At 41.3% G+C, this 129,921-nt stretch overlaps 1 protein-coding gene and 1 pseudogene across 2 annotated transcripts; one reads left to right on the top strand and one right to left on the bottom strand.

Moving 5' to 3' along the window:
• Window positions 1-15,062: 15,062 nt before the first annotated feature.
• MFSD6 (major facilitator superfamily domain containing 6) lies at window positions 15,063-110,334 on the bottom strand. 2 transcript variants are annotated; one of them, XM_063430161.1, is made up of 8 exons: window positions 110,095-110,334; window positions 65,462-67,055; window positions 54,979-55,076; window positions 27,502-27,663; window positions 23,792-23,890; window positions 20,484-20,761; window positions 15,915-15,934; window positions 15,222-15,303 (listed from the first exon to the last, which is right to left on the bottom strand). In XM_063430161.1, exons 2-7 carry the CDS (start codon window positions 67,000-67,002, stop codon window positions 15,917-15,919), a joined length of 2,196 nt encoding a protein of 731 aa, XP_063286231.1. In that variant the 5' UTR covers window positions 67,003-67,055; window positions 110,095-110,334; the 3' UTR covers window positions 15,222-15,303; window positions 15,915-15,916. The 2 variants fall into 2 exon arrangements, with proteins under 2 accessions (XP_063286230.1, XP_063286231.1); XM_063430160.1 differs by lacking the exon at window positions 15,915-15,934 and having other exon boundaries at window positions 15,063-15,303.
• On the top strand, window positions 67,962-75,511 carry LOC134570664 (uncharacterized; annotated as a pseudogene).
• Window positions 110,335-129,921: the final 19,587 nt, after the last annotated feature.

Below are 129,921 nucleotides of genomic sequence, written 5' to 3'. Positions count from 1 at the left end.
AATTGATTTTATGAGACACTACATCAGACTCAGAAAATATCCTTGCATGAAGTCATGGTTTCACTGATTGAATAAATCCATTTTATCTTATGGCATATGTAGAGATTTCATATGTCATAGTCAATTTATTAAAAGGGACAATATAGGCCCCAAAACAATTTTAGTTTAATGAAGCAGTTTTGGTGCATAGATGATGGCCTGCCTCACTGCTCGATTCTCTGCCATTTATGAGTTAAATCACTTTGTTTATACAGCTCTAGTCACACCTTCATACATGTGACTTGCAAAGCCCTTCCTAAAAAATAACCTAGATATTCTAGGTTCCTGTAGTGCTCAGTCTGTTTTATCCAGAATTTATTATATCCTGCTCTGTTAATAGCCTTCTAGAGCCTACATGGGCCTATTGCGCTCATTTTACAGAGCAGGAGATAAGCTCTGTTAATAGCCTTCTAGAGCCTACATGGGCCTATTGCGCTCATTTTACAGAGCAGGAGATAAGCTCTGTTAATAGCCTTCTAGAGCCTACATGGGCCTATTGTGCTCATTTTACAGAGCAGGAGATAAAAACTTCTAAATCAATTTAGAGTCACAGCCAGGGGAGGTAGGGCTAGGGCTGCATAACTGAAACAAATTGACTGAGCAGTGAGACTGCAGGGTCATGATGTATACACAAAACTGCTTCATTAAGCAGTATCCATTTATGGGGGGGGGAGGGGGTCTGTCATTTCTATCTAATGACAGACCTTTGGGTACCATACTTTCCTATTCCCTCCACTATAAACATCACATATAGCCTACTCCAAGAATTTCAAACAGTCTTTTGCGCATGCTCAATAGCTTCGCATGATCATACTTGTATATTTTTTTTTTTTTTTTTTTTTTTTTTTTGTCAATCTTTCTTTTATTAGAGGCAAATGAGATAGGGTACAGAAGAGAAATTGGGGGAAACGTTCAAATGAATTACAGTATAGAGTCAGTACAGCAAGATTAAATTACATTTCCTGAATTGCGTTGCCTCAATTTTTAAATTTTTGTCGTTAAAACTTTAGTTAGAAAATACAGGCTATGGATCATAAGATCCGGTTGGTAACATGCTAAAATATTAGAAGTCATACAGTTGGTTACACGTGTGTAGACAAGAAGCTCACAGTTTAGAGAGACAGTGGTTAGACATTAGGTTAAATGTTATGGGTGCCGATCAGTGAATTAAAACATAAACAACGTGTAGTTATATTGCATGCAGGGTCCTATTCAGTGTAGAGTCCTGCTAAGTTACAAGTTGGTGCACGAAAAGAAGCGGCTTTAGGCCATGTAAGGTCCTGGAAACTCCTATATGCGCCATAGGAAAGACAGTGTTAGATATCTTATTGAGTCGAGCATAGGGAGTCCAAGAAGGTCTAATTAGCAGGTAAAACAATATGTGCTATGCTTATGGACTACATTGCCATATGTGGCTTTAATGACCTAAGATGCAGGTGAGTTAAGCTAAGAGGTACCTGCCACACTCTGCTGAGGCAAGACAAGGAATACGTTTTAAAGAAGTCACTTTGGCCTATAATAACAGTTCCTGTTGATTCTAGACAGTAGAAAAAGCAAACTTAATACACTAATAACAGGTTGAACATATACGCATATGGAATTTGTGATATTCTCATTACATCTAGCTGCTTGCTGGTTTTTCAGGTTATGTGAAGCCCGGTGAAGGCCCTGCATAACTCACTAAATTCAATGCTTATGTTTTGTACAGCTCTAATAAAAAGTAGGATGTAACCGGCTAGGTAACTTGTAAACTTACAGAGTATAAGATGATAAGCTAGGTAGCTCGCATGTTTTGTCATGTTTATGTGTCGAAAGTATGCAGTCATCTCCACTTGAAGTACATGTAAAATTGTGTGTGGCACTACGCATTTGGAAACCGTTAGTTGTAAAATGATAAGCAAGAAAATACGTATTTAGCTCTGCTGACCGGAGTGGTGGCAGGGAGAGAGGCTACTGCAAACCTTCACCCTACGCCACTGGTGTGCTGGAGCAGGTAGTCCATGCAGTGACTTGTCATATTGCCTTGAATCCGGTCATCCGTGTTGGGGACCCGAGGTGAGGCAGTATGTTGTGGGCTTTTGGACCTTGGTACTGCCAAATGGTGGTGATGGGAGTAGCTGTCCCGGGAGTCCGTGAGTCTAGTCATGTGCCTTCTTTCAGCCCCTGACTGCCGTGATGATCGGGTCTGCTGCTTACTTGGCGGAGAACACGGGAGTGGTGACCGGTAGACGGTCCGGGGTGTGCCGGTCTGCTGGTTCGGAGACTTGGCCGGCAACAGTCTGCTTGGGTGCTGGAGCTGGCGCCTTGATTGGGCTTTTTCCCGCTTGTGTTTTCGTGGAGGGGGATTCCCGCCTAATTGGCGTCGTGTTGCCGGGCGGATCCATGCTGTCACCTCCTTTATCGCCCTCGTGTAGGCCGGTCTCTGGGTGCGTAGCTTGGTCCACAGGTTGGTACACATCTTGTCATAGAACACCCCTATGTGCTGGGGTGGCATGTGGAGTATGCGGATCGTGTTAGACTGTGCCTGTGCCGCCATCTTCATCGGGGCCTGGCTGCTTCTCCTCGTTTTATTCGTTGTCTCTCGGGCTGGTCGTAGTGTGGGGGTAATCGTCCCCAGCGAGGACCGGGATGACCCCCGCCGGTCCAGAGGGGGGGGGGTTGGAGGTGAGCACTGTGTGGGTATCACCTGCGAGGTTACCATCCAGGAGAGCGGCCGCCTCTCCCTGGCTCGATCGCGGGTAGGCCTCAGGCCGGGATTGTGGGGACCTGATGGGTTGCGGGTGTGTGTTTAACACCAAAACGATTCCCTGGGTCTCCCCCACTCAGTAGGCACCTTCCCAGCGGTGAGTGAGCGATGGATCGGGGTATATCCCCGGTTTTAGTCGTCGGTGTGCAGGAGCACTCGTGGAGCACGTCCACCCTGCTAGGAAGCCAAGCTCCGCCCCCATACTCGTATATTTAAACCTATACAAAAATTATTTAAGAAAAAGGGAAAAGTTATTAAAGCAGGTATATTGAAAGCGAGAACCCAAGTACCAACTCTCAAAAACCTGCTGAAGATTTACCCATACAGGAGTTAAAACAACTCAATCGAAAGGGTAAAAGAAATTACAATTATTAAGAATCTTTTTTCAGTATTGTACGTAAGACACATAATTATACACTTAAACGTGAAACCAAAGAAAATAGTGATGCAAAAAGTGTGCAAGTGATTTAAAAAGGGTAGTCTATCAAGCCTGCCTGATATGTCCTATGTATAGCTGCTGTAAAAGTATCCGGGTATAAAGCAGCTGCTCCTGTAGCTATTCAGGTTCACAAAGTTAAATATCTTTGGAGTTTTAAATACAATTGTAGCTGTTAGTGCAATTTTGTAACGACATCAATCAGGTCAATATATACACGATCTTGGAGTATCTCTGATAGAAATACAGCTGAAGTAGGTATAGAAACGGGAGTAGAAGGCTACGAAAAGGCACAGTGTTGGGGTGATGGAGATAAATTGCTACCTAGTATAGTAGCCGAAAGGAGGAATTAAAGAATAAATGAGCAAAAATTAATAAATTGCCCCTCCCTACCTAATCAGCCATAAAGCTAAAAAAAACAGGGTATGGGAGATGAGGGTTAGCAAATCCCCCCCCCCCCCCCGCCCTCTTTTTTTGGGATTATTTTTTTCAGATATAGATCAGGTGTACAGCAAAGTATGGGATTGGCAAGAAAGCTGAGTGGGTATAAAAGAAGACTACTCTCCCCACCAGGACCGAAAAAATGCAGTTTCCCTAGTAAGATACTCGAACACTGTGCTAAAATATTTCACCCCACACTACCTGATCGATAAATTGCCAAAATACCCCAATTAGTATAGAGCATTCCAAAGAAAGCCCTGGTTTCCTAAGCTTGTCCTACGGTAAAATAGCTGTTGTAAAGCAGATCTAAAGTGTTATTAACCAGGCTCCATAGATACCCCTATAACAGTTAAAATAAATATCTTTGCTCAACGCGTGTTTTGGCGCTATGTTGCGCCTTTGTCAAGAGCTCTATGGAAACCGCATAGTTTGGTGCTGGTGGGGAGAGTAGCCTTCTTTTATACCCACTCTGGTTTCTTGCCGTTTCCAGATACTTTGCTGTACACCTGAGCTATATCTGAGAAATAATCCAAAAAAAGGATGGGGGGTTTGCTAACCCTTTCTCCCATACCCTGTTTTTTGTATTCTTTGAGCTTTATGCCAGCACAGTGTTTGAGTATGTTACTTGGGAAACCACATTTTTTGGTCCTGGTGGGTAGAATATTCTTTAATACCCACTCAGGCTTTTTGCCGTTCCCAAATACTTTCATAGGCATGCGCAGCCTGTTGCATTAGGGTGTGCACCCTAAAGCACAAACACACGCCGCGTGTATATGTATTTTTATATACACATACACACACATACATATATATATATATATATATATATATATATATGCATACACACAAGTACAAATATACATAGGTGCAGTGTGTGTGATTGTGAGCAGTGCAGCGTGTAAGGGGTGCAGTGTGTGTGATTGCGAGGGGTACAGTGTGTGTGTAATTGTGAAAGGTACAGTGTGCTGTAATTGTGAAGGGTGCAGTGTGTATGAATGTGAAGGGTACAGTGTGTGTAATTGTAAGGGGTACAGTGTGTGTAGTTGTGAGGGGTACAGTGTGTATGATTGTGAGGGGTGCACTGTGTGGGCGACGGGTTAGGTGGTTGGAGGGGCAGTGACACGGGGTTAGGGGGTGGAGAGGCAGTGACAGGGGGTCGGGGGGTGGAGGGGCAGTGACACGGGGTTAGGGGGTGGAGAGGCAGTGACAGGGGGTCGGGGGGTGGAGGGGCAGCGACAGGGGATAAGGGGGGTAGAGGGACAGGGGGTAGGGGGGTGGAGGGGCAGCGACAGGGGATAAGGGGGGTAGAGGGACAGGTGGTAGGGGGGGGTCGAGGGGCAGTGACAGGAGGTAGCAGGGGTAGATTGTTAGTGACAGGGGTTGGGGTAGAGGGGCAGTAACAGGGGGTGTGGGTGAGTGGAGGGGCAGTGACAGGGGGTAAGGGGGTAGTAACAGGGGTTGGGGGTTGAGTAGCAGTGACATGGGCAGTACTGACAGGGGTAAGGGGGGTAGAGGGGCAGTAACAGGGGGTGTGGGGGATGGAAGGGCAGTGGCAGGGGGTAGTGACAGGGGTTAAAGGGGTAGAGGGGCAGTGACAGGGGTTAGGGACAGGGGTTAGGGGGGTAGAGGGGCAGTAACAGGGGGTGTGAGGGAGTGGAGGGGCAGTGACAGGGGGTAGTGACATGGGTTAGGGGGGTAGAGGGGCAGTGACAGGGGTTAGGGGGGTAGAAGGGCAGTGACAGGGGTTAGGGGGGTAGAGGGGCAGTAACAGGGGGTGTGGGGGAGTGGAGGGGTAGTGACAGGGGTTGGGGTAGAGGGGCAGTGGCAGGGGGTAGGGGAAGGGGGTAGGGGCAGTGACAGGGGGTTGGATGGGGGGCAGTGAGTGACAGGGGGTAGAAGGGGGTGGGGTGGGGGGCAGTGGGTAGAAGGGGGTGAGTGAATGGGGTGGGGGCAGTGGGTAGAAGGGGGTGAGTGGGGTGGGGGGCAGTGGGTAAAAGGGGGTGAGTGAATGGGGTGGGGGGCAGTGGGTAGAAGGGGGTGAGTGAATGGGGTGGGGGGCAGTGGGTAGAAGGGGGTGAGTGAATGGGGTGGGGGAGCAGTGAGTGACAGGAGGTAGAAGGGGGGTTTATAAATACCTGCCCTGGTGGTCCAGTGGGCGCCCTCTCTCTTCAGTCTGCAGCTCCGCCGGGAGTGAGCTGCAGACCACATGGTGAGTCTCGCGATCTCCAGTCAGAGCGCTTACAGGCTGGAGATCGCGAGACACCTCAGTCTGCAGCTCACTCCCGGCGGAGCTGCAGACTGAGGCTGGATCTCTGTCAGGGAAGACTGACAGGAGGGGCCTCGCACCCGGCGGCATTGTGGGCATGCCGCCGGGCCCCCTCCTGTGTCGGTTCGAGGACCCGACATGTCAGTCTGCCCAGAGGCAGTGCAGCACGGAGGTGTGATTAGGGTGTGCCCAGGCACACCCCGTGCGCACGCCTATGAATACTTTGCTGTACATTTGAACAATAAATAAGAGACAATTGATTTTAAAAAGGGGGAGATTGTTAACCCTCATCTCCCACACCCTGTTTTTTAGCTTTATGGCTGATTAGGTAGGGGCAATTTTTTATAAATTTTTGCTCCTTATTTATTCTTTAATTCCTCCTTTCAGCTACTATACTAGATAGGAATTTATCTACATCACCCCAACACTGTGCCTTTTCGTAGCCTTCTACTCCCGTTTCTATACCTTGCACACTTTTTGCATCACTATTTTCTTTGGTTTCATGTTTGAGTGTATAATTATGTGTCTAACGTACAATACTGAATAAAGATTCTTAATAATTGCTATTTTATTTTCTCTTTCGATTGAGTTGTTTACCTCCTGTATGGGTAAATCTTTGGCAGGTTTTTGAGAGTTGGTATCTGAGTGAGACTTGGGTTCTTGCTTTCAATATACCTGCTTTAAGAACTTTTCCTTTTTTCTTAAATTACTTATCTGGGTTATGCCCAATTTTTACCCATCTAGTCCTCCTCTTGACTTAAAGGTCAGTTTATCCTGACCTTCTAGTCCCTTCCTTTTTGACTTTTGTCTATACAAAAATTAAGCTCCAAGTGACCTCTTCAACTCCACTTCAAATATGGGAGGTGGTCATAGTATTTAGAGAAATTATTTAAGGTTTACTAATTTCAGTCCAAACTTTAGCACTGATGCAAATTTTGAATTAATTTAGTGTTTTGAAATTTTTTGGAAAGCATTTTAGTGTTTCAAAACTGAACCTCATTCATTTTTTCATGCTTCCAATTTTAAAGTTGTGGATATAAAACAGGAACTACTGCTCTTCCTTCTACACCAGCAAAGAACCAATCATAAAGTGACCTCATCCCATTGCTTTCTGTTAATGGCTGTTGGTTGCCCCTCCAGTTTTCCTTGATTGATGACTGAGGACAGACAAGTTGTACACTGATAGAACTAGCAAGAAGTCTAACCCATATGTTTAACCATGTCATGTGTCCTTAAGTCTCATCTTGAAGAAAAAAAATCTGCTGAAAAATCCATTCTGTATAGACAATGACTGAGATTATTGATTCCCTTCTTATTTAGAAGAGCCAGATTGTAACATTGATAGCCAATTCAATTCCCCACTCATAGCCACATACATTTATGGGTGTATGCATTGTGCATGTAGATTGTTTATATAAAAAGAGAATGTATCATTAACTATGGTTAAAAACATTACCTTTATAAAGACACACACCCTGTACACCAATATTGCCATATAACCAAATAGAACTGCTTTATTTGCACATTCAGGAGTTCCATACTGTGAACATTTTTACAGGCACTTACAGAATAAAGCTTTTCTTGTGCTCCCAGTGCAAACATAATAAATATGTACCAAGAACAGAGCTGTGTTCAGGTCCTTGCAATAGCCAATGTAAAACAATGAGCATTTGTTGCTGTCAACTATTAAATCTTCAGCTCACAATGTGAAAATACAGTGCACACATTTTGCATTTAAAAGAGAAACCCCAAAATGGAAAATAGACAATGTACATTATTTTACTTTGCCTCCAGAGCCTTGATATGGACCAATCTTAAATGGAATGCCCACTTATGTATGTTAAGACACCTATGTAATAAGTATAGAACCTGCACATTCTGCCTTTTATCCCTCTTACAGGGTTATTCACTAAAGTGAGAATTCAAATCGAATTTAAAGTAAATTTCAAATTCAAGGTAAAAAAAATAGCTGGAAACAGTCTGTGTGCCAGGTATGCTTCTATTTTGCTATGCGAATAAATGAGGGAATATCAAGGCAGGCATGGTATTCTGCAAACCGCATGCAATTAATTGAAATATTAATCATACTCCAAGTATCCAGGCAAAACGTGGAGTATGATTAATATGTTGAGAAAGCACCAGGGGGTGTGAAACGCATTCAGGGTACTCACCTCATCTCTTTTGTTGGATAGCGGTGTGGGTGGTCTCTCTCATCTGGCGGCAGCAGCAGCTATTGCTATCATTTCGACACTTTTTCATCTTATCCAATATTTCTATTTTTTGCAAATCTGTTTCCTTTTTGCCTGGATACTTGGAGTATGATTAATATTTCAATTAATTGCATGCGGTTTTCAGAATACCATGCCTGCCTTGATATTGGACTGCCATGATACATTTTCTGCCATATTTAGTTTTTTCCACTAATTATCAATAAATATGAATTTTTGCAACATATTCATTCCCTCATTTATTCGCATAGAAATCTATTTTTTTTGTGGATTACAGGGGTTTATCACTGAGTGCGGACAAGTATTGTCTATGTTTGGGAAAGGTCCTGCACCACAATTTAACCTCTTATTATACAGGACTTTAGGAATCTTCCTGTTATTTAATATATCATTTCTTGGAGTGGCTGCATAGTTTGTGGAAGGGTCTCACTGCCCATTTACACTATTTCTGTTCTATTTTTGCTTCCAGTTTGACCTTAAATTTTAAATTCATGTTTTATTCTTACCTTAATGAATAACTTTGTAAGATATCTTCTGTTTCTAAGAAAGCTGGCAAAGAGTTGCAAAGACACGAAGAGGAAATAACTGACATATTAAATCAATGTTTGCTTCAGCTTTGCCAACTTGTCCACAGCTACACAATCAATATATGGCCACTGACAGAAAATGTAACAAATGAATGGCAGCCTCCATACACTATACAAGAGAGAGCAATAACAGAACAAGTACAGAGTCATATGACTTATAAATATAGTAAGTTAGAACTGCAAATCTGTTCTTTTTCTGTAGGTGAAACCAATGTTTAAATAGAACTTTAACGCTAGCATGAGATATCTATTCAAACAAATTCTATTAATTATAATCTTATTACTCCATCTCCGAGGTTTTCATTGTAACCATTTTTACAATGCAAATTGGACATTGTTAAAGGCTCTGTTTGATGCATAATGAAGTAGGTTACATGTCAAGAATTCTATTTTGGGCTAAATTTCCCTGTTCAAGTCATTAGATCATTACATTATGAGATACTGTAAATATCTTACATAAAATAACTTATAACAGAACCATATTTCTTAACAAACAAAAGTGATAGGATTCAACGTGGATAATATTTGTTTAAATTTGCCATTCCACTAAGTTTTATCTTTTAATGTACATTCTGTGACAATCTATAACTCTCAGGTCTCACTACGTGTGAACAGACATTCTAACTAATTGTTCGTATTTTTCCACCCCCCAAAAAAATAAAAATAAAAATGAATGCTTTATGAATAAACATTATCTATTGTTTTATGTTTTTTTTTCAGAATAAGCTGAAAATTAGTTACCTAAATCTTTAAGTATGATCTTAATGACATGACCCAATTTTATTGTCTATTGAAAGCTACGCATATACTTGAGAGCAATGTATTTTGGGGTTTCTGGAAGACCATAAAATGACAACCCAACCATGGCAGACATCACACCTTAGAAACCTATAGTGCCAGGAAAACTGCTTTGAATCCCTTTAAGTGAATCCCAAGGTAAATTTGTTTGGCTTAATACTGCACAGTAGGTAAATCTCCACTGGCAGTCCATTTTGTTAAAGGAAAATTCCTTAAAGAAAATAGAACTGTGAGGTGTTTAACTTATGTTTTGGTTTTTATAGTTGCCAGGCATTTTCTTAGAGGCAAGTTTTTAATATTTCGTAGCATGCTTCTTCCTTTTTCTCAAGTTATAATTCACAATCTGACCACATACAATGCGTTATATATGTTTTCCTTCATAAATCCATTCACCAGCTGTAGTCCAAACCTTTCATTTATTCACTAAACTAAGCATCTAAAACGTTAGTCCCCATATGTTGCTGAACTAAAACTCCCATAATTCTCTTGCCATATAATGCATTAAAAGAATTCTGGTCGTAGGCCATGAACATCTGGTGGGCCAGAGTTTGACATTACTGTCCTAAACTCTAATTGTATCGAAATGAAAATGTAATTGAAAAAGTTTGAGTAAAATCGAGAAGCTTTGAGTAGAGTTGAAGTGGATAATGTTTGCCTAAATATTGCAATTTGTTTGCACTACACTACACAATGTGAATAAGCTCTATACAAAGCACTCCCAGTGTGCAGTAAATGACTTTGGCATATAATTCTACATAAAAATCTTTTAAAACAAATCAAATTATGTCTGCCACGGGTAGAGAGAACAATATAATCGTCACATATTAGCAAATGTCAAAATCAAAGTATATTGCATTTTTATGATTACTAAATGAGCAGGTTTGGCATGTGTATCCCATGATGCATTGCAGGTCAGTACCCCCATCTATTTAAAAGCAATTGGGATTCCAATGGTATAGAAAAGCTTTAGACACATTTAGGACTATACATTTAGTACTATGAAGAAATCAAATCTGCTGACCTTTGACCCACCCCCTTACCGTCTCACATTTTCTCTACGGGCTTCTTAATGATATGGCCTATGTTAAAAGCCACTTTAGGAATCACTGTACGGGCATTCTCTATAGTGAGATCTGTCTGTAAATCACAGTAAATTCAAAGTGAAATAAAGTTAAAATTGTAGGTCGAAATAGGCAAACTGAAAACACAACTTACTTGAAGAATGTTTGTCTAAAGTTGAACTGGAAATTTACTTTAAATTCCCCACAAGTCCAGTGTAGTGAATAACCCTGTGAGCTGTTAAGATTTATATTATTTCATGGCATGTCACAGTGGATGAAATAGCTGTGCAATAGACATCATAAATTAACATTTTAACATCTATGGTTTTAAACATACATTGACTTTTTAAATAACCTATAAAGAGAAGATGCATAGTACTTCATGTTGAAGCCTTTAAATCGAGTGCTTTGTGGTAATGTGTAATAAGCTCTTAGTTACAGCGTGGCTAGGCAGCTTAACATCCAGTAAAACAACAACTCCTAGCTGTATCAGCAATAAATTATTCAGTTCAAAAGCCTATATATTTATATATATGTGTCATTTAATGTATGGCCAATGTGTAATCAGTCAGTCACATAAACACTGAACCAATATCATAAACCGGCCCTTATATTTGGGAAATCTCTTCCAGTGTGGATTATGCATGAATCAGTAGTGAGGAGTTAACTACCGGTCTATTTATGACTTCTTGTGCACAAGTTGGGCACAAGTTCCATACATCTGATTCTGGGCTCTAATTTACTCTTACGGTTTAAGTCAATGGTTTACATTAATATTACTCGCACTGGTCCCAAATCACAGCCAACGTAGGCCAGGGATGGCCATGATGTTCAGCCTACCTAAGGCAGGTGGTTGTGCATAATGGGAAATGTCGTTCACAAACATTGGCATTGCCATTGTGAACCACACATTTAGTATTGCTGTAAATATTTAGGAAATTATTTTCACTGTAAGTTTAAAAACAAAAATGTGTATTAAAAAAAACTTGCGTGAAAAGACTCAACCCTATATTACTATCCCCATCCTCAACCCAATATTACTATATACATCCTCCAAAATATACACCATTACCAAGTATCGAAAACACCATCATTCCCCATATAGAACATGGGGCTATGGTGGTAGAAATCTGCAGCAATATACTTATAAATTAAACTATTATAATCTAATCTTTACAAAACAAAACCTAACTGTAAACAATTACTTGTGGTTTTATTCATAAGCAATGTGTTAGAAAATAAAGCTATCATATTTATTACTCTCTGTGTTATTTACTAAAACGTGAACTGTCTGGGAATTTAAAGTATATTTAACATTTTTAGCCATGCTAGCTAAACTAAAAAAGCAGTTTATTTGGAGAATTTTTTCCCTCTAATCAGCTATTTAGGCTTCGAATATACAATTTACTTTTAATTCCCATAATTCATGTTTTCGTAAATAATCCTATTGGCTTATTTTAAAATTGTATGTGCATTTCCAGTCGACAAAATTCTGCTAATTCCTTTGTGTTCAGAGAGGGATGCACTGTGGGTGCAGGCTATTGTTACCTTCAATTCTGTGCTCCCCAACTTTGTGGCAAGGATTAATATGGTGGGCAAGACATCATTCATTTGAATGATTCAGCTTGAACTCAGATCATGCATTGGTATAAGTGCTTGGTAAATTGTGGATTAGGCAAATGGCTGGAGATGGAAAAGCTTGCACATTCAGGCTAACCCAAGTTGAGCAATGTCTATTGCGCTATCCATTGTGATGAGCACAATTTCAGCTTTGAGCAGCACCTGATCTGAGACTAAAATCACGACCCCAATCCAAAATTAGTATTTCAGAACGATAACATTTTTATGAAATACATTGACTGGGTTGACATTTCACAGAAATTCCAACACAGTCAAAAGATATAAACAAAGCAGGGACTAATTTGCCGTAGTATATTTCCTACACTTGACAAAACTTGATAAAAGGCAGAGCTACCTTTGTCAAGTTTTGTCATTTCCACCAGCCATCGCCAACGACCGCTATAGGGAAAAAGGCTTTGTCTGTGTAGGCTCTTGCGGCATATTGCATAGACCTCAATGTTCTACTCTTGTGGGGTCTATTGTAGGGGTAATTCTCTAAAGTGAGAATTGTCTGGAATTCACTGAAAATTCAAAGTTAAAATTGTAGGTCGAAATAGGTCAACTGAAAACCCGATTGACTTGAAGAATGCTTTACGCAAATATAGCTGAACTAGCAATTCACTTTGAATTCCCAACAAGTCCAGATTAGTGAATTACCCTATGAGTTATTTCCACCAGCCATCACTAATGACAGCTGTAGGAAAAAAGACTTTGTCTGTGCCGGCTTTCGCAGAATCCTTCATAGATCTTAATGTTGAACTTGTGCGCATGCGTTGGCTCTTTGCCACGAGGGACAGGTTCAGGTAAAAATAATCTTCTCCTGCACCAAGCGAAGCAGTCCCCATCATGGGTCTTTGCGAAATATGCAAAAAACGCAGACCGTGACAGAGCTGCTAAAAGGCACATCATGTACAATGAAATAGTGTTTTCTGTTTCAGCAGTGTTGCTCAATGTATAGATTTGTTGGATATCTTTCATTTCATAGCTATAATCCTTTTCCCAAATGGTTCATTTCATATGTTTGCATTTTACAAAAAAAATGCACATTATGGAAATAGGAGTCTATATTGACATATAATTCAGACTGGTTATTCGTCCATGCTGAATAAATGCTACTTGGTGCTTAGCTACCAGTAAATTTGAATACTCCAAATGTCATGTCTATGTTTTAAGGAGGATGCACGCTAAGGCTATCAGAAACATCCTGTGAGATGAAAACTATTCTTTCCATGATACTCAACAAGCAGGTTATAAAGTTAGCCTACACTGCAACATGTGACAAAAAACACTTGTCCACAGTTTTCAAATATCATAGGTACTTAGATACTTACAGCATAACTATATAATGTTCTGTAACGGTTATGATGCATACAGTATCTCTCTAAGTATTAAACAGTATGATCACATTACAGTTTATGTTTGGAAGGGAATGTTGCAATTACAGTAGCGGCTTTAGCATAAATCAGGCCCCGTTCTTATTACAAGGCTTACACCTGTGAGAAGTATGATAAACATTCTTAACTTTCATTTGCCATTTTGCACAATTTACCATTCTGTATTCAATAACATACCATACAGGATACAGTGTTAAGGCTAATAGATTCAAAGACCTAAACTACATTTTAAAGCAGTGAGCATAAAATACAGTGGGATTTGTTTTCCTTGTCACAATCCGTTACTGTGAAGCCAGTCATTTTTAAAATGGCTGTCGCTAACATTATCGAGTCAAGACTTTTTCCTACAAAATTCAATAGTCAGTGACTGGGGATTGGCAACTGCTGTAACCTTTAACTCCTCCTTTAGAGATTATCAGGAGAGAGAGAAAACCATTTTCAATGCTAGGCAGTAAAAATATCAACTAGGATCAAGTCACCTAGCTCACTTTTGCTTGGTATAAATTGGAAAAGACTGCAAACTCCCATCACACCCTAGAGGGAAAGAAAAAACATGCATTTCATATTTAAGTACATTGAATCACCATAGCCTATCTCCAAGCACAGTGTGTGTAGTTTACATAAATTACTGAAATGTTGCTAGTCAGGTGTATGTTAACTCTAAGTGGTTTAATCACTAAACAGCAAATTCAAATGAACTAAAAACAAAATAGCAAAAATTAAGCTAAAATAGCAAATCTGTAAGTCTGCTATTTCCCCCCCCAAATTGCAGTTTAATATTGAAATCACTAGAATTTCCCATCAGAGAATGAATTCTAAAGGGCAGCTTGCTCAAACAGTGAACAGTGAAAAGTGCACACTCTGAGCTAACCAGTATCCTGGAGGAGCTAATATGGCAATTTATTAGAATACATGCTTGTTGTCTAGTTTGCTTAATAGCTAACTGGAGGTCACTGGGAGTGGAGGACATGCAGAGTTTGCAGGCGTAAAGGCAGTGAGGAAAATGGAAATCATGGTATTTTTTAGCTGTAATGGTGTACGGGCTGCTGGTATTAATGATGCTTTACAACAGGTTTTACCAGCTAACATGGAAATGAACCCAGTTTAGCAACAAACGCTGAAACATAATTATATGGAAATAGTACAAAACTGAGCTACATGTAGCGAAGCCAAACGTGTTTCTGATTGAATGATCTTAGCTGGCACCTCTATGGATCGGTAAGAAATGTGTGAGTTCCATAGAACATCAAATAAAGGAAGCCAAGTTGGTAAGGAACATGGCTTATTCTGCTCGCCACTGTATGAAAATACTCCTACTTAATAACACAGAATTTCAGGGCCTCTGCAAGAAGAAAGTACAGAAAATACAAGTGCCTGAAGAGGAAAACATCGACGGATTAAACATTCTACCAGTCCAGCTTTAAATTAGTTGTGGTTCAAATAACTGTGTATTCTCTTCAGGAGGATAACAGATTTCCTAATGCCCTGTATCTTCCGATGGTGCTGACAAATTCATTGTATTATTTTCGGTAACTGGAGTATCAGCTTGATGGGCAGCTTTGGTCGCTTCGTTAGTTTGCCCCTGAATATCAGGGCTCACATTCGCTTCTGCCTGAGCAGCAGGTTCTTCATTCCTGGTCAGTCTTGGAGACCTTGATATTGGCTGAGCATTATTAATCCCATTTCCCTGGGAGGCAGAAAGCAGAGAAACACAGATTAATAAAGGCAATATTTATTGTCAACATAGATCTCAATACAACATAAACATAAGTCAGTGATGAAAGGGAGACAGTCTATGTAAACATGCATATTAGTTCTCCAACACAATTGTAAATGCATGCATGCACATGTGCTTAAAGCACCAAAACCTGCCCCTGTCTGTGCAGTACATGTGTGGCACACATTTAAGAAGCATGATAAATTACATTTAACTGGCATCTTTTGATTATACCAGGTCAATGAGATACAAGAGAAGAATGACAAATATTACAAATTTAAAGGATGATTGAATTACTTTTGTACCTGTATTTGTAAGATACAGATGTGCAAAGATAGCAACCATCATCCTGTGTAATCGTATCCACATATAGTGTGAATAATTGCACATTGCATGTTATATGTGTCTAAAAAAAAGTTGTCATTAAACACCTCTATGTACAGCATTAAAATTGTTCCATGACAAACGTAACCTACAATATATATGTACACATACATTACACTTGTAAAAATTTTTCATGCTTCCAAAAGCATGCAAAACTCCACACACATCACAACAGAGACGCAGTGGAAATAACATACCTTCAGTTTTTGTTTCCTAACTGTGATCCCAAAAAGCGGCACAGGAGAAACAGAACTTAGTAAAACTAACTGTGAGTCAAGTTGAACGTTGACCGGCTTGTTGTAAAAGGTACAGCTTTGTACGTGAGACATTTTATAGGAAAAAAAAATACCATATTCAATTGACAGCTCCTTTTCCAATATCATTTTTGGAATTTCTAATTTTTATATGTGAGATTTTATTACTAAAATAAATAAAATTATTTTTTTAATAACAATTATAATATATAATAGGTGTTCAAATATATATGTATCATTGAGCTTGCTAAATGAAAGGTGTCTGAGAAACATAAACAGCGTAACACTATGAATTATTTTTCTTATTTCCTTTTTATCTTAACCTGCTAATGAGTGAAGCTTACTCGAGATTCCATACCTTTTTCATACTTCCGCTGAATGTTAAACCCCATGCAAAACCCTGATGTAGACCTTTACCAGATTTTTTAGGTCGAATTAAAAACACGCGGAGTTCAATTTTCAAATTTTCACTGACTTACTAGGGCCAATATTCAGCATTACGCACTTTACCCCCTTTGCGACATACCATGTGCAAGAAGACAACTTAGGCTATTTACAGAATTTGCATGTGGCCATTTCAAAAACAATTTCTGTCAAATTCAGCTGTAAAGTTCGCCTGAACAATACTGATAGCATCAAGTATCTGTCAGTGGTAACAGACCTACAGTGTTAGCTGCCTTCCTCAGGACTAATAGTGACACCACATATATGCTACCAGAAACAATACAACTTTCACCATCAGCCCTTTCGTAAATGTGCAGCTCAAAGTGAGTGAAATACCATTCTGATTATATTACTGAAACTGGCCTGATATTGTTAAACATTTGTGGTCATTTTTCTAATGTTGCTATCTAAAGTAACAGAATGACACAAGGTGAGAATATTTTTGTGGAAATGCAAATTACTAGTTTACTCTTCCCCTTATTTTTGTGAAAAAATAATTAAAGCAAAAATCGATTGCGCCTTTTGTACTCTTTGCCTAATTTTTATGATCAGGGTAGAAATATAAATGTCACGGCAAGGGTGCATAATTCATTATTGCACTATTGAATAGTGTCCTTTAATGTCATTTGTGTAGTGCATACATGACCTGCCTGCCTGGTAGAGGTGGTATTGTCAATGTCAAAAGGGGTTAATTTGATTGTATGGGAGGTCAGAAGGTTTATAGCCTTAATTCCTCTTTGAAGCTGGGACCCCACAGAGGTCAAATGACAGAAGGGGTAATGTAAATGGCATAGGAATGTGAAATGGGTCAGATGGCTTACCATATGGATTGATCCTTTGATTACTCAAAGGCTCTGTAAGGTTTGAGAAGTCACACATAAGTGGCCTGGAAGTCTACCTCCAAGATTTCTTTGATATGTTAATGAACATTAGCTTTCAAGAAAAGAGAAAAAACAAGCCTTGTGATCTAGTATCATATCCAAATGAGAGAAACATTAATATTTACGCACAGAATAATAATTAAGTCTCATTTTTGTTATATTTGGAATGTGACAAGCGCCATCTTCTAAACAAACCCAAACATGATTGGCATAACTTAACCCTAGGGGAAGGGATTGTGATGTCTGCTATATATGGTCACAAGTAAGGAGTGTGACATATCTAATGAATAGAAAAATAATAAATTCGTAGATGCAATTATTATTTCTGTGGCAAGTACGTAAGAGGAGATAGAACCAAATGTTTCCATTTGGATTAATGTTGGTCTGGAACACAAAGGGGTGGTCACTTATTGTCTCTATAGATACGCCTTAACTCCATCTCTGGGCGAGGCATGGTAATCCACAGGATATATCTTTGATGATACTGAAGTGTGCATTGTACTTGCTTGAGGGGCCAGAATCTAATTCTAAGTGAGTCACCATCTTTCTTACCAGAGACCCCCTGGAGCAGAAGTTTTACTTTGAGACGCTGAGTGATTAGGACTTCTGTTATTTCATAACTTTTGTTTCTATCCGTTGTTGGGTGTAAATAATTTTGATTTTCATCTATATTTGTGTATGCACTGTGACTATTTTTTGTTCATAATAAATATTCCTTTATTAAGTTCTGCCTTTGTCTGGTAAAGAATCACGTTACCTGAAGAGACTAATTAGTGTTTTGCAATTGCTTAAATATTGTGCTATGTTATATTTGGTGGGTTACCTGAGGGACCAAGGCATTTTATTATGCTTAAGTGTGGGTGGTGTTAAGGGGCATTTTTGTCATTATTTGCGGTCTTGTGCAGACAAATAGTGAACTTTAACCCTTTCACCACCACAACTATGTCACACAAACTACTGAAGTAGGTTGCGTTCGGGACAATAAAACCTGTTGGTCAAGCAAGGAAAGTGACAAATCTGCATTTTCAACCCACATAAATCTCAACATCTGAGCTTGTCTAAAAACCTTCACAGTATTACAGTGAGTTGGTTAAAGGGTCACTCCAAACCCCTAAACAACTTTAACTTGCTGAAAAGCTTTATGTGTGAAGAGTGTGTCATCTTTTATTCATGTTGTAAAAAGTGCTGATTTCAGTAAAAATTTTCACTTTTCTAAATTAATCTGGTTACACCCTCCTTGGCTTTCAAGCAGACAGCAGATAATGTTACTTCCTGGTTTCATTAGCTCAATGCAGCTGACCTCAAGAGGCAGCGATTGCCCAAAGCACCTGACTTTCACACTTCTCATTAAGCTGTATTGGGAAGTCTGTGATTGGACAGCCACAGAAAGTCTTAGTGGGGTTAGAAGAGGAAAACTTGCAAAGGCAGCAGACAAGAGAACTGCAAGTTTTGCAAGCTGACTTTAGATATATCCCCAATGATTTTGTTTAATTTAAAAATGCTTGAATATGCTGGTTTGTATTGGCCTTGAATATATTTGTATAATGTTATCATATCCCCTCTCAGGCGACGTTTTTCTAAACTAAATAGGTTTAAATTTGTTAACCTTTCTTCATAGCTGATATGTTCCATTCCTTTTATTAATTTTGTAGCCTTCCTCTGCACTTTTTCTAGTGCCATAATATCCTTCTTTAGAACAGGTTCACAAACTAGAACCTGTTCTAAAGAAGGATATTATGGCACTAGAAAAAGTGCAGAGGAAGGCTACAAAATTAATACAAGTAATGGAACATATCAGCTATGAAGAAAGGTTAACACATTTAAATCTCTTTAGTTTAGAAAACCAGTGCCTCAAAAGGATATGATAGCAGTATACAAATATATTCTGGGCCAATACAAACCATTGTCTGAAAATATACTCAAACAGAAATATACATAGTACATAAGGTCACCCATTTAGACTGGAAAGGAGATTTTGTCTAAGGCAAATGAAAGGGTTTGTTTATTTACAGTTAGAACAATAAGGATGTGTAATTCTATGCCTGAAGAGGTGGTTTCATCATGTACAGACATTTAAACAGCAACTGGATGAATACTTGCAAAAACATAATATTCAAAGATATCATTTTTAATAGTTGGGGTAACAGCTGCTCGATCCAAGGAGATAACTGACTGCCATTCAGGGGTCAAGAAGGAATTTTGTTTCCTAGTTTGTTGCAAAATTGGAACTAGCTTCAAACTGTTTGTTTTTTGTTTGGTTTTTTTTGCCTTCTTTTGGATCAACAGCAAAAAACAATTGTGAGAAAGGCTGAACTTGATGGATGTGTGTCTATTTTTAGCCTATGTAACTACCTAGTGACATAACAGAAGCCTGAGACGGGATGTGGTTTATCTGAGAATACACTTGTTTTGCAGCAGGTAGACTTAAATCTATTAACACTATCTTTAAAATAAGCTGAACATTTAAACAAATGTGAACTTAAAATACAAAATATTATTCATTTAGATTCAAGTTGTCACCTATATATTAAAGACAACTTCGAGCAACATCTCAGAGGTAATTATTACCAGCTGATGTAAATTGGAATGAGTTGTTCTGGGGGTAAATACTAAACTATTACAAAATATAAGACTGATCGCATCATGTATATGAATTTAGTTTTTTGCAATTCAGGCTATATTTTAAACCAAGCTATATGCAACAGAGCCTTGCATTCTAATTCTGACCCAGTTAGAATTAGAATAGAATTACATTTAGTGAGTTGTCAAATTGGAGGTTTTTTTTTTAAAGCTTGTTTGCACACTAACAGCAACTTGAGCTTTAGTGAATAATTGTCACCGACTTCTAAAGGAACACAGGGTAAGTAATCAAACTATCTGTGGTGCAGGGCTTAGCTCACTGGAGCTAGATGAAGCTACTTCCAAGAGGTTCAAGCTCCACTGGAAGAGGTGATCAGGATCCCAGAAACCTCAGGTAATATATCAAACGTTTTACAACTTATCCCAGGAGGCAGCTAGGGCACTATAGGCGCCATAACCAATGCAGTGGGCTGAAATAGTTATGGTGCTTTGCGTATTGCTTTAAATCTTTATTAATCTTTCTAATCTAATTTCCTTGAATGTACTGTATTTATTTTCTGCTCATACTACACAGACACCATTCACCTCAATGTTTATGCAAGATTACCTGCAAAGGCTGATTTTCGGGGGCCTGATTGTTTTTGGAAAGTTTAACCATTTCTTTAATCTGGTAACAGGCGAATGCGAGGGTGACCCATGGTGAAGAGCTTATTCCCCAGGCTGGTCTGTTCACATCTTCCTGTTCCTCTTGGTGCTTTGTTTTTTTTGATGGAAGCTTGCGTTGGATGGGCATGATGTTCTCAGGGTGCTGGGGCACCAGGTCGATAGTTGCTATGGGAACAGGGCTTGAGGGAACAGGAATTCTCTCTGCTAGCATGGTTTCATCTGCAACAAAAGCAAGATATCAGCAGAACACAAATGCCATGGTTAATCAACTCAGAATGTTCATCTAATGATCAGAAAACTTACAGTGCCAGAGAGAAAACGTTTGATTTATTAAGCAAAAGAGTAATGTGGTTGCTGCTAAATCTATTAAAATTAAATATTGCCTAGACACAAACTTTTTCATCATGCCTGCAGTATCATTTACATGTTTTTATAATAGAACCCAGAAGAGGTGGATGGCCAGGTCTGATTCAGGTAATGACTTACTAATGTATAGAAACAATTTTCAATTTTTATTTGATAAAATGTCTTTTTTGTGGGCAGTTGGCCATTCCTGCAACCACAATGAGCTGGATGGCATCCAGAAATATAGTTTTTGGAATGGAACACTGCCAGTATCTTGACAGGCACAGCGCCTTCATGGGAACTTTGTTGTTTAACTACTTTCTTTGTTGTTTGCAGTAAAGTCTATGTAGCAGTGGAAATCAAATCACTTCATAATCTAGCTTTGCACAAGAAATGGTAATAGAGAAGAGACACAAATGTTGGGGAGCTGGTGTATCATAGGAAAGAGGGGATAAGGAGCGTAAACATAAAGGCTTTCTATTGGCCATTTAATGTTAAAGATGGTCCTGACCTTGTGGCTTGCAGAAAACTATGAAGGCCTGCTTAGTTTACGGAGCAGGCGAGTTCTCTAACAAATAAGGTGCCTATGTTTCTATTTGAGAACACTTATGAAAACATGAGTTTGACATGAACTCAGGATTCAGAGTTCTCACCTCTTTTCCTATATTTTAAAGCCCAAGCTATATACTCCATGTTTTTTATCTTCATCTCATAGGCACTCTAGCTGTGTACGAGGATTCACATTACGCTCTAATGTTAGGATTGGCATGACCCTAACACACAAAATTAAGGGACACTATAGTCACCAGAACACCTACAGCTTATTGAATTTGTTCTGGTGAGTAGAATCATTACCTTCAGGCTTTTTGCTGTAAATACTGTCTTTTCAGATAAAATGCATTGTTTACATTACAGCCTAGTGATAACTTCACTGGCCACTCCTCAGATAGCTGTTCGAGATCCTTCCTGGGTCATGGCTGCCTAAAATGCATCCAAACATTCAGTGTCTCCTCCCTCTGCATGCAGACACTGAACTTTCCTCATAGAGATGCATTGATTCAATTCATCTCTATGAGGGGATGCTGATTGGCCAGGGCTGTGTTTGAATTGTGCTGGCTCTGCCCCTGATCTGCCTCTTTGTCAGTCTCAGCCAATCCTATGGGGAAGCACTGTGATTGGATCAGGCTACCACTTCTGCTGATGTCAGCAGGCAGTGGGCAGGTCAAAAGGAAACTGTGACAAAGCATGCAGCTTCAGGCTTGAATACAAGTAAGATTTTACTATTTTTAGGGAGACATGAGGCGGACTGGGGGGCTAGATGGTGGTTTCAACCCTGTAGGGTCAGGAATACATGTTTGTCTTCCTGACCCTATAGTGCTCCTTTAGATATATGCATGGAAGGTATGCATATCGGCCCTTAGAGTGGCCGGGCTAGCACTGAGATTATAGGCAGAAAGGTTGTAAACAGACACAGAATAAATGTTAACAAGTAGAGGTCAGGGATTACAGAGGCATACTGAAATGAGAAACTAGCCAAGTGAGGGTTACAGAGATGAAGAATGGTCAGACAAGCCAGGTTCAGAAAACGGAATAATAAGTAATATATATTGCACTCTCGAGTAAACAGAAACCATGATAGGGCAAGACAACTAGGATAACCAGGAAGTATATTTCCTGTACTGGGTTGTGATTGGTTATACTTCATCACCACAAAGACTGACATTATAAAAGGAGACCGATAGGAGGGTTCCATGTCATATATGATGTCATAATGAGGCACCAGGAAGCTAGGGATGAGTGGGTGTGCATCAGAGCACAGAAAAGACAGTTAATCGCCTAGCTTAGCATCCTGTAAACCACAGTCTACAGCACCACTGTGCCAAAACAAGACTTTGATGTCCCTTAAAATGCTGGTCCTATTTGTATGTTGTTGTATTTTGCTTGTGTTTTGTATCAGTGCTGCAGCAGAGGGGTTGTTTCTTTAAGGGCTGTTTGTATTATTTGTATAAAGGGGATCCTTCATCCGCAGCTGTATCTGTTTGTCTGGCTATTTCGGTCGCTGCCCTGGGGGCAAGTGGGTACCAGACTAGCCAGGTACAAGCCAAGGGCTGAGGTTGCAGTGCACTGAGTAATTTGAGGATTGCTCCACCTGCTGCAATCACCACTAGTTCCAAACGTTTGTTTGGCACTAGCAAATATCTGAAGAAGTCCCACTGGGGGACCTGGTAGGTCAGCTCCAGGGAAGAGCTGAGGATCTCCCCAGCCTGTGTGGGTCTGCCAGCCTTGCGTGCTGTGCAAAGCCACCTTGTGTGCCATAGGTTGTTGACCCTGGGTCTACACGGACCAGCCACAACACCACTGACAGGTGACGGGAATAACACTAACTATATCTTTACAATGTCAAGGGGTGCATATTAGGCAGCAAGTGAACAGTCAGCTCTTGACTTTCATGTTTTCATGATGATGATTTGAGTAGCAATGACAAGGGCCAAATAGTGATAGCAAGATGGCTGGGTCAGAGAATCTCCAAAATAGCAAGTCTTGTGGGGATAGTCCTGGTATACAGTGGTTAATACTTACCAAACATGGCACAAAGAAGGACAACCATGGTCATGTTCCCCCAAGGCTCATTAATGCACGTGGGAAGCCAATCACACAGAAGACCTACTGTAGCTCAAATTGCTGAAACATTTAATGCTGGCCATGATAGAAAGGTGTCAGAACACATGGTGCATTGTAGCTTGCTGCATAGCAGCAGACAGGCAAGACTGACCATGATTACCCCTGTCCACCACGAGGAGACATGAGCGTCAGAACATTAAGATACTTATAACTTTTAAGAACACAGAATCCACACTCAGTTTAACTTCACACATTTTGATAACACTGACATACACACAGTACCTTTATCTTTCTCTGGAACTGCCACCCATTGAATGAGAGCAAAGAGCAGTAGAATGACAAGAGATGCCATTCCGACCCCCCGGAATGTTTCTGCAGCACCTAAAAATGAAACAGAAGTCTAAGTCACTAAGACGTCATTGTAACGGGCCTCCTAGCAACCCAACTGGTTGCCCCTTCTCAGCCATGTGCCTTCCCCAGAAGGGAGTCAGTTAGAATACCCATTTCCCACCCAGTAACCGGACGACACACAGTCCTGGGGGGAAAAACAACAACTTTATTAGCCACATGTGGCTTTATACTTTTCCCCATGCAAGGGGTGGATCACACAGAAAGTCAATGAGCCCTCCCAGGGTCCTCGCATAATGGAACCCCAGTCCCTTTGTCCACTGTTCCCGCCACTCAGTGTCCCCTGATGGAAACGGTACTCTACTCACTTTGTCCCTGCCACCCATCCTCAGGGTTTCCGCCTCCGGGGACTTTATCCTGAGCCTCTGTACCGGGGAGCCCCAGCGCGGGAAAGCTTCCAGCCTCCTGGGCTCCCAGTCACAGAAAGCCTGCCAAACCGCCATTGTCCCTAAAGAGTGTCCCCACCAATCTCATGGATCCCAGAACGGTGACCGCCACGAGCAGCCTCTGTTCGTGGGGTCCCTGGGTGAAACCAGGCAAGGGAAGCATCTCCTTTTGGGACACGAATGCTCCCCCTGGCCACCGCCCACTATACGACTGGCGGCCACCCAGGGGAGCACTCATTTATTACTTCCCTTGCGGTTTCACACTTATGTTGCAAAATTAAATTAAAATTAAAATAAAAATTTCACAGTGACTAGTTTTGCAACCTGCAGCCAGTGCACAAGTAAGGAGAGCTGCAATTCTTGCACAAAACCAAACCAACAGCAATCTAAAATATTGACTTGACAAATAAAGGGCCATTGGTAACCATCAAAACCAAAGAAAATTGTTACTTGCACACTATCCCAAATCACTATGCACATTTAAATAACAGGAGATTTTTCATTTAAGGGTAAGCACACCTGCCACGCCAAGGCAAACCTCTTAGGTGAGTCCTACACTAACAATTCACCTTGCTTCTTTCAGCTTCAGGTAGACAAATATTTAATGAGACAGAGAGGGGTATTTTTCTAAAGCCCTACTTACTTATTAACCCTTAATAGGGAACACATGGGTTGAATGCCATTCATTCACAACCATCACCTCATGCTGCAGCATGATAATGCACAGCCCCATGTTGCAAGGATCTGTACACAATTCCTGAAAAGCTGAAAACATCCCTGTTCTTGCATGGCCAGCATACTCACCGGACATGTCACCCATTGAGCATGTTTGGAATGCTCTGGATCGGTGTACACAACAGCGTGTTCCAGGTCCTGCCAATATCCAGCAACTTCGCACAGCCATTGAAGAGGTGTGGACCAACATTCCACAGGTCACAATCAACAACCTGATCAACTCTATGCGAAGGAGAGGTGTTGCAGTGCGTGAGGCCAATGGTGGTCACACCAGCAAAATACCTATTTCTATCTCATTAGAGATTTGACCTTTTAGCATGGGGAATTGTTAGGGAAGGACTCACCTAGAAGGTTTTGCTTTGATGTGGCAGGCGAGCTTGCACTTGAATGGCCATTGGAGTGGTGCTAGAAAACCTCCAGTAATTTAGGTGTGCATGGGGGATTTGGAATAGTGCACAAGTAACTTTTTTTGCTTTGCTTTTTATAGTTAGAAAGGCTGTCTATGTAAATAGTGTCATGTCTTCCAGTGGTTGGTGACCTCTCCTGTGACATTGGGCTTCAATAAACTGCTGTTTCTGAACCCTGGAGTGCCTAAACCTCGTTGTGCTTTATTCATATTGTATTTGGGACCTGGTGCTGAGTCCTGGTTTGGTTGCACCCTGGCTCAGAGTGATGGGATAGAGTGCAGTTCCTTGTGTATTGGAAACCTCTCCTCTCTTATCCCTTTGTGTATGTGCTAGTCATGCATTAGCACAACGCAGCCTTTTTACGCTCTAACTTTTCAATGCATTCAATGTATTATCACGATAAACTGATTCTTCCTCACTCTTTTGGAAAATAACATGAAAGCCTAGCTAGTAGAAAGAAATGATTAGCTATTTCTTCTATTTATTTTTAATGTCAATAAATAAGACTGTATGCTTTTATGGGCATGAAATCATTACTCTTTAGACACTGTGGAGGTAACTCGTTCTTTGCAAAGCTGATTTAATCTTAATCCAAGAGTAATAATGCAGAGTAATTATCATCTACAAGTATTTTATCAAGCTGTTGTATTCCAAGCTCCAGGTTTTTCTGGTGAATTTTAATATGATTTTTCTTTACCTTGATTGTAATTGCTGGTGGGCTACTTAAAGGGACACTATAATCACCAATACAACTTTAGCTTAATGAAGCAGTTTTGGTGTATAGAACAAACCTCTGCAATTTCACTGCTCATCACTCTGCCATTTAGGAGTTAAATCACGTTTGTTTATGATTATCAAACTTTCTTTGTTTATTATTATCAAACTTACTTTAAACGATTGTATCTCCTGCTTTGTAAATTGAACTTAAATTACAGACAGGAGGCTCATGCTGGGCCTAGCAAGCTATTAATACAGCAGGAGATAAGATATTCTAAATTAAACAGAATAAGCAAAAAAGGAAGTGCAAACATTTGATGACTCTTTAAGTCACATGCAGAGAGGTATGCCTAGGGCTGCAAAAACAAAGTGATTTAACTTCCAAACAAAAGAGAAATGAGATGTGAGACTGCAGGGGCATGATCTATATACCAAAACTGCTTCATTAAGCTAAAGTAACTTTGGTGACTATTGTGTCCCTTTAACATTGTTGCATTTTTTTTGTGTGGATTATATTTGTTTTACTATTGAATAGCTGCCCATTGGATACATCTCTATATTTAAAGAAACAATATAGTGTCATGAATACAAACATGCTTGACAAAGACCTCTTGGCAGGTCGAAATGTTGCTGTTCTTTTTTGGACCATTAAACCTGCCTGCGGCGTGAACACCCTGAGTGCCTGTGAGGACTCCTTTTTTTTGTTGCCTTATCGTTGTGTGATTGCTGGTCCTGGTCCAGTGCACTGACTGCTCGCTGGGATTGAGTGCAGCTCCTATCTACATTTTTGTAACTATAGTTGTAAAAACACATTTAGGTCCCTGGCCACCTACCCTCCTGTTAAATAAGTCATTAACTCTCTCACATGTTGTCTTAAAGGGACACTCCAAACACTTAAAGCATTTGAGCTTGTTAAGGTTCTTTATGTGCGAAGAGTGTGTTTTTTTTTTTTTTTTTTACAAAAAGTGCAGACTTCAATAGAAATTTGCACTTTTATAAATTAACCTGGTTACACCCCCATTCATCAATCAGACAACCGGTCCTGTTACTTCCTGGTTGTTTAACTCAGTGGAGTGAAACTCAAGAGACAGGCAATTGCTCAAAGCAACCTGCCTTGCAATGACTTCTTATTGAGCTGCATTGAAGTCTGTGATTGGACAGCCACAGAAAGTCTGGGCAGGGTTAGAAGGGTGATCTTGGTTAGACAAGAGATCTACAGCTTTTGCAAGTTTTTTTCTTTTCTTCTTCTTTACCCTCAATGAAAAAAAGCATGATTAAATGCATGCATGTTTTCATTGGGGGTATATCTACTAAACACACAAAAATACTAAAGACTTACCAAAATAGCTGACGAAGATCCCTCCAATCATAGCACCACACCCTCTGCCCAGTCCAAGATGAAGTCCCTGCAGGATGCCCTGAGCAGAGGTCCGTAATGCAGGTGGAACTGCTGCACTGAGATAGGAGATGCAAGCTGCCCATATTGATGCGTGTGTCACACCTGTACAGAAAATATACAATAATTAATAATGTCTGATGAAATTTCCTACCATGTGATGTTTCTGTACTGAACTTAATGCATGCAGAATGACATAATAAGACTAAATACAATACATTACTTATAACTAGCTAAGTTACAACTCATATCTCATATAATAATCACCAGGATGGGTTTAATCACACAAAGCTGACCAAGTTCTTAAAGGGACACTCAAGTCACTAAAACAACTTTAGCGTAATGAAGTCGTTTTGGTGTATAGATCATGTCCCTGCAGTCTCATTGCTCAATTCGCTGCCATTTAGGAGTTAGATCACTTTGTTTATGCAGCCCTATTCACACCTCTCTGCATGTGTCTTACACAGCCTTCCTAAACACTTCCTGTAAAGTGAGATCTAACGTTTACACTTTCTTTATTGCAAATTTCGGTTTAATTTAGAATTTCTTATCTCCTGCTCTGTTAAAAGCTTGTTAGACCTTGCAGGAGCCTCCTGTGTGTGATTAAAACACCTTGAGGACACAACTTCTGGAATAAAAGGGAATCATGACAGAATATTTCCGTCATGTGTCCTTAAGGGGTTAAAGTTAAATGTATAGGGCAAGAGATAAACACTTCTACAGTAAGTTACATCTGAATGAAAATGGAATTATTTTTTTCGAGGCAGGCTGTCAGTCACAGCCAGGGGATGTGTAACAAGGGCTGAATGAGACAAAAGTGATTTAATTCCTAAATGGCAGATAATTGAGCATTGAGAATTCAGAGGCATGATCAATACACCAAAACCACTTCATTAAGCTAAAGTTGTTTTGGTGACTATAGTGTCCCTTGAAGTACAGATCCAATTAAATATAGACAGAAGAATGACTGATTCAATCACGGATAGGTTTAAAACCATGTCTGTTAATGGTATTTGAGAACTTCAGATAAGAGTCAATTCTGTCCAATATAGACAGCTGTGCTTGGCCATCACTGCCATCCAGATAGGATAAAAAGGCTACATTGAAAAGTCTTGTAATGATCAAGAATTAATTCATTTAAGTGGGTTTCGCATGCAGACATTACTAATGTAATGTTATGGAGTCAGTTCTAGAAAGCAAGGTGTTGCTTGGCTGTGGGCGATTCCAATATGCATCATGGACCATGTGTCATGAAAAAAACCCATGTGTGGGCAGCCAGCTTTACAGTTATAGATGGTATCATTTTATATGATGACCGCAAAGATAAAATATAGAAACAAGTTTCTGCAATTATTTAAATTGCATTTGCTGGCATTATATACAAAAAAAGTAGGCCTGCACAAAGGAAATGAGCCTTTTGATGCTCAGTGATAAAACAATAACAATTACAATGCTCACAGCAGTTGTTCTAACCTTCCAAACAGACACAGTAGAGCAAGAACAATATACCTTATTTACACAGACGGATTTCTGAACACATTTATTGTAGTTCAAAGACACATTAATGTCAATGTTATTGCTGCTGAGCTTGGTTATACACTCAGACACAACAAAAATATTTAGCTCCAAGAAAAGAGGGACAGAGTGATTTGGGCCCAAAATAGGGACTGTTCCTTCTAAATAGGGACACTTGGGAGCTATGGGAAAAGGCATCTCCAGAATCCTACTGGTAAATTCCACAAATACTGATTTGGGCGGCATAAAACTCTGCAGTATTCAATGTGTACTTCGTAACAGGAATGGTAATAAAATACGATTTTCCATTTATACATAACAATTGCTTGTCTCCAATGTCTGATGCACAAATATTAACTACTAACATGAGGTGTAAGTATGCCCCTCCTAATTTGTAAATAATGAGTCACGCTTAAACTGTATAAATACATGCAATAAAAATAGCTGTACAAGAATGACAAGGAATGTGTGTAACACGATGCAGTAAGGATTCTTTATATTAAAGAATGAATATAATAAATTACCACTTTAGAACAAACTTGAGCATGTAAAGATGTATGGCTTTATTTTAGCAGAAAGTTTCTTTATCTACAACAGACAGAATTGTGCATCGCTAATGCATAAAAAAAAAGGAAAAAAAAGAAATAAAATAATAAAAGGAAAAATAATAATCTTAAAGATTCTAAACTGAGGCAGACCAAGAAAACCTATCCAAAGTTTTGATCAGGGAGGGTTGTGATCTTCCCCTTAACCCCTTAAGGACCAAACTTCTGGAATAAAAGGGAATCATGACATGTCACACATGTCATGTGTCCTTAAGGGGTTAAGGGATATGGAATTTATCCTGTAGTACACATTTCTGCTCAGCATGTATTTGGGCAGTGATGTCCTAAGCTGCAAACTAAGGCCTTGATTTAATATTGTTCGATACATTTTTCATATTATTTCATATTTTTGGATAAACTTTTAAGGTATTTAAGGTTTTTATGTTGTAGCATTGTCAAAGAAGGGTTACAGAAAGGAGTGACTTGGCAGGACCCGCAGGTCCCCGTCGCTCCAAGGTGGTATAACATTGAGAATCAGGAGAAGGGAGTTAACAAGCAACAAGGATTTTTGGATAAACTTTTAAAGTGTTTTCATATTATGAAAAATATTTTAATTTTGCAATTTTTTATTTTATTTTTAAGTTAATATTTTTTTACATTTATTTTGTAATAAAAAAAAAAAGTTTCTCCAAATATATTGAATCGTTTGGAAAGCAAGCCTCCCAACAGTACAGTCCTGATTTTAAGGGCCTGTCCTGCCATCCTACTTTAGATGTGGGACACCAGGGTACTGTGTGCTGCCAGCACAGCGCAAGTACATCATTAGATGCTTTGCAGAGGGCACTAAGACCATGCAGGGCCCGTCGTCTGCCCGTTTTCTGAGCGGACTGGTAAATCACTGGTAAGACCACACATTGAATATGCTGTGCAATTTTGGGCACCTGTTCTAAAGAAGGATATTATGGCACTAGAAAAAAAGTGCAGAGGCGGGCTACAAAATTAATAAAAGGAATGGAACATATCAGCTATGAAGAAAGGTTAACAAATTTAAACCTATTTAGTTTAGAAAAACGTCGCCTGAGAGGGGATATGATAACATTATACAAATATATTCAAGGCCAATACAAACCATTGTGTGGAAATCTATTCACAAACCGGACTTTACATAGGACACGAGGTCATGCGTTTAGACTAGAAGAAAGAAGATTTTGTCTAAGGCAAAGCAAAGGTTTTTTTACTGTAAGAACAATAAGGATGTGGAATTCTCTGCCTGAAGAAGTGGTTTTATCAGAGTCCATACAGATGTTCAAACAGCTACTAGATGCATACTTGCAAAAACAGAATATTCAAGGATATAATCTTTCAATGTAGGGTAATAACTGCTTGATCCAAGGATAAATCTGACTGCCATTCTGGGGTCAAGAAGGAATTTTTTTCCTAGCTTGTTGCAAAATTGGAAGTGCTTCAAACTAGGTTTTTTTTTGCCTTCTTTTGGATCAACAGCAAAAAACATATGTGAGGAAGGCTGAACTTGATGGATGCAAGTCTCTTTTCAGCTATGTAACTATGTAACTATGACTTGACCCTTATGTGTGTCACTAGTGACGCAGAGGTCATGTAACTGGCGATGCCCCTCAGAGCCCCACACACTCATCCCAATTTTATCCCTGTCCGATTGTTGGCTAGTATGGAAAAGCCTTTTCAAAAATAGCAAACTAAGGCCTTACTCCATACACAGTTTTGTCTTAGGCTCTGCCCCAAGGAGGGATGAAATGCCTGTAAACAATGAATGGATCTTGGTAAAGGAGGAAGTTGCATGCATCCTTTTTACAGTGTTGATCCAGGGACAGTGTTATTATAAAACTCTGTAGTTATGATCCATTCTGAGCAGGAAGCCAGGCAGCTGGTTACTATGTGCTTAGAGGGTCCTTTTAAATATAAGTAGACATTCATTTATTTTTTTTCCAGGTACTAAATTCAGATTGTACAAATTTATATATCTAACTTTTTTATTTAAAAATAAAAATAGTATTAAACCATGAAAAAAGATCTAACAAAACAAAAGTAAAAAGTAAAATATATAAACTCGTATACATGAATAGAAAATGAATGATATGAAGGACAATGCACACACTGAATTTGACTTTAATAAAGCAGTTTATAATGGAACATGCTACCATTTGGAAGGTTGCCTCGGTGTAAACGGCAGTTAAATGTCCTGTTTTATCATTTGGCAGCACAGACCAAACACAAATAATTTCACATTTAATAATTGTTGGTTTAGCAGAGCAAACACAGAACTGCACTTTGACTTTCCCAGACGGCCCTGCTGCCCTTCAAGCAGAGGGTGAATGGAGAGAAATGGTTATCAACACTGTTTAATGAAAACTTCCTTAGTGTGTACACAAACAGTATCCTATGTTAATAAGTGTAAACATTGTCGGTACGCACGCACACAGATGGTGGAGTGAGGCTCAGAGCCAGAATGAAGCTAAGTTCACAATATATACAGATCTGCAGTACTTGGGCCATAATCAGTGTGTTTATTTCTGCTGTGATGAAGAGACACAAAACATGACCATGCCTTATTTTAATATGCATTTTAACAAGTGTAACCACATATGTCATCCGTATTTATGATTAGTACAAATCATTGAAACTGTCTCCTCTAACCATATTATGTATCAAAATGTACCTGCTAATTTACCACCAGTTTTACTAAACTCACATTCCCATAGAATTCGCATACAGCAAATGAGACCATAAGGACACTAATTTTCTAGTCATTATCCATGTCATTCTGACAACTGCTAGTCTAGGTTAATTACTAAATGATCCAATACATGCTTGTGCCACTTTACCAATTCTATATACTATACACACAATACTCATGCACAGTTCTATGAAATTCATTTGATCTTGCCCTCTCCTCAAACCTTACCTACATTTCATGCAAAACCATGATTACCGATACCATGTATTTGGTTATTTGTTCACGAATATCCTGTTCTTAAAGGGACACTATAGTCACCAGAACAACTACAGCTTAATGTAATTGTTCTAGTGAGTATAATCATCATATGCAAGCATTTTTATGCAAACACTGCCTGTTCAGAGAAAAGGCAGTATTTACATTGCCCCTAGGGACACCTCCAAGTGACCACTCCTCAGTGGCGTACATACCGGGGTCGCGACTGCGACCGGGCCCGGCCCACCAGGGTGCCCCACCGCCCTGCGACCCGGTATGTACCCACTGTGGCCAGCCTCTTCTCCTGGGGGGCCCAGGAGCCGGCCACCACAGGGCCCCCCGAGGCTGGCCCTGGTGTCACCGGCCAGCGGGCAGGCAGGCTGGCAGACGTCATATTCCAGCTCCGGCATCTGTACGTGGTGCGTGAGGGAGCTGAAGAGGGAGCACTCAGGGGAGAGTGCTCCCTCGCGTGCCCGCCAGCCTGCCCGCTGACCGGCCGCTCAGCAACACCACTGGACCCCAGAGAATCCCCTCAGCTCTCCCAAAGGTAGGGAGGCTGGGGGATTACATTAAAAAAAGTGTGTGTATGTTAGTGTGTGTGTGTGTGTGTTAGTGAGTGTGTTAGTGTTAGTTTTTGTGTCAGTGTGTGTGTTACTGAGTGTGTTAGTTTGTGTGCGTCTGTTAGTGAGTCTGGTGTCTGTTAGTGAGTGTGTGTTTTGTAAGTGAGTGTGTATGTGTGCCTGTCAGTAAATGTGTGTGTCTGTTAGCTCGTGTGTATGCGTCTGTTCGTGAGAGTGTGTGTCTGTTAGCTAGTGTGTATGCGTCTGTTCGTAAGAGTGTGTGTGTCTTCAGCACTTACCTTTCTCCAGCGCCGGACTCCCTTCCCTCCGCCCTGATCCGCCTCTCAGCTCCGAATGCACATGCTTTCCTATGGACGTTCAGCATCTTCTCACAGTGATTTTCACAGTGAGAATCGCGGAAGCTCCTCTAGCGGCTGTCAATGAGACAGCCACTAGAGGCCGGAAAGACCCTCAGTGAAACATAGCAGTTTCTCTGAAACTGCTATGTTTTCAGTTACAGGGTTAAAACTAGAGGGACCTGGCACCCAGACCACTTCATTGAGCTGATGTGACTGGGTGTCTGTAGTGGTCCTTTAAGTGTATATGTATCTGCATGCACTGGCGTACATACCCCGGTTGCAGGAGTCGCAGCCCTGCGACCAGGTGCCCGCCGCCATGTGTTGCGGCCCCGGCCCGCGTAGAGTAAGTGCGGGGGGGCACGGATCAGTTTTCGTACCGGGGCCCCATGGGTTGTGTGTACGCCACTGGTCTCCACGCTCTTCATGGGGATGCTGAATTTTCCTCATAGAGATGCATTGATTCAGTGCATCTCTATGAGGAGGTGCTGATTGGCCAAAATGGTGTTTGGATACAAATTGTATCCAATCCAATGTTTCCCCCATGGGAAAGCATTGGATTGGCTAAAAATCTGCAGTTCTGGTGACGTCACCAAGGGGTCAGGCCCAGCGCCGACAGACCGTGCAGCGCTGGAAATAAAGTGAGTTTTACTTCCTTTAAAGGTGGCAAGCCACCTAAATGGTAGGTTTTGCACTATAGGGTCAGGAATACATGGTTGTGTTCCTGACCTTATAGTGTTCCTTTAACTCCCTATCTCTAATTCCCTTAATTTCAACATGTCATTCTTGAATACATGACTTAAATGAATACTCTACACCCATAAAGATTCCTGAATGTCTCTTCTTTCTTATTTTATAAAGTGCCGATTTCAAGTGAAAATGTTTTCCTAACTTGCTTTGTGCAATCACTCAAAGCACATGTGAGGGCTTCTGATAGAAAAGCAAACAGTGTTCCTAGGAGAAGCATTCTGTTGGTGTAGATTGCTGCACATGTGCCAAAGGACCCAATTGCTTCTCTATGAGAAGCTTTGGATTGGCTGAGAAGGCCATCACTATGGACGACCTCCTGGGACCAGCGAAGAGCTTAGTTGCTGAGACTTTTGCTTCTAGATTAGGCACCATGGGCACCATGGAGTGAGGCTGAATCTAAATCAACTTTTCAACACTAACTTGTTACAACGCTGGAATGTTCTCTTAAATCTATCCCTTTTTCTAATTTAAAAAGCAGGCTTCTCAGACTAAGTTAATATTAAAGTATGCTTGGAAGATCAATATATCACTTAGTAAAACACTAGAACCAAGTCAGCTAGACAAAAGAAGAATGCCTTTGTAAAAACATCAAAAGCAGATTTCTTTCAGCATATTCCAAGCAGAGGTATAATTCCATCTGTACAATAGGATGCAGTCTAGATAAAAATATGGAATATTCTGAATATAAATATAAAATAAGTAGTTCACTAGTGAGGGATAAAAAAATGTAATTAAATTATAACACACTTTTTTAACCCTTTTTCATGGAATTGGGTATTTTTAATTGTTTACTAATTCTGGCAGTAAACACACAACACTTAAGATTGCTAAGCTGCAATCACATGATAGACGTCTGTATTTATATATTGTAGTCGAAGAGCTAGACAGACTACATTTTCACTATGATAATTAACACAAAGAAACATAATGCATGCTTATTTACAAAGGGATCAGCACTCAGTACCTTTACAGCTTTCAAAGGCCTTTCAAAAGCACACGTGTACAAATAAAGGATAGGTGGTAGTCAGGGAAGAAGAAGAAGTAATGAGAGAACTATAAAACATATGAATTTAGACTGAGCAATGTGTTTCACTATAGCCTTCTCACTTACGTCCATGTGCATATGTGCCTTCTATTCCCCATGTTGTACTGTCTATATACAGATTTACGCAAGAAATTGGGATTTCAATATTGCACATACTTTGGAATCAAGTAGTGATAAATCAAATCTGGTGAAAAATCCCAACTTTGTATGTGTCAACTAAGCATTATTATTATTTTATTATTTATATAGCGCCAGCAAATTACGTAACGCTGTACAATGGGATTGAGTAGTAAACACATTCTCAAGATTTGCTGCTGAATAACACCAGGTTTGATGATGAGCATTTGGGTAAGAGTAAAATTGAGGGTCAACAGGGGTTGGATACTAGGTGTCTATTAAATGTCGTTAGTTCTTGAACTACTTCTACTGACATGCAGAGAAGGTCTTTGATAGGTCTAATGGCAATATATGAAATTAGTTGTGGAGAGGTTTGGATTCCCTTTTGAATTTATCACAGTTGGTATGGTTTTATATAGTCACCCTTTGGCTATAGTTTTCTGGATTTACTTCACATTACTCATTAATAGCACACATTGGGGTGCCCACTATATCCTTATTTATTCTTTTCCTGGAACCCTTGGAACAAAAAATTATAATGCATCCTGACATCAAGGCAGTTCGTGAGAATGGCACAGAACACAGCCTTTATTTTATTGGAAAATTATATTATTTTGATGCTTACTAATTCTCAGATTTTCCTTCTTAACCTTTTGGCATTGTTTTAACTTTTGGTACCGATCCTATTAGCAAACTATTATTACATTTCAAATGTATTATTAAACTTAGTACCTCTAAAACCCAAGCCCTTCCTCTCAATATACCTTCATAACAAATTGAACAGCTAAATCACAACTTTTCCTTTGAGTGGAGGAATGATTATTTGGTCTATCTGAGACTGTGGATTAAAATTGCCCCTATCCTATCTGAACAAAACTATGTTCCAGTGGTTGATTGCTTTAACCAGGACTTTTCCATGTGAAAAGATACAAAGTTGTTGCTAGCTCCAATTTTCAGTCATGATAGGAGGGGTAGGAGCACCTAACAAGTTAGCATGTTATAGAGTCGCATTACTAACGCACATGATCAATTTACATGTATGCCAGGTTATTTGGGTTAGGTGGACATAAAGAAGAATCAAATTTCTCTCTCATTGATTACAAGTGGACTTCTTACTCCCGATACAGGTGATATTATGCTCTATTCCCAACCACAGAGGTATATAGGTCCTTTTGTAAATAGGCTAGGCAATCCCGAACGCTTTACTGTTGCTATGTTATAAGGTTCTGCTGATTGTCAATTCCAACCAATCGCTCCTTATATGTCCAGTTGGAGAAGGAGGGCAATATATCTTTCTCTCTTACCAAATGGATTCAATTGACAAATTTGTTAGGGGGAACTTCCCAATGATAATTGCACTTAGAAACCCATCACAAATGAATTTATAAGTGGTACCTTACTTCTGATAGGCTTAGTAACATTTATAACAACATCTCCCACATGATGGAAATGCGGAGCCCATTCTCCTAGCTCAATTGGGCATTAAACACATCCCGTCTAATAAGTTATAAAATAAGATTGTGCTACAAATTACATGAAGCTTATTCCTTATTAAGATTAAAATGCCCTGTGTGAGCCAGTAACAGGTAACTGCTAAATAGGATAGAATTTTAGCAGCAAGTAAAACTGTATATATATATATATATATATATATATATATATATATATATATATATATATATATATATTTACCGTATATACTCGAGTATAAGCCGACCCGAATATAAGCCGAGGCCCCTAATTTTACCCAAAAAAACTGGGAAAACGTATTGACTCGAGTATAAGACTAGGGTGAGAAATGCAGCAGCTACTGGTAAATTTCTAAATAAAATTAGATCCTAAAAAAAATATATTAATTGAATATTTATTTACAGTGTGTGTATAATGAATGCAGTGTGTGTGTATGAATGCAGTGTGTGTGTATATGAATGCAGTGTGAGTGTATGAATGCAGTGTGAGTGTATGAGTGCAGCGTGTGTATGAGTGCAGCGTGTGTATGAGTGCAGCGTGTGTGTATGAGTGCAGCGTGTGTGTATGAGTGCAGCGTGTGTGTATGAGTGCAGCGTGTGTGTATGAGTGCAGCGTGTGTGTATGAGTGCAGCGTGTGTGTATGAGTGCAGCGTGTGTGTATGAATGCAGTGTGAGTGTATGAGTGCAGTGTGAGTGTATGAGTGCAGCGTGTGTATGAGTGTGAGTGTATGAGTGTGAGTGTATGAGTGTGTGAGTGTGAGAGTTGCAGAGCCTTGGTGGGGGGTGGTTTTTTTTTTTATTATTTAAATTTTTATTATTTAAATTTTTTTTATTATTATTAATTATTATTTTTATTTATTTAATTATTATTATTATTGTATTATTATGTATTATTTAATTATTTTTTTTTAAATTATTATTCATTATTTTTTTTTCGTCCCCCCTCCCTGCTTGATAAATGGCAGGGAGGGGGGCTCTCCTTCCCTGGTGGTCCAGTGGCATTGGCAGTTCAGTGGGGGGAAGGGGGGGGCTGGCAGAGCTGTAACTTACCTGTCCTGCAGCTCCTGTCAGCTCTCTCCTCCTCTGCGCCATCTGTTCAGCACCTCGGTCAGCTCCCAGTGTAAATCTCGCGAGAGCCGCGGCTCTCGCGAGACTTACACTGTGAGCTGACAGAGGGAGCTGCACGGACGGCGCGGAGGAGGAGAGAGCTGACAGGAGCTGCAGGACAGGTAAGTTACAGCTCTGCCAGCCCCCCTCTCCCCCAGTCTGTATTATGGCAATGCAAATTGCCATAATACAGACTATTGACTCGAGTATAAGCCGAGTTGGGGTTTTTTAGCACAAAAAATGTGCTAAAAAACTCGGCTTATACTCGAATATATATATATATTCACTTGAGGATACTGGTCTAATTTGATTAGTTTTTTTAGTGTGTGTGTGTGTATATATATATATATATATATATATATATATATATATATATATATATTTATACACACACACACACACACTAAAACGCTAATCAAATTAGACCAGTGTCCTCAAGTGAACAAGTGAATGTATCTGGTAAACATGTGTAGCCAGGTATAACTTGCTTAAATGGGTTAATGAGCCAATGGATTGAGAGCTAAAATGAAAAGTGAGCACTTGGAGAAGTTCTCACAAAGTGGGAGTATATTAAAACAAATAGATATAGGAAAATGGTGATTAAAAGATAAAGATGATTAAAATTAAAGGTTATATTCCCCATTTTGTACTAAAGATTCTAAATGAATCTTTTTATTGCTAGATGATTTTGCGTTTAAAAAAAATATATTGTTTCTTATTTCATCTGGTATAGAATTGGGCTGTATATTCAGACTGACAGCGGGGTTCTGTAGACCCAATATTGTCAATCTACCTATATCTCTGGCTTTTAAAAAGCTTCTTTGATCAAATGCACTGGATATTCCTTAGTGAAAAAAAATAGTAATCAGGCTTAGGGATTTCCAAAGTCACCACTTTCAGTGTAATTGTGCAAAATATCCAAAGGGAAAAGTTTGGTCCATTGTGGGTAGTGACTGGGGCTATGACTTGTATAGTATTATGACTTTACCTCCTTCTGTATGGAGGGTCACGATTGTGATTACTAGGACAAAATTTTGAAGTTGGTGGATCATAACTTCCTGATGTTTACCCAATTTGAATTTTATATATATATATATATATATATATATATATATATATAGCTTATTGACAGTATTCCAGGTCCTTACCTGATCATTTACATGATACCATTTGTCTCTATCAAATTTCTTGATTTTGCATGTTTTAATTTCTTTTTCATAAACACTTTTTTTTATTGATATGGGAATCCAATTCTCCAATCCAATTTATTAACATCATCCAAAATCATTACTGATTGATTTAAATTATCAATATTAATTTCTAGGAGAGTTAATCTGTGTTGTTGGTATCTTAATAGAATTTTCATCTTAAGTTATGTAATAAACATCTTGCGTTTCAAGCCCTTCCCTCTTAAAATCCCTCTCCAAGAAGATTGGAAGTTTATTAGATCTTAAGCCTCTGTTGATAAAACCATTATCCAAATATTTTTGTAATAAGATTTTTAATTGTTTTTCAATGGTTTTAAATAAACAGTAGTTCAACAGTAGTTTTAGTATTCATCCCAAAATTACCATTATCATGATCTCTTGAAAAGATATTATGTCTCCAATTAGGATGTTAAGAGATCCTGCTTAGAGACATATACATTGTGGCCAATTGGTGCAACATTCTTGTCTTGAAAAAGTCTGACAGAGAGGTTGAAATGCGTAGACATTTTTGTCACACTGATAGCAGTTCACTTCATGTGTTGAACACTGTTATTCGGACAATATCTTACTGCAGCTTATACTCATCTTGGGGTTTATCATGGTAATGGTGGATTAACCTCACTTTTGCGATACTATCTGTGAAATACTTGGATTGTACAATATTCCCCTCTGCATGTATTTGTGGTTTCATATACTCCCACGTTGTGAAGACTTGCCCAAGTGACTGTTGTTTACCCCTCTTAACCCATCGGCACATTAAGCCAGCTAAGCAATCATTAACTGGTCTAATCTCATTTAGTTTGTCTTTTAGTGTATCGCTGTTATACTACTGTATTTTCCAAAAAATAAGATTAGCGTGTGGGGATCTTTTTTTAACATTTTGCATCCCTTCTAATCCAGCAATGATATTGGCATGATATTTCCAATTCTCTTTCCTTTTACGATAGGGCCTTTAGGTCCCATGTATTTTGGCCAGTAAATGCCTTATTGCTTTGAATTTAAAAGTAGCTTTTGCCCTGTGGAGTCCAAATTAATAAATCAACTGTGCATCAATTACACTTATGATCATATTTCTGTGCCATAGCAAAATATCTTAGGGTGTTTTAATAGTTTTGTTTAAATAAAAGTACTTTTTTAACATACAGTCCTTGAAGGTTTTTTTATTACTATTTGTTATTTATAACTGACTTCCTGTTTTTCCTGCAAATCCAAGGTGGAGATTATACTACTAGAGCTCCGTACCACCATGACAGGTCCTTGCTCTGGTTTGTGTAAGTAGGATAGTCTAGATTTTTTTTTACCATTTGCTTTTATATTGCACTGTTGGGTCTCCTCTTTTTTCACATTACTACCATCTGATGTTGAGATCATAAACCCTTTCAGACTACGCCTATATCCCAAAACTGATTTTATACTGTTCACACACGATACAGCAGAGCTCTAAGCAGCTCTATAAAGTGTGAGTGTTTTCTTGGCATTTTCATTCTGAGTTCACCTTTATATGATATACTTCATCATTATTTGTATTTCTCTTCTTTCTTTCTACATTTTTTTTCTAAATTTAGATTGTATTAATTAATTAATTTAAGTTAGTCACAGTGTTCCTTCTGGGCATGTTTTGCCATTGCTTGGTTTTTGCATGTCTTATATTGTTACAAGGTAGTCGGAAACCTATTGTATTTATGGGAAATTGCTGCCCTCCCTGTGTTCCTAGGATAGTGAGCGTGTAAAGACCTTTTTATAATCAAATCATGTTGTAACAGCTAAGCTTATTAGTATTTTTCTAAATTCACCTTTTATAACAACAATGTCCGGATTAACAGGTACTGTAATTGTTTGAAACTTGTTGTACAAGTTGTAACGACTTTTACAATGAAAGATCAGTTTCATTCAATCAATACACAGTTTAACTTGTATAACAACACAAATACTTGCACTGTTACGTAGACATACTTAAATGCCATACCTTATTAAGTCATAGTTAATTAAAAACCGACTGGTATTAAGAAGCAACAAGCTATACTAAGTATCTGGCTCTACTCCTAAATAAAAAAATAAAAAAGTTAAAAAAAATAGGATTGATTAGAATGATTGCAGCAACTACCTCTACTTAAACAAAATATTCATATTTTCACTTTTTCTCCTCTTTCAGCTGTGGTTTTATAATTTGAGTCAACTACCAGGATCCTCTACATCAATTGTCCTATATAAAATGAGTTCACATATTCTGTTGCTTGGCAACATAATCTTAAGAACACTATCCTATGAAAAATCCTATAAAACAATTTACATAGGAATCACGTTGGCCAAGATTGATTGATGACTGACATATATACATCAGGGCCAATGAGTGGCTACAATATACAAGCTACTTGAGTTTGAAGCACAATTTGGCAAATCTCCCCTATGATCCCTCTCCAAAATCGCACTTAATTCCTTCGAGCCTCATCACTTAACCTTATGGCTGCCGAGTAAAATGGGGAGGTAAGTCAATATTGCTTATGAATATGAGTATATGAATAAAAATCTGTGGTGATTTTGCATGATGCACTGTGGACTCTCACCTTGCTCCAATTGCTTTTTCAACCTTATATTATACTTTTATTTATTATACTTACTGTCCCTTTTTGTCTCCCTCTCTTCACAGTCTCGCTTCAACTCCACCCCATGTCATCTGTCACCTATATGTATACCCTAGATTATGTCAACTTCCCCAATCTTGATGTCACTTTCCACCCCATTCTCTACTTGCTCTGCTAGTCTAGCAGCCACCACTGAGTTGTATTTTCCTCCTCCTCACCACCCCCTCTGCTGCATCATCTACCATTCAGTTTCATCCAACTCGGCCATGCAAATCCATTATGGGTGAAATGTGGATAATGAACTTTGAGAGGGTAAGTGGGCATGAGCTAGCAGTAACTTATTACCTTGAAGCGGCACTGTCATGGCCGAATCCCGGTTTATTTTAACCTCCCCTGCCGACTCAACTACATCTAATTGTTGCCCTAGTCACCCCCAAATGCCCCTAAGCCCCATCTTACCTATTTTTGCATCATTATTTCGTGCCCGGACCTAGGTCCTGGGCGCCGCCATCTTTGTGTGGGACACGTCATCTGCCCACACTAGATAGCGCTGTGAATTTCCCACGCATGCCCAGTTAAACACTTGGCATTTGCTCCGGGAATTTAATCTATTCATTCATTTGTCAGAAAGACGAATAAATGAATAGAAATTTCAAAGGAATGAACAAAGACCTTTTCGTTCCATCGTTTGGTTTATTACAAGGAGGGAGCTACCAGCGCGCAGCTCCCTCCTTGTAATAAGTAAAAATAGAAGCGGCAGGAAGCAGTGCTCCCTGCCACTTCCTAAGCCAACATGTCCTCTAAAATAGCATAAGGGAGATTAAAATCTCCTGAATGCCCCTACTCGCTTTGCCCCCAGTAGGGGCATGTCTACTACACAGAGAGCAGCCAGTGGCTGCTCACTATTAAAAAAGCCCCCTAGTGTCCCCCCTGGAGGCCCTAAATGAAAATGGGCGGTGGTTGGGGACCTATTGTCCTCCTCCCCTGCCCCCACCCATGAGCAGCGGGTGGGGGCCCTAAATGAAAATGAGGGGGGGGACCTATTGTGCTCTCCCCAGCCCCCACCCATGAGCGGCAGGTGGGGGCCCTAAATGAAAATGGAGGGGAGGGGGGGAAGGCCCATTTTTATTTAGGGCCCCCACCCGCTCCATCTCTTACTCACATCAGGTAAGTTAGAGATGGAGGGGGCAGCCTACAGTTTAGGTAAGTGAGCGATGGGGGGGAAAGACAGCCTACAGATCAGGTGAGTGAGGCATGGGGGGCAGCCTACAGATCAGGTGAGTGAGGCATGGGGGGCAGCCTACAGATTAGGTGAGGGATAGGGGGTAGACAGCCTACAGATTAGGTAAGTGAGGGATGGGGGGGGGGGCAGCCTACAGATTAGGTAAATGAGGGATGGGAGGAGACAGCCTACAGATTAGGTAAGTGAGGGATGGGGGGGAGACAGCCTACAGATTAGGTAAGTGAGGGATGGGGGGGAGACAGCCTACAGATTAGGTAAGTGAGGGATGGGGGGGAGACAGCCTACAGATTAGGTAAGTGAGGGATGGGGGGAGACAGCCTACAGATTAGGTAAGTGAGGGATGGGGGGGGAGAGAGCCTACAGATTAGGTAAGTGAGGGATGGGGGGAGAGAGCCTACAGATTAGGTAAGTGAGGGATGGGGGGGGAGACATCCTACAGATTAGATAAGTGAGGGATGGGGGGGACAGCCTACAGATTAGGTAAGTGAGGGATGGGGGGAGACAGCCTACAGATTAGGTAAGTGAGGGATGGGGGGGAGACATCCTACAGATTAGGTAAGTGAAGGATGGGGGGGGAGACAGCCTACAGATTAGGTAAGTGAAGGATGGGGGGGAGACAGCCTACAGATTAGGTAAGTGTGAGATGGGGGGGTGGAGACAGCCTACAGATTAAGTAAGTGAGGGATGGGGGGGGAGACAGCCTACAGATTAGGTAAGTGAGGGATAGGGTGGGAGACAGCCTATAGATCAGGTAAGTGAGGGATGGGGGGGGTACAGCCTATATATCAGGTAAGTGAGGGATGGGGGGGGTACAGCCTATAGATTAGGTAAGTGAGGGATGGGGGGGAGACAGCCTATAGATCAGGTAAGTGAGGGATAGGAGGGGGGGGGGACAGCCTACAGGAAGGGTCAGCAAGGAGCAGGAAGGTAAAGTAAGATAAGGAGCAGAACGGAGAAGGAACAGAAATGAGCAGAAAGGGGCATCAAGGAGAAGGAAGGGTCAGCAAGGAGCTGGAAGGTAAAGCAGCACAAATGTAAAGTAGAAGGAGCATAAAGGGTCAGCAAGGAGCTGGAAAGGGCAGCAAGGAGGAGTAAGGGACAAAGGTAAAGTAGGAGAAGGAACAGAAATGAGCAGGAAGGGACATCTAGGAGCAGGAAGTGTCAGCAATGAGCTGGAAGGGGCAGAAGGAGCACAGACGTAAAGTAGGAGAAGGAGCAGAAATTAGCAGGAAGGGTCAGCAAGGAGCAGGAAGGGTCTGCAAGGAGAATGAAGGGTCTGCAAAGAGCAGAAAGGGACAGGAGCACAAAGGTAAAGCAGCAGAACGAATCAGAAGGAGCACAATGGTAAAGTAGGAGAAGGAGCAGAAAGGGATCAGAAATAGAAAGGAGCAGAAAGGCGCAAAATACGCAGAAAGGTAAAGGAGCAGAAGGAGCCAAGGAGGAGAGAAGACAGTGTCAGAAGAAAATGAAGACTGTGTCAAATGAAGGAGAAGAAAAGGAGATTGGAGCAGGAAGGACAAGTGAAGTGAACCCTCCACTTTATTCTGGAAACCACATCATAAGGCTTTAGTACCTCGGCGTGGCAGGGAAACTTTGGACCTTCTCATCTCTCCAGGTAAAAAAAACAGTAAGTGTTAATGTGTTCACTTTTATTTACTGAGTGTCAGGAAGCACAGAGTGCCGCTGGGTAGGGGTGTCGCTGATTGGCTAGAGCAGTCAGCTGGCACTCTAAGCCAATCAGTATTTCCCCATTCATAAAAAAGTAAAAAATTTTTATGAACTGGGAAATAGCGATTGGCTTAGAGCGTCAGCTGACCACTCTAGCCAATCTGCAGCACCTATGCCTGATGTCAATCTGCACTTCCTGACACTCCGTTTCAGAAGCCGAATACCACCGAGCGACCTGGAGCTGGAGGAAGCCTTTGGCGTTAAACCATTTGAGCGGTTTAACCCCTTAAAGGAAAGACAGCACCCAGGGGTTTCCTGGCAACATAACATTTTCATTTAGATTAAGTTGTTATGGTGACCAGAATGTTTAATTATAGGAACACTATAGTGTCAGGAATACAAACGTATTCCTGACACCATAGTTGTGAAAACGCTATTCACCCTTGCTTTATGTGATAATGACTTTGCCCCTTCCCTTTCATGACACTGTCAAAAAGGGACCAAGCATAGATGTCATTACAATTATGCCCCCCCCCCCCCCCCCCCCCCCCGGAAAAATTCCTGCGGACACCCATGCCTAAACCTATCTTAATCTAGATTATCACTTGCCACAAGCACAAGAACAAACAGCTAACCACAATGAGTATGGATTTGCTACCTGAAGATCTAATCAGCGAATTTCACAGAACACTCAGTTACTATATCTATAATGATTACAGCAATGGACAGAAAACCTGTAATTTTCACTCAACCAGGAATTGGCAACTATTCATATAATTTAATTATGTGCATTGTTATTTGACCTAAAACATTTGAAACATACACACTTAAATACACATAGCTTATCAGAGATAATACGTCTTTCTTTGTTAATCTTTGTATTTGTTGTGAACAGAAAACAAACATGCTTGCAATGCTCCAATAGCAGAAACAAGTATATCAAAACAGTGTGTGCCAGTCAAGATATTAGCACATTTATTTTAGTAACATCAAACGAAAAAAAAAACTGGCTAGGTATGTCTAGATATTTAGTAAGGGTTAAGGCTAAACAGTGACTGGTGAGGAACCTTTGGCAAAAGGTAGAGTATAGGTATGCTACTGCTAGACTAGCCTGACAAGTAGAGTTTAAGTGAATAGTTATTAGACATGCGAGGCTGTCCATTTGTGAAATTAACATTTTAAGCATAGGTTTCTGAAAAGACAATACTAAGCAATCAATGAGTCGAACTGACCAACTGATAAGAAGATAAAAAAAGAAAGAAAAATAGTAAAACAAAATGTGGTACTATAAGGAAAGACTGTTGGGTCCCATATGAAGTATAGGGGAGGTGGTGGAAACATAGCTACCCCAAGGATTGATGCTTTGCACCATGGAAAAGGGTTCCAGGCCTCATGATGCAGTCAGTCAATTCCTTCTGCAGGTAAGGCACAGTCCAGCAAACCTTCTGATCGCTCCACACTTTGTGGCCCTAGAGGAGCAAAGCCCTCATTGTTAGTGCTGTTCTGTTTCATTTTGTGATGCACGCCACTGCCGATAGTGCAGCTTAAACTGTGGCCTTGAGTGAACTGAAGAGAAGGAGCAGGACCAGCCAACTGCAGGGCCTTTGACTCGGTCTCTCTTGCAGGGGACACACAACCTCACTGGAGATGTAGACAAGTTGAGCCTGCTGAGAGAAGTCAGCAGTTGACTTCTTGTGTGTGAGGCTTTGCGCTTTGCTGAAGAGCTTTGCCCAGGACACTTCAAAGATTGTATCCAGCCTGGACATGTTATAAAGTTAGGGGCCATTTTCAGCTAGCGACACTTTTCTATGGCACTATCTGTTGTTTTATTTCTGTTTTTACAAGGCCCAATACCAAAAGAAGTGACGGTATATCCTTCAGCGGCGGTGAGGAGAGATTGAAGGGAAGACCTCAAAATTAAGTTGCAGCAGCATACCGAGGGAGCTGCCGTCAACTTCACATCTGGTATGTGATTAGGCCTCTTGTAGGCCACAGGTCTGCCCTCTACTGAAGCTGCCTATCTCGATCAGAAAAACGGGGAAATCAGTTGTCCTGGTATACTCCTGTCTCCGGGATACTTCAGCAGGTTCATTTCAGAGTTTAATTAGGTAATTAGAGCTTTTCCTTGTGGAGCTCTCAAGATGTGCGACCGTTCAGTCAGGCTGTGAGGCTCCACCCCAACAATGTTGTTTCTAAATTATGCTGGCTAAATCTTTAAACAATATACAGTTTTAGGAGACACTCTAGGCTGAAGTTAATCTCCATTATTGTAATGGATTATATATGTCAGAGATATAAACCTACTAGCCTGCCATATTTCTGAAAACCTAACTACCTACTCGAGACTCATGAATGGAAGTAGTTGGCAGCTGAATTACCAAACTATCTACTCACAAACTGAACATTTGGATATAGACATGGACACCTGACCTTGGTACATGACATTGGACACCTCTAGTAACTGAGCTTCGTCCACCTCTAATGAAGCATGGCTGAACAGCATTTCAAACTGCATTTCTGATGGGACTTTCCACTGAGGATCATCCACACCGCTAATGTGCTATATGTGTGAAATGTTGGGTACAACACTAAACTACACATTCCCGCTCTCCATCTGTGATCTGGACCTTAAGTGGACAGTTCTGTCAGAAGAAAGAGCCCAAATTCCTAGGACACTAGTTGACTAAATCCAGGTTTACAGATTCAGATAACAAAGATAAAAATGAGACAGCGCTAAGTAACTTATAGGCAGCAACCTATTTAAAGGGTATCCCTCAGACCCTTTAGAACTAGATAAATAGAAACAATAAAAAAGGCTGCGCACACAAATAAAAATAAAGTCAAATTTAACCCCTTAAGGACCAAACTTCTGGAATAAAAGGGAATCATGACATGTCACACAAGTCATGTGTCCTTAAGGGGTTAAAGGAAAGGAAGAGTCCAACTGTTTTATCCTTACAAATGGACCATTTCCTTTCCTTTAAATTGGACTTTATTTTTATTTGTGTGCGCAGCCTTTTTTATTGTTTCTATTTACAGATTCAGATGCCTGTCAGCACAACATTTTTAATGCCCCCCTTCCCTCCCCCCCAAAAAAGTACTCACCCTGCTCATCGTGCATTTCCCATGTAAGAGGTTGTTAGTAGACTGATAAGATGTGGTCCCTTCCACTTCCTGCCCATACACACATACACTGGAGGATGTTGGCTGGCACAGCGTTTTACACCCACTCGAACTATTCCTGCAGCTCTACAAACAAGCGCAGGAGACTGACCGGACTACTGAAGAAAGTGGTCAATACTGGTCTATGTATGGATATGTATGTCTTGGAGTATGAATCTGTGTGTGATCGGAATATGGATCTTTGCAATCTGTGCAGTGAGCACTGCTACGAGCAGGAAGTGGATCAGTCAACCATTAATGTTTCTGCTGTTTCTACTTAAATGGATACTGTAGGCACCATAACTGCTTCATGTCACTAATGTGGTAATAGTGTCTGAAGTCCCCTGTCACCGTTTTTCCTACAGTGCTCTTTAAACATCAACCCAGCAAATGTGTATAGAGCATGTAGTTGTCAGCAATACCATTTTTCACATATGACAAATAAAACTGCTGACTAAGCTGCTGCTCTCAGCTTACTGGTCACTCCATTTACAGTTTACAAATTTATGAGTTCATCTATCAAATGCATTGAAGCTGAGACTTCCTCACACTAAACTGTGGAACCCAGTCAGGGGAAGTAGGGGATTGTATAGTATGGAGAGTAGTACATAGTCCTCCTGTGACCTATTGCTGAAGAGATTTGCAAATCGCTGTGGTTATAACTGGATTTGTAACGGAGTCAGGGAAAGTTAACCATTTTGCAAAGGGGCGACCAGGCACATATTTGTTATGGTAGTGCAGTGTCTCATTAAAAGTTATAGCTAGGTAGACATCAGTTGGTGTTCATGCAGCTGTGCTCTCCGGCAATGTATAGTGTATTCTATCAGAATGTAAGGAATTTGACTACACTAAACACTCCCTGAAGAAAAGCTCAAGAAACCATTTAAATTAATATATACATTTGTTGTTGAATTCACTAGAAAAATAGATGACATTTTATTATTTAACTAGAGTAGGGTTGTACATGCAATGGAGCTTCTAAAAATATATTTTAATGTTATTCTTACTTTTGTTTGATATAAGATTAAGTTATCTCCTCAAACACTTGGTATATCCTTTAATATCCGTGAAAAGTGCTGTATGTGTCTTGTAATAGTGGAGCGCTTAAGCAAAAATATAATCAGTGTAATTCACTATAAATAGTATAGAAAAATCACCAATTAAAAACATTAAAAAAAGAAAGCAGCCCGATCCTCCTTCTCCTACAGAGCACCGCATTTGTGGAACGACCTCCCGCACACTTTAAAATCTTCCCCAAGCCTAAAGTCCCATAAGAGATCCCTCTCTACATACCTCAAAACAGAATGCACGTGTCATGGTTGATTATATACTTCCTACCTGTTCTATGTAAAATGTTGTATATATTGTGTATCAATATTGTTTTTGTATTTTATTGTACCATAATGTATAAATGCAATATTTTGTGGATCCAGGACATACTTGAAAACGAGAGAAATCTCAATGTATCTTTCGTGGTAAAATATTTTATAAATAAAATAATGAATAAAGTGCAAATTCTCATGTTTTATGATTAAAGTGTCAATCAATAAACTGCATGCAAGTGTATATTCTTGAATTCTCATATAGATTTTGGATTTCCCCTTGTCTGTACTGCGCTTCGGGATCTGCCCTCGTGCACAGACCCCATGCACACGTTCACTCTCCAGGTGATTTATTTAACCAATCAACGAGGGCTGTGATATTTTGCAAGATTAAGCATTATCTCTGCATTCTGGACTCTAACCCGAGGTAAACTCTGACATAATAAACTGACCATCAATGGAGTCTGCGGAGATGTTTAAAATGGTCAGCGCCCTTATCCAGCAGGTGTTCCACCTATCCCAGTCTGTTCACGATTTGCAGAGTGCATTTGCTACATTTAAAGAGACCATGCACAGGACATGTATATTTTGAACCTGGTGTTGCTCTGCCTTGCAAATTCTCCAGAAGCCGATATAATTACAGTTCTTTAAAGATGGATTGCGAGGTACCCTGGAGCCACGTAGCTATGTGACAGTTAAAGTGCGAACTGCCATCACCCTGTTATCTGTGCAACTTAAAACCTGGGCACACCAGTGCTACTTGGAAAAATGCCCACCTCTGTTCCCTGGGCACTCCTTTATGAAGGCTATGGGCTCCCTATTTGACTGTTCTCTATCCAGTCTTCTCTCCGTTCCTAAAAACCACAACTTCTCCAGGAAAAAGAAATCAGCACAGACTGTAAGGGATCTCCTATTGATACCAGACACAATAAGCACATATTTTTTAATTGGAAAGTTCCTTTAAGAGCTGTAAAGTTTAATACAAAGTTAAATATTATAGTAAAGAAATGTGTAGTGATATAGTAATGAAAATGATTATGATACATATATATTAGAACAAAAGGGAATCATTTTCATTCATATAATGTAATAATTTCCTCTAAAAACAAATACATATTTTGTGAAATCATACATCATGCTGAATATCGCAGCATGTCTGGTCTACAGACAACAGTTTGTGTACCCTTATCATACTGCGTCATTAATGATCCATTGCTACGCAACAATCAGCAACCCAGCTCCATACCTACACTGGCTTTTAAATGAATGTCTATACTTGATGTGGGTGAGTCATTTATGATCTTGTTTCTTGGTTTAGGTACGGTATTGGGGGAGTCACATGCTAACATGTAATGAATGGGATTCTACAGTCGAAAAAAACAAAACCATAGGTTAGGAGAAAGTCATTGAAAAGCAAGCTGTCTTTAACATAATTGATTTCTAGAACAACCACTTTATGAAGGGGAGTTTTCGTTCTGGCAGTTAGGTCTACAATGACAAAAAAAACAAAAAAACGAGTCACACCATTTAAAGCTATTTTGCAGTATTTAAGTGGGAAACTCCCTGGAGCAACAAAGCACTTTAGATTAGATAGATTTTGGCCCAACTAAAACATTTTTTTTCAACTGGGGAACGGGGGAGAAAAATTCCATCGTGCTTGTTAGTTACTATACCTGCATACAGCTTCCTTCATGTCCCTCCCTCTAACAGAAATAGGAAGGTGCACAGAGAAATTTAAATACTGCTAGTCAGACACTCCCTCCTAAAAAGTGCATTAAAGGGACACTATAGGCACCCAGATCATTTCAGCTCATTGGAGTGGTCTAGGTGCACTGCCCCTGTTGTACTTAGTGTCGCAATGTATAACATTGCAATTCCAAAGAAACTGCAATGTTTACATTGCAGCACTAAGTCTGCCTTCAGTGGCTGTCTACCAGACAGCCACTGGAGGCGCTTCCTGGAACCTAAATAACTTTTGGTCCTGTAACGGACGCTGGACGTCCTCACGCTCTGCATGAGCTATTTCCCCTTATGGGGAGGCCAAACACGCGTGCGCCACTCGTTGTGCATTCGCATTAGCCTCCGCTCGTCAAGGGACATCGGCGGAGGCAGAGCCGTGACCCAACTCTGAGGGACATCAACGCTGGGAGTGTTTAAATCCTTTATTTACTATGGCAAGGGTGGCAGTGCGAGGGAGGGGGGAGGCGAAGGCAGCTATCTTGCCAAAGAGTGGATACATTAGAGCCTCAATTGATTGGTGAGGGGTCTGGTTAGCCATGTCTATAAGGCAGTGTGACTGATGGACTAAATTTTAAGCTCTATAATGAATTTTGTGAGCGAATAACTGAGCCATAAGTAACCCACAAGGCATAGGCTGCTATAAGATAAACTCTGCAAAGATTGGTAAAGTTGAAACACAATGTTGAAAAGTACTTAGTTAGAATTAAACATTTTTCTTCCTTACATCTTGTGGCACGTTTTTCAAACAGCACATTAATCAACATAAAAGCAGGACACGCATCAGCTCCATTTAGAATACAGAACCTGCAAATAAATTACAAACCCCTTTAACAAACAAGGGCATATCAAAAATAAATCTGGCCCTGAAAGAACATTTAGAACCACCTTTTCAAGATAACATAGGCCACTAAAGATAATCTATACCAGGTAATACCTTGATAAAAAACGAATTTGCATTCAGTTAGTATTAGTCATAGAAAAATGATGTCAGCAGCAAGCATTTTACCTCTTCTACAACTTCTAGTTACTCATATGATATACCTGCGTAAACATCACTGGATGTGAGTTAATTATATTAACAGTTTCAGTATCAATATTTGTTACTAAAATTAGGTCTTTTTTTTGGTAAATTCTGCTTCAGCGACATGTGCATACACAAAACCACACACGCATACACACTTAAAGGCCTACATGTGTCTATGTATTTGCATTATTACACATATGTATTTGTATATATAAAGGGTTGTCAAAGGTACAGAAATACTATTAAAGGGACACTGTAGTCACCAGAACAACTAGAGCTCATTGTAGTTGTTCTGATGAGTATTGTCAGTCCCTGCAGGCATTTTCATGTAAACCCTGCCTTTTCAGAGAAAAGGCAGTGTTTAAATTGCTGCCTTTGGACGCTCCTTAGATGGCTACTAGAGGTGCTTCCTGTGGCAGTGCTGCACAGTGTGACATTCAGTGTCTCCATGCTCTGCATGGAGACGCTGAACTTTTCCCATAGAGATGCATTGATTTAATGCATCTTTATGAGGAGATGCTGTTGGCCAAGCCGACACTTGGCCCCGCTTCCTTGACGATTTCAGCCAATCCAATGCTTTTCCTATGGGAAAGCATTGGATTGGCTGAGATCATTAATTCTGATGTAAGCCAAAAAGGCGGATCGGGGGTGGGGCCAGCACCAGCGGACCCGTGCGGTGCAGGAAAAAAGGTAAGTTTATTATCTTTTAAGGGTTTTCCTGACCCTATAGTATTCCTTTAATATATTAACCTATATGTTCACATGAACACCACCTGCTTGCAAATACTTTATTGCTAGGTAACATGCATTTTAACATAGTCACAGTTGAAGGTCTCAAATTAACCTCATAATTTTCACATTCACACATTCATAGAGATCCACATTTGTCCTCAGTAAGTGATGGTGTAGAAAAAGGTATTGAATGAGCAGCATTCCATTGAAGTTATACCTTCACAGTTCAGACACAAAAGTACAATCTCCAATAAGGCACAATAAGTCTCCAACTCCCTCCATCATTTGACTGCCCCAGCATCCCGAGGGACTGTCACATAAATGGGGATTCCTTCTACTAGAGCCTTGAATGGCAGCTTTCCTATTTTTACTTACAAAGTTTACCAGTTGTAAGTTATTTGTGATACAAGAGGTGAATATAAGGATATACACTGCACAAGCAATGTACTGTCTTACATAGCATTTACATGCCAGTAATTAATTGCTCCGGTCATACAATTCTGTAAGAATAATGCTAGTAGTTGCTCGGTTGTGGTTTAGACACTAAAACTGGAACTGCTGTGAACTAAAATTCAAACGGCAAAACCCGTTTTCCTGGCATTATAGGCTCTTGAAGTGCCCCCCTTCAGCCACTTACGTTAATCCAGCGCCAGGCTCCCTCGGCGCTGTTGACTCCTCCCCCCCCCCCCCGACATCAGCTCCCAAGTGGAGCCGAAAGCGCATGCGTGGCCAGAGGCGCACGGGCATTCAAACCGCTCATAGGAAAGCATTACTCAATGCTCAATCTTTTTCGACTCTGTACTCCGTGAGGACAGCCAGCATCAAAAAAGTGCAATTTACTCAGTGTAAATCGCGGAAGCGGCCTCTAGTGGCTGACAGGGAGACAAACATTAGAGGCTGGATTAACCCCGCAGTGTAAACATAGCAGTTTCTCTGAAACTGCTATGTTTTCAGCTGCAGGGTTAAAACTAGGAGGACCTGGCACCCAGACCACTTTATTGAGCTGAAGTGGTCTGGGTGCCTATAGTGGTCCTTTAACAGTAGCATTTGAGAGCACATTTTCTAATCATAACCATATTATCTAGCACTTTAGGCATATTGGGTAATAGTGCAGGAGTGGCTATGTGGGTGTGTAGGTATGTAGGTAGGCATTTAGGTTTGTAAAGCGTGTGGTATGTGGATACGTGGCCATCTAGTAACATTAATATATGTATATGAGAGTAGATTGAAAGGGTTGAGGCTCTGGGTGCAAGGACTGTTAAAACTAATGGTTTTAACATTCTAAATCCACAGAAATCAAACACAGCAACATCAGTATGATGCCACAGAATCATAACACGTAATGCTGCGTTAACTCTAGCATTGCTTATGCATTAATAAACAGGGATAAAAGTAAACATTTCATTTTTTTCTTTTCAGACTAATTTTTATTCTTTTTATTCTTTATTTAAGAGGCATGTGAATTATACAGATTGCAAGACTATTTTAGCATGAGAAAATAATAACCTGTCTAATTTTCCAGTCACTCAGAATAAGAACACAACAGAATGAACAAAAAATAAAAAGGAAGGGATGGACCAACGGAAGAAATGGAAAAAAGAACTGCTATGAGTTTGCATCTCCATAAGGAAGTAGCTCAAAAGAGTTAGAGGTGTACTCACACCACGATTCTACATTTTATAAAATGGGAGCACAGTATTGTAAACAGTTGCTGTCAATTGATATATTAGAGGGGACAAGGGGTCAAGATGCAACCAAAACTTTCCTGAGAGCCAAAGTGATTTAATTATACAGCTATTAAGCCAGCACAGGGAGACTCTCTGAAGGTAGAGACTGTAGGAAAAGGCAGGAGTGTAAAACAAAGGGATCTAAATGAAAAATACGAAAAGATCTCTCACCATGCTTCAAAAAGGAATCACCATGAAACAAGACCACCATATCTAAAAGTAAGTACTATAATTACCACACAGTCTCAAACAACAATCAGAGGGGCTTTTCCCTATTCAAAATAGTTGGACTGGGGTAGAGTACCACTGAAAACAATATTGTACATCTGCTCCTGGAACGTTAACACAAATCGAAACCCTGGTGGCTGCCTCCCAGATGTCATCCCGGAATCGCTATCCAGTTCCATTTCCAGATCCTGCTCCCACTGACCGACATAGCACATAGGGCACCAGATAGTAGAATGGGAACATATGTGATTAGAAATCAATGAAATTAGACCCTTGTCAAACTGTTCTCTCAGATACTGGTCTGTGAATGGAGAAAACACTGAGCCAAGGCTAGCCTGAAGTTTTACATACCTTGTAGCACTTCCATTGGGAGGACTGTCCAGGCATTTTCCATATAGGAGATGTATAAGTATCGAGCAGTATTGCAAGCCAAACCAATGTATAAGACTCTGTAATACAATAAGCAGGATGTAGAAATATATTTATGTTTCAATAAATAAATCAAAAATACAATTTCGCAGGTAATAGGCTATTAAATAAAAATATATGAATTATTAAGTTAAAACTAGTTCAATGATCAGTATAGGTCCACATGATGTCTGTTTATGGTCATTCTTAAAACAAAAGTGTAAGTTTGCATTATAATTTAAATATATTTATTATTATTGTAACCTCTGTGTGTATAATTCAATACATATAAAGTTATAAATGTTATATTATACATATGTTCATTGTACATGATGTACGGTCACACAAATAGTGCTTCTGACAAAGATAATCTAAAGGGACACTCTCATGTCCCTACAGTGTTCTTTAGTGGTTATGGTATCAGGAGTCCCAGGGCATCATCTGCCAGTAATCTGTCAAAATGCTTACACATTGTTTGACACTAGCCTTACTATATAGGGCAACTGTGGTCTTTGGTCAAATAAAGCAGAGGTTCATACTTCTGCATTATCCACTAAATCATTCAAAAGTTTAGATAGTGTTCACTGGCTTAAAGGGACACTGTAGGCACCCAGACCACTTCAGTTAATTGAAGTAATCTGGGTGCTGAGACCCTTTTGCACTTAGTGCTGCAATGTAAAATATTTGTTTATTTGTTTAAATTATATGTTTACATTGCAGCTCTAAGTCTGCCCCCAGTGGAATCTAAACGGATCTTTGGTCCGTTATCTGATGCTGGAAGTCATCACGGACCTCCCGCGTCTGATTATCCCCGTAGGAAAACATTGAATAATGCTTTTCTATGGGGAGGTCTAATGCGTGCGCGACCATTGCTGCACATGCGCATTAAAATTCTCCCCTGCTGGCTGATGTCGGCGGCGGAGGTCCATGGGCGGAGTCTGACCCAGCACCGATGTCCCTCCCTGTTTTAACCCCTTCAGCACCGCGGGAGGGGGGTCGCGAGGGAGGGGGACACCTTCATGGCACTATAGGATCCCTTTAAAGCTATCAGCTGACCCTACCATATGTAGTATTAAAGTGATTTAAAAAATTAAGCAAAAATACATTTCTGTCAGACTGCCTCCATTTCTTAATGCCTTAATTCAACTGGTCATCCTTTAATTACTGGAGATTTTATGTTTTCTGAGATATCTTGTCCGAAGTGCTGTGGAAAATCCAGTTCATCCACTTAGCACATAACATAATAGTGCAGCAGCCTAGGCGTGCCTGTAACAGTTTCCTATGTAGACAGTGTGCCCACCACACCCATGTAAAATCTACAAGTGATTTCAGACTTTCACAGAAGACTGTGTATAATCTTTTCCACAGTCTAACTCTAACTGACCAAGTCATAGGATACTGGCCTCACAGCAACGATCACTCACATGACATTACACATCGCTTTATCTTAAAAAAAGATACATCAAAATCCTTCCTGAAAAGACATAATGGACATTTTACATTTATTTATGCATTCCCAATATTTTCCAAATGTATTTGTGAGACATGAAAAATGTAAATTAACTGTAGAAATGCACAATTATCCTGGAACTGGGTTCATCCATCTTGGCTCACTGCCAATCATTCTAAATGTTGATTTTTTTTCCTACCACTGATAAGAAGTGATGGAAGGAGAAGAAAGAAAAACTAGGGGATATTTACCAATGTGTTATGTTCTAAAAAAAAAAAGTTAAAAAGAATCAGAAATATCCTGAATGTATTCTACACCAGTGGAGTAGGCAACCTTCAGTACTCCAGATGTTGTGGACTATATCTCCAATAATGCTCTGACATCCATAATGCTGACAAAGCATCAGGGGAGATGTAGTTCACACAATTTGGAATGCCAAAGGTTGCCTACCCAAAATTATCCTAACAGCACCCACCGTGAATAAAAAGTGAAACAGTACAAAAGGGGCTAGTTTACAAAATCTCAGGGTCGAGACAAAACAAATTCCTCAGTAAATTATTAGGAAAATGGTGCTATTTAGAAGAAAGTCTCCAAAAAGGTTGTTATTTGGCATATTTAAAGGAACACTATAGTCACCTAAATTACTTTAGCTAAATAAAGCAGTTTTAGTGTATAGATCATTCCCCTGCAATTGCACTGCTCAATTCACTGTCATTTAGGAGTTAAATCACTTTGTTTCTGTTTATGCAGCCCTAGCCACACCTCCCCTGGCTATGATTGACAGAGCCTGCATAGAAAAAAAACTTTAATTTTAATTTACCTTAAATAATTGTATCTCAGTCTCTAAATTGAACTTTAATCACATACAGGAGGCAGGGGATAAGAAAATCTTAATTAAACAGAACTTGCAATAAAGAAAAGCCTAAATAGGGCTCTCTTTACAGGAAGTGTTTATGGAAGGCTGGGCAAGTCACATGCAGGGAGGTGTGACTAGGGTTCATAAACAAAGGGATTTAACTCCTAAATGGCAGAGGATTGAACAGTGAGGCTGCGGGGGCATGTTCTATACACCAAAACTGCTTCATTAAGCTAAAGTTGTTCAGGTGACTATAGTGTCCCTTTAACAGTTAGATGTGAAAATATATAGACATTGTAACATTATAACTCCTTTTTAGACACACATTATTTACAAATAGTCAATCCTAAAGAGTTTAAATGGATAATCTAAGCACCAAAACAACTTTAGCGTGATGAAGCAGTTTCAGTGTATAGAATAGATCATGCCCCTCATAGGCGTGCGCAGCCTATTGCATTAGGGTGTGCACCCTAAAGCACAAACACACGCCGCATGTATATGTGTATATATATATATATATATATATATATACACACACACACACACACACATATACATGCACTGCTGTGTGTGTGTGTGTGTGTGTGTGTGTGTGTGTGCTGTTAGTGTGCTGTGTGAGGGTGGTGTGTGTAAGGGTGCTGCGGTGTGTGTGTATGTGTGAGGGTGCTGGTAGTGTGCTATGTGGGTGAGGGTGTTTGTGTGTGTGTGTGTGAGGGTGCTGTTTGTGTGTGAGGGTGTTTGTGTGTGTGTGTTAGGGTCCTGTTAGTGTGCTGTGTGAGGGTGCTGTGTGTGTGAGGGTGCTGTTTGTGTGATGTGTGTGTGATGGTGCTGTGTGTGTGAGGGTGCTGTTTGTGTGATGTGTGTGGGTGTCGTGTATTTCTGAGGGTGCTGTTTGTGTGTGTGTGTTTGCGAGGGTGTTGTTAGTGTGCTGTGTGTGAGGGTGTTGTGTGTTTGTAAAGGTGCTGTGTGTGTTTGTGAGGGTGCGGTTAGTGTACTGTGTGTGTGAGGGTGCTGTATGTGTACTGTATGTGTGTGGGTGCTGTTTGGGTGCTGTGTGTGTGAGGGTGCTGTGTGTGTGCTGTTTGTGTGAGAGTGCTGTATGTCTGTAGGTGCTTTTTGTGTGTGGGTGCTGTATGTGTGTGTGTGTGCTGTATGTTTGGACAGATTGTGGAGGTGGGGGCAGATTAGTAAATATCCCCCCTCCCTTCTTACCTTATGTAGGTAGGGGGGATCCTTGCTGCCATGTGCCATCCCTGGTGGTCCAGTGGAGAGTGAACTCTAGCCTGCGAGGCTAGAGTTAACTCTCATGAGATCTGAGCGTTGCCGTGGCAACGCTCAGATCTCGCGAGAGGAACCTGGCGGAGCTGCTGTCTAGAGCTCCCCGGATCCTCTCCTGCCTCCCTTCATGCTGCTGTGGGCCGGTGAGGTAGATCTTTGATCTCCCCGCCGGCCCATGGAGGCTTAGAGCAGAGCCGACACTCAGCGCCGGTTCTGCGTGAGCCGACAGGGGAGAATAAAGTCCTGGGGAATAAAGTGTGGGAACCAAGATTCCCACCCCCCCAAAAAAATAATATACACTCCAGTGTGTGTATGTATATGTGTGTGTGTATATATATATATACACACACACACACACACACACACTCATACATTCATAGACACACACATTCACAGACACACTCATACATTCACAGACACACATATTCACATACACTGACACACATACACATTCACAGACACACTCACACACACACACATTCATAGACACACACACATTCACATACACACAGTCACAGGCACACACACACAGTCACAGACACACACATTCACACACACACAAATTATAATTTTTTTAATTAAAAAAATGTCCACCCAGCCTCCCTACCTGGAGTGCTGGCGTGGACTTGTCCCTGGGGTCCAGTGGGTCGGGCGGCTCTCTCCATATCAGCCGCGGCGAGGGAGCTGTGTGCTGTCTGCTCCCTCTCGCCACGCGGGCTGTCCGCTGTAGCTGGGAGCCGGAATATGACGTCATATTCCGGCTCCCAGCATCAGCAAGCGGCGAGAGGGAGCAGACAGCACACAGCTCCCTCGCCGCGTCTGATATGGAGAGAGCCGCCCGACCGGGGGGGGGGGGGTGGGGGGGTGCAAGAGGGGATGGACCCCCCCCCCTCCATGACAGGGGGAACATGGGGGGAGGAAGGGGGGCATTGGAGGGCGCTGAGTGCCTGCAGGAACGGTGTTCCTGCACAAAAAAAGTGCAGCAACTCCGTTCCTGCAGGACTCAATCCATAGGCGTGCCGCGGGGATTAGGGTGTGCCCAGGCACACCCGGCACACCCCGTGCGCACGCCTATGATGCCCCTGCTGTCTCACTGCTAAATTCACTACCATCAAATTCATATCTGTTTATACAGCCCTAGCTACACCTCCCCTGGCTGTGATTTACACAGCCTGCATGAAAAAAAAAAATGGTTTCATTTTCAACAGGTCTGAGAGCACAGTACGTTTCTTTAAGTTAGAAGATTGCATCTCCTGCCCTGTTGGTATAACTTGAATCACACACAGCAGGCTCCTACAGGCTCCGGTAGACTATTAACATTACAGGGAACAAGAAATTCTAAATTAAACAGAATGTGCAAAAAAAAAGAAAGTTTAAACATTAGATCTGTCTTTACAGAAAGTGTTTAGGAAGACTGTGCAAGTTATATGCAGGGAGTTGAGACGCTATATAAACAAAGTGCATTAACACCTAAATAAGAATTGAGCAGTGAGACTGCCAGGTCTATGATCTATACTAAAACCACTTTTTTTCTATCTCAACCCAGTGGTCTTACTAATCACTCTCAGGGCCAGTATGTACAGCCTGTAGTTCTGTGCATTCACTCACTCTCTGGCACATCTCATCTCATTCTGTTTCATTATACTAAAAAGTGCAATGTTCTTCTATGATGTTTTATGCTACTGCTATGTTGATTATTCTTGCATATATTTATGCTACGATGTCATTCTACTTTTGTATGAATCACGCAAGCAAGCAAAAATAAAGAATTAAAAAAAAAAAAAAAACAATGGTTGAAAGGGTGGAAGAAATTCACAAAAATCAGTCCCCTAACAAAAGGGGTTAGTCGAAAGCAGCTCTGCCCCTAAAATTTAATTTGTCCACTCCCTATGTACAACCATCATCACACCAACTGCACTTTTCTAATCCAACAGCAACATAAATCAATGTCTTTATCAAGTCTGTGGATATTTCATAAAAGAAAAAAGTAAGCATACCATCTCCCTCCCATTTCCCTTCTCCTTGTGGGTTCAGAGCAGCAAGAATGACCTCTGTGTACCTCCCTCCCCAATAAAGGACCCCTACTAAGCCATGGTACATAGTCAGTGGGAAGGACCTGCAGTCCACTGCCACGGCCAAGGTAAGGGAATCTTCCCTGGCATATATGCTGTCAGGTGGTGTGTAAATTTGCATAATTTTTTAAGGGGCAAGTACTGACTGCTATAAATCACATGGCCATCGGCCATCTGGCACTGACCTAGACAGTGAGTCCAGAGCAGTGTTGCCTTTATAAAAGCTACAGTCTCTGCTGCTTTTTCATTGCTTGCTAACTAGTTGGGGATGTGGGTGGAAGCTTTAGAAAAAAGCCTTGATAAGCCCTGCCCAATCAACTATTCCTGCCATCTAACTATTATTAGCTCCCAAGTTTAAAGCTCCTATCCAATGAACTACCAGTGAAGCAGCTTGATCTATAGCTGTCGCATATCTTCCTCTGTGATTGTTTATGTCTACTATCTAAATTGTCTAATGAACACTCCAAGCACCATAATTACCACAACCAAATTTGTCAGATTAGGGGTATGTATCACAATGTTATCTGGAGAATGTCTTGTGTTATCCCTTGTCTGGCTGTGGGGCCTGTGCAGTGTTACTACCTGAATAGCAAGATTAGTTTATTTGCATATTCAGGCAGATTTTCATTTTATACAGGCAGGGACAAATTTCTTGTTTGTCTTTGTCTTCCACACTTGTTTATTAATATTACATAGTATTGTATTATTATTATTATAAGCGCCTGTATGATTTGGTTATACGTGTTGAATTATGTCACCATAAGTGTAATATAGCCTGGATAGGGGCTAGTCCTGAGCGATAATAAAGTATTGTGTGCTAGTTCAATTGGAAACGGTGTGTCCTGGTTTGTTCAGGGATCACTAACAGAGTTATTTCACCTGTTTGCTGGCTGCACTGATCCCGGGGACAGGTTAAGAAAGACGATCCCATGAGGATCCTGAGAGCCACATGTACCTTTGTGAAGGCAGTAGTTTCAGACAGTGAAGGCAGAGGTGTCGATACCTTCCTGGGAGAAGAACAGAAGAGGCAACAGCAACGGGAACTATACCTGCCTGGAAGGAGAGAGCTGCAGCCGTGTGTGGTTAAGCTTCGGCAAATATATATATATATATATATATATATATATATATATATATATATATATATATATATATATGTATATATATAAAATTCTAGCCATGCACTTTGGGTAGAGAGGGAATACTGTGCTGCCCAGTGCCCTGGTTCTGGTGAGTGTAAAAATGAGCTGAGCGTATCATGAATCATAGGTCTGTTCCTCCACAGTCAAGAAGCCTGGGGTCACACAAAGGGAGAAGGAGGGTGAGTGTAAAACAGAGATAGAGGCCATCACGACCGCCATCTATCACTGAACAATAACTACATACAGTGGGACCTCGGTTTACGAATTTAATGCGTTCTCCGGGACGTTTCTTATTGCGAAAAATGTGTTAACCGAAACGTGGTGTCCCGTAGGAAGACATTGAAAACCAATTAATCCATTATGGAGGTCAGAAAAAGTCAAAATGAGCTGGCATGGAAACCAACCCACAATGCAGAACACACAATAAAAGGCATGCAAACGACAAAGCTCAGCTCCCTGCCTTTCCACAGCTTGAGAAATGCACCAAAAAGCCCCAAAACAACTGCAAACAATTTCCAGAAAGGCTCCAAAACTTGATGCAAGAGCCGCTCCAACAACTCCACACTCAACGCCACGTGCTACCCACAAGCTCCAGCATGCAGGTGGCGGTGCTATAAACCTCACAGGTGCAATGCATCCTGGAGAAACTTGGTTTGTATTGCGAATTTTTTTTATAAACCGAGGCATTCTTTTCAATGGAATTTCATTTGTAAACCGAAAATTATGTTAACCGAGGCGTTTGTAAACCAAGGTCCCACTGTATTGTAATCTTCAGCACCGAGAACTGTGAGGGAGCAATAACAGTCAGACTTTGCAAGGCTCCCTAGCAGTTCTATTGCAATGTGCCTGACCGGAACCCTGTGACACCTGCCCCTCACCTGTGGTTTGCTTTACAGTTCCTTTAGCTCAAACACTGCATCATCAGAGAAGTTAAATAATATACAAAAAAGAAAGCATTAAAAAGTGCAAAACAACGTATTTGTATATTATTACATGAATGCTAATAGCAAGAAAAATAACAAAAATCTCAATTCTTACAAAATAACTACTAAAAAAAAATAGATTCGATGTATGGATTCAGTCAGATGTACATTAAAAGATATTGGATTCGTGGACTGGCAGATGCAAAGGTCAGAGATTACAACACTGATTGACAAGGAGCCAAGATGGAGGTGTCAAGGTGCAACTTGAAAAGGTATGAATTTATCTTTTTAATTTTATTTTTCAAATCACACAAATACATATTTGTTAAAAAAAAAAAGAGAAAAGTAAACATGATATTAAGAAATGCAATAAGTGACAGACTCCCTTTAAAGGGAAACTCCAGTGCCAGAAAAACGATCCGTTTTTCTGGCACTGGAGGGTCCCTCCCCCTCCCACCCACCAATCCCCGGTTACTGAAGGGGTGAAAACCCCTTCAGTCACTTACCTGGGACAGCGGCGATGTCCCTCGCCGCTGTCTCCGCCTCCGCGACGCTCCTCCTAGTGATTACGTCGGCCGGTGGGCGAGACTAATCTCGCTCACCGGCCGAGGAGACCTAATGCGCATGCGCGGAAATGCCGCGCATGCGCATTACGTCTCCCCATAGGAAAGCATTGAAAAATCATTTCAATGCTTTCCTATGGGGAATAGAGCGACGCTGGAGGTCCTCACACAGCGTGAGGACGTCCAGCGACGCTCTAGCACAAACCTGTGCTAGAAACAAGGAAGTGACCTCTAGTGGCTGTCTAATAGACAGCCACTAGAGGTGGAGTTAACCCTGCAATGTAAATATTGCAGTTTATGAAAAACTGCAATAATTACAGTTGCAGGGTTAAGGGTAGTGGGAGTTGGCACCCAGACCACTCCAATGAGCAGAAGTGGTCTGGGTGCCTGGAGTGTCCCTTTAAGCCTAAAAGAAGTGGAGTGGAGTTAAAGGGACACCATAGTCACCAGAACAACTACAGCTTACTGAATTTGTTCTGGTGAGAAGAATCATTACCTTCAGGCTTTTTGCTGTAAACACTGTCTTTTCAGAGAAAATGCAGTGTTTACATTACAGACTAGTAATAACTTCACTGGCCACTCCTCAGATGGCTGTTAGAGATCCTTCCTGGGTCATGGCTGCCTAAAAATGCATCCAGACATTCAGTATCTTCTCCCTGGCTCTGCCCCTGATCTGCCTCCTTGTCAGTCTCGGCCAATCCTATGGGGAAGCATTGTGATTGGATCAGGCTACCACATCTGATGATGTCAGCAGACTGCATGCTGTTTGCCTCAGAATAACAAGCAGTTACAGCTTCAGGCTTGAATACAGTAAGATTTTGCTATATCTATGGAGGCATGAGGGGCCCAGGGGGGCTAGATGGTGGTTTTAACACTATAAGGTCAGGAATACATGTTTGTGTTCCAGACCCTATAGTGATTCTTTAACTGTGTTTCTAGTGTCAAATGATGGCAATTAGTTGGTGAATAACTGCTATATTTAAATTAAATGTCAAAGGGCAAAGAAAAAAAGCACAAGGATATGGGTTTGACAGTTTTAAACAGTGCAATTAAACAAAATAAACATTGCTTAAGAAAACTCCTAAACATTAATGTAAAATGGTCACTAGTGACATTTTTGCACAGAAGTTAGCCATGGGTTGTGGTTTTATTTTACTTTTTTACACTGCATGCCTGACCGTCCAACCAAACATACATACATACATACATACATACATAATTTTTCTGTAAGTCCCAGAGTGTCATTGGGTGGTAAGTGCTTTTCCTTAAAGGAACACAACAGTGTCAGACATGTATACCTGACACTCAGGCTCTAATAATGCAATTTAAGTTTCCGGCCTAGCTCTCCCTGCAGTAAAAAGGGGATTTTTTTTTCACCTTTTTCCAACGCTGTGTTGTTCTCCTTGTGGCTGACTCTGCCCCAGCCCGCTTGACAAACTTGATGACCTCAGCCAATCCAATGCTTTCCCATAGGAAAGAAAGCAGCCAATTCAATGCTTTCCTATGAGTATCGCGCATGCTCAGCAAAGCACTGCGCCAATCAGCATCTCCTCAAATCAATGAATCAATGCATATTGATGGGGAACATTCACAGCTTCCATGCAGAGTGTGGTGACATTGTACAGCACTGATTTAGAAAGCACCTCTAGTAACTGCCACTGGAGATGTTCCTAGGCAGCAAGGTAAACACTGCCTTTTCTCTGAAAAGGCAGTGTTTATATTAAAAAGCTTGAAGGGACAGGCAGTAGACACCAGCACAACTACATTAAGCTGTAGTTGTTCTGGTCACTACAGCGTTCCTTTAAATCATAACTCACATACAGTCATTTATTCTATACATAAATTAACCTTGAAGTTTTTTTTATGAATTGTAGCAATAACACGAGAAAAAAATCTAATGCAAAAACTGAACAGATTACTAATTTTCACTGACAACTGAGAGGAAAGGTAAAAGGAAGTTGCCAATATGTTCCATTGCACTGAGGAACTATCTGTGGAGACAGTTACGGACTAATGAATAGGCCAGGGAACAGACTAAACAGAAGGTGTATAGAGCAATTTGTATGTTAATCTATAAAACTTAAATTTTGATTCTTTTGCCAAGTTATTTAAATCTCTAAATACAGAATGATGTACACTTACCTGATGTGACCAACCAACTCAATCAACTTGTGGCTGAAGAAATAAGCTGTCAGTTCAGAAATGTGACTCAAAACTGAGCAAACACCAAACAGAGTTGTAGTCCCATTGAGGTCCTCAAGGTGCCAAAAGAGAAAGGTGAAGACAAATCCATAGCCAAAACCCATGAACCAGGCCACAAATAGAACAGAGCTATATTGCACAGTGCACATGAGCTTTATCAAATCCCAGAATTTAAAGGCTTCTGTTTCTGGTCCCTCATTCCTGCTTTCACTCTGACTCTGTGCTGGAGATTCAGCCTGGGATCTATTTTCCACTGGAGAGATCTCCAAGTCTTCATTCCTAACCACATGTGTTTGTAGGTGGTGGTAACGAAAGCGAAATTGAGTAGAAACAATAAGTGCAATGGACATCAGGACTCCAAAGACAATAAAAGCAATACGATAGTCCTTGTATTCAGGAGCTAGACAACCACTACCAGTTATTTTCACAAATATTTTAGTATGATCGATTCCTATACCCACTGATAACATAGCCAATCCCCATCCGAGAGATCCCCACATCCTTTGGAGTCCATAGCGATCCCTATGTTTGCCTAAGTACTGTAGAGTTACTGTATCCACAATAGTCACAGCTGGAGCACTAAAAAACTCTCCAATGATGACCACCAGCAAGATCAAGAGGAAGATGGTTTCTACATCTGCTTCATCGTATAGCAATGCAAAGTTGCCAGGAGCTTTGGTTGTTGTAGTGATGGCCAAGGTTGTTGTGGTTAAAGAAACGGTAGATCCATTACTCATTTCTGTGCCTACTGTTACACTATTATTTGAAACATCTCTGGCATTTCGATGTAAAATAATATCTTCTCCATTATAGAACATCATTTCAGAGCTAAACTCTACATCAGATTTCCACAAAAGTTGCCTATCTGAATAGACATCTCTCTTACGTCTGTTTTTTGCTGTGGTGGTATTCTCAGCAGGAATAGGTGTTGACGGAGAAACAAAGGGTGGAAGAGTGCTGGAGTTAGTCGGTTGCACAGGCACAGGGTTAGTAGGCACACATAACAATGTTGCTGGTTTTACAAACCCTATTCCTAAATTAAATAAAACCCAGCAAAGAACTGAGAAGAGTAAAACCACCTTCCCTTTTCTAAAACGGTCCGCTATGACGCCCCAGAAAGGGGCACTACAAAATTCGATAAAATATCGGATTCCAACAAGCAATCCACTCTGAGTAGCAGACATTCCCAGTTGTTTGTAGTAAACAGGGAGCAGAGGATAGAGGGAACCATATGCAGAATAAAAAAAGAAGTAGAAGACTTTAGAGATGAGAAGGTCATTGTTAATTTTGACACAGTGTTTCTCCAGCCAGTCCATTTCGTCATCTGTGATAGAAGCAGTATCTGGAGCTTGATGAGCTTCACTAGGTCCAGCTTGGTCATTCTCCACGCTAACCCCATTGAAAGGATCAGCAAGTACATATTTTCTCTTCTGTTCCTCCTCATCTTCAGTTAAGATAGCAACTTTGTCCCCTGTAGCCATTGCTCAGCAATTGAGGTAACTACAGCTGTATCTCTTGTGTTTATGCAGCAGACCTGTAAGTAATAAACAACAACTATTAGACATCACAAAACAGAGTAGATATTGAAAAACAAAATGACAAGAAGTGTGGCACACACACACACGAATACACACACTACATTGGTACATGTTGGGAAATTTGACTGAGATAGATTTGCAGAAACACTGGATTTCCCAGAGTTATATTTTCTAATACATGGGGTGGGTCTTCTCTGGTGGCACCTGGCACATTATATTTATAAGATCTATGTAACATGGAACACAAACACAACCCAGTCAAATGCACAACTGCATATTCATTATTTACATTGTAGGGCTAATAGTACATTTAATAGAGAGCAAACAGATCAAAATACAAAAACGCATTTTGGCAATGACAGAGTTAAAGGCAACGTATGTGTCCACAAATACTGTTAACAAGCATATCAACATGTACCATTGTATACCTTGGTAAAACAAAACCAAACAAACAATTTGATTCTTTAGCATCACACAAAAACGATTGAAAGGTCATTCTGACTTTGACATTTGTGATGTTGGCAAGCTGTGTAGGAAGTCAGTCAGTCTGTGATTAAAATAAACATTCTGTTTAATCTGAACTTTAACATTACAAAATCCCTTAATCCAACAGTTTTTCACCTCTTCCTTGAAACTCGAAAGGGGGTACTCATGCTAGTTTAGCGCATTTCCACTGGCTGGAGCATTTTCATATATCATATTCATCAAATATTATTCCCAACATAGAATATAATCGTATGATATCCCTTATGAATAAAATCATGCTCATCAGATCCTGTTTTAAGATTGCACAGGTTAATGATAGGCCTAAAGAATACAGAGACTATATATAATGCAATACTTTATTTTAATTAATAATAAAATAAAAAAAATGCTAAATATTATAAAACCATCCCAGAGGCATGGTCTTGGGGATCCAGAAGTATTACAGTGCCCCAGTAATGACCCCTTGGTACAGTCCCCAGGGGCTACATGCTAGGAAGGTTTGGAATCACACTTTAGCTCCATTTATATTTTGTTCTATGCAAAAACACAAATTTTACATATTTCTGGCATATATAGACTTTTCCTTGAAGCCAAGTAAAACAAATGTCTTGTAACTTGTTTTACCAATCCAATTGATCCCTAGTTTAACTTTACTCATTTTATCTCAATCTACCTTATATATGTTATTATATATTATATCATCAGTTCATGTAAATGCATTTCCCTCAATCAATATTTAGTAAGAGTTAAAAAAAAATGTCTTCCAATTGACGCCTAGGCCGACTTAATCTGATCTGACTTTACCAACACATTCTATAAAAAATATATTGTGCTGTACTTTTTGCCATGACATATGTATATCTCACTGCTGTTATTCAATATTTTTGCGGTCATGACAGTACGAACTATTGTGGCGGAATCTCGGTAAAAATAAATTTTGTAGGTCGAGATTACCACGTGGCATGTGTACGTGCATATACTGGTGTATCGGTCGGTTGGTTGCACGTGGCAAAGATACAATCAGTAGTGTACGGAGCATGTGCGAGAATACCGGATGTAGTATTCCCCTCCTCCATTGTGCTGGGCAAGCCATGCGGTCGAACAGGAAGTTAGTTCTTATTCGTTTTGATTGGTTAAGAGAATGTGTGGGTGGAGCTTATTATGGGAGGAGTTACATGCCTATATAAGGAGCCTACACTATTGTCCGGGGCTCAGAACTTGTTGTATTTTGGTGACATTAGTCCCTCTGAGTCCCGATCGGTGAACCGAATAAAGAATCTCTTCCTTCCTGAAGAAACCTGTGTCCATCTCTCTGTGCTTGGCTTCCGTCAGTTTCTCCGGTATCATTTGGTGCATTGGGCGGGAAGCTCATCGTTCAACGGTAGCTGAGAAGCAAAGGCGTGAGACGGTCTATCTTTGCCCACGTTCTCTACGGCTGCACCCCTGAACTTCTGCGTGGACCTCCCTTCGTCTCGGCGCCACTGGTCTGTTGTCCAGGAGATCATCGGCCTCTACGTAGTAAGTGCTGGGGTGTCCCCGTCGATGAGTGTGAACGACCGATGTTTTAGACGGCGGACCCACTAGGGGTATTGGATACCGATTGTGCGGTAGGCCCATAAGGGGTTATTTGGAATCTGCCCCCTCCAGTGGAGGGAAAAGCGAAGGCGCACCGCTCAATTAAACGCCCTGTAGTCAGCCCGTTTAATTTTGGTTTGGAGTCAGGCGGGGTCCTGTGTAAATAGCCCTAGCCGGACACCGGTGTCTTGTCTAGACTAGCGTTCTAGGGTGTATATTTTGTTCGCTAGGTCGGAGGGACCGGGAGACTAAGCGGCGCCTGTGTAAATTCAGTTCGCTAGATCTCAACCTATCTTGGCTAAGTGGGAAGGTGTGTAAATTTGGAACCCACTAGATTTTTGATAGAGTAATTAGACTAAGAGGGTACTGTTGTAAATTCCGCCCTCTAGTTCGCTATATGTGGTGCTTGGGCAGTGTGGCTAACCAAAACGTATGTAGATAGTTTTAGGTAGTCCATCAAGGTACTGGCCAATAGATTAGTTGGGAATTGTATATGTGTTAAAGATTGTTTTTAGTAGCGTGTATATCTTGCTAGATAGCGTGAGCTCTGCCGTCTAGCGAGAGTGTGAATAGTGTGTAACTGTATTATAGCGCACGGTACCATAACCATGTATAATTACTGACACTGTAAATAAGTACTAATAATTGTCGTCTATATTGCATGTCTAACACCATAACCACTACTAATTGTACTGTGACTTTAAATTGTACTTTAACCTATGTTAACCGTACTGTGGGTACCGTATAGTTTCGCCAAAGGGCACAGTATTAGTTACTTAGTGACTGGTGTAACAGCTGTGTGTGTACGGGAATTCCCTGAGTGTTTTGTTGTGTGCGTTTCACTTAGTAACTGTACCACGTGGTGCTGTTGCCGAGGGAACGGGTGTGACCGTTGATAGAGTGTTTGCATAGTATCTGTTGGAAACGACGCTCCATTGTTAAGTATGGGCGCGTCAGATTCGACGATTTTGGATCCCTTAGGATGCATGATAAAGAATTTTAAAAAGGGATACACTAAATGTGATTTTGGGGTAAAAATGTCTCCAGCACGCCTGATTACTTTGTGTAGTAGGGAATGGCCTACTTTGGATGCCGCATGGCCGCCACGTGGCAGTTTGGATCCTAATCTGGTACAGCGTGTACACGTGGCTGTATCAGGTAGGCCTGAACTTTACGGCCAGTTTCCATATATTGATTGTTGGAGGCAGGCCGTAAATGACTCGCCAAAATGGATCCGAGTATGCCACGAGGAGCAATGTCGCCTCATGGTGGCCAGGACTCTCTTGTCCACTAGGGCCATGATTACGCCCATTTTGGACACGCCCCCTGAGTCTGAGATCCCTATGCCGCCCCCTTACTCCTCCTCCACAGGAAGAGGAAGAGGAGGTGTTGCTGGAAACACTCCACCCCTTGCCCCGTTGTCCCCACCTACTTCCTCCTCCAGCTCAGAATCCAGTCCCCTTGTTTCAAAACCTCCCCTTCCGGTACCTACTTCCGTTAACCCCACATATCCTGATTTGGCGCCATATCTAGCTTCCGGTCAGGCTCCCCCTAGCCCGGCCCGGAATATTTTATTCACCAACCTTCCCCATAGTAAAGCTTCCCCATCCCCATGCCTTACTACCCCTCGACTGGAACCCCTAACTGACGCACCTCAACGAAGCCCCATACTAACCCGACAACTGACCGGTACCCTCCAACCCCGACATTATCAAATGCCACTTCGATTGACTCCTGGCCCGACACACCTTAACAATGACGGCCAGATACAATACGCTGACCCAGTCTTTGTCTACGTCCCTTTCACGACTACCAATCTCTTTAACTGGAAGACCCATAACTCCTCTTACACTGAGAAGCCTCAAGCCATGACTGATCTGTTCACCTCGATAGTCCAGACACACAATCCCACTTGGGCTGATTGCCAGCAATTATTAATGACATTGTTTAATAATGAGGAAAGGACAAGGATAAATCAAGCGGCAATTAAAGCGCTGGAAGAAGAGGCCCGTGCACGAAATCAAGCCAACCCAGCAGCATGGGCCGCAACTCATTATCCGAACACCGATCCAGAGTGGAATGTCAATGGCGCAGACATGGTTAATTTAAAAGCTTATAGAGACGCTATTATTGCTGGCATGAAAGCCGGAGGAAAGAAGGCGATTAACATGTCTAAGACAGCTGAGGTGTTACAGAAAAGTGATGAATCGCCCAGTGTCTTTTATGACCGATTATTGGAGGCATACCGCTTGTATACCCCCTTTAATCCGGAGGCCCCTGAGAATTCCCGGATGGTTAACTCTGCCTTTGTCAGCCAAGCCTACGGAGATATAAAGCGCAAGCTACAAAAGTTAGAAGGGTTTGTAGGGATGTCCATAACCCAACTAATGGAGGTAGCGAATAAAGTGTATATGAACAGGGAAACGGAGACGAAGAAAGAGGAAGAGCGCAAGATGCGTAAAAAGGCAGATATGCTAGCGGTAGCGATCGCAGGCGTAGATAGAAGGGAAAAGGAAGTATATAGGGGAACGGATAGAGGCGATAGTAAGTGGAATAGGGAACCCCTGAGTAGGAATCAGTGCGCATACTGTAAGGAAGAAGGGCATTGGAGAAGTGAGTGTCCACAAAGGGAACAGTATGAGAGAGACCGACCCAGGGCAGGATATGGTAATTTTAGAGGCAGAGCGAGAGGTAGAGGAGGTCCCGGAGGGAGTAATGGTAGCAATAGAGGAAGTGTTAGAGAAGACAGATACTATCCCGCAGCGCAGAGATCCCGCGATAGAGAAGATAGGGACTTTGTAGGATTGGCTGACACGGTCATGGAGGACTATTGATACCGACCGGGCTCTGTCACGAACGCACCCTACTCCAAGAGTGTGCGTGACGTAGTTGTGGTGGTGAAAGGGTTAAAGTACACTATTTGTCTGCACTAGACCGGAAATAATGACAAAATCCCCCATTTAACACCACCCACACTTAAACATAATAATGTAACTATTACTATCTTAACGCTGCCACCACCAAGACAATTTATAAATGGGGTGCCTTGGTCCCCCAGGTAAATCAACAATAAAACCCACCAAATATTACTTAGCACAATATCTATGTAATTACAAAAATACTAACTAGTCTCTTCAGGTAACGTGATTCTTAACCAGACACAGGTAGAACTTAATAAATGAATGTTTATTATGAGCAAAAATAGTCACAGTGCATATAACAATATATAATAAACAAATTATTTACACCAACAACAGATAAAAACAAAAAGGATAAAATAACAGAAGTCCTAATTACTCACTTAGGTTTTTCAAAGTACAACTTCTGTCCAGGGGGTCTCTGGCAAGGAAGGATGATGGTGACTCACTCAAAATTAGATCTTGGCCCCAAGCAAGTATACACCACCCTTCAGGATTACAGGAGATATACCCTGTGGAATTATCACACCCCACCCAGGGGCGTACCTATAGTGATTCCAAGTGACCACCTCCTTTGTTCCAGAAACAGCAAGCCAAATATAAACTTTTTGGTTTTATCTCCTCTACTGTACCTGCCACAGAATTAATAATTGCCTCTATGAATTTGTTATTGTTTTCCCATTCCATAGACATGTTGCACGCCCCATCTGCGATCCAATAGGACAGACATCACAATTCCTGCCACACGGTTTAAGTTGTGCAACTCATGTTTAGGCTTAATTAAAAGATTGGGCTTGTCCCATTCCAAATATAATAAAAATTAGGCTTTATTATTATTCTGTGGGGTAAATCTGAATGTTTTTGTCCTTCCTTTGGGTATGATACTGGAGCAAAGCTAAAATGGCATTTACATCAAAGAGTTTCACTCAGCACTTAATGGTACAGGCCAAATGGATGAAGAGACATTCAGACTTTTCCCAAGTGTAGAACCTCACACCTTGCAGAGCCTTGATTACTTCACATCCATATTAGTAAAACCCTTTCAACCTTGCTATGCCATCCACACTTCCCCTTCTGTCATCCAACCTCTGTGGGGGTCCCAGCTTCAAAAGATGTAACCCCTGTTGACCTCAGCAATAGCATCCTTTTGTGCCATTTACTACACAAATGGCATTAAAGGATAATATTTCCTAATGTAATACTAAATTATGCACCCTTGCCGTGACAGGCTACATCCCCCTTGGCCGAGCGGAGCCTATGGTCGATGTATCAATAGGGGGAAAAAGGAGTGCATTCATGATCGATACTGGTGCTGAACATTCGGTGGTGACTGACCTAGTTGCTCCTCCATCTGGAAGAACTATCACCATAATAGGAGCAACTGGAAGGAGTGCTGCTAAACCGGTTCTTAAAAGTCGACTCTGTACATTGGGAGGCCACATAGTGAAACATCAATTCCTTTATATGCCTGAATGTCCAGTCCAACTGCTAGGACGTGATTTGCTGTCAAAACTACAAGCGCAGATAACGTTTCTACCAAATGGAACAATGGACCTTCAGGTATAATGACACTATCTGTACCAAAGGAAGAAGAGTGGCGACTTTATACAGCGTTGACTAGCCAAAACGCTAAGAGTGATGAATCCTTGTTCAATATACCAGGAGTTTGGGCAGAGAACAACCCACCAGGACTTGCTCGCAATATTCCACCAATTCGAATCGAACTGAAACTTGGGGTCTATCCAGTGAGCTTACGGCAATATCATATCCCACAAAAGGCCAAGAAGAATATTCAATCGTATCTGGATAAGTTCATACGGTATGGTATCCTAAAATTCTGTACTTCCCCCTGGAACACCCCATTGCTGCCTGTTCAAAAGCCCGGTACAGATGAGTATCGCCCTATGCAGGACTTGAGAGCAGTCAATGATGCGGTCGTAAGTATACATCCAGTTGTGCCCAATCCATATAACCTGCTTGCTTTAATTCCGGGCGGGGCTACCTATTTCACTGTCTTAGATCTCAAAGATGCCTTCTTTTGCCTTCGAATTGCTGCAGAAAGTCAGTGTATCTTTGCATTCCAATGGGAAAATGCTGTAACAGGCTCGAAACGCCAGATGACTTGGACAAGACTGCCCCAAGGGTCTAAGAATTCACCTACCCTATTTGGATCAGCTTTAAGTCAAGACTTACTGGATTTCAAGTCCATCCCAGGAGAGTGTGTACTATTACAATATGTAGATGATTTGTTGATAGCCGCAGTTACAAGAGAAATATGTCAGCAACCAACACATGATCTACTACACATTCTCTGGAAGGCAGGATACAAGGTGTCCAGGAAGAAAGCTCAGTTGTGTCAGCCAACTGTCAAGTATCTGGGATTCCATATCTCTGAAGGTCAAAGAATAATGGGGCCAGAGAGAAAAGAAGCTGTATGCCAAATACCAATACCCAAGAATAGAAGACAAGTGCGGGAGTTCTTGGGGGCAGCAGGCTTCTGTAGGATATGGATTCCCAGTTATGCAATATTGGCGAAACCTCTTTATAGAGCTATAAAAGGTACAGAACACGATCCCTTCCTATGGACCCCTGAACAGCAAAAGGCATTTGAAGATGTGAAGAAGGCTTTGATGAGTGCCCCAGCCTTAGGTCTACCTGATCACACACGTCCATTCTACTTATATGTACACGAGCAGAGAAGAATGGCTGTGGGAGTATTAACACAATACTTGGGATCATGGCAAAGACCTGTTGCATATATGTCCAAACAACTGGATGCAGTGGCCAGTGGTCTTCCACCTTGTCTAAGAGCCGTAGCTGCAGCCGCCCTGCTGGTAGCTGAAGCCGATAAACTCACTCTGGGTCAAGAACTCTATGTGCGAGTTCCGCACGCAGTACAAACGTTGCTAGATTACAAAGGCAACCATTGGTTTAGTAACAGCCGCATGACTAAGTATCAAGCTATGTTGTGTGAAAACCCAAGAGTGCATTTAGAGACTGTCAATACCTTAAATCCAGCTACCCTTTTGCCGCAACCTACTGAAAGTCAACACGATTGCCTGGGGGTGATGGATGAAATATTTTCAAGTAGACCAGATCTTCGTGACTTTCCCATCCAGAACCCTGATGTCCAGTACTATACGGACGGCAGTAGTTATGTGAAAGAAGGGATTCGCTATGCAGGATATGCAGTAACAACTATAGACAAGGTGATAGAAGCTCGGCCACTGTCAAAAGGAACATCGGCACAGAAGGCAGAACTAATTGCACTAACACGAGCGTTACAATTGTCTGAAGGTTTAAGAGTGAACATCTACACGGACTCCAAGTATGCGTTTTTAACCACTCATGCCCACGGAGCTTTGTATAAAGAAAGAGGACTATTGAATTCAGAGGGTAAAGAAATCAAGTACGCAGCTGAAATATTACAACTGCTGGAAGCCGTATGGGAACCGAAAGAAGTTGGTATTATACATTGTCGGGCGCATCTGAAAGGAGATGGTGATGTAACCAAAGGAAATCGGATGGCAGATAATGCAGCTAAGCGTGCCGCTGAATCAGGAAGACAGGAATATGTGGAACATATAGCTGCTCTTATACCGACTCCACTGTCTCAATGGACTCCAGTTTATACAGCTCAAGAAGAAGAGTGGTTAAAGACTGAAACTGGAAAGTACCTGGAGAACAAATGGTATCAGTTAGAAGATGGAAGAATAGTCATTCCAGCATCACTAGCTGTAGAAATTGTCCAGAACTATCACAACGGGACACATTCTGGAAGAGATAGTATGGAAGAATCTCTCAGAAAACATTTCTACATACCAAGATTGTCCAACTTGACTCAAGCCATTGTACGAAGATGTGTAATATGTGCTAAGAATAATGCAAGGCAAGGACCAGTAAAACCACCAGGAGTTCAGTATATGGGGGGACTCCCTATGTCCGATCTTCAAATAGACTATACAGTAATGCCTAAATCCGGTGGACATCGCTACCTACTAGTAGTTGTGTGCACCTATTCAGGTTGGGTAGAAGCATGTCCTACTCGTACGGAGAAAGCAGGAGAAGTTGTACGATTCCTGCTGCGAGAAATAATACCCCGATATGGACTACCATGTTCTATAGGATCGATAATGGTCCAGCCTTTGTTCACCAGTGCCTACAACAACTGACTCATATGCTTGGTATTAAGTGGAAGCTTCATACGGCATATAGACCTCAGAGCTATGGTAAAGTAGAAAGAATGAATAGAACTATTAAGAACCAGTTGGCAAAGATGTGTCAAGAGACTCAGCTTAAGTGGAATGTTCTTTTGCCTATAGCTCTGTTACATATTCGTAGTACACCTACCAGAAGGATGGGTCTCTCACCTTTTGAAATCATGTATGGGCGTCCACCCGTACTTGGTAACTTAAGGGGGGATTTGAGTCAGTTGGGAGAAGGAATTACTCGGCAGCAGGTTGTAGAGTTGGGTAAATCTATGGAGGAGGTACAGAAATGGGTACAAGATAGATTACCTGTGAATATTTATCCCCCTGTTCATAGTTATCATCCAGGAGATCAAGTGTGGATTAAAGAGTGGAACAGTATACCGTTAGGGCCTAAGTGGAGGGGTCCTTATGTTGTTCTTTTGTCTACCCCTACAGCAATAAAGGTGGCTGAAGTGACTTCGTGGATTCATCACTCCAGGGTTAAACCAGCAGCAGTAGATTCTTGGCAAGCTACACCAGATCCAGAGAATCCCTGCAAGATCCGGTTAAAGCGCACGACTCAGTCGGAGTGACGAGGAGACATTGGGATTACAATTGTATTTAAAGAGATTAGTAAGTGAGTGTTTTGACGGCCATAATAAAGCCTGACCACTCACCCACGTATCATAGCCAGGGTGTCTCGAAGGGACCTCTGTGAAGAAGAGCAGAACTCCATTCCTTGCAGCCCTTACATCCTGGAAGCTGAGGTGCCATCGCACGGACGAAGACTGAGGATGAAGACATCGAAAGAAGTGTTTTTGATAATGTATATTTTTGTGTCTTTTTATATTCAGGAAGGTAGAGGTACCGACACTCCTAGCTGTGAGGTTTGCATTAAGACTACTATAACAGGTAATCATATTTCCCAGACCCTAATTTGGCATTCACAATATGAGTGTAAGGGATATGTGTCTAGGTGTAGATACCTAGATATAGAATATAGTGTTTGTCATTTAGGAGTAGGAGAACCTAAGTGCTTCAATCCGGAGTATCAACCCCGTACAATTTGGTTGACCCTCAGGAATGGAGATCCACAGGGGACCCTAATAAATAAAACTGTATTAGAAACCGTACATTCTTCGGGTGTTCTGCTATTTGATGCATGTAAAGCGATATCAAGTGGTAGAAAGCCGTGGAATGTATGTGGGGATCTTAAGTGGGAGAGAACGTATGGGTCTAACGATAAATATATTTGTCCAAGTAGTAAAAACAAGTACGTAAGTCCAAAATGCCCAGATAAGGATTATAATTATTGCCCATATTGTTCTTGTGTGGGGTGGGCAACTTGGGGACAGACAGCAGACAAGGATATGATTGTTACTAAGTTGCCTACCAAACCATATTGTAAGTCTATGGAATGTAACCCAGTCCATATACTTATAAATAATCCTGAACAATTTTTAGATAGGTTCGGTAACTTATTTGGGTTTCAGATATATGGGACACGTTTAGATCCTGGGACAATATTATTTATAGGGATAGAGACCGATACCGTAGCATCCCAAACTCATCAGGTTTTACATTCTTTTTATGAAGAGATGAGTGTAGATAATAAGATCCCCCATAATGCTAAAAACCTGTTTATAGATTTAGCTGAAAGTATTGCTGGTAGTCTTAATGTGACCAACTGCTATGTGTGTGGAGGTACTAACATGGGAGACCAATGGCCCTGGGAAGCAAAGGAGGTAATGTCCGGTTCTGAGACAATTGAACAAATAATATCCTCACAAGCCGATTATCAGATGAGTGTTAGAGGTAAATCTGAGTGGAGATTAAAGACCTCCATCATAGGTTATGTTTGCATAGCAAGAAAATGAATAATGTTTAATACATCTGTAGGAGAACTAACTTGTCTAGGGCAAAAAACTTATGATGATAGTACAAAGAATACAACCTGGTGGTCGGCTTCAAATGTCTCAGAACCACCCAACCCGTTTGCAAGATATGCCAATTTAAAGGACGTGTGGTTTGATTTATCTATTACATCTAGTTGGAAAGCCCCAGCAAATTTGTACTGGATCTGTGGTAAGAAGGCCTATTCGGAGTTACCACAGGACTGGGAAGGGGCATGTGTGTTAGGTATGCTCAAACCATCCTTCTTCTTGTTGCCTATTGAAACAGGTGAGACTTTGGGAGTTAAAGTATATGATGTGAATCATAGGAAGAAAAGGGGACCCATAGAGATAGGTACCTGGGAAGATAATGAATGGCCTCCCCAGCGTATTATAGATTATTATGGGCCAGCCACTTGGGCAGAGGATGGCACTTTCGGATATAGAACCCCAATATATATGCTCAACCGCATTATAAGGTTACAGGCGGTGGTTGAGATAATTACTAATGAGACATCACAAGCGCTCAATCTTCTAGCGAAGCATAATACTAGGATGAGGACAGCCGTTTACCAAAATAGATTAGCTTTGGATTACCTATTGGCAGTAGAGGGAGGTGTATGTGGGAAGTTTAACCTAAGCAATTGCTGTCTTCAAATAGATGATGAAGGGCAAGCAATAGCTGAGCTTACTAGCCATATGGTTAAACGAGCGCATGTGCCTACTCAGGTATGGAAAGGATATAATCCAAGTAGTTGGTTTGGTAATTGGTATGAGCAGTTTGGAGGACTTAAGGCATTGGTAGGTGGAGTCATGCTGATCTTAATGTTGTGTCTTCTCCTACCATGTCTTATTCCTTTAGTAGTTAGATCTGTGCAGAGCATTATAGAAAATATAGCAGAGAGAAAGGCTGCTGCACAAATAATGGCCATATATAGATATGAGGCTCTAAATCAGGGAGAACTAGTGCAGGAAGAGGAATGTTGAGGGATTCACATCATTAGTAGCAAGGTCTGGTCTGGTTCATGGCAACCTGAGGTATATGCAAACTAAGGTTAAGTGATGCCTCCGTAATTGTGAAAATATCAGAGGCATCAAAGGAGGGAATGTTGTGGAATCTCTGTAAAAATAAATTTAGTAGGCCGAGATTACCACGTGGCATGTGTACGTGCATATACTGGTGTATCGGTCGGTTGGTTGCATGTGGCAAAGATACAATCAGTAGTGTACGGAGCATGTGCGAGAATACCGGATGTAGTATTCCCCTCCTCCATTGTGCTGGGCAAGCCATGCAGTCGAACAGGAAGTTAGTTCTTATTCGTTTTGATTGGTTAAGAGAATGTGTGGGTGGAGCTTATTATGGGAGGAGTTACATGCCTATATAAGGAGCCTACACTATTGTCCGGGGCTCAGAACTTGTTGTATTTTGGTGACATTAGTCCCTCTGAGTCCCGATCGGTGAACCGAATAAAGAATCTCTTCCTTCCTGAAGAAACCTGTGTCCATCTCTCTGTGCTTGGCTTCCGTCAGTTTCTCCGGTATCACTATGTATGTTGGTTTATAGCACAACAAAAAAATAAAGAATGGAAATAAAAGTTACAAAAATAAGCTATAAAACAATGGAATGGGGAAATCCTTCATTTGCCCCAGAAAATATGGGTGAAAATAAATAAATAAATAAATAAATAAAAAATACAATAAATAAAAAAAGTATATATATATAGATATATATATATATATTGTAGATTGAATTAGCCGTATTAGTGCAGCAGATATTATAATATTTCAAAGCCAAGCTTTCGAGAGTTTTCCTCTCTTCTATATATATATATATATATACATATATATATATATAGTGTATGAGCATGAGATTACTAGAATATACTGCTACAGAAAAATACAATGAAAATAATAATTAAAAGAAAAAAAAATTACATTTTACATTTGAAAAATACATTTTCAAAAAGAGATATTGTGAGAAAAATGTTAAAGCTGCACAAGAAGATTTTAGTATACTGCAATGAACTGTCCTATAAGAACGTCATAATAAAATGTGTATTGGTAGTGCATCTCTAAAAAAAAATGAAGCGTAATAAAACTGGTTCATTTGTGCAAAACACATTCTGGCTCTTTCTGTATACACCCCATTTTATAGGCAGATAAACTCCTGTCTCAAAATCTGACAAATGAGACAAATTATTCTCAGACCCTCATTTTATTGAATTGTTGTTGATTTTCTCCTTTAAATGACTTGCTTCAGCTATTGATGTGCAAATTAGACATCAACAGGTCATCTGATTCATTACAACACCGAGTACATTAAATTACTGTGACATGGATGGCTCTTATTTATACATTGGTAACATAAACCATATTTCTAAATAAATAAAACAGAGACAGGTACAGTCCATGCTTGCTTTTTCCAGAAGCACTTCAGAAAGGAACATAAAAAAGAACTGGATTATGTTCGTCATGAGCCTTTTTATGAATCCTTTGTTTTGAAAATTGGGACTGTGGCTTCTCTGGAGGTTTTTTGTTCCATCAATCCAGTAAACGTCTTTGACATGTTACTGGAGTTAATAGTGTTGTGGAGGTACATAAAAAAAAATCTACTTAACTCCATGTCGTTCCATGATGCACAAGATGTCCTCATGCTCGCTCGGGTAGCTACAGAGAAAAGCCTTGCTCAAGCATTCAACATCAATTGTACACAGTGCGAGAAGATGTCTGCTACCTCTTGATGGTTGATAGGCAACGTAATGATGTGAGGGCATAAGCTCCACCCACTGGAATAAAATTTGATTTGTGCATGAGTCAAAACAACCCCTTACTTTATCTCATGTATATTGATACCGGAGAAACTGACGGAAGCCAAGCACAGAGAGATGGACACAGGTTTCTTCAGGAAGGAAGAGATTCTTTATTGGATCACCGATCGGGACTCAGAGGGACTAGCGTCACCAAAATACAGCAAAGTCTGAGTACTGAATACATAGAGTACATTCCTTATATAGCACTGTAGCTCCTCCCACAATTAACTACACCCACACATACCCTTAACCTATTTAATAAATAGAGTCTAAACTCATCCATCCGGTCTAACCACGTGGCTCATCTGATACAAAGGAGAGGGACGCGTAATTCCAGTTCTTACATTCCTGCACCTGGTCAGTACAGTGATAACAGTATCTTAGCTACGTGTAATTAACTAACTGATACTACAAACACATATACATACATATGCCTTGTGGCAATCTTAGCCTGCTAAACTTGTATTTTACTGGAATTACATCACATTCCCCCCTTTGATGCCTCTGATATTTCACAATTACTTGAGGCATCACTTAACCTTGGTTTGCATATACCTCAGGTTACCATGAACCAGACCAGACTTATCTTATGATGTGAATCTTTTAACACTCATCTTCCTGCATTGGTTCTCCTTGATCTAGAGCCTTATACTTATATATCGCCATTATCTGTGCAGCAGCCTTCCTCTCTGCTATACTTCCTATCAGGCTTTGCACAGACCTAACTACTAAGGGTATAAGACACGGTAGGAGTAGACACAACAGTAAAATCAGTAGGACTCCACCTACCACTGCCTTAAGCCCTCCAAACCACTCATACCAGCTACCAAACCAACTACTTGGATTGTACCCTTTCCATACCTGAGTAGGCACATGCACTAGTTTAACCATATGGCTAGTAAGCTCAGCTATTGCTTGCCCTTCGTCATCTATTTGAAGACAGCAATTGCTCAGGTTAAACTTCCCACATACACCTCCCTCTACTGCCAAAAGGTAATCCAAGGCTAATCTATTTTGGTACACTGCTGTCCTCATCCTGGTATTATGCTTCGCTAGAAGATTGAGTGCTTGTGAGGTCTCATTAGTAATAATCTCAACCACCGCCTGTAATCTTATAATACGGTTGAGCATATAAATTGGGGTTCTATAACCAAAGGTACCATCTTCTGCCCACGTGGCTGGCCCATAATAATCTATGATACGCTGGGGAGGCCATTCATTATCTTCCCAGGTGCCTATCTCTAAGGGTCCCCTTTTCTTCCTATGATTCACATCATACACTTTAACACCTAAAGTCTCACCTGTTTCAATCGGTAACAAGAAGAAGGATGGTTTGAGCATACCCAACACACATGCCCCTTCCCAGTCCTGTGGCAACTCCGAATAGGCTTTCTTACCACAGATCCAGTACAAATTTGCTGGGGCTCTCCAGGTAGATGTGATGGATAAATCAAACCACACATCCTTTAAACTGGCATATCTAGCAAACGGGTTAGATGGTTCTGAGACATTTGAAGCCGACCACCAAGTTGTATTTTTAGTATCATCATCATAAGCTTTTTGCCCTAGACAAGTTAATTCTCCTACAGAAGTATTATACATTATTCCTTTCCTTGCTATGCAAACATAACCTATGATGGAGGTCTTTAATCTCCACTCAGATTTACCTCTAACACTCAAATGATAATCGGCTTGTGTAGATATTAGTTGGTCAACTGCCTCAGAACCGGACATTACCTCCTTTGCTTCCCAAGGCCATTGGTCTCCCATGTTAGTACCTCCACACACATAGCAGTTGGTAACATTAAGACTACCGGCAATACTTTCAGCTAGGTCAATGAACAGGTTTTTAGCGTTATGGGGGATCTTATTATCTATACTCATCTCTTCATAAAAGGAATGGTATACTTGATGAGTCTGGGAGGATACCGTATCAGTCTCTATTCCTATAAACAATAATGTCCCAGGATCTAAACCCGTCCCGTATATCTGAAACCCAAATAAATTTCCATACTTATCTAGGAACTTGTCGGGGTTATTAATAAGTATATGGACTGGGTTGCATTCCATAGACTTACAATAAGGGCTAGTCGGCAACTTAGTCACTATCATGTCTTTATCTACTGTCTGTCCCCAAGTCGCCCACCCCACACAAGACCAATATGGACAAAAGTTATAGTCTTTATTGGGGCATCTAGGACTCACATATTTATTTTTACTACTGGGACAAATATATTTATCATTAGACCCATACGTCCTCTCCCATCTAAGATCCCCACATACATTCCACGGTTTTCTACCACTTGATATCGCCTTACATGCATCAAATAGCAGAACACCCGAAGAATGTACGGATTCTAACACCGTCTTATTAATTAGGGTCCCCTGAGGATCTCCATTCCTGAGAGTCAACCAAATTGTACGAGGTTGATACTCTGGACTGAAGCACTTAGGTTCTCCTACTCCTAAATGGCACACACTATAGTCTATATTTAGGTATCTACATCTTGATACCTCTCCTTTACATTCGTATTGTGAATGCCAAATTAGGGTTTGGGAAATATGGTTACCTGTTCTCGTAGTCTTAATGCATACCTCACAGCTAGGAGTGTCGGTACCTCTACCTTCCTGAATATAAAAACACATATAAATAAACACAATCAAAAGCACATCTTTCGCCGTCATCCTCAGTCTTCGTCCGTGCGATGGAACCTCAGCTTCCAGGATGTGAGGGCTGCAGGGAATGGAGTTCTGCTCGTCTTCACAGGTGTCCCTTCGAGACTTTCCTGGCTTATACACTATGTGTTGGTAAGCGGACAGGCTTTATTATGGCCTTCTCACTCACACCTGTAACAATAAAATTTGTAATCCACAATAATTCCTCGTTACTCCGACTGAGTAGTGCGTTTCAACCGGATCTTGCAGGGATTCTCTGGATCTGCTGTAAGTTGCCAAGAATCGACTGCTGCTGGTTTAACCCTGGAGTGATGTATCCACGGAGTTACTTCGGCTACTTTTATCGCTGTAGGGGTAGACAAAAGAACAACATAAGGACCTCTCCACTTGGGCCCTAACGGTACATTATTCCACTCTTTAATCCACACTTGGTCTCCTGGATGATAACTATGAACAGGGGGATAAATATTCACAGGTAATCTATCTTGTACCCATTTCTGTACCTCCTCCATAGTCTTACCCAACTCTACAACCTGCTGCCGGGTAATTCCTTCTCCCAACTGACTCAAGTCCCCCCTTAAGTTACCAAGTACGGGAGGTGGTCGCCCATACATGATTTCAAAAGGAGAGAGGCCCATCCTTCTGGTAGGGGTACTGCGGATTCGCAATAAAGCTATGGGTAAGAGAACGTTCCACTTAAGTTGGGTTTCCTGACACATTTTAGCCAACTGGTTCTTTATAGTTCTATTCATTCTCTCTACCTTACCAGAACTCTGGGGTCTATATGCAGTATGAAGCCTCCACTTTATACCAAGCATATGAGTCAGTTGTTGTAGGCACTGATGAACAAAAGCTGGACCATTGTCCGATCCTATAGAACAGGGTAGTCCATATCGGGGTATTATTTCTCGTAGCAGGAATCTTACAACTTCTCCTGCTTTCTCTGTACGAGTAGGACATGCTTCTACCCAGCCTGAATAGGTGCACACAATTACCAACAGGTAACGATGTCCACCCGATTTAGGCATTACTGTAAAGTCTATTTGTAGATCGGACATGGGGAGTCCCCCCATAAACTGGACTCCTGGTGGCTTTACTGGTCCTTGTCTTGCATTATTCTTAGCACACGTTACACATCTGCGTACAATGGCCTGAGTCAAGTTGGACAATCTTGGTATGTAGAAATGTTTCCTGAGAGATTCTTCAGTACTGTCTCTTCCAGAATGTGTCCCGTTGTGATAATTTTGGACAATTTCTACCGCTAGTGATGCTGGTATGACTATTCTTCCATCTTCTAGCTGATACCACTTGTTCTCCAAATACTTTCCCGGTTCAGTCTTTAACCACTCCTCTTCTTGAGCTGTATAAACTGGAGTCCATTGGGACAGTGGAGTTGGTATAAGAGCAGCTATATGCCCCACATACTCCTGTCTTCCTGATTCAGCAGCACGCTTAGCTGCACTATCTGCCATCCGATTTCCCTTGGTTACATCACCATCTCCTCTCAGATGCGCTCGACAATGTATGATACCGACTTCTTTCGGCTCCCACACTGCTTCCAATAGTTGTAGGATTTCAGCTGCGTACTTGATTTCTTTGCCTTCTGAATTCAGTAGTCCTCTTTCTTTATACAAAGCTCCGTGGGCATGAGTGGTTAAAAACGCATACTTAGAGTCCGTATAGATATTTACTCTTAAACCTTCAGCCAATTGTAACGCTCGTGTTAGTGCTATTAATTCTGCCTTTTGTGCTGATGTTCCTTTCGCCAGTGGCCGAGCTTCTATCACCTTGTCTATTGTTGTCACTGCATATCCTGCATAGCGGATCCCTTCTTTCACATAACTACTGCCGTCGGTGTAATATTGAACATCGGGGTTCTGGATGGGAAAATCACGAAGATCTGGTCTACTTGAAAATACTTCATCCATTACTTCCAAACAATCATGTTGACTTTCAGTAGGTTGCGGCAAAAGGGTAGCTGGATTTAAGGTGTTTACAGTCTCTAAATGCACTCTTGGGTTTTCACACAACATTGCTTGATACTTGGTCATACGGCTGTTACTAAACCAATGATTTCCTTTGTAATCCAACAACGTCTGTACTGCATGTGGGACTCGTACATAAAGTTCTTGACCCAGAGTGAGTTTATCGGCTTCAGCTACTAGCAGGGCGGCTGCAGCTACGGCTCTTAGACAAGGTGGAAGTCCGCTGGCCACTGCATCCAGTTGCTTAGACATGTAGGCAACAGGTCTTTGCCATGATCCCAAGTACTGTGTCAATACTCCCACAGCCATTCTTCTTTGCTCGTGTACATATAAGTAGAATGGTCGTGTGTGATCAGGTAGACCTAATGCTGGGGCACTCATCAAAGCCTTCTTCACATCTTCAAATGCCGTTTGCTGTTCTTGGGTCCATAAGAAGGGGTCGTGCTCTGTACCTTTGATGGCTGCGTACAGAGGTTTTGCCAGTATCGCATAGCTGGGAATCCATATCCTACAGAAGCCTGCTGCCCCCAAGAATTCTCGCACTTGTCTTCTATTCTTGGGTATTGGTATTTGGCAGACAGCTTCTTTTCTCTCTGGCCCCATAATCCTTTGACCTTCAGAGATATGGAATCCCAGATACTTGACAGTTGGCAAACACAACTGAGCCTTCTTCCTGGACACCTTGTATCCTGCCTTCCAGAGAATATGTAGTAGATCGTGCGTTGCTTGCTGACATTTTTCTTTTGTAACTGCTGCTATCAACAAGTCATCTACATATTGTAACAATACACATTCTCCTGGGATAGACTCGAAATCCAGTAGATCTTGACTTAGAGCTGAACCAAATAGGGTAGGTGAATTTTTAAACCCTTGGGGCAGTCTTGTCCAAGTCATTTGGCGTTTTGAGCCCGTTACAGCGTTCTCCCATTGGAAAGCGAAAATACATTGGCTTTCTGCGGCAATTCGGAGGCAAAAGAAGGCATCTTTGAGATCTAAGACTGTGAAGTAAGTAGCCCCGCCCGGAATTAAAGCAAGCAGGTTATATGGATTGGGTACAACTGGATGTATGCTAACAACCGCATCATTGACTGCTCTTAAGTCCTGTACAGGTCGATACTCATCTGTACCGGGCTTTTGAACAGGCAGCAATGGGGTGTTCCAGGGGGAAGTACAGAATTTTAGGATACCATACCGTATGAACTTATCCAGATAGGATTGGATGTTCTTCTTAGCCTTCTGCGGAATGTGATATTGTCTTAGGCTCACTGGATAAACCCCATGTTTCAGTTCAATTTTTATTGGTGGAATATTGCGGGCCAGTCCTGGTGGGTTGTTCTCTGCCCAAACTCCTGGTATGTTAAACAATGTCTCATCACTCCTAGGGTTTTGGCTAGTCAACACTGTATAAAGTCGCCACTCTTCTTCCTTTGGTACGGATAAAGTCATAATACCTGAAGGTCCATTAAACTTTAAGGATGTTGTTCCATTTGGTAGGAACGTAATCTGCGCTTGTAATTTTGATAGCATATCACGTCCCAGCAATTGGACTGGACATTCAGGCATATAAAGGAATTGGTGTTTTACTACGTGGCCTCCCAATGTACAGAGTCGACTTTTAAGAACCGGTTTTTCAGCACTTCTTCCAGTTGCTCCTATCACAGTAATAGTCCTTCCAGATGGAGGAGCAACTAGATTAGTCACCACTGAATGTTCAGCACCAGTGTCGATCATGAACGCACTCCTTTTCCCCCCTATTGATACATCGACCATAGGCTCCGCTCGACCAAGGGGGATGGAGCCCGGTCGGTATCAATAGTCCTCCATGACAGTGTCAGCCAATCCTACAAAGTCCCTACCTTCTCTATCGCGGGACCTTTGCGCTGCTGGAATATACCTGTCTTCCCTAACACTTCCTCTGTTCCCATTACTCCCTCTATAACCATTACTCCCTCCGGGGCCTCCTCTACCTCTCGCTCTACCTCTAAAGTTTCCGTAGCCTGCCCTGGGTTGGTCTCTCTCGTACTGCTCTCTTTGCGGACATTCGTTCCTCCAATGCCCTTCTTCCTTGCAATACGCGCATTGATCCCTACTCAAAGGCTCCCTACTCCATCTATTATTGCCTCTATCTGGGCCCCGTTTATCTACGCCTGCGATCGCTACCGCTAGCATATCAGCCTTTTTACGCATCTTGCGCTCTTCCTCTTTCTTACTTTCTGTATCCCTGTTCATATAGACCTTATTTGCTACCTCCATTAGTTGGGTGATGGACATACCTGCAAACCCTTCTAACTTTTGTAGCTTGCGCTTAATATCTCCGTATGCTTGGCTGACAAAGGCGGAGTTAACCATTCGGGAATTGTCTGCGTCTTCCGGATTAAAGGGGGTATACAAGCGGTATGCCTCCAATAATCGGTCATAAAAGACACTGGGCGCTTCATCGCTTTTCTGGATCACCTCAACTGTCTTCGACATGTTAATGGCTTTCTTTCCTCCGGCTTTCATGCCAGCAATTATAGCGTCTCTATAGGCTCTGAGTTGAACCATATCAGCACCATTTACGTTCCAATCGGGATCGGTGTTGGGATAGTGTGTCGCGGCCCATGCTGCTGGATTGGCTTGGTTCAAAGCACGGGCTCTATCCTCTAATGCTTTAATGGCTGCTTGATTTATTCTTGTCCTTTCCTCATTGTTAAATAAAGTCATTAGTAACTGCTGGCAATCAGCCCATGTCGGATTATGCGTCTGTACTATTGAGATGAACAGATCAGTCATAGCTTGTGGTTTCTCAGTATACGAGGAATTATGGGTCTTCCAGTTTAAAAGATCGGTTGTGGTAAATGGGACATATACGAAGACTGGGTCAGCGTGTGCCATTTGACCTGCGGCATCGATATAAGCTGACCCGGGATTCAGACGAAGAGGCATCTGATAGTGCTTTAATTGTTGGGCACCAGTCAACTGTCGGGTTTGGATGGGGCTACGTAGAGAGGCGTCAGTCATGGGTTCCGGTCGGGGAGAGATAGGGTATGGGGATGTGGGAGGTCGGTTTTGGGAAAAGGTCGTAAATAAAACACTTCGAGCCGAGCTAGATGAAGCTTGACCGGAAGTCTGAAGTGGCGCCAAATCAGGATATTCGTTTCTAATGGGGGTGGATTCTGGTTCCGGAAGGGGAGATTTAGTACGAGGGGGGGTGGATCCTGTACTGGAGGAGGAAGCGGAAGTGGATGAGGGTAATGAGGGGAGGGGTGCAGGACTTCCTGCGTTTGCGTCACTTCTTCTTAACGGAAAGTAAGGGGGCGGCAAAGGGATCTCGGACTCAGGGGGCGTGTCCAAAATGGGCCTAACACCAGTCCTAGTGGACGAGCAAGTCCTAGCTACCATGAGGCGACACTGCTCCTCGTGGCATGTCTGGAGCCATTTTGGCGAGTCATTTACGGCCTGTCTCCAACAGTCAATATAAGGAAACTGGCCGTAAAGTTCAGGCCTACCCGATACAGCCACGTGTAAGCGCTGTACCAGAGTTGGATCCAAACTGCCACGTGGCGGCCATGCCGCAACCAAAGTAGGCCACTCCCTAGTACACAAAGTGACCAAACGTACAGGAGACATCTTTACCCCAAAATCACAAACTTTGAATCCCTTTTTAAAATTCTTAACCATACATCCTAAGGGATCCGGAATCGTTGACTGCGACGCACCCATACTTAACAATGGAACGTCGTCGACAACGAATACTATACACGCGTACTATTCAACAGTCACACCCGTTTCCTCTGGCAACAGCACCACGTGGTACGGTTACCAAGTGAAACGTACACAATAACAATAAACACTCAGGGAATTCCCGTACACACACAGCTGTTACACCAGTCACTATATAATCAATATTATGCCCTTTGGCGTAACTATACAGTCACCCACGCTATAATTCTCTATATACGAATTACCCGTCTATAACACACCCCAGTAACATCGTCTTTTACAAATAGCGGTTACAGTACGGTTAGCATAGGTCAAAGCACAAGTTAAGGTCACAATACAATTATTAGTGGTTATGGTGTTAAACATGCAATGGACGACAATGATTAGTACTTATTATATAATGTCAGTAAATATACAGGGTTATGGTACCGTGCACTATAATACAGCAACACACTATTAACACTCTCGCTAGACGGCTGAGCTCGCGCTATCTAACAAGATATACACTTTACTAAAACAATCGTTAACACATTTACAATTCCCAACTAAACTATTGGCCAGTACCTTGAATGGACTACCTAAAACTATATACACCCGTTTTGGTTAGCCACACTGCCCAATCACCACATATATAGCGAGCTAGAGAACCGAATTTACACAGGCGCCTCTTAGTCGCACTATCAAAAGTCTAGTGGGTTCCAAATTTACACGCCTTCCCACTTAGCCCAGATAGGATGAGAACTAGCGAACCGAATTTACACAGGCGCCGCTTAGTCTCCCGGTCCCTCCGACCTAGCGAACGTAATATACACCCTAGAACGCTAGTCTAGACAAGACACCGGTGTCCGGCTAGGGCTATTTACACCAGGACCCCGCCTGACTAACCAAATCAAACGGTCTGACTAAAGAGCGTTCGATCGAGCGGTGCGCCTTCGCTCCTTCCCTCCGACAGAGGGGGCAGATACACAGATTCAAAACCCCTTTGGGCCTACCGCACAATCGGTATACCCCTAGTGGGTCCTGCCGTCTAAAACAGCAGTTGTCTTACCTCCTCGTTCCTGAACCTGAGTTCACACTCATCGACGGGGACACCCCAGCACTTCTCACGTAGAGGCCGATGATCTCCTGGACAACAGACCAGTGGCGCCGAGACGAAGGGAGGTCCACGCAGAAGTTCAGGGGTGCAGCCGTAGAGAACGTGGGCAAAGATAGACCGTCTCACGCCTCTGCCTCTCAGCTACCGTTGAACGATGAGCTTCCCGGCCAATGCACCAAATGATACCGGAGAAACTGACGGAAGCCAAGCACAGAGAGATGGACACAGGTTTCTTCAGGAAGGAAGAGATTCTTTATTGGATCACCGATCGGGACTCAGAGGGACTAGCGTCACCAAAATACAGCAAAGTCTGAGTACTGAATACATAGAGTACATTCCTTATATAGCACTGTAGCTCCTCCCACAATTAACTACACCCACACATACCCTTAACCTATTTAATAAATAGAGTCTAAACTCATCCATCCGGTCTAACCACGTGGCTCATCTGATACAAAGGAGAGGGACGCGTAATTCCAGTTCTTACATTCCTGCACCTGGTCAGTACAGTGATAACAGTATCTTAGCTACGTGTAATTAACTAACTGATACTACAAACACATATACATACATATGCCTTGTGGCAATCTTAGCCTGCTAAACTTGTATTTTACTGGAATTACATCACAATATGATCAGACTATCAATACTCTACGCCTATCATTGGTTCCCCATTCAGAAAAGTGAGTGAAAAAAAAAAGTACTCTTTTCACTCACTTTTCTGAATGGGGAGCTGGTGATAGGTTTCGGTGTTGAACTGTTCAATAATGGTTTAATCATTTATGGTAAGGTGGCAACCAAGACCTCTTTCCATCATAACAAATTTATTGAGGTTACGTTGTTGTGATGCATGGAGTGGTCCTTCAAGGTGCTAAAACTATCCACATAACTTACAAATTATTTAGAATTTACTTCAGAACCAATTTGGGGGAAAATGCCACCTGATTGTTGTTCAAGTCAAGACAAAACATCTACATAATTACCCATTCATACTGAATCAGTCACAGGAAGCTATCCTTGCTAGTTTCTAAGACCTCTCCAAGGTCACTGGTACCATCTCTGTGGTCCAATCAAATGCTCCTCTTTTGATTGGACTGTCAGATCATATGCATGTTCTGAGCTAGGGAAAAATGGAAGTGGGGGAGTGTATAAGAGGTGGGATGAAAAGCAAAACCTGAAACCTGAGAAATTATAAGAAATACAGAAAGGCAAGGGGGGCTCAAATGAGGGAGATTCAGTTGGCTCTCATCTGCCAATTGGCTACACAGTCCCCCAATTTTCAAATCCCTCTGTAGTGAAGTTATATTATGTTCAGACTATATTTTACCTAACTTTGTGTCATCTGCAAACACCGACAATTGACTTTCAATGCCCACTTCAAGATCATTTCTAAATAGAGTAAAGAGTAGTGGACCCAGCACAGAATCTCGAGGCACTCTACTTACCGTATATACTAGAGTATATTGTGCTGAAAAAGCCCCCCTCGGCTTATACTCGAGTCAATGTCTGTATTATGGCAACTTACATTGCCATAATACAGACCAGGACCGCCGGGCTCATTACAAGCCCGGCGGTCCTGTTGGGGGCCGGGAGCAAGCTCTTACCTGTGCAGCAGCTCACAGTGTAGATCTCGCGATCTGCTCACAGTGTAAATCTCGCAAGAAACGCGGCCTTCAGAGCGTTGCCACGGGTTAACGTGGCAACGCTCGGCGCGGCACGCAGATCTACACTGATCTACACAGATCAACACTGTGAGCAGACTGCGAGATCTACACTGTGAGCTGCTGCACAGGTAAGCGCTTGCTCCCGGCCCCCCCACTGCACAGCCCATCCACTGGTACACCAGGGATTAAGGTAGCCTCCCTCCCTGGCCAGGTATCAAGCAGGGAGGGGGGACAAAAAAGAAACAAATATTAAAATAATAAAAATAATAAAATAATAATATTATATGCATTCATACAAATACACACTCTGCATTATATACACACACTTCATTCACACAAACACACACTCTGCATTATATACCCACACTGCATTCACACAAACACACACTCTGCATCATATACACAAAAATTCCTTCTTGACCCTAGAATGGCAGTCAGATTTATCCTTGGATCAAGCAGTTATTACCCTACATTGAAAGATTATATCCTTGAATATTCTGTTTTTGCAAGTATGCACCAGTAGCTGTTTGAACATTTGTATGGACTCTCTTCAGGCAGAGAATTCCACATCCTGATTGTTCTTACAGTAAAAAAAAAAAACTTTCCTTTGCCTTAGACGAAATCTTCTTTCTTCCAGTCTAAACGCATGGCCTCGTGTCCTATGTAAAGTCCGGTTTGTGAATAGATTTCCACACAATGGTTTGTATTGGTCCCGAATATATTTATATAATGTTATCATATCCCCTCTCAGGCGACGTTTTTCTAAACTAAATAGGTTTAAATTTGTTAACCTTTCTTCATAGCTGATCGCACATACTGCATTCATTATATACACACACACACTGCATTCATTATATACACACACTGCATTCATACAAACACATACTCTGCATTATATACATACACTGCATTCAAACAAACACACACACTGCATCATATACACACACACTGCATTCATACAAACACACACTCTGCATTATACACACACACACACACTGCATTCATTATATACACACACTACACAAACACACACACACACACACACACACACACACTGTAAATAAACATTCAATTAATGTAATTTTTTTGGGATCTAATTTTATTTAGAAATTTACCAGTAGCTGCTGCATTTCCCACCCTAGGCTTATACTCGAGTCAATACGTTTTCCCATTTTTTTGTGGTAAAATTAGGGGCCTCGGCTTATACTCGAGTATATTCGGTACCACTTTTGTCTAATTTGTAAATGTTTTATTTACAACTACTCTCTGCACTCTATATTTAAGTCAGTGTTCTAAACAAGAACACAATTTAAACCAACAGATTCCATATTTACTAGTAACCTTTTGTGTGAAACTATATCAAATGCCTTAGCAAAATTAAAGTAGATCACATATACTGGATTACCCTGATCTGCTTTTTTAACTTCTTCATATAATGCATTTAAAGGACCACTCTAGTGCCAGGAAAGCATACTCGTTTTCCTGGCACTAGAGTGCCCTGAGGGTGCCCCCACCCTCAGGGACCCCCTCCCGCCCGGCTCTGGAAAGGGGAAAGGGGTTAAATCTTACCTTTTTCCAGCGCTGGGCGGAGAGATCTCCTCCTGCTCTCCTCCTCCGATCCTCCTCTTCTCCTCCCCGTCGGCTGAATGCGCACGTGCGGCAAGAGCTGCGCGCGCATTCAGCCGGTCACATAGGAAAGCATTCATAATGCTTTCCTATGGACGCTGGCGTGCTCTCACTGTGAAAATCACAGTGAGAAGCACGCAAGCGCCTCTAGCGGCTGTCAATGAGACAGCCACTAGAGGACATAGGGGGAAGGCTTAACCCATTCATAAACATAGCAGTTTCTCTGAAACTGCTATGTTTATGAAAAAATGGGTTAACCCTAGAAGGACCTGGCACCCAGACCACCTCATTAAGCTGAAGTGGTCTGGGTGCCTAGAGTGGTCCTTTAAGTTAGTTTGGCATGACTGGTCTTTCATAAAACCATGTTGATTCCTGCTCATGATATTTTTGTTCAAAATTAATTCTTGAATATTATCCCTTAGCAGCACTTCAAATAATTTCTCGACCACAGATGTTAAGCTCACCGGTCTGAAGTTTCCTTCTTGAGCTTTGGAACCATTTTTAAATATAGGCACCAGGCATTGTCCCTTCATTCAGTGTTAAAGCATTTTCAATCACTGACACTAAATCAGGGTCCCTGGCCAATCACAGTCCGGTCTCTTCTGTAGTCATAATCTAAATACTGTCAGTTGGAGCTCTGATAGGCTAAAAGCAGTCAGTGGACTCAAACAGCTGCCCATTGCTGGTCATTCTAATACGTCCTCATTAACCAAAGCAGCACAGAAGAGATGGGCTGCTGGGGATTCTCATTTAGCATTAAAATATAAAAACATTAAAAATGGTTTAATGCTTAATGAAATTATGTCACCAGAGGATTCCAGACACTCTACCTAGTTTAATGAGATGAAGCATATCTAGTGTTTGTGCAGCTCATTTAATGTTTTTTTTTTTTTACATTAATCTCAAATGGTATTGAGATTATCGTTTTTTAGACTGATATAAATTCTACTATTAGAATAATTTATGAAATAGACCCTTTTTTGAACTGACCATGGTTTAGATTTGTTAATTAACTGCATCGTTATGACAATATATAAATTACGGTAAAACTTTTTACAGGGAAATACTATTAAATGCTCAGGGCTAATTATAAGATGATAATTCTTTCCCTATTTATTGGGTAACTGCTGTTAATGTCTTTTTTTGTTGTTGATGTTGTTTTATGTTTTCCTTTAGTCTTTTTGTTTATACGCTGTATATGTTGTCAAAATAAGAAATGTTTAAATAGAAAATATTTGTAAAAATCTCAAATGGTACCATACTATAGTTCCGATTTCCCAAGTGCTCCTTAATTTAAATATTTGAAAATAAGTCAACATTATTAGATATGACAAGATTTAGACAAGCATCTATTCTAGTTGGTGCATTTACGAATTGAGACATAAAATTATAGTTTATCAGGTTCAAAAACCTGTTTCCCTTAGCTGTACTACTTGTGCCTCTGGCTCAAACAGTGTCTGGATACTGAAAAACTCCCACGATTAACAAATGACTTAGTTGTGCAGCCTTATTAATTTGAGATAGCAGTTGCTCCTCCTCATCAGTATTAATGTTGGAGGGGTTGTTACATATTCCTACTATATATGTTTCCTCCTATGCATATTTCTTTTCAGAAGGCTTCCACATTCTCACCTGTATCATAACATACAATTTATTTAACATTTGGATTCAAATCAGGTTTAATATAAAGGCATACCCGTCCGCTTTTGTATTTTTCCATCTTTTCTCATTGTATACCCAGTTAAAGTAATATTCCAATCAAGTGTTTCATCCCACCAAGTTTCAGAAATCCCAATAATGTCATACTGATTCCTTGTAGGCCAATATCTCAAGCTCCTGCATTTTCTTACACAGGCTTCTTGCATTAGCAAGCAGACATTTAAAGTTACCATTTGTTTCTTGAACTTTATTTGAACAACATGTAATTAATACCTTCTTGCTCTGTCTGCTAATCTCCCCCTATTTCCACCCTCCTGGACTTCACCTGAACTCCCTCTCCTTTATATACAATCTACCACATTTATCCTTCTTTGATCTAACCCCCCCCACCCCCACCCACATCCCGATTCTTGTTTTAAGCCTCTTCTAGCCATCCTCCCCCCAGTATAAAAAAAGACCCTCTTCCATTCAGGTGCAATCCATCTCAGCTCTACAGATTGTACCCAAGCACAAACTCTAGAAACACCAAACCCTTCTTCCTATACCAAGATTGCAGCTACTCGGTAACCTGCCTAGTCTCCTGCTGCCTTTCCACTGTAGTGCACGGCACAGGTAATATCTCAGAAAATACCACCTTGGTGGGCTTCTTCTTAAGTTTGCCACCTAATTTCCTGAACTCAATCTATAAGGTCCTCCATCTTCCTCTAATGTATTAATGTGGACAATGGCAGCCAGGTCATCCCCAGCCTCTTCCAATATTCCATCTACTCTGTCAGCAACATGCTGGACCCGAGTACCTGGGAGGAGGTAAACTGTCCAGTTGATGCGATCAGAGCGGTAAATTACCTTTTAATAATAGAATCCTGTGCCACCAATAGCAATAGGTTAGACTTCCCACAGTCAGCAGATAACTGTAAATAAGCAGTTGTATAGCATATATACACATGTATAATTAATATATAATTAATTAGTAGAATATATTAATTTGTAAAACTCCAACTGCTCAGTTTAATCTGCACTTTGCATTATGATATTATATACATGCCTAGCAGGGTTACTCAATAACCTTCTGATTTTAGAGAATTAAGGCCCTTTATTATTTTTGGGTAAGCTTTTTATATGATTTTGGATTTTTAAAATAAACTTTAAAAATAAATTTTTTAAATATTAAAATATAAAAAATTATTATATATAAAAGAATATATCAGTATTTAGAAAAATATCGAAATATTTTCCATAATATTAAATCATTTTAAAAGGTTATCTAAAAATATAAAATAATTAGTAAAGCTTATTTAAAAATATTATTTGAGGCCTAAATCATAATGGCAAAATTACTATGGCATATTTGGAAAAAAAAAAAATCATACTCACAGGCCAGCTTGGTTACTTGAGCCTCAACTTTGCCATTCAGATTTAATTCATTAAATTTAGTTTTTCAATAAACCTGCCTGCTCTGTGACTCCAATGCGAGTCACAGAGCAGGCTACCTCTGTGGCTCTTGTCTGTACCACTCATCCCAGGTGAAGACCACTTCATTGAGAGACTTACAATGGCCCTTAAGTTGTATGTAACCCTACAGTGTAAAACATGCTAGTTTTGTAGAAACTGCAATGTTTACATTGCAGGGTTAAACACATCTGCAATAACGAGTTTGACTCGGTCATGTGACACTCGAGGTAAAGTTGAATTCAATGCTTCCCCATGAGAAGCATGTGATTGGATGCACTCGGAGCTTGTTATGCATGTGCCTCTTGTCCGCAAGATAGGATTATCATCGTGGAAGCAACACCTATAGGATGACGTCACAGGAGAAAGAGAAGCGTGCAGCAGCACCGAGACTCTTGGTGCTGGGAAAAAAGGGTAAGTAATCCCTTTTTATCTATTTTATACAGGTTAGTGGAGGAGGGCTGAATCTACATTTGGACTAGGCTATTAATTTCACATTGTTATACAAAAAAATAAATACTAATATGTAAATAAATAATACATAAAAAAGTGGTAAATAGTGGTTTATTATATATTTTGTTGGATGTACCTCAAAAAACACCCAACAAAATATATAATAAAGAAAAAGGGGAAAACACAAAAGGTAAAGATGAATAAAAAAAATACCGGTATATTAACAACATGTAAGAACTACTGTAGAGAATTCCACATATGATGACATCTAAAAATTATAAACAATACATAGCATAATACAGTAAATAAAAACACACCCTACTGAAAGTAAGGTTGAACACTCAAAAAACAGACGATAGTTTCAGGCTCGCCACCCTTTCAAGGGTATTGGCATAAAGATCGTCTGCAAGGAACAAAAAGAGAAAATGGCAACAGTAGTGAAGTCAAAGTTGGACTTAACAGATTTTACCATTTTAATGTTTTTGATTCTGTCACTGCTACTATTTCTGCCGGCCCTGAGACACTTCTGAGATCTGTGTCCTGCTGGAGGGCAACCATTGGTGGTGACATGCCTATATATTTTTTGCGCTTGCAAGTGCAATACAATAAATTCCTATATGTTTTGATTTTACTTCACTATTGTGGCCATTTTCTAAAAGCATTCCTTGCTGAAGATCTTTATTCCATCACATTTTAAGTGGAATTCTCTATGGTAATTCTTCCAGGTTGTTAATATACTTCTTTATTCATTTTTACCTTGATATGTGTTTTCCCCTTTTTCTTTATTAATTTAACACAACTCACTATTATATAAGCAATTCATAACTATAACTTTAAACATGAAAACACATTTTACACCAAGGCATGGTAAATTTTGTTTTCAATTTTAGAGCAGATTTGAACTTTTCCATGCATTCCATTACAGTTATGACAGATATATTGGTAGAAAAACATATAACAAACGTTTACATTTCTCAACACAGTATTTCATAGTTCTGTGTACCATACGTGACTGTGAAGGTATAAAATACAGAAGCAGCCTGTATGTTGTACTAGCAAGGGTTTGCAAAGAGTAGGAAACACCCATTGATGAATTATGAAAAAACACCACATTGAAAAAATATATTCACAAAGGTCCAGTTGATATCATGCAGGCGAATAGTGGTTGCTCAGTTCAGTTAACCATAAATGCATTCATACATATTCATCCTCATACAGTACATCCACTGTATATCCACCTATACATACAAATACACAGAATAAGTAAAGCTGAAGCAAAGTAATTAATTCAAATATTTTTAAAACACTTCCACAACAATATCTGGGAATGGCATACTATATATAAGAGAGAGAGAGAGAGAGAGAGAGAGTGTGTCCTTGCACTCAGGCGAAACCAAGTGTATATATAAAAAGTACCGGGTGCCAGTCCCAGAGGACAACGAAAAACATACAAAAATAGATTGGGTCTGCACTCAGGGTTTGCGTTCAAAAAACGACTGCTTTATTTACATAAAGAAAAAAGTTCCCATACGATTGACGCTTCAGTCCCTGAATGGTCCTATTATGACAAATAAAGTAATAAGGAACTTATGTGGGTTACTACTAGAACACACCTTAGGACATAGGAAAAAGGGGGATTTTTTTCCATCAATCGGAACACACAAATATGTCATCACAGAATAATGAAAATAACAGTTTTAAATTAAAATCTTTATTTGATCCACCCACCACAAGACCTTCAATTAACACTGTCCACCAAGTGAAACCAAAGAACTCATAACCAAGCATTGAAACAACAGAATATCACCCGAAAACAGCGTATATAAACAGCTTATAAAAGATCTAGCTAATGATTCTACAATAACAATACAAACAGCGGATAAGGGCGGTGGCATCGTCATCATGAATTATTCAGATTATTCTAAGTTACTTAAACTACAGCCACAGGACAAGTAAACTTATCAGCCATTGACCAAATACCCAACCGTGGAGAAATTGAAAACACCCTAAATATGGGCCTTAAAGCAGGATACATTGATACGACACCATACCAATTTCTTTACAAAAGATATCCCAAGACACAGCATACCTAAAATGCACAAGGACCCCGTCCATCCGCCCGGAAGACCTACTGTATCGGCGGTGGGAGGTGTCCTTGAGCCAATTCCACAATAGTTGGACTCCATTTAAAAAAAAAAAAAAAACAGTGGCGTCATTACCGACTTGTATTAAAGATACATCTACATTAATACAACGTCTATATCAATTGGAATTTGACACTAATCCAGTAGTACTAGTCACCATGGATGTGAGTAGTTTATACATGGTCATACCCCATAAGGAGTGGAGGCTATGGGGGAGGTTTTAATTCAGGAAACCAATCTAAAAGGACCAGCTATTGAACTCATCTTGGAGTTACTGGAATTGACTCTAGAAAATAATTATTTCAAGTTTGAAAACCAGTGGTTTTTACAAAAAGCAGGAACTACAAAGGGGGCCACAATGGCACCAATGTACGCCAACACGTACATGTAATAATATGAAACAACGCATATTCTTCCAATATACGGGGAAAATATAATAGGCTATTACAGGTACATTGATGACTTGCTCATAATTTAGAAAGGCAGTGAAATCGAAGCAGGAAATATGGTCCATGAATTAAACCAACTACCTGGTGCCATCCGCTTTACATCTGAAATTAGTACATCCACAGTCCACCTCCTTGATTTGCAGATTTCTATACAAAATCGGAAACTGGAGTATTGCTTATATACTAAATAAACTGACAGTAATACATTGTTGCACGCAATCAATGCACACCCCTACCATTTGAAACATTCTCTACCTAAGGCTCAATTCATCAGGGTGATCCGTAACAACTCGGACATGATTGAAAGAGAAAGACAACTAATGGAGGTGAAGCATAAATTCCATAATCAGGGTTATGATTCAGAAACCCTGAACAGAGCCCTGCTAGAAGCTCGCAGCCTCTCCGAAAGACAGCCTAGAGATATTTCAAATAGTTTGTTTTTCCCGACAACCTTCAACTCATTATCCTCTCAATTAGTGACAAAAGTAAGGAATAACTGGAGCATGCTGAAACATAATGATGGTTTGCCACCAATATTCAAACAACAACCTTTGATTTGTTACAAAAAGAACAAAAGTTTTTAAATAACCAAAGGTTCAATGATCATGGGTTCAATGATCAATGCAGGATAACATAACACTAAGTTATTTTTCAAACCTCCTTCCCCCTAAAAAAAATTCATATATTTGGAAACAGTGGTTGTAGCACTAGAAATTTTACATTAGGATAGGTTTATCATTAATTACTTTAATTGTAATAATTACAAAGGAGTTTTGCTGGGTAGAAAGCTGATTATCCGATTGCTTTATAAGTGGTTTCTCCTTTAAAAAAAAACTGTTTCAGCTTTAATTATAATTTACCCTGTTGTTCTCATTGACCTACGATTCATCTAGTGCTTGTATTGTTGTGCATTCTAGTCTATGGAATATTTACTTACCCCATGTATCAGGTTCTTTTTACAGTCACTTGGCACTTTAAATAATTATGACTATTTTGCACTTTGTATAATAAAAAAGTAATGTCAAACTGAAAGCACTTTTTTATATTATGGCACTTTATATAATAAGGCACTTTTAAGTATTTGTTTTTTTTTATATATGTATTTCATACTTGGACTGATTCCTATATATCACACTTTAATCTATTAGCCATTCTGGTTATCTCCATGCACTTTTATATTCACTTGTCACTACAATCCCCTTTTATCCTCCGTCCTGTGGTGTGTTCTAGTAGTAACCCGAATTGTGCGAAGCTCCTTATTACTTTATTATATGTCATATTAGGGTTGTCATGGAGACTAATCCTAGCGTGATTACGTGAACGCTCACAGGTCCATTAACTTCTATGCCCGATGCTGCTAGTAGGGAGACATGTATACACATGCGCAATACATGGTCCGACTTGACAGCTGAAGGCATCGTCATGGTTACATTAAACATAGCATTACCACCCAAACGCCCACTTCTCATACATAGTTTACAGGGTGGAGATAGGTACACACATGCGCAGTACACGCACAAGGACGCCAGTTCGCATACTGAAAACACCTGGGGTAAGTTTAATCATCTAATATTATTATTGTCTTATATATTTTGGTTTTGCACACTATGTATGCAAGTCTCGTTCAGGGACTGAAACGTTGATCCTATGGGAACTTTTTTCTTCATGTAAATAAATTAGTCGTTTTTTGAACGCAAAACGTGAGTGCAGACCCAATCTATTTTTGTATATATATATATATATATATATATATATATATATATATATATATACACACATACACACACACACACACACCAAGAAAAAGTTCACTCAGGGTCCTCTTAATCCAGAAAAAAAATATTGCTTTGATGCAGTTTAGCATAGCAAATAGTTCATATATATCAAAGTATATATTGTGTTAGCTAAAACACAGATCATGTACATGGATTACATTAGATTAAAGGACCACTCTAGGCACCCAGACCACTTCAGCTTAATGAAGTGGTCTGGGTGCCAGGTCCAGCTAGGGTTAACCCATTTTTTTATAAACATAGCAGTTTCAGAGAAACTGCTATGTTTATAAATGGGTTAATCCAGCCCTCAAAGCCTCTAGTGGCTGTCTCATTGACAGCCGCTAGAGGCGCTTGCGTGATTCTCACTGTGAAAATCACAGTGAGAGCACGCAAGCGTCCATAGGAAAGCATTGATAATGCTTTCCTATGAGACCGGCTGAAGGCGCGCGCAGCTCTTGCCGCTCCCCGCCCGGCGCTGGAGAAAGGTAAGTTTTAACCCCTTGCCTCTCCCCAGAGCCCGGCGGGAGGGGGTCCCTCAGGGCACTATAGTGGCAGGAAAACGAGTATGTTTTCCTGGCACTATAGTGGTCCTTTAAGCAGCAATGTTGCACGTTATTAGATTGGACAGGTCAGAAGTGACTGCCAATCAATATTATCTAATCTATTATTGGATTTAAAAACATTCGATAATAATATTGAAGATATATTGTTTTAGAGGGCACTTAAAGGGTTCCTCCAACCATCGGAACCACAGCAGGCTGATGTAGCAGTGGCTCTGATGGAAGGAGTATTGTGGCGCCCTGCCCCAAAGCTTATGCTTATGACATCTGGGTTCTGCAGAGTTGCACAACCTGGATGTTAATCCTGAGCCAATGAATAGGTGTGTCTGTGCATTGAGATTTTTTTACATAAGTCAGCAGGGAACTCTTATTCTGGAATGGCTGATTTTGCCCCTTGACACTGTCGGAGGTGGAGTTACACCTCTGGCAGCCAAGGGGTTAAACACAGTATTTGCAGCATTTCACAGTGAAACACTTCACATTCAGACTCCAGGCACTATGACCACTTTAAATGTAATGTTGCTTGGAATAACACTTCATTTAGAACAGCTAAATTAGATTATATATGTTGGATCTAACAACAGGGCTAAAAAGTTGGACGGGGCACTTGTGTGAGGTCCAAGACAGATTATGGGGCAGGTTCTAACAACATTTCAGCTCCAAAAACAGCCTTTCCCATATTTGTCCATCTTCCTATCTACATTACATAGGTTACACAAATACATAGATTTAAAGTTATTTCCATTTTTAGCCACTTAAGGCTTTTTCATTATTCTCAAATGACCTCATATGCTATTAACAGATGTGAATGATCATGCTGTACTTTGAACACACAAAAAGTTATTTGCCACTGACAACACAGGAAAGATTAAAAAAAATAAAAATAAAGGGAAGTACCTTATTACACCACTTCTCTATTATGAAACTTCAGCAGTACTTTTCAAAAAAGAAACCTCTTACTGAAAACCACTTCAATTTATCAGTGATACTTCCTTGTTTAAGACTAATAAAAACATAGATACTATCAAGATAAGAAATATTAGTCTGCCCATTACAATATGTCACACTGATTTTGCTTATGAGTTCTGAAGATAACTGATTCACATTTTGAGCAATGTTATATTGATTTCCTGTGTGTTTGGAATATCACCTCAACTTGTGAAGTATGGGTTAGAACCTAGTGTGAAAAGATGAAAAAGACAAACAAAGATAAGGCGATAATACAAGGGAGCAATGTCAAAACCAACATCAACATCGGAACACTAGACTTAATACACAATAGATAGAAAAGCCAGGTTGAGGAATCAGGAAATTGGAATAGTGAAAGTCTAGCCAGATCAGAACCAAGATAATTCAAGTGTCACCCTATGGGCTACTAGACTTATCAAAAGGTGCATAGGAGTGAAAGGTGCTGCTTTATATAGGCAATGGTAGTGTCATTGGCTTCCATCATTTTGGCTCAGCAGAAATACCACCACGCAAAAATGACGCATTACAGTGCGTACCCTTAGAATGACGCATGATGAAAGAAGACGACTGAGAGCATACTGCTCAAGCCAGATGTGTTGGACCTTTGCCATGATGGACAATTAAAACAGGCATCTTGATGCTGTGATAGCCTTTGCTACTTCTATTCAAAATTGTTCAAAATATACAACTACATAGAGTTACATAGTTATATAAACTGAAAAAAGTATTGCATCATCAAGTTCAGCCTTTTTCACATTTGTTGTTGCTGTTGATCCAAAAGAGGACATCAAAACCCAGTTTGAGGCTCTTTCCAATTTTACAGCAGACTAGGAAAGAATTCCTTCTCAACCCTAGAATGGCAGGCGTATCTCTCTTTGGATCACAAAGGTGTTTACTTTGAGTCCAGGACCTCCATCTTACAATTAAGATTCCTAGACTCAAAGGAACTGGCGCAGGAGGAATGCGAGCCACATCATCTCTCCATCAAGATGAGAATTAATTAGAGATGGAGAGGACACACCTCGCAAAATGGACGAGCGCGATTGTTTGGGTTACGAGTAAGTTAGCCAATCAGAACGGACATGGAAGATTTAAATAGCTAACAAGGATTAACAAGCACGAACTTTGGTTCTATATATTAACGTTAATGTTCTGGTTTGATTTTTATGTAGCTGTTTTACCATTTATTGCTCAACCTCGACTTCGTTAGGGACAGACCTAACTTATACTCATGCTGACCATAACTACGGACAACGAGACCACAGGAGTGGCGACTACTTCCCCCCCCCCCCCCCCCGCAACCCCCTTGGTCAGGGGCTTTAAACAAGCATGCACATACTAATCAGCACACCTGCTTCTCCGGCCAAACTCCGCACTATATGCATCCACACATTCAGCTTGAAGTAAGCACGATCACTATAAGCACGTTATAATTAACGGGAACGGGCGACTAGACTGAGAACACTCATATGGTAGACCCCATTGCGGACAACTCAGAGATAAACCCAGACTAGACACCCACACCCATCACTCTCGACTAAGCAACAGACCACTAGTGCTCGACCTGTGAGGAAGCTGCACTACGACTCATAGTCAACGGTCTCTCATTGAAGTAACTTCAAAGTCACCTCACGACCACACATACCCCTAGACAAACTGTACATAACCGTACATAAGTTTGTAACATTATACTTGTATTATAATTATAAAAATTGTGCATTTGTTCCATTGCCACATATTTACATCACAAAATATTTTTGCTATGGCTGTTGTGGCTAAGCAAATTGTTATGTCAATAACTGCACTCAAAAATAAAGAATTAAAAAAAAAAAAATAGCTAACAAGGAAGCCATCAGATACCGATTGAGAAAGCCACAGGACGTGGTGAAACGCATCTCGGACAGTTTGGAGCACCGGAGGATTCTGTGAATATTCAATTTTTGTGATTTTAATTGTTTTAGTAAATGTTAATTGCTATTTGCACCAAGACCTGGTGTATTCCAACTCCATATCTGCTTCCACTACCTAAAGAAGGGAAGTGTCTCCCAATAAAGATAAGCATGCTGTAACATCCAGAGCCAGGATATAAGGGCTCTGAACAAGGTGAGCAGGGTATATACTTTGCACTTAGAAATTACACCCTGCCACACTGTTCTTCACTAGAAGCTGTTGCTTCCATTGCTTTTGACTCCTTTCTGAGCACTACTGAAAAGAAAAAAGAGGGTCAGTGTCCCCAGAGAACACATCTGCTTATGCGATTTGGCTCTGTCCCTATCTGGCTCTATCCCATGTGAATGTGTAATCTAATTATTTTACACACTGGGTTTTAACTAAAATACTACACTATATATTGTTTATTTATGTCTTGTAATTTGCTGCACTACATAACCCTTATTAGATAAGGGTAAGTGCTTATTTTTGTTAGTGCTCCACTATAAGCACTGGTGGTTATATTAAAAACCACTTAGTTTATCTTTTGTACACTTTATATTTGTGTGTGAAGTCAAGGTGATACTCACATGGTGTGGTAGCTGCTATATTTGTACATTATACTTATATCTTAAAGCGCACTTTTAGCACAGATCCCTTTGTATTTCAGTTCCTGCAGGTATTTTAATGTAAACAATGCCTCTATGCGATGCTGATTGGCCAGCATGGCGTTTTGCCCCGTATGCGCATTATCCTCCCAATTGTTTTCCTATGGGAAAGCACTGGATTGGCTGAGATAGTCAATTTTAAAGATCTCATCCATGGGGACAAAGCCAGTCAAACCATGCGTTGCTGAAAAAAAGGTAAGCTTATTACCTTATTTAACGCTATAGTGACTTGAATACACATTTGTATTTCTATTACTGTAGTGTTCCTTTAATGTGGGTGGGTGGAGGATATTATTTCTCCAAGCACGACTTACCTGGGTCCTGCTAGGTGCATGCAGCCACTTTGGCTTCTATTCCTCTCTTTGCAAGAGCCACTGTCCTGCATGGCCCTACTTCTTTTCACAGTGCTGGAGAAGACTAAATGCATAGGCGCCATGTGGGACATAGATAAGTTGTCAAAATTTACTAAAGCTGTCTTGACGTATTATCTTGGACAACAACAGGGACCACAAACACTACAGAGGGCTGCCCTGGTACTCTAAGGTGCTTAGAGTATTCCTTTAACCCTGAAAATCATGCAGATAATTAATTGCAATATACAGTATTTTGAAGGGCAACTACCTACAAATCCTTCTCAAAGACTTAGAGTAAACATAGGGAGCACCTTGGCAATCCATGTTTAACTTTGGGCAATTTTAAATTACGCTAATTACTTCATAATCGTAAGCAAGTTCAAAACGGGATCCCTTAGGATATGAAACACTATTATAACATCATTTATCTGCCAGAACTGGTTGTATTATCTTTGAGATCTTACAAAAGTTCAGTGATTATACTAATCTCATTTTTAAAAAGCAATAGCATTATCATTTGCATAGTTTCAACAGGTTGAAGGTACATAGATCAGGCAGGTAGTTTGTTGTTGATTTAGATATAAATGTACTATCGTAAATGGTACCAAAACATTGCAAATAAACTTTATACGTACCAAATCTATCAAACAATGTAATTTTTTTACCCCTATATACCTGACATATTGGAACACTCTTATATTGTGAATAAACAAAACAAGCACATATTCCATACACTAAAGTGCTGGAATTCACCATTAGGTCCCCAGCCCCCCCTCTCTGGTTTTACTCACCTTTTCCCCTCATTGCACAGGTCTCGCAGGGGCTGGCTTTGTCACCATCAATCTTGATAATGTCAGTCAATTCAATGCTTTCCCAGGCAGCTACTGCTGATTGGCTAGAGTGGTCAGCTGACAATGTAAGCCAATCATTCGCCCCACATTCATCAAAAAGATGCATACATTTTTTAAGTATCTAAATAAATGGTGACTCCTTCACCTGTCAATCAGTTCTTGGCTGGTCTTTGCCAACAAAATAGCATGTGTATTCCAAGGATTTATAGAGTTGAAAAGCAGACTAAGTCATTCACTTAAGTGAGAATTCAAAGTTAATTCAAGGTGAATTTCAAATTAAGGATAAAAGTAGTTGAAATTGAAACATTCAAATCAGCTTTGGCCTTAAAATTTCAACTGATAATACTAGAAATGTATATATTTTTTCTCACCATTTGTGTGTTTAGAAAAATGTATGCACGAATATATATAACGTGTTAAAGGGTGATTTTTGCACGGAGTTGTTATGTCATTAAAACCTGGTATTATTATTTTTTTCCTACTTAGCGGATATATGCCTTGCACTTTAGATAACTATTGCTGAACTGTTCAATTATTATTCATTTCCTAGTAATTTTGAGTCAAATATATTGATCATCACTAATAAGTTGATATACATATTGGTAATTAGTATTATTCATTCTGATTAAATAAACACGCCAGTTTTTCACTTGGTTATGGTTAAACCTCCCTTTAAACTAACCTTGAACTCCTTTACCATAGCACTATCTTTAACCCTGCATATATTTACAAAGTGGGTTTATATATAAATACAGTATGTAAACATTTTTGATAGGAGGGAGCAGGGTACTGATGATGAAATATATGGCACAAATAAAAAATTGATTGGTGAGCATCTTTTATTATCCCAGAATGTTTTAGACTGGAGTGCCCCTTTAATAGAGATTTTGCTTGGCCTTCAGACAATTACCTAACAACTTAGACATCCAACACATAAAAAAAAACGGTTCCACTGGAATGCTGAAGACATTATTTCATCCAAATGACTAATTAATTAATTTCCTTCGTTACCAACTCTGCTGATAAAATTGAATTCAAACACATTCTGTTTCCCTGGTGCCTAACAGACCTCCTCTCAAAAACAAAGAAGCCCTTGTGGAACATAAATGACTGAAAATAGAGTTGTAAGTCCAAGAATTATGCCCCCAAATAAGGGATATCCCAGACGTGTACTCTGAATGCCAAGATAAGAAGCACACCTTTAACACCAAAATATCATGTTGTCTATGTTTTATGTGCTATAAAATGACACTGACAATACTCTGTATACCCCAAAGTGTCCCTATTTTGGATGGCACAAGACCCTCTTTGGGACCCAAATCTTCACATGCTTCTTATTTACCCTGATGTTACTCTTCTCTGGGAGCTCAAAATGTTTTGTGTGTCACTCATTGGGACATAGCAGGAGCAACTTACTACAGAGCCTTGAACAGTTAGTGGGAGATAATGGGTTCATCCGTAGCAGCGGGCTACTCCTTTATTTTTGGAAAAGTCTTAAAGTACAGTGGTACTCAGAGTGGTACCCTTGGAACCATCATGCTCAAAAGCTAGCTGTAAACCTGGTTTAGCACCACAAGAAATGCAATTGAAAAACACCTGTGGGGCCAAATTTTTACGAATCACTAAGAACTCACCTTGGGCCTAGTTGAACTACCACCCCCAGTCCACAACTGTCCAGTGCATAGTAGTATATGGACCACTAAAACCGCAGGGCATCTTGTTCTCAGTTGGGCAAAGACCCAGATGCATGAACCCTTTCAGTGGTGAGTCCTCCAGTTGTACATTTGCAAACCAATTAATCACACAACAACAATACTTGTAGATATGTGTAAAAATTACATGAAATACTAAGATTAAGGCAAATAGTTTCAATGTTATGAATAATTGAAGCCAATGATTGGCTACTATAAAAAGCTGTAAATAATTGCCTCAGCAGTATGTCTGAGGAAATAAAGCCATATGAATCACAACTGAGAATAACTAAAGCAGTGTATTTATTCTGAATGGCAAATGTAGGCAACAATAATTCAGATGGAAAAAAATCAACTATAGCCACTGCCTGGATTTCAGTTTGCTGTATTTTCAGAGTTTAGTGAATAACTCTGTGAAGTGTGAATTGAAAGTGCTCTATTTTTTTGTCTCATGCCAAAACAGACAAGCTGAAAACATAACTTACTAAAATATTTCCAATTTTGTTTGAAAATAAGAAATTCGCTCTGAATTCCAACCATTTCACTATTTAGTGAATAACCCTGTGTGTAGCAGTAAACAGTAAGTAAATGCAAACATGGCAGATTAACTACACATAGAACTTCCATTTTCTCAAAATATCCAATTTGATCTCCCAGTCAACAGTGGTTTATTTTTCCTTTTAATTTTATTTTTACTATTTACCCTGCCATACCAGTCAATGTTTAAAATCACCATAAAACCATCATAAAAGATCAAAAACTTATTTTTTTTTACAATGGGCATTGTATACAAAGCTTCCTGAAAATGTCAGTACATTGAGTGTAAGTTGTGTTTGGAATTCAGTTATTGTATATTTAAGTTCAGGGAAATCCATGGAGAGCACAGACAGCCAACTGTTGATAGTGTATTGTGTTCCCTCATAACAATGTACCACTGTATACAAACACTGGCAAGTCATAGCCCAGCGCCCTTTATAATATCGTCTGTGTCTCTCGGCTATACCCCCTTCTCTCAGCCATATCTGGGCATCCATTCTCCCAGGGATCTAGTGACTCTCAGTGACAGCTCTGTCCCTGCTTGTTACACCTTTGCTTTCTGTCCATTTTACGTTTGCGGAAGTCCCAGGAGGGGTGGTGCGTCAGACTGGAATAGCATAATAGGCGGCTATTCATAAAATATTAATAATATTTATAGCGTTGTCACTACTTCCTTCTGCAAGTGACAGTACATACGACGACCCATTGGGGGGGAGGAGGGGGCAATGCTACACAAGCAGCGACCATCTCAAATACAGAGCACTATCCAATGAATATTAATATATGATAGCACCAGACTGCTTCATGCAGCACGGACTGCAAGTGCACAGCATTCCAAAAACAGAGCAAGTCACTTCTAGAATCATAGCACTACGCACTCACTGTTCCATGGACAAACAGCATCACACAGAACATAAAGGGCACTTACCTTCACAAGTGGCACCATGAAGCTGGCACCCACAGGCTAGTGTGCCCCTTGCTGATTCATTTCTGCGGTCCCTCCTCCTATGGATTGCCAGAGTCCGGTGTTAGACTCTCTCCATCTTCCTGGTGTGATCTGCTAAACAGACTGCAAGGCGACACCTCATACCTGTAATTAGCCGGTGCTTACTACTGGTTGGACCAGTTTCAAGGCTCTGTCACTCTCCACCCTTTGCATACAGCTAGGGCTGGGTGCAGGTGAAAGGTCCCTCCCAAATGGTGACATCAGAATAGTCAATGCCTCGTCGTCTGGCCCACCCTTTCCTATTGACAGTGTAACGCCTTGTTGGTTCGGCTCCTGTTTTTCTGTGCATCCCCAGCAAAGCACGGAGAGCAGTTAGAAGGTTTGTAATCTTTTTAGGGGAATGTGTACTGTCACAGTGAAAAATGACTGCCTTTTTACAGCCAGCGTTAATGTTTCTCAGCTGCTGCAGAAGTCGGTGAGAAATAGGTGCCAAGCATCATATACGTCACTATTTATGTAGGGGAACAGTGATAATACAGACAATTTAGCTACCTAAAAGATTACAGAGTTTTCTGCTTTGGCATTAGATCAAAAGAAAATCAATGAACCTGCACTACCAAACCCCTTTAATTGATTTTGTTAATGACACAAACGGGCAGCAGAGGACAGAGCTGGCTTTATACCCTCCAGAGAAAAAGTAGTTTTGTTTTTTTTTTGTCTGTTTTTTATTTCAGTTAACATTGAATTGGGGCTCTTACAGCATAATTGATGAGATAATTAGTACTTGTCAAATGATTGGATTTCCATATTTTCGTCACAGTATTGTGGCAATGGTTCCACAGCATTATATTGAAAGAAGGTAATGAAAAGGAAGGAGAGAAAAGGAACAGAAAAAGTGGTGGGTCAGATTAACATAGGGGCTCTTGGAGTGGCCAGAACAATACTTTTGAAACAGACCCAGGGCCGGCGCTACCATTAAGGCGGACTAGGCAGCCGCCTAGGGCGCCCCTTAGGAAGGGGCGCCGCCAGGAGCGCCGGCCCCCCTAATGCTGCAGCCGCCCGAGTGCTCTGTAGAGAGCCTCAGGCAGCTGCAGCTTCGCCCGGGCTGGTGCGTCCGTTACAGACCCAAAGCACCAGACTCAAATAAAAACTTACCCACCCACACTATATCTACTGTGATATAAGCAGGTGCTATGCATTGGCGTCTCCAGGATTCACACTTAGGGGGGGCACAGGGACAAAAGAAGGGGGGCAGTAATAAAACGTGTATCTATACATACATACACAGGGCTCGACAAATTCCAGTTGCCATGTCGACTAGACATTTCGCCCTGGCGCCTGGCATTTGTCAGCCCTTTGCTAAGCTGCGCAGGAAGCATTAGAGCCAGCCACCACGGGGAGCATGGAGACGGCGCGTGAGGGAGCAGTAACCTTCCTGCAGTTCCTCTCTGTTACCTTGCGCGCTCTTTACTGGCATCACTATAGAGAGCGCGCAAATGAGCAGAGATAAACTGCAGGAAGACTGAGAGGAGACACATTGGATGCCAGGGAAAGATCCATTCAGCTCTCCCAAAGTCTGGGTGGATTTAAATTGAAATAAAAATAGCAATTTGTGTGTGTGTGTGTTGCAAGGGCCTGTAAAGTGTGTGCGTGTGCATATAGGGGCTGCATTGTGAGTATATGTGTATTGGGGTTGCATTGTGTGATTATCAAGGAGCTGTAGTTATTATATATATATATATATATATATATATATATATATATATATATATATATATATATATGATATGGTGTGTAATGGGGTGAAGCATGTATGTGTGTGTTTGGGGGTGAAGGTATTTGGGGAAGAAGTGTGTATGTGGGTGAAGAGATTATGTGTGTGAGGGGTGCACTGTGTGTGTATGCAAATATGTACTCTGTGTTGGTGGGAGTGCACGTTATGTGGGGGACTCACTGTCTGTGAGGGTGTACTGTGTTCAGGGGGTGTAGAGAGTGGGACAGTAAAGTGGAGCTTTACAATTTTGACTTTAATAATTGTTTACAAAAGGAAAAAAAAATAATATTCCCCTTTCCCTCTTCTTACCTTGCAGGGAGGGGGTGGCACAATCAGATCTGTGGTGGTTGAGAAGGCTGCCTATCCATTGGGTACAGGGAAGGTCACGAGATGAGAGTTCTGTTTCTTGGAGCTCAAGCACTTACAGAGACTGACCCATACAAACCCAGACTGACCCATACACATACAGACATACACATACACAGACAGACCCGTACACACACACATACACACTCTGCCCCCCCACACACAGACTGACCCATACACGCACACAGACTGCTCCCTTACACAGACTGACCCATACATACACAGACTGACCCCCCCCACACACACACAGACTGACCCCCCCACACAGAGACTGACCCACAAACACAGACTGACCCACAAACACAGACTGACCCACCCCACACAGACTGACCCATGCTCACACCCACAGACTGACCCCCCACACACAGACTGACCCATACACACAAAGACTGACCAATCCCACAAATAATGGCACATTCACACAAACTGACCCCCCACATACACAGACTGACCCACCCAGCCCACACTGACCCATGCACACACACACAGACTGACCCCACACACATACTGACCCTCTCACACACATACTGACCACCCCCACACACAGACTGACCCATACACACACACAGAGACTGACCCGCCCACAAACAGACTGACCCATACACACAGAGACTGACCCCCACACAGAATGACCCATACACACAAACTGACCGCCACAGACAGACTTAAGCCCCCCACCCCCACACACAGACTGATCCCCACACACACAAACTGACCCCTCCACACCAATACACACACAGACTGATCCCCATGCACAAAGACTGACTCCCCCACACCCATACACACACAGACTGACCCATACACACAAACTGACCCCCACAGGCACTGACTGAACCTCCACACACAGACTGATCCACACACACAAACAGATCCCTCCCACACACACCAATACACACACAGACTGTTCCCCCCCCCGACACACAGAGTGATCCCCACACACACAAACAGACCCCTCCCACACACACCAATACACACACACAGACTGTTCCCCCCCACACACATACTGACACCCCTACCCCCCCCCCCCACCCCCGCCCCAACACACACACAGACTGACCCCTTTTCCCCAGGGTCGGATTAACATAGGGGCTGATGGAGCTGCAGCTCCAGGCCCATTCCCACAAAATAGGCCCATTGCTTAATTTTTTTTTTTTTAAATTACTCTTCACTTGCTCAACTATTAAAAAGGTATGTGGACTGGCTGACAATGAAATTAGTTCTTGACTTTGCGCAAATGCTCTTGCTGCTTTGGTCTCTGTAACACTGTGGCATGTTCCCTTTTTTCTACACTCACTACATACTCTTTTTGTCTGTCCCAGACTGTATGCTAGGAGCTTCTGCCTGCTAGAAAGAAGGTTAGAAAAGGAATGGACAGTCCTTAGAAAGCTCGCGCATCATTAGACGCATTTATGCCAAGCTCAGGGTGCTGTCTGTATAATATGCCCTTAGTTGGCCAGCCTGCATGATTGGCAGGCAGCCTGACATGCATTCACGACTGGCTGGCCTTCTAATACTTCGTGCAAACACGCCCCCTTTTTGAAGCATGTTCATCCCTTTGGGCGGTTCCGGTTACATGATTCGCATCAGTGCCCCATCCTTTTGCTCCGCTCACCGACATCCTGCTTCACCGGACACAAAAATGAGAAATTAGCATAGGGTATGGATTTTCTGATAGCTATATCCTGTGAATTTCACTACAGCATCACCTCCACCAGATACATGACACGTTGGGAGGTATGACTTTTTTATTATTTTCTGTCGATAAGATTCTCGATAAGAGGCCCAACATAATTGTCAGCACCAGGCCCAATGGACTCTTAATCCGGCTCTGCCCCCCCTCCCCCCAACACACACACACACACTCTAACACTTACCAGCAGCTGCCTGGATGCTTCTGTGCAGAGCTGAGCTTCCTCTCCCGGTCTCTCCCCTGCGCTGCTCTCTGTGACCCAGGAGGAAGTCCTCCCAGCACAGTGCCCCCTCTGGCTGCATGTGGGAAAAGTCCACCAGTAACAGTGCTGCTGCAGCTTCTGAAGGGAGTTGCAGTGCTCCGGACTCCAATTTCAATTGTGGGGGGCACAAGGAGGGGCCCTGCATGATGTGGGGGGGGGGGAGGGGAGGGGGCATGGCTCCTCCCTAGTGACGCCACTGGTGCTATGCACTCCACTTGTTTTAGACTTTTTAAAATTATTTATAAAAATGTCGTTCCAGTACTCAACCTGTACTGTGCAAAGATTCCAGATTTAATTTTGTGTGTGCAGCCTCAAAACCAGGTATGTGTGATCTGCATTACACTGGAAGTCCAGAGGTCATATGGACAAGTAGTATGCCTGCTATAAGTCACACATGCAGTTCAGAATTACTATAACAATGGCAATTTAAATTCAGCTTCTGTCACCAGGCTCATCAAAACTGTCAGCTCCAGGCCCATAAAATCCTGCCATGGGAGGATATTCAGTAAAAGACAGGTAAATGCTTAAGGAGGAACAAGAAAAGTGACCAATGAGCAACAGGTGTGTAATATCTTATGTTAGGAGAAGACATGATTTTGTATGTGTGGAAGACATACGTCTAGGACAGAGGTAGGCAACCTTTTAGTAGTACTGTGCCAAAACAAGATCTTGAAGTCTCTTGCCGTGCCTTTCCTATTTTGTTTTTATTTCTGGTGTGTATGTTTCGTATTCTGCTTGTGTTTTTTATGGGTGCTGCAATAACATTGTATTTGTGTGTATGTGGGCTGTTGTATTGTATATGTTCATGGGTAGTTTGTGGTTGTGTGTATGATATCTATGAATATGGGCTATATATGGAGGACTGGTATACAGATTGTCTATTCACGTTTAGGTTCAACACCTAGCCTGACAGTGCAGGAACTGTGACAGCTGTGATGGCTTGCTCTAGTCCAGTGCAGAGAAGGGATTAAGAGAAACACATGGAGAAGTTAAAAGAAACAAGGGGTTAGGAGGATAAGTGACACATATTGGGATATAACAGATACACATGAGTGGTTAACAGACTCACAAGAGGTTAGGGCGGCTTTGAGACACACATGGGGCTTAACAGACGCTCTTGGATGGTTAACAGACATATATGGAGGATTAACAGACATGGGCTCAGTACGGACTAGGCCATAAACCCATACTAGGCATTTAAAGGCAAAGCAGCCCAGTACGAGGAGGCAGGGCCAGAGAGGACGCATGTTATGTCATTGCCACTTCCTTGAATACTTCCCAAAGTGTACATGTCAGTTCGTTGTTGATGCTCCTTCAGGGCAGCCCATGAGCAGTACCCTGATAAAGAACTTTTGCACAGGGAAAATATCCTCTGTTTGCTTAGCATAGTGCAGGCAAATTGAATGACAAGCTTGTTCTGCATTTGCTGGAGACTTGTTACTGGTGTACCGATAAGTGGAATACCAGAGTACTAAAGAGGGGCTGGGAGTGGCTTATTGTGTCTGTGTATGCATTTGGAGGTTGCATGTGTGGGAGGAGGCTGCTTGTAAGATTGCATGTGTGGGGGGAGGCTGTGTGTAGTGTTGCATGCATGGGGTAGACTGTGAGGTTGTTGTGTGGGATAAAGCGGCGTGTGTGTGTGAAGTAAACTACCTGTGGTGTTGTGCCATTGTGTACGTGGAGGCTGCATGTGGGCTTTCGTTTGTGTGATGAGGCTGGTTGTGCAGTTGTATGTGTTGGGTTACTTTTGGGAGAGAGGCTTCTTATGGGGTTTTGTGTCTGTAAATTGGGCTGTGAGGTGTAGTGTATGTACAAAGTGTGTGTAAATACAGGCTAGGGAGTTTCGTGTGTCAGGGGAGGGGATAAATTGACACTGATACTGACAAATGCACACACTTACAAAGTATTACAGATATTTTAAAAATATTAATTTTAATCCACCCAGCCTCCCTACCTTTGGGAGAGCTGGAGTGGATTCTTCCTTGGGTTCCAGTGGGGCTGGTGGCTAGTGGCTAGCTGCTAGACTGGATGGCTGGTGGTGGCTGGGCTTGCTGGGCAGCAGGATGTGCAGGCGTACAGTTCTGGCAGCGAGAGAGCTATAATCCTCCTGCTCAGCTCCCTCGCACGCTGCTCAGTGATGCCGCAGAGACGTAATATCCCGGCTCTCAGCACCACTGCGGGTTGCGTAAGGATGCTGAACAGGAAGAGCTCAGAGGACTGTGCGCCCTCGCGGCCCCCCACCCCCGGCCACACTGTGAGAATTTCAATGCCTCGGGGGGCCCTGAGGTTGCAAGTCCTTGGGCCCCCCATGAAAGAGGATAACAGGGCGCTTAGGGGCAACTTTTTTTGCCGCCCAAGGCAAATGCCTTGTTAACCTCGTGGGAAATGTGTGTAAATAATGCCCCGTTTCCACTGAGCGTTATGATTCAGGTCGGTAAAGTTCAGATGGGTTAGAATGGTTCAGCCTATTCAGGTGATCGTTTCCACTGCAAGTTGGACCGCCAGGGGGCATGCGGGGTTTAGACCAAATGCCTAGTGTGTCATTTGTCGTGAGCATTGACATTTTCCTGTCCGCCAATCAATGGATTGTATAGTGTGACGCCAGTAGCTCCCCCCTAACCGTACCTTACCATTTCCTATGGACCTACCTCTGAAGGGGGCCCAGGAATAGTGCAGTGTCGTTCGGTTGTATGGGCCACTTTCATAATGAAAACACTCAAAATAGTGTACCAGTGTACCAGACCGTACAGACCCGAACCCTACCGCTCAGTAGAAACGGGGCATAAGACGCATTGTTTTTGTTCTAAATTACATTTTAGTTGTATAAATTGTTATTAGGAAGTCACATAAAGTTTCTCAGAACAGCCCCCCTTTACCACACCATCAGTCACACCCCTAAAATTCGAGTCTCTCTCTTGTGAAATGTTGGGAGGCATGCATATAAGCATGTCATTATTGTGAACATACATAAACAAAACTACAAGAAATTGGATGCTGATAATATCAATGCTAATAAAAACAATGATACTAAAAAATTGAGATATTTGTCTCTGTGCTAGACTTTCAGTTAACCTGAAAGCCTAGAAAGAACGTCTGTGCAATGCTTCAAGGAGGCAGTTATTCCTAATTGTTCAGCCACCAATAAAACTGAAAGCTCCATTTAGAAAGAACCTCTTGTGTATAAAAAAAGTATTTTCAAGTTTTGAAGTTTGTTCTCCATCTCACAACGTGGGCTGACAAATCAAAACGTTTATAGCAGAGTGGAGCACTGCTTCCTTTCTGGCAGTGAGTGTGCATGTGTGCCTTGTCAGTGTCAGTGTATGCGTCCTTTGGTGAATGTGTGTCTGTCAGTGTATATGTGTGTCTGTCGGTGAATTTGTGTGTGTAACTGTGAATGAGTGAGTGTGTATTTCTGTGAATTTGTAGGTTTCAGTGAAAGTGTGTGTTGGTTAAACAGTGTGTGTGACAATGACTGTATCTGTAAGTGAGTGTATGTCAGTGCATGTATATGTGATGGCGTGTGTCTGTCAGGAAGAGATATTTGGGGGGGAAACTGGGTTTTGTCATGCCTAGGGCAGCACAAAACCAGAATACACCACTGGGCAGAGAGGAGGTGTGGAGCAACGCATACATGGATTGACTACTTACATTGGAAGCACCAGGGTACTGCTCAATTTAAAAAAAGGTGATGATGATTTTTCTCTCTTTCTCTTTCTCAATTCAAGCATCAGGAAAAAAAATGTATTGTGGTTTATTATAGGTTTTCACAAGGTACACCCAGCAAGTTTAAAAACAAAGGCTTTCAAACAGTACCTTTTCCTCAGGGCCTCAGGCTTAACTGCCTCCTCTCTCCTGGCTGTTAATAAAATCCACCTGAAAGGGCTGACTTCCACATATTAACCCTATCATACTGGGAATAGAGAGTGATCCAATCTGTTACTGACATAGAAAGCCTCTGTATCTCTGTAACATATCCCCTTCTTCACACTGGTGTGTGAAGCAGGCTTTGCAGAAAAGTCATGCACCCTAGACAAGGCATCCACATTAACATGTAGTAGACCAGCCCTGTGCTGCACAACAAATTTAAACCGTTGCAAAGGTCACCCATGTGTGACTTTAGCATTCTTGTCCACTGTAGTGGAGCACGGTCAGTGATAAGGGTGAAAGATCAGTCCAACAGATAATATTTCAATGTTTCTGTCGCTCATTTAATGGCCAAACACTCCTTTTCTACCTTCACATAGAAATGCTTCTAGAAATCCAGGGCTACTAAAACGGGATAACTGCATAAAGCATTACGAAAGTCTCTAAAAGCTTTTTCATCATCATTATTCATTTTCACTGCATCATTTGCTGTAGCTTTAATCAAGTCAGTGAGTTGGGCAGTTCGGGTTGCAAATTGGGGAATGAAGTGTCTGTAATAGCCAATTAGCCCTCTTATTGTAATTGCTTTAATGTGTATTGTATTAATCATTGTCATGTGACCTGTGGTGTCATTTTGGTGCCAAAATTAAAATTTTTATCATTCAGTTACCTATATAATCCAAAGCTGCCAGGCATCTGTTTTATCCTGCCAGGCATCTGTTTTACGCCTGAAACATAGAGCGGTCCGTCTGCTCTTAAAATTGTAAGTACATTTCCTTCTATTATTTATACTTACATATATGGAGAGCACTGTGGGCCTTCTTCTCTTCTTTTATTGCTTATGACCTACATTGCAACTACTGTCAGAGGGATATCCTACAAGTTTAAATACCACTGTACGCTGTTTTACCGAGAGCTGGTTATAGCTCTATAAGACGTGAGTTGGCTATTTTTATCTCAGTGTTGTCTACAGTCCATAGAATTACAATATTGCACTGTTGGTTTCCTATGTTTTGTTTTGCATATGCTGTTGATGTTTGAAGTCACACTGTTGACGTCTTTTGAACACTGGAAGACTTTTATGACCCAAAAAGACTTAATTACCTCTTATATTTGGTACCTTTGTATTTTTTATTGAATATTTCATATACTTTTATTGCGATTTTAGTTATTTATAGGTTATATTTGGCGCAACCTGTATCCTTTGTTCTGTTTGTTCAGTTTTCTCCTGTAGGGTTTGAGGGTTACCCTTTTTTTTCAGTTGTGCAGCCCCCTTGTGATCAGTTATTGTAGCACTGTTCCACCCTTGTTCTTTTTTTTTATAGGCCAGTAAGCCTTACTTCAGTAGTGGGGAAAGTAATGGAAACCATGTTAAAGAATAGGATTGTTGAATGTCTAAATCACATGGATTTCAAGATCAGAGTATCAGGATCCCGCGGGCGGCTGAGAGGGGAGGCTGCAGTCCGCTCGCGGCACTCACCCTCCAACCGTCCGCGGGTCCTTTCCCGGCATACGCTCGCTGGGCGGCATCCTCCCAGCCTCGGATGCCGCCAGCGTCCTCCTCTCTGTCCCCCAGCGTCAGCATGCATGACACTGAACGCTGGGGGACCGCACAGTCTTGTGCACGCCGCGGTCAGCCACCTGACCCGGCGTTAAAGGCACAGTACCTCAATCACAGTGGGAGGTATACATATCTCCCACGTGTGATTACTAATTCTGATTGGAAATTATCCAATCAGAATTAATCTAATGGTTTAAATACTTACCTTTCCTGTTCCTCCCTGCCCTGTTGTGGTCTTTGCTTACTACTATTGCTACTTAACTTGTGTTTCTGGTTACGTACTCTCTGGCTTGTTTATCCGACTTTGTGACTTTCTCCTACCCTTTGACCTCGGCTTGTTTCTCGTTATTCTGTCTTCTGGTTCCCCTTACTCGGCTTGTCTCCTGACTATTCTTTGTGTGCTTAGCCCGGCCACTCTAAGGTCCGGTACTGCACCTTTTCTGTGTGTGTGTGTTTGCGTGTTGGGTTCCCCGAATCGTGACATTACAACAGGGCCATAATGGAACCTGCTGACATACCACAGCTCCTAGTTAATCAGGAGGCTAGAATGGATGGTTTAGACCACCGTATGGATCAGTTTGCTCAAGCTTTGCAAACCATACTGGCTCGTACTGCACACTTGCAACCTGCCGTTCAGGAGGTTGCTGCTGCTGTGCCCGAACCCATTCCCACTCCAGTACCCGTTCCTGCTCATGTAGTTCATATGACGCAGCCACAGCGCTACAGCGGTGACCCAGCATTGAGTCGTGGTTTCCTCAACTAAATTGACATCCATTTAGTGATGAATCCACGTTCCTATCCCACTGACAGATCTAAAATCGCTTTTTTGATTAACCACTTGTCCGGGAGAGCTTTAGCATGGGCCAACCCCATGTGGGAGAATACGTCTCCTATGTCCTTTGCAGATTTTCTGACAGCTTTCAAACGCAAGTTTGATCAACCCAGTAGGGTTGCTTCTGCTGGCAAAGCTCTGCTTAGGGTCCGACAGGGTAACAGATCTGTAGCGGATTATACTATCGAATTCCGCACTCTAACAGCTGAAGTGGTTTGGAATAATGACGCCCTCGTGACAGCCTTTCAGGAGGGTTTGGCCGCTTACATACTGGATGAAATAGCATCCAGGGGATTGCCTGTTCTTCTGGATGATGTTATAGACTATATGATTCTTATTGATAACCGTATTAGAGAGAGGCGTAGTCAAAGACGGCTGGATACACGGGTGTTACCTGCTCTACCCAGTACAGCATTACTGGCATTACAGGCAACCATCCCCTGAACCCATGCAATTGGGTGCTACGGGGTTAACTGAGGCTGAAAGAGCGTACCGTAGAAGGGTTATGCCTTTATGGTGGAAAGAGGGGGCACCACTGTAATGCCTGCCCTAAGGTACAGGTAAACTACAGCACCTAAGGCCTAGAGATGGATCGGCCTCGGGTGTTATGACTTTGTCCCCTCATGTGTCCATCTCCAGACCGTTTATTACGGTTTCTCTTTTGGTCAATAAAACCACTATAACAACTAAAGCCTTGATCAATTCAGGTGCGGCAGACAACCTTATGGATGAGAACTTTGCCAAAACCGCAACCTTGACTTTGATCCCAAAGGCCACACCCTTGGCCGTTGAGGCCATAGATGGTAGACCGCTTGAGAAACCTCTGGTAACCCATGAAACCCAAGAAATAGTTATGTTTGCACAAGGAAAGGCTAACCTTCCAAATAATTGACTCCCCTACTGCCTCCATCGTTCTGGGTTTTCCCTGGTTAGTTAAACACAACCCTGTACTTAATTGGGGTTGTTTGGATATACTCTCCTGGGGGGAATCTTGTCAACGAGACTGTATGGCTCATGTACGTCCTGTTTGTTCACTCAATGTGCCCACGGCTAAACCACTTTCTGTTTCTGTCCCATCTGTATATGCAGACCTTGCATTGGTTTTTGAAAAAAGGGAGGCAGATAAGCTACCTCCACATCGTGAGTATGACTGTGCCATAAACCTGTTACCGGGTACTATGCCTCCTAGGGGTAAGGTTTACCCTCTTTCTGAGAAAGAAAACCAGATCATGGAGGAATACATACGGGAATCCTTAAGTAAAGGTTTTATTAGAAGGTACTCCTCTCCTGCTGGTGCTGGTTTCTTTTTTGTGGCAAAGAAGGAGGGCGACTTGAGGCCATGTATAGACTACAGGGGTCTGAACAATATAACGATTAAAAACGCCTACCCTATCCCCCTCATCACTGAGTTGTTTGATCGTGTGAAAGGTTCTAAGTTCTTCATTAAATTAGACATCAGGGGGGCTTATAACTTTGTCCGTATAAAGGAGAATGACGAGTGGAAGACAGCGTTCAATATGTGCAGTGGGCATTACGAATATCTGGTCATGCCTTTTGGACTGTGTAATGCTCCTGCTGTGTTTCAGGACCTCATAAACGATGTCCTTAGAGATCTTTTGCATGTCTGTGCCGTGGTGTACCTTGACAACATACTTGTGTATTCCCCTGATTTGAAGTCACACCATAACCATGTTAGGATGGTGCTCAAGAAGTTATTACAGAACGGACTCTACTGTAAGTTAGAAAAATGTTTGTTCGATCAGACCTCTGTGCAATTCCTTGGATATATAATTACTGAACAGGGTTTCAGTATGGATCCTTCTAAATTGGAAGCCATACTGTCCTGGCCACTTCCCCAAGGACTTAAGGCTATCCAGCGTTTTATAGGATTTGCCAACTATTATAGGAAATTTATAAACAACTTTTCACCACTTATCTCTCCTATAACGAAGCTGACTAAAAAAGGTCTACACCCTAGGGTTTGGACTCCCGAAGCCCTTAAGGCCTTTGAAACTCTCAAGAAGGCATTTGCCTCTGCTCCAGTGCTGCACCACCCTAATCCTTCTCTTCCCTTTGTTATGGAAGTAGACGCTTCTGAATCGGGTGTGGGAGCAGTACTGTCACAGAGGTTGTCGTATGACAAACCCCTCCATCCCTGTTGTTACTTTTCTAAGAGGTTGTCTGATCCAGAAAATAATTACGATGTTGGGAACAGGGAACTATTAGCTATTGTGTTAGCTTTTAAGGAATGGAGGTACTTATTAGAGGGTTCTAGACACAAAATCATGGTTATAACAGATCATAAGAACCTCTCCTATATAGCTGACACTAGAAGGTTATCTGCCCGGCAGGCTAGATGGTCCCTATTTCTTTCACACTTCCAATACGTTATTACCTATAGACCTGGTTGCCGTAATGCCAAAGCTGACGCTATCTCTCGACAGCATGAACCATTAGAATTTGTTAACCCGACTCCTGTACCTATTGTACCTGCGTCTCAGATAATAGCTGCTACCCGTTGTTTCGTCTCCTTTCCTTGAAAGTATTAAGACTTACCAAACCCAAGCACCCCCTGAGACGCCGGCTGGTAAACTATACGTTAAAACAAAGGACAGAAAAAAGTTGTTAACTTTATTTCACACCGCCAAAACTGCTGGTCATCCGGGGGTTACCAAAACCTATAAAGGCCTTCTTCAACAGTTCTGGTGGCCTTCACTTAAGCAAGACGTAGTGGATTTTGTACAGGCTTGTCGGGTCTGTACGCAGTGTAATTCCCCTAATGTGAGACCCCAGGGTCTACTTATGCCTCTATCTATACCCAAGAAACCATGGACCCACTTATCCATGGATTTCATTGTAGACCTCCTCTTTCTGATGGTCAGACAGTGATATTCACTGTGACGGATAGGTTCTCTAAAATGGCGCACTTTATTCCGCTTAAGAAGCTTCCTTCTGCGGTTCAGTTGGCTCAGGTGTTTGCCAGAGAAGTGTTCCGCTTGCATGGGGTACCTCAGGATATCGTGTCTGACAGGGGCCCTCAATTTGTCTCTCGGATTTGGAGGGGCTTTTGTGCTGAGATGGGGGTCTCCTTGTCGTTCACTTCCTCCTATCACCTGCAATCTAATGGTGCAGCCGAACGTGCTAATCAGTCTGCGGAATTGTATTTGCGCTGCTTCACTAATGCGCACCAGGACGACTGGTCTCGCCTCCTTCCGTGGGCTGAATTTGCCAGGAATACGTGTCTCATTCGTCTACTGGCTTAAGTCCTTTTGAGGTTGCTTATGGGTTTCGGCCTACTGTCCTTCCCGGTGCGTTCTCCGACAAGGGAATGCCCGCCTTGGACCAGCACCTCGCTTCTTTGCGGAAGATGTGGGATCAGGTCCATATGGCACTGTCTCCTTTGGCGGCTGCTCAGAAGAGGTTTGCTGATCGCCATAGAGGTGCAGCCCCTTCTTATGCTCCGAGTGATAGGGTGTGGTTGTCCTCCAGGAATCTCCGTCTCAAGGTTCCCTCGATGAAGTTTGCTCCCCGGTTTCTTGGCCCCTACAAGGTGTTGCGTAGGGTTAACCCCGTTTCCTACTCCCTGGACTTGCCTCCTTCCATGCGTATTCCGAACAAGTTTCACACCTCCCTTTTGAAGCCCTTACTGTGTAATCGGTTCTCTCGTCCTCTCGGACGGCCCGTTTCCCCTCGCGCTGTCTCTAGTGACGTGTACGAGGTGGCTGCCCTCCTCAACTCTCGTGTTTCTAGGGGTGGGTTGTAATATCTGGTGGATTGGAAGGGGTACGGCCCCGAGGAGCGGTCTTGGGTTTCGGTCTCTGATTTGCACGCTCCCTCTCTGGTCCGCTCCTTTCATGCCAGGTTTTCTCTGAAGCCTTCTGCTTCCCGCCCTCTGGGCGGTCTTCGAGAGGGGGGTAATGTCAGGATCCCGCGGGCGGCTGCGAGGGGAGGCTGCATTCCACTCGCGGAACTCACCCTCCTGCCGTCCTCGGGTCCTTTCCCGGCATACGCACGCTGGGCGGCATCCTCCCAGGCTCGGATGCCGCCCGTGTCCTCCTCTCTGTCCCCCAGCGGCAGCATGCATGACGCTGAACGCTGGGGGACCGCCCAGTCTTGTACACGCCGCGGTCAGCCACCTAACCCGGCGTTAAAGGCACAGTGCCTCAATCACAGTGGGAGGTATACATATCTCCCACGTGTGATTACTAATTCTGATTGGAAATTATCCAATCAGAATTAATCTAATGGTTTAAATACTTACCTTTCCTGTTCCTCCCTGCCCTGTTGTGGTCTTTGCTTACTACTATTGCTACTGAACTTGTGTTTCTGCTTACGTACTCTCTGGCTTGTTTATCCGACTTTGTGACTTTCTCCTACTCTTTGACCTCGGCTTGTTTCTCGTTATTCTGTCTTCTAGTTCCCCTTACTCGGCTTGTCTCCTGACTATTCTTTGTGTGCTTAGCCCGGCCACTCTAAGGTTCGGTACTGCACGTTTTCTGTGTGTGTGTGTGTGTGTGTGTTTGCGTGTTGGGTTCCCCGAATCGTGACACAGAGACAACATGGGTTTACTTCAGGGAGATCATGCCAAACTAATCTTACTGATTTTTTTGATTGGGTAACTAAAATAATAGATCAGGGTGGTGCAGTAGACATTGCTTACCTAGGTTTTAGTACGGCTTTTGACACTGTTGAACATAGAAGGCTTATCAATAAACTGCAATCTTTAAGTTTGGATTCCAATATTGTTGAATGGGTAAGGCAGCGGCTGAGTAACAGGCAACAGAGGGTTGTAGTCAATGGAGTGTATTCGAAGCATGGTCTTGTCACCAGTGGGGTACCTCAGGGATCTGTACTGGGACCCATTCTCTTTAATATTTTTATTAGTGATATTGCTGATGATACTAAGATATGTAACAGGGTTAATGTTCCAGGAGGGATAAGCCAAATGGCAAATGATTTAGGTAAACTAGAAAAATGGACAGAGTTTTGGCAACTGACATTTAATGTGGATAAGTGCAAGATAATGCATGTAAAAACACAAGGGCAGAGCACAGAATATTTGAGAGTTCTAAGCTCAACATCTGAGGACGGAAAGTGATTTAAGGGTAATTATTTCAGATGACTTAAAAGTAGGCATACAATGTAACAGAGCAGCAGCAGGAAATGCTAGCAGAATGCTTGGTTGTATAGGGAGAGGTATTAGTAGTAGAAAGAGGGAAGTGCTCATGCCATTGTACTGAACACTGGTGAGACCTCACTTGGAGTATTGTACATAGTACTGGAGACCGTATCTCCAGAAGGATATTGATACTTTGGAGAGAGTTCAGAGAAGGGCTACTAAACTGGTTCATGGATTGCAGGATAAATGTCATGTATTCATCCGCTTATAAAAATGTGGTTAATGGCATTTACTGTCCACACAGGAAAAGTTGTGCCGAGCAGCAACCAAATCCACAGATGGGTTAATGCTAAGCAGCAATTATGCAAATGAGATCCTGGTAACTGCCTTTGGGGTCAAAGGCCAGTTACAGCCTATCACATCTAGAGGAGGGGTATTTAGGTGCAGTTCTCATCCTGCTCAGTGTCCTGTCGTGGTTTCCCAAGTGGTTGTCCGAGAGCGCGTTCCTGATTCAAGTTTCTTCAGTTTTTTTACTTTGGCTTTGATTTTGACTTCCCTGTATTCTGGTATCCCTGACTTCTGGCTTTCCCTTATCGTTATGTCTCTTTCTGTATCCCCTGACCTCGGCAAGTATACGGACTACTTTTTGGTACGTTAAGTCCGGCCATTCTAAGGCCCGGTGATACATTACCTATTAGTCATCTGTGTGATACAATTCTACGTGCTGGATCAACTAGTAATCCTGACAATAAAACTTTCAAGGTAATTTTAAAGGATCTTAACATGTATAGTTTGGAGGAAAGATGAGACGGGGGTATATGATAGAAACATTTAATTACATAAAGGGAATCAGCACAGTAAAGGAGGAGACTATATTTAAAAGAAGAAAAGCTTCCACAACAAGAGGACATAGTCATAAGAAGGGCAACGGTTTAAAAATAATATCAGGAAGTATTACTTTAATGAGAGGGTAGTGGATGCATAGAATAGTCTTCCAGCTGAAGTGGTAGAGGTTAACACAGTGAAGGAGTTTAAGCATGTGTGGGATAGGCATAAGGCTATCCTAACTATAAGATAAGGCCGGGGACTAATGAGAGTATTTAGAAAATTGGGCAGACTAGATGGGCCGAATCGTTCTTATGTGCTGTGACATTCTATGTTTCTATAAAATGTATAGATAATTTGCTAAAAAATATGTTTGGCTATGTATGTTGAACAGAACCAAAAGGACAGGGGAAAACATTTTCAGCTTTAAGACTTACAGAGTTACATAGTTACATAGATGAAAAGAGACTTGCATCCATCAAGTTCAGCCTTCCTCACATATGTTTTTGCTGTTGATCCAAAAGAAGGCAAAAAAACCTAGTCTGAAGCGCTTCCAAGTTTGCAAACTAGGACAAAAATCCTTCTTGACCCCAAAATAGCAGTCAGATGTCTACTTGGATCAAGCAGCTATTACCCCACTAATTAGAAATGATATCCCTGTATGTTATGTTTTTGCAAGTATTTATCCAATTGCAGTTTAAACATCTGTATGGAGTCTGATAAAACCACTCTTCAGGCAGAGAATTCCATATCCTTATTGCTCTTACTGTAAAAAAAAACCTTTTCTTTGCCTTAGATGAAATCCAGCCTAAATGTGTGACCTTGTGTCCTATGTATAGCCCTGTTTATGAATAGATTGCCAGATAATGGTTTGTACTAGCCCCGAATATATTTGTATAATGTTATCATATCCCCTCTGAGGCGCCGTTTTTCCGAACTTTCTTCGTAACTAAAATGCTCCATTCCTTTTATCAATTTTGTAGCTCGTCTCTGCACTTTTTCCAGGGCCACGATATCCTTCTTTAGAACAGGTGCCCAAAATTGCACAGCATATTCAAGGTGTGGTCTTACCAGCGATTTATAAAGAGGCAAAATATTACATTTTATGCCCCTATTTATACATGACAAAACCGTACTGGCCTTAGCAACTGCAGATTGACATTGGATATTGCTGCCCAATTTGTTGTTTATAACAATTCCCAAATCATTCACGTGTGTGGCTATCCCTAATTCACTACCATTTAGGGTGTAAGTTGCTTGTGCATTCTTGACCCCAAAGTGCATAACTTTGCATTTCTCTATGTTACATTTCATCTGCCATTTTAGTGCCCAGTCCCCCAATCTATCCAAATCACTCTGCAGCAAAGCAATACCCTGCTCACATTTTATTACTTTACAAAGTTTTGTGTCATCTGCAAACACTGAAACATGGCTTTCAATGCCTATTTCAAGATAATTTATAAATATGTTAAATAGAAGCGGCCCTAAAACAGAACCCTGAGGGACACCACTTACCACTTTTGTCCAGCCTGAAAATTTACCATTAATGACAACTTGTTGTACTCTATCCTTAAGCCAATGTTCTACCCAAGAACAAGAATAATCATTCTAGACCAATTTCTGTTAGTTTGAAAACTAACCTATTGTGAGGAACCGTATCAAATGCCTTGGCAAAATTCAAGTAGATCACATCCACTGCAACACCCTGATCTATACTTCTACTTACTTCTTCGTAGAATGCAATTACGTTAGTTTGACATGACCTATATTTCATAAAACCATGCTGATTATTGCTAATAACAAAGTTCTTCCCAATGAATTCCTGAATATTATCCCTTAATAGCCCTTCAAATATTTTCCCAGTCACAGAAGTTAAGCTAACAGGTCTATAAATTTCCAGGCAAGGATTTTGAACCCTTTTTAAATATTGGAACGACATCTGCATTCCTCCATTCCTCCGGTACAATACCTGAAACAAAAGAATCTTGAAAAATTAAATACAGAGGTTCACTTATTTCCCCACTCAGCTCCTTAAGTACGCGTGGGTGAATACCGTCAGGCCCCAGAGCTTTATTTACATTCATTTTCTTTAACAGCTGTAGCACCTTGTCTCGAGTTATCCAATCACAAGTTTTTTTGCAGCAATCATTTGCATATCTCTTGCCATAGGATGCTTATTAATATATACTGAATCAAAATAGTTATTTAAAATTTCTGCCCTTACCTGGTCTTCATTAGCTAACAGACCCATCTCTTTTTCCAGTGTACCTACACTTTCATTTTTTGTTTTTTTAGAATTGATGTACTTGAAAAAAAATGTGGGGTTAGTTTTGCATTCTTTGGCTATCAATTTCTAATTTTCTAGTTTAGCCACTTTAATTGCCTTTTTTGCAAGCATTATTGGCTTCCTTATATCCCTATATAGGATGACTCTTTGTCCGATTTAAATGCCCTTTTCTTATTCTTAATCTCGTTGTACTTCTCTAGTAAGCCACATTGGTTTCACTTTGTTTCTTTTATATTTATTACCCAATGGTACATACTGAGAAATGTACCTTTCTAATATTTGTTTAAATAGTTTCCATTTATCCTCAGTGTTTTTATCACTAAGGAGTTTATGCCAGTCGATATGTTGTAGAGCTGACCTAATCTTATTGAAATTAGCTTTTTTTTTATTTTTTTTATTATACGTTTTAGTATACCCCATGTGCTTTTGCTTTTTTGTTTATTTAAAAAAATACCATATTGTGATCACTATTTCCCAAATGCTCCCCTACTTGAATGTTGGTCAAAAGATCAACATTGTTTGTTATAACGAGATCCAGACAAGCATCCTTTCTAGTTGGTGCTTGTACCAGGTGTGACATAAAGGTGTCATTTAACACATTCAAAACCCTGATTCCCCTTGCTGAAGTACTAGTCACTCTATCCCAATTCATGTCTGGGTAATTAAAATCTCCAATTAACGTCTTTGCCCGATTTGCAGCTTTCCCAATTTGCTCTAACAGCTGTTCTTCCTCAATAATATTTACATTAGGTGGTTTATAACATATCCCAACCAATAATTGATTTCCCTTTGTTTGCCCCAAGCAGATATCTACCCATAAAGCCTCCACATTTTCCTCGTCACACTCCACATGCCAAAGATTTGTCTTTAACTCATGGTTGACATACAAACATACCCCACCACCCTTCCTAGTTGTTCACTAAAGTGAGAATTCAAAGTGAATACAAAAAAGAATTTAGACCACAATAAACAGTGGAAACATGGTTGATTTAGAGAATTGCTATAGTTCAGCTACTTGGGCCTTAAATTTAAAATTCACTTTGAATTGACACTCCTTGTTCAACCTAGGTGCCTTCCTATCCCCATTCTTAAATAAGTTGGCTGTGGAGATACTAAGATTGCCTGCCTGAGTCGGCCTAGACAACTTCCGTTTTACCACTGTGACATTCAGCGGCCGCACTGTGATGAAAGCAGATAGCGTATCTCCATGTAACATGTGACTGTCAAAG

This window comes from Pelobates fuscus, chromosome 8, assembly GCF_036172605.1.
Source record: "Pelobates fuscus isolate aPelFus1 chromosome 8, aPelFus1.pri, whole genome shotgun sequence".
NCBI lineage: Eukaryota > Metazoa > Chordata > Amphibia > Anura > Pelobatidae > Pelobates > Pelobates fuscus.
This window is presented reverse-complemented; position numbering and strand designations above follow the sequence as displayed.

What these genes read in the sequence shown, in the direction of transcription:
- MFSD6 (XM_063430160.1), bottom strand. Translation starts at nt 67,002, where the DNA reads ATGGCTACAGGGGACAAAGTTGCTATCTTAACTGAAGATGAGGAGGAA. An exon ending in GATCTTCGTCAGCTATTTTG is followed by an intron (nt 23,891 to 27,501) that starts GTAAGTCTTTAG and finishes TTTCATTTTTAG; the next exon opens with GTGCTGCAGAAACATTCCGG. An exon ending in AGTTCCAGAGAAAGATAAAG is followed by an intron (nt 20,762 to 23,791) that starts GTACTGTGTGTA and finishes CTTTTGTTGCAG; the next exon opens with ATGAAACCATGCTAGCAGAG.